Source organism: Sceloporus occidentalis, unplaced genomic scaffold (genome assembly GCF_023333645.1).
Source record: "Sceloporus occidentalis isolate IW3139 unplaced genomic scaffold, rSceOcc1.0.p SCAF_66, whole genome shotgun sequence".
NCBI classification, from domain to species: domain Eukaryota; kingdom Metazoa; phylum Chordata; class Lepidosauria; order Squamata; family Phrynosomatidae; genus Sceloporus; species Sceloporus occidentalis.
Window position 1 is genome coordinate 3,375,877 of NW_028317046.1, and position 121,896 is coordinate 3,497,772.

At 42.6% G+C, this 121,896-nt stretch overlaps 10 protein-coding genes and 1 non-coding gene across 11 annotated transcripts; 4 read left to right on the plus strand and 7 right to left on the minus strand.

The window, feature by feature from the left end:
• Positions 1 to 13,916: 13,916 nt before the first annotated feature.
• LOC149286894 (F-box only protein 2-like) lies at positions 13,917 to 16,008 on the minus strand. The gene is made up of 5 exons (XM_089493763.1): positions 15,759 to 16,008; positions 15,247 to 15,373; positions 14,661 to 14,756; positions 14,263 to 14,398; positions 13,917 to 14,051 (listed from the first exon to the last, which is right to left on the minus strand). The coding sequence occupies exons 1-5, from the start codon at positions 16,006 to 16,008 to the stop codon at positions 13,917 to 13,919; spliced, it is 744 nt and encodes a 247-aa protein (XP_089349889.1).
• Positions 16,009 to 20,125: 4,117 nt separating this feature from the next.
• On the plus strand, positions 20,126 to 22,445 carry LOC149286895 (F-box only protein 6-like). Its single transcript, XM_089493694.1, has 5 exons — positions 20,126 to 20,384; positions 20,832 to 20,958; positions 21,594 to 21,689; positions 21,936 to 22,071; positions 22,296 to 22,445. The coding sequence occupies exons 1-5, from the start codon at positions 20,126 to 20,128 to the stop codon at positions 22,443 to 22,445; spliced, it is 768 nt and encodes a 255-aa protein (XP_089349820.1).
• Positions 22,446 to 23,811: 1,366 nt separating this feature from the next.
• LOC149286896 (mitotic spindle assembly checkpoint protein MAD2B) lies at positions 23,812 to 26,813 on the minus strand. The gene is made up of 8 exons (XM_089493758.1): positions 26,774 to 26,813; positions 26,122 to 26,240; positions 25,776 to 25,847; positions 25,226 to 25,326; positions 25,044 to 25,138; positions 24,590 to 24,663; positions 24,166 to 24,258; positions 23,812 to 23,853 (listed from the first exon to the last, which is right to left on the minus strand). Exons 1-8 carry the CDS (start codon positions 26,811 to 26,813, stop codon positions 23,812 to 23,814), a joined length of 636 nt encoding a protein of 211 aa, XP_089349884.1.
• A 15,482-nt stretch (positions 26,814 to 42,295) lies between these two features.
• TRNAF-GAA (transfer RNA phenylalanine (anticodon GAA)) lies at positions 42,296 to 42,368 on the minus strand. The gene has a single exon. It is a non-coding gene; the product is annotated as a tRNA-Phe (tRNA).
• A 2,520-nt stretch (positions 42,369 to 44,888) lies between these two features.
• LOC149286898 (draxin-like) lies at positions 44,889 to 49,321 on the plus strand. Its single transcript, XM_089493695.1, has 7 exons — positions 44,889 to 45,022; positions 45,211 to 45,245; positions 46,188 to 46,375; positions 48,008 to 48,119; positions 48,232 to 48,294; positions 48,632 to 48,721; positions 49,209 to 49,321. Exons 1-7 carry the CDS (start codon positions 44,889 to 44,891, stop codon positions 49,319 to 49,321), a joined length of 735 nt encoding a protein of 244 aa, XP_089349821.1.
• A 4,734-nt stretch (positions 49,322 to 54,055) lies between these two features.
• On the plus strand, positions 54,056 to 57,482 carry LOC149286899 (type-1 angiotensin II receptor-associated protein-like). Its single transcript, XM_089493800.1, has 5 exons — positions 54,056 to 54,082; positions 56,017 to 56,051; positions 56,315 to 56,426; positions 56,853 to 57,069; positions 57,388 to 57,482. Exons 1-5 carry the CDS (start codon positions 54,056 to 54,058, stop codon positions 57,480 to 57,482), a joined length of 486 nt encoding a protein of 161 aa, XP_089349926.1.
• A 7,595-nt stretch (positions 57,483 to 65,077) lies between these two features.
• LOC149286900 (methylenetetrahydrofolate reductase (NADPH)-like) lies at positions 65,078 to 69,356 on the minus strand. The gene is made up of 11 exons (XM_089493769.1): positions 69,148 to 69,356; positions 68,711 to 68,949; positions 68,459 to 68,569; positions 68,182 to 68,375; positions 67,034 to 67,284; positions 66,649 to 66,783; positions 66,384 to 66,564; positions 66,095 to 66,277; positions 65,786 to 65,887; positions 65,544 to 65,663; positions 65,078 to 65,275 (listed from the first exon to the last, which is right to left on the minus strand). Exons 1-11 carry the CDS (start codon positions 69,354 to 69,356, stop codon positions 65,078 to 65,080), a joined length of 1,923 nt encoding a protein of 640 aa, XP_089349895.1.
• A 4,673-nt stretch (positions 69,357 to 74,029) lies between these two features.
• Positions 74,030 to 87,667, plus strand: LOC149286901 (H(+)/Cl(-) exchange transporter 6-like). Its single transcript, XM_089493696.1, has 23 exons — positions 74,030 to 74,101; positions 76,410 to 76,472; positions 77,396 to 77,461; positions 77,710 to 77,775; positions 78,911 to 78,977; positions 79,747 to 79,853; positions 80,254 to 80,380; positions 80,982 to 81,049; positions 81,286 to 81,344; positions 81,431 to 81,563; positions 81,902 to 82,015; positions 82,673 to 82,839; positions 82,955 to 83,081; positions 83,186 to 83,324; positions 83,417 to 83,570; positions 83,648 to 83,807; positions 83,895 to 84,001; positions 85,397 to 85,583; positions 85,864 to 86,021; positions 86,167 to 86,323; positions 86,760 to 86,867; positions 87,033 to 87,158; positions 87,587 to 87,667. The coding sequence occupies exons 1-23, from the start codon at positions 74,030 to 74,032 to the stop codon at positions 87,665 to 87,667; spliced, it is 2,613 nt and encodes an 870-aa protein (XP_089349822.1).
• Positions 87,668 to 89,784: 2,117 nt separating this feature from the next.
• Positions 89,785 to 93,181, minus strand: LOC149286902 (natriuretic peptides A-like). The gene is made up of 3 exons (XM_089493777.1): positions 93,031 to 93,181; positions 91,234 to 91,551; positions 89,785 to 90,098 (listed from the first exon to the last, which is right to left on the minus strand). Exons 1-3 carry the CDS (start codon positions 93,145 to 93,147, stop codon positions 90,093 to 90,095), a joined length of 441 nt encoding a protein of 146 aa, XP_089349903.1. The 5' UTR covers positions 93,148 to 93,181; the 3' UTR covers positions 89,785 to 90,092.
• A 4,228-nt stretch (positions 93,182 to 97,409) lies between these two features.
• LOC149286903 (natriuretic peptides A-like) lies at positions 97,410 to 100,023 on the minus strand. The gene is made up of 3 exons (XM_089493783.1): positions 99,664 to 100,023; positions 98,763 to 99,051; positions 97,410 to 97,506 (listed from the first exon to the last, which is right to left on the minus strand). The coding sequence occupies exons 1-3, from the start codon at positions 99,787 to 99,789 to the stop codon at positions 97,490 to 97,492; spliced, it is 432 nt and encodes a 143-aa protein (XP_089349909.1). The 5' UTR covers positions 99,790 to 100,023; the 3' UTR covers positions 97,410 to 97,489.
• Positions 100,024 to 107,258: 7,235 nt separating this feature from the next.
• Positions 107,259 to 108,561, minus strand: LOC149286904 (C-type natriuretic peptide 1-like). Its single transcript, XM_089493698.1, has 2 exons — positions 108,469 to 108,561; positions 107,259 to 107,564 (listed from the first exon to the last, which is right to left on the minus strand). The coding sequence occupies exons 1-2, from the start codon at positions 108,559 to 108,561 to the stop codon at positions 107,259 to 107,261; spliced, it is 399 nt and encodes a 132-aa protein (XP_089349824.1).
• Positions 108,562 to 121,896: the final 13,335 nt, after the last annotated feature.

The window sequence follows — 121,896 nt, forward strand, 5'->3', positions numbered from 1 at the left end:
GATAGCCTCTGTTCTAAATGTAATCCATGATGGGGTAATAGCCTCTGATCTAAATGTAATCCATGATGGGGCGATAGCCTCTGATCTAAATGTAATTCATTCTGGAGTGATAGCTTCTGATATACACGTAAAGCATGATAGGGTGATAGCCTCTGAGCGAAACGTAACTCATGATAGGGTGATAGCCTCTGATCTACAAGTAACCAATGCTGGGGCGATAGCCTCTGATCTAAAAGTAACCATTTGGGGTGATAGCCTCTGATCTAAATGTAACCAATGCTGGGGTGATAGCCTCTGATCTACATGTAATGCATGATGGGGTGATAGCCTCTGATCTACATGTAATACATCAAAAAGTAACCCATGATAGGGTGGTAGCCACTGATCTAAACATGTCTCATGATGGCGTGACAGTCTCTGATCTAAACGTAATCCATGCTGGGGTGATAGCCTCTGATCTAAACGTAATAATACTGGGGTGATAGCCTCTGATCTAAACGTAATCCATGATGGGGTGATAGCCTCTGATCTAAACGTAATCCATGCTGGGGTGATAGCCTCGGGTCCAAATGTAATCCAGCCTTTATAAACCTTTATATTATTAGCAGTTTAAACAATATACATATGCAAAGTAATTTCTTAAATCCGTTATAATTTAATATCCCTCTCTCACCATTCTGTCTCGTCCCATTGTTAGAAGAATTGCTTTCAAGTCATTTATGTTAAACGTAATCCTTAAGCATGGCGAGAGCATTCAGGCCGGAAGAGAGAATTCCTCTGATAATAGAGAGAACGTCTCTTGCCGTCCTCATGTAAAGCACGGACGGCGGGGAGGTTGATTGAAAAAGTTTGGCAGCACAATGATGATACTAAGATACGTGCAGATTGTAGCAATATTTTATCTAATTCTATGTGTTTCTGCCCAAATCCAAAGCTTCACGCCTTTCATAAATTATGAACTTTTTTGAATGTAACTTTCCTTACCAGAATTTGATTAATAATTTCACAAAATGTAAACAGGTTGCTGATTCCTCGCAAAATTTTTTTTAAAAAGCCATTTTATTTAAATTACTGTGCTGTGTATGAATAGATAAGTGGAACAGCCTCCCAGCAGAAGCGGTAGAGGGAAAACATGCATGGGATAGACATACGGCTCCAGAATCTAAAACGAGGAGGAAACACGTCTTAATCTTAATGGCTCTGGACAGACCAGCTAATAACTGCCCCTCGCACTACGAGGAATCTCAAAAATTAGGGATTATGTCCAAAAAATACTATTCTGGAGCAAAAATTAAAAAGTTATTACGGTATTATTTTTTTAATCACCATAGTAACCAAAGGAATGATGCTGATGATGACCATGGCATTGGTTGCTATGACGATAAGAAAGAAACAGGTTTTGGACGTAATCCTCATCGCACAAACCCTTTTTTTTGGCTTCGCTGCTCGTTTTCTATCAGTTTTGATCGTTTGCTGCTGAGCTAATGCATATTATTTATTTATTGAGTTTAGATTAAATATTGCATTTTTGGGGTATAATAGAGACATCCATAAATTAGCCTCCGACCGGCCGTGCCATAAATTCCATCCGAATACAAAATGCAAAATATCACGTTTTAGATGAGATGTAACTTTTGGAGCAAAATTAATGGCACCCGGGGAGGAATAATTTGGCTTTTTTTTTAGGTTTTCCGATTTATTTTCAGGTGAGCGGAAAAATGAGATTACAATTATTTTTTTCCAAGGGAAGGCAAAATAACCTGCATTATATCAGCGGTATTATAAATGCATAGGAAATTTACAAGGGGCACCAGAGAGCGTATGAATAACAGAAAATTATTTAAAATATAAATATGTAATTTGCACGGAAAAAAAATGTAATTTGCGAGGTGGATATTTATTATGTGTGAATTATGCTGAGCGCTCGGGATTATCTCGGCAGAAACGCCGCTTCCGATGCACAAGCCTAACGCGGAAATTACTAGAACGGGCAGCCATGGCGGCATTCTGGGAAAATAAGAAATATAATTGGGTCTTACAAATTATGTGCGTTCCGTTCTTATAAATATTCATTTTCGTTATGATCTCAGTGACGAGGTTGGAATTACGATATAAGGGCATAAGCATTTTTTTTTTTAAATCTTGACATATTATGCAGCCTTTAAGTAATAAATTACAAATATTATAATCTGGACAAAAATTTACATAATAAATAACATTTTGGGCAATTGCCCAGTTTACCAGATGGATTTTTGTCCCATTTTCCTCCTTGATGTTTATTATTATTATTATTATTAATAGTATTATTATTATTTTTATTACTATTTATATAGCGCCAACAACCCCGCAGCGCTTCTTACAGTCCCTACATTCAAAGGCTCTAACAGAACTAGAACTGACGAAATAAGCCGAGCCGATGCATTAGGTAAAGACGACCTGGCTCACAAGAGCTTACAATCTAGAGCGATAATACATACTAGTCGCTTATACAGCAGTATGGATAATCCTCGGGATATTCCGTGGAGGGGACGCTGCCACAGCCGCTGTAATTATTTAATTTTTTTTATAATAATAAATGTTAAAGATTTCTGCTACCTGCTATTAGTGTCATTTATCATATTACTTACTGGAATTTCTAAATAAATGGCTTCTCATAAAAATACGTTTTTACTGTCCCTGAATTGAATACCCAGCTACAGAAAGGTTCTTGTTAAATGTCTCTCATTGTGATGATATTTAATATCCATTTATAAAGCCCTTATTTACTGAAGCCTCTCATTTACCGAATTCCCATGGTTTGTAAAATGCACCCCCCCCCCATTGCTATTATCACGCTATTGGAACATGGCTTCCATTCTCTATAAATTTCAGCTTTTTGGTGATAATTTACTTTTTTATGTCACAGATTTTTGCTTTAAGCGAGGAAGATTATATTAAAAAAATTTGGCATGAAAAAGTCCCTCAGCTCCACTTCTTCTATGGGGTCTTCTTCTGTCTTCTTTCTTCGCCCGCTTCTCCCCGATATCAGCTCCGTTGACCAGGCCTCCAGGAGTACTTTTGCACCATGAGGACAGCCGCTCCTACATTCGGGGGATAGGGTGTGCGCAGGGGGCTCTGGCCTTTGAGGAAGAGCTCTGTGGGGCTTGGTCAGCAGAGCGGATACTGGGGAGAAACAGATGGAGAGAGGAGACAGAAGAAAGAAGACAGAAAAAGAAGAGGCAAGAGAAGAAGCAGAGTTAAAGGAAAGGAGACAAGGAAGCAGTCAGCAGAGGAGGTAGGGAGACATTGAGAAAGAGTGTGAGAGAGAGTGAATAAGAGTGAGAGCATGACAGAGTGTGAGAGAGCGTGAGTAAGAGAGTGTGGGAGAGAAAGAGTAAGAGAATGACCCTCAAGGGTCATTGTTTTAACGTTAGCCCCCCATCTCACTAGGATGTGGATGAAGGGAGGGAAAACTAGGAGTCCATGCCTCCCATACTTTTTTCATTATTTAACCCCCCAGCAAGGAATGGGGAGGGGCATGTAGACTAATATACCCAGTTGGACAACCATCGGCCCTTGGATAATGGTGGATCCTGGGGACCCCTGTTTTAATGTATTGATTATTATTAATTTTATTTTAAATGGGAGTGGGTTTCATATTGTGAGTTTTAGGTGAGGGAATTCAAGGAGAATCACAATGCCCTCGCCTGAAACTTGCAAAATGCATCGTCGCAGGCACTTGCATGACCTCGCAAAGAAAAGCGTGAGTGTGTTGAGCCTGGTCAGTAGAAATAACCCTTATGTCAGGGGTGTCCAACCTGCGGCCCTCCAGCTGCTGCAGGACTACATCTCACATCCTCCTCAGCCAGCCCCTTAGCTGAAAGAGCATTATGGGAGATGCAGTCCTGCAGCAGCTGGAGGGCCGCAGGTTGGATGCCCCTGCCTGATGTTAACTGACTACTTAGTAAATAGAGCCAAAAAGTATTTTAACCTTCGCCAGCTTTAGGCTCGTGATGAAAAATAGGGGAAAGTATTAAGGGTTAAAAACAGGATGCACTCATTCACTCCGATAACCCCTCGAGAACCAGCACACCACGTGCATTCTATCACGCGTCTCAGCCTGATGTCTCACATCGTGATCTGGGTTTGAAACTAAGTGTTTTATTATAGATTTCATGAAAGGCAGAGATAAATTGGATACAGTGTCAAATGCTATTTTTCTGAATCCCGCAGTCCGTGGGAATTCTGGTACCACAGCCCCCCCTGCTGTTTCCGGATAAGAAGCTGGCGCATCAGAACATTCAGCAAGTTGGTAACAATCTTGTATAAATGTATATTAATGCGTAACGCTGTGATATGAATAAAGCGGGGTATAATATCGAAGCAGGATGTTCCACTTACTCTGCCAGATTTAACACTTTTATAACTGCATGCTGCAAAGCAAGCACCGATCTCCATAGAAACTGGAAAAGTTCCTTGGAAGTTTGTTTTTAATGGGAATAACCCTTCAGAAAAATAATAAAAATAAAATGGCGGCTCTGCTGAGGTTAATTTGATTAAAGTTTTATTTTAGTTAGCACCGGCAGCGAGCCTTCTTTGCGGCTGCCCTGTAGGTCTGACCCAGCTGCCCCCTCCACAGCTGCCGTCCTGGTTGCTGAGTGTCGGGATGTGACATCATATCCGGGTGCCCGGTCTTCCCGCGCGGAGCCAGGGAAGAGCATGCGATGGAGGCTGTGGCAATAGGACGATCTGCTGCCCTGGACCACAAAGACCACTGACCCGGAAGCCCAGAATTATCCTCGTGGTTTCTTTTTTTATTATTTTTGTGGCTATTTATTGTAAAATACCTTGTTGCCGCTCTTTGGAAGCCCGGGTAGTTTGCCAGCGAGAGACTCTCACACCTGCTGCCTCTAATTAGCGCCGGTTGCCAACCAGCATCTTAATTCTCTTGATGTCGGAGTTGAACTCGCGGCTACAACGAGTATTTTTCTATTCACCGTTTCATCGTAATGAGCGACCCGGAGACCGGTGTGAGTAGAGACCGCTTCGGAGAAGGTCATCCGCCCCCTGCGAGTCCTTTGTTCCTGCAGATAATCAGCTCCTGAACACGGAAGGCATTTGACATTATAAAATCATTACACGGGCGTTCTAACGATTGGCGCGGAAGCTCGGTTACCATTATCAATATTTAAAAGAACCAGATATTGATTCTACCTGATTGGCCAATCGTCGCTTAAGCAAAAATACTGCATTCAGGCTCGAGTTGATGTTACTTTAGTCCTAATACTTTAGGTATTTTCTATAGATGCTGTCGGCCGGCGCCATATCTTTCACATTTACATTATTATCTATTGATCTTTATAGCGCCATCATATTCCGCAGCGCTGTACAATGTAGAGCATTGCATCACAATTTGGAAACAAGTAGTAAGGAGGGCCCTGCTCAAAGAGCTTACAATCTAGTGTCTATTGCCATAGGGCAGGTGGAAGGGAACGGTTCGGGATCTAGTAATGTATTTATTAAGTCATTTATATTATTATTATATTATTTAGCAATTTTGTCATCAATACTGAGCAAAAAAATTGCTACAATCTTCAATCGGTATAAGCTGTAGAATTGTATGTTTCCTGGAATTCTTTATTCAGTATCCAAAATAATTTACAAAAATATATAATATGAAGAGGAATGAAGCCTGGTTTGTGTTTTTGAATATAAAGGGCTTTCAGACAACGTTATTCCTATTATTCAGGATGATAAAAGAAATGATACAAACATCAGGGGGGGTAACGGAAACCACAGGGTCCCAATGTGACAATTGTCCTGGGACCCCCCAACTTCGCCAAGCAACATGCCACTGTTGTCCCCAAACAGCTTATCAGTGCCATCCTAACCCTCCAAACACCCTACCTGTGTCATCTTTGTTGGTGTCTCTAAACAGTTTATTTGTGCCATTTTTGCCCCCAAACAGCTGGTCTATGCCTTCATTGCCCCCAAACAGGTTATACATATACTACACACAAGCTCCTTATATATACACATTAACGCACACACAAAAACACAACAGACACGTCCAACACACAAACTTACAGATATAGCCATTCATGCTCACATACACTTATACATAGCCATTCATGCTCGCATACACTTATACATAGCCATTCATGCTCGCATACACTTATACATAGCCATTCATGCTCACATACACTTATACATAGCCATTCATGCTCGCATACACTTATACATAGCCATTCATGCTCACATACACTGATACATAGCCATTCATGCTCGCATACACTTATACATAGACATTCATGCTCACATACACTTATACATAGCCATTCATGCTCAATGGGCCAGTCCACCCAAGACTGGCCGGGTCGAGGTTGGAAGGGTCATGTTAAAGATAGTTACTGATGTACGTATAAAAAATATAAGCTTTATATAAAAGAAATAATTTGTTACAAGCAAATACTAGAAATGGAAGCTGGAACGGTATCCACAAATCATAACAAATACATCCGACTAAAACGAAGAGCTGTTTGTCTCGATTTAGTAAATAAAATAGACGAATAGGACACCGCGAGGACAAACTCAATGGCTGTCTAAATAGAGTATTATATTTTCCGAGGCGCACGCAATCACTAAAGATATTCCGTCTGAAGACCCGACGTCAGCTCACTTTGGCCGTAAATTACGACTCAGCCGCTAGAACCCTAAAGCGCTACCGACAATAAACTCATGTTATTGATACATTGTAATTATCGAGTCACGTTAGACGTATCCATCAAAGGACACATCCGGAATGGTTACAGATAGCGGCGAAACGTAACCATGGCGCTGGCGGTAGATTCCGACACATCGCGTTAGATCATTTACATGTGTAATCACCCGTTAGGGCGCGTTATTATCCGACGGAGCGCTGTCACGCTTTGTTTGGCGAGGTCTGCTCCTTTCAGATAAGTAGGAAAAGAAATTGTTAATCTTTTCACGCTGAGATATATCCCAGCTTACATTTTATATCACAAAAGAGACGGGAAAACGCCGGGTGAATTAAAATGATTTAGATTTTACATATTTTATCACCCCGGGAAAATAGATATTTTCGCAATAAATTCGCGGTTGGAGATGACTGGAGGTTTGTAGGGAATTAAGACAAAAAAAACCCAGGTATATTGAACACATAACATAAGGTCTGGATGCTAAAGCCTTTTGTAGGGAACATTAATCAGCCGGTAATAAAAATATTCCAAGGGTTGTGGAGGTTTTAAGGAGCCAGAAGCGGAAGGAGGTACGGAAGAATAATTCTCAGGATCATATATTTTTAAAAGCGATTATGTTAATGTCGAGCGCGGCTCTTATCAGAGTATCAGCTGCCGTAACTTCCCGGCTCCTGTGATCATTTCTCGGGTTATATATATCAAGGCTTTTCTGGGATTAAAGAGTTGGCGGGGAGTCAGTAAAAGGTGTTGCGAGGCAAGGTGGTGGAAAAAAAGCAGAATATATTCGGCTGATCCTCCCGTGAGCTCAAAGCGGGGGATATGACATCATACACGCATCATGCAGTAACACATGTTACCTGTTACCTGATGGCGCTATATAAAACAATAACTAATAATAATGCATAATTTACTGTGTGTGCAGAATGGAGACAACATTGTTATTCACATCATCAGATTATGATAACACCTGCCGGTAGATCGGCCCCCATTCGGCCCCCGTCTAGTCTGCCCGTTTTTCCTGCTCTAAAGACTCAAACCTTAATCAGTCTTAGATTCAGGAGCCGTACGTCTGTCCCATGCATGTTTAATACCCTCACTGGATTACCTTCTACCACTTCTGCTGGGAGGCTGTTCTAGTTACCTACAACTCTTCAAACGTAAATTATATATTTCTATGTAAAGGCTGACGGAGAGTCATGGGAGTTCAATTACACCGCTCTTTTCTAGTGTGCCTCTGGGTTTATCACTCTTTTTATTAACTATTTGCAGGCAGGAACTGATAGGTGATGTTTAACACTCTCCCGGATGTAGATGGTAAAGCGAATGGCTCCCCGAAGCAGTTGGCTGCAGTACAACTAAAAGCCGATTTCATTTCCTTGGCTGTGACAAACGATACGATGTATATACACGCACGACGCTGGTTTTTAAATTCTATGACTTATTCAATGAAAGCTAAAGAAAAAAAAATCTCTGCTCCTGGAAGGATGGAAATCGCGCCGTGGATACAAATACCACGAGTGGAATAAAAGATTTTTCCTGCTATCAGTGAATATAAGCATGAAAGTCGGGATTTATTTTAAACCAGGCTGAAGAACAAGCGATTTGAGTTAGAATAGAAATTCAGGTTTGGACGGAAAGTACGGAGGGTTAAGAGGTTTTCTTTGCCACAACTTATTGTATAAGAGCCACTTATTAGGGTTCCTTCCATTCATACAATTATTTCAGATGATTAATAATTCCAAGGAATTAAATGTATTTTTTATATTTATTTTAATAGTTTTATATTTATGATGCTAATAGTTAAGAGCAATCTGACCCATTCACTGCCCGACCCTCTATTCACCTAAGACTTCATCTTTTAAGTTACTGTGATTCTTATATATATATTAATATTAGGTATTATTTCAGAAATAAGGGTAATTTTATGTCAGTACCTCATTTTTTATTATTTTTTATTTGCTGAAATGCTTTTTTCCCAGCCATTTCTCAAAACAAAGCCCACCACCCGAAGTGTTCCCAAATTTGGCAGAGGAGTCAGGGCAAAAGCAGTATAAAGAATATACATTTGCCCCTTTCCCCGTAGCCCAGCTGTTTGCCATGCAGGGCATGAGTTCAGCCAAATAAATTCCCATGCATGTGATATAATTACCACCAGTTAGCTTCAGTGATGTTCCGCGGGGGCGGGATCTAACAAGACTCATCACAAGCATGTAGGGAAAGAACTCTCATTGATTCCAATGGGAGTGCTTTCTTCCCACTTATTGGCTGTTTCAAGCAACCAACCAATGCAAAATGCCAGACCATAAAGCTGCAGCTTCTCTCTAAGATATGCATAGATTTTGCATAGATTTGCATATAAAATTATTGCGTTTGGCAGTACTTTTATATGCATTGCTGCCTGAGCATTCTGGGAGCTTCAATACCACTTTGCCTTAGAGCAGAACGCATTGCATACTCGTTCTGTGCAGAAAGGGTTAATGGCAAAGATTCCTGGAGATTAATCGCACCCTTTATCATATCTAGAACGAAAATATGGCCATTCCACGCACGTCCCTTTAACCCAGCGCCAAAGCTGCGATGGCTTCTGCTTTTTACTGTTGATTGGGAATTTATGTTGCTTTTACAAATCTGAATATAATAATAATATCCATTCAAACGCGCACAACACTAAAGCGAGAACGCGTCTGATTTATCGCTCGCCTGCCCCGTCGGTAATCATACTGAATTATGATGCTTGTAAAAACAGGGCGCCTAATTCAGCACTAGACGGTATATTTAAAGATGAACCTGTCTGTGTTGGCCCCAAAACTTCTTGACAGATTCCGCCGCATGTATGATGCCCATAGCGGCACCGAGCCAATATCCAGAATAAATTCATTCTCTAATTGATCTTTATTGAATATCGATGTCTCTGTAGCCATTCTTAACGAGAAGAGAGCCCGCGATAGGAGCGGGAGGAGATTAATGAAAATCCAGCGTTTATAGAACACGTCATATGGTTAGAAGCTGCCGTCGGGTTATGGAAAAAAAAAAATGCCCGTCGGGGTCGTGTTCTTCCAGAATAGAAGTCGGCAGCCTCTGTATATAACATGCGGACACTCGCTGCTCATTAACGTTAAAAGAATGAATAAATGAGCTATTGTTCTGAGCTGAAGGTTACGGCGTCTCCTCAAAGTTAGCAATTATCTTCTGCTAACCGGGATTCTCCAGAGGTGGCAGCGGCTTCTTGTTGCCATGAGAGTTACTGTGTAAGGTGAGGGCCTGCGAGGTTGGCTGACGGAGAAAGTTTTTGTCTTTCTGCCTGACTTTAGGTCAGAGCTCATTGAAGGAAACATTATTTGTGAGCCTAGTAGAAACCTAAATGGCCCTCTGTCCGTCCTCGTGGGTCACATGCTGGCAATGGGGCCCCTAGGCCACAGGTCACCAAACCCTACAAGTGCTCAGATATATGTAGCAGGCCAGGGAGCCCCACTGGGGCCCATTGAGGGGGCCTGCGAAGGATCAGCGGACACTTTTGTAGGCAATGGGTCAGCTTGGAATACTTTTAAATTTCCCATGGTGAATGTAAGGTGAGTGGTCACTCATCTGACTCTGCCCCTTCTGGCTTCAGTCCCACCACCCAAGTGTCCCGCGGGAGAAGTGGAGCAGGACAAGTAGAAGCGGAGCTAAAGAGAAGCGGAGACACGGCAGCGGTGGTTGGAGAAGGTAGGGAAAGAGAGTGAGAATGAGTAAGAAAAAAAGACAACCAATTCCATATTCTGAGCTTTCTTCATCGTTTTCATTTGTTTCGTAGAAGCCCCCTCCTCGTTTTTGGTCATTCGTATAAATTAACAACATTTATCAAAATTCTCAATAATCATCGATTAGTAGCTTTGGGGGAGGAAAAATATTTCAGCATGGTTACCCACTGTTCTAATTAGATTCAGTATTCTGGGCAAGCAAAAATATACCGACAAATGTGGTTGCCGGGGGTGATAAGCGAGACCTCGCGTGCTCGTTATCCCGGCTTCCATCGCATTATTAACAACAGATTAGCTTTCATTAGTAACGCGGAATCGTCGGCGTTTGTGTAAAGAAATATATTCTGTCCGGCTCGGCCTGCGAGAGTTTGCCCTCCCTGACTAATCCGGGGAAGACGCCAGCGATAGATCGAGTGCCAAATACGATTATAGACTGTGATGCGAGTCTCGTAACGATCTTACGGCGCCCATAACTCAGATTTATGATGCGTGAAAATCTCAAAACTTTCATTTAACTTGCAGCCTTTGTTCCTGAAATATGCTAATTTTATAAGCTAGCAGATAATGTTCCTCAAGGCGAGGAACATACATTAATATTTTGACACGCCGGAAAATTTATGGCCGCCGTAAAGCCCTCAACCGCGGACGGCAGACATGTGGGTCCTTGAAATGCTATATGAAGTATTTTTGGGGTGGAATGTCCTCTCATAGCCGAGATCGGGGGGGGGGGGCATTAGCCTGGTGTCCCAGGTGGCTAGTCCAGGCCTGCCAATAAGCTTGTCCTAACGCCGCAATCTACAAATTCATTTTATTCTGGGGGGGGGGTTTATAATAAATAAAAAAAAACATATATACTTAAATTGGTCGCTGACCAAGTATTTATTTAATAAAGTAAAAAAAGAAATGCTTGGCGGAACCTATGGAATTTTCATGTTGACTAAGTCTCCGCGCGAGTTTCCGACGCGCATCCCGAATTGGGCGCAGTGCATTCTGGGAAGGCGTGCGGCGGGGGATAATGACAGGTATAATCTGCTCACAGTGCCAGCAGCTGCATGAAATGAGGCGGTGCAGACACGGAGCGAGATCCCCCGCAAGGCACGCTAACTACATGCTTAGAGACACGGGAAAAGCTCTAGGCACTTAGAATGCTTATGTAAAAAAAATAAATGTAGGGCCTGATCTATAGGCTGTAACATTATAATAAATCTGTGTCATTTTTCCTCCCATTTTCTAATGTGGGGCCCCAGGGCCAATCAGTAAAAAAAACAAAAACATATGGGAAAAACAGCCACAGAAACACAGTGAGAATAACTGGAGTTATAGCGCCATCTGCTGGTCAGTGGGGACAACAACCATTAAATGTTTCTTTTAAAGTCTATGGATGCCCCGGCACTAAAATACAACAAAATAACCCTCAAAGACTACCACTGGGGGGTATTACTGTATACAGCGCCGGGGGGGTTATATTGCTGTATACAGCGCTGGGGGTTATATTACTGTATACAGCGCTGGGGGTTATATTACTGTATACAGCGCTGGGGGTTATATTACTGTATACAGCGCTGGGGGTTATATTACTATATACAGCCCTGGGGGGGCTATATTACTGTATACAGCGCTGGGGGTTATATTACTGTATACAGTGCTGGGGGTTATATTACTGTATATAGCGCTGGGGGTTATATTACTGTATACAGCGCTGGGGGTTATATTACTGTATAAAGCGCTGGGGGTTATATTACTGTATACAGTGCTGGGGGTTATATTACTGTATACAGCGCTGGGGGGGTTGTTACTGTATACAGCACTGAGGTTTTATATTACTGTATACAGCGCTGGGGGGGGTTATTACTGTATACGGTGCTGGGGGTTATTACTGTATACATTGCTCGGGGTTATATTACTGTATACAGCGCTGGGGGTTATATTACTGTATACAGCGCTGGGGGGTTATATTACTGTATACAGTGCTGGGGGTTATACTGTATACAGCGCTGGGGTTATGCTCTAGGATAAAAATATGATTCTCTTTGAGACTTTCCCCTCCAGTCCTGCTGAGTGAATTTCTGTTCATTTGTCCTGCCTGACTGTATTTACAGAGGAAATTCATGTTTTAATTACCAAAAGAAATGAATTTGCTCTCCAGTCCCGGTGCTGCGGGGCTCATTGGTACATTTAACGGATGACGAGGCACACATTTATTTTACTTTGTTTTTTATTTATTTAATGCTTTGTTGAGAAAATAATCGCTTTGTTATTTAATACAGGAAAAAAAAAAACATTATTACAACTGAGAAGAAGGGCATTTACTGCAGTAAATTATATATATATACAGTATATACGGACATATTTATATCATTTTTGGTATTATAAAGAAACGTTCACATTCCAAGACTGGTCCTGATCATAATTCTGATACTTATATCAGAGATATCTACATAGATAGAGAGATAGATAATAGATAGATAGATAGATAGATAGATAGATAGATGATAGATAGATAATAGATAGAAAACAGGATTTTTGGGCAAAAACACCCTTTATGTGTCTTTGGATATGAAAAGTATTTCGGTAACGTGTTTTGTTCTGTCTTTCGGAAAGAAGGGTTTCTATTGGCCGAATATCAGGTCAGCATCGTAACGAAAACGTTTGAGACGCTCACCAAGAAGAGACAGCCCCCCTCACAGCCTGTCCTACGTCTCTCTCACTCCATTACAGAGGAGAAATGTCTCCATCTCGGTCTTACCCTCTCCCAAGGGCAGTTCAGATGTTTGAGGCAACATTCCCTGCATCAGACAACCAACAACCCCAGATGTACGTTTCAGCCGTCATGGGTCTCAACAGCGAGGTCTGGTTGGCATCTCTCTAGGAGACCCAAACGTTGAGAAGCCCCCAAAACTTGGGAGCCACCGTTGGACAGGCTGTGAAGCGGCTCTTGGTTCTTGGTGAGCGTCTCGCGTTTGTTTTGTACTGTGTTTCACCCTTGGGGTATATCTTGGGGTAAAGGTGAGTCCAGGCGTGGGCCTCCTTGCTCTCCTGTGCCTACCAGCTGGACTCCACCGATGGGGTCCATGACGGCTGCCATGTCCGGGGTCGTTGGGTTTCTTCTTGTAACTTTATTGTTCGTTTGGATACATTTATTCATGGTTGGGAATAGAGGTGGGACGATACTCTTGGTCCTCATCATCTAAAGAAAATGTGGAAGATTTTTCTGATAATTGATTGATTTGGGGTTTTTTTTCACCAATAACTTGAGATTTATGGATAAATGCGTTTTGGTTTCATGGCGTGCGTTGGGTGAAAGCAGGTTGAAGGCGACTGCTGTAGGCAGGAGACCAACATTTAGGGTCATCCAGTGGCTTTACCCTGTAGATACAACTTATCAACTTCATAGTTGGCTGCACAGAAGCATTGAACATGCGCGGGGCGAGCAGGCGAAGAAGCCGGGCATACGCTGCGCTCACCAGGTTAAGGCACGTCAGGGCTCGATGGTGACGCTGCTGTTAGTCACCCTGACACCAAACCACCCCTTCCAGAAGACAGAGTCCTGTCCTCCGTGTTGGAACCGGATGTAACGGACACCAGGACCATATCCGGAGAACGTGTGGCCGATCTAGAACGTGGAAAAAAAATAGGATTAATCCAATAAAATCCGGTTGGGAAGATCATTTTATTAAATTACCTGAAACTGTGAGTTGAAGAAGACTTTTAAAGCATTCCATTTATTAGCGAAACCTCAAAAAGATTATCCGAGACTATCTGGGGGCCTGGTTCCAGAAGCTTCCGGATGGAATTCTGGAAGGCGCCTGTAGTGTTTTCCTCACCTGTGTCCATTCTCCTTCATCAGATTGAGGAATGGCGATCATCTCGCTCTTGTATTCTGTGATCACTTGGTGGTCGTCGGAGAGAAGCTGGGCGCAGAGTTCGTACAGACACCCCGCGTCCGTGCGGGCCGCGTACCTAAAACCCCCACCAGGCGGTGGCAATAAAACAGGCGTCATGAGACATTAACGAGCGGTGGCTTCGGGGTCTGAGCTCCCTATGGGATCATAAATATCTACATGTATGTTAGAGAGAGTGTGTATGTGTAAGCGTGGCGCGTTAGCATGAGTGTGATATATAGATGTCAAATGTATTTAATTTTTTTAACCCTTTGAGTTCACAGAGGCTGGATTTTCGGTGACCAATAATATTGATTCATTCTTGACCTTTTTACACGTACCAGTCGTTAATCACAATGTTCGGCTGCTCCGTGTCAAGCAGTTCCTCCCAGTAACCTTCATTAAGAAGATCGATCACCTGCGCTTTACTGCACCACCTAAAATCACATTGTGATGTTCAGTCATAACATGAAACCCATCTTTGTCCGCTCTGAAAACAAAACAGTATTCTGTTGAAATTTCCTTCATTGCTGAGATGGTGGTAGATAAGTGGAACAGCCTCCCAGCAGAAGTGGTAGAGGGTAATACAGTGAGGGGATTAAACATGCATGGGATAGCCATACGGCTCCTGAATCTAAGACGAGACCAACGACTGATTAAGGTTTGAGTCTTTACAGCAGGAGAAACGGGCGACTAGACGGGGGCCGAATGGGCCGATCTGCCGGCAGGTTCTGTTTCTATGATTCTTAGCATTAATTAGATAAATAACAATGTAACATTATTTGCTCTGTTGTTGGATATATTTAGAATAGATGGTTATAAAAGATGATTTGTAGCCATTGGTAAAGCGTTCGCGCTGCGAATATCCCGCTGCTTTCTCTATCCCGTTGTTTTTATGGCACCGCATTCTGTGCGCGTCGGACGTACTCGAATGATGTCGCAAAGTATTTCCGGATTCCTTCGATAGGAAAGTCTCGTCCGTTATCTCCTGGAAGCTCCTCCACGTTCCATCCGTCTCCTCCATTCGCCACGAGCTCCCAGGAGTCCAAATCCTCTGTAAAAAAAAAAATCAAATCGATTATTTTAAAAGTACTACTATTTTAATACAAATGTGATTCTGGTGCAATGTTTGAACACTTATCTATTGGACTAAAACTGGAGCGTCAGAGACGTAAAGTAAGGACGTTTTACATTACTGACAGGGTGGTAGATAAGCAGAACAGCCTCCCAGCAGAAGTGGTAGAGGGTAATTCAGTGAGGGTATTAAACATGCATGGGATAGACATACGGCTCCTGATTTTTGAGACAAATGGGTCGTCACCATCACATTCTCCTGATTGGTCCATTCTGTTGGTTGCTACGGTGATAAGACCGCTCTTCAAACCTTGCACCAATATTGCGTAACGTTCCGTGCGGCCCGGCGATGTTCTCCGCGTTACCTTCGGCACTTTGGTTCCTGATGAGGTTTTTCTTCCTCCGGTGTAGGAAGTACGAGGTTTTCCAGCCGCCCCGTTCTGCGTCTCTCGCCGTCTCCGCCAAGCTGTCCCGCCGGCATTTAATCCGCCAAATCTCCGCGCCGTCCACGATGTTCTTCCACTGGTGGCACACCAAGCGGCACACGAGGACTAGCTCTTCGGCGGGCAAACCGGCCAGGATTTGGGTCAGAACAGGGTCGGGGAAGGACTCCATGAAATACTATTAAATATTAACCCTTCCAGGATCACAAAGGAAAAAGAACATTAGCCAAGGACCATCGTAACGTTTGCTCATCTCTCCCGTTAACAGGGATAATAAAGCCCTGGCGTTCTATAAACATGCGCAGGCAGCATTCTCGGTTGCCCCGGAGTGCCCAATGTGACAGCTGTGCGGTCTCTTTTAAATTGTGTTTCCCCCTTTATAACAGCATGTGGGGGCTTCTCTATGTTTGATTGATTTCAATTGGATTCGCTTCCTGCCACTGATTGGTTACTTCAAGCAGCCACGAGTGGCCCAAAAAAATTATATAAAATATAATATTTATATTATTATATTATTTGTTATATTCTATATAAAAAATATAAGCATAAATAAATATATAAATTAATATAATAAAATAAAATAACAACAAAAATAAAATAATAATAATAAAATCATTTTTGTAAAAAAAAAATTGCACCCAGAAGGTCCTTGGAATGAATTTTCTTTGCGATGTGCGGGGCGCGTTAACTAAACACCGATCTGCAGCAACGTCATCCATTCTCCAGAAGATCGGGCAGGGTTTTCCTTACTTAGCAGGGGTTAGAAAACTAAACTGAAACCTAACCCTCGGTCTCTGTGATTAGATATAGGAAGAAAATTCTGATTGCGTGATTGAGAGGGTGGTGGTGGATAGGTGGAGCAGCCTCCCAGCAGAGGTGGTAGAGGGTAATACAGCGAGGGTATTAATCATGCATGGGATAGACATACGGCTCCTGAATCTAAGACGAGACCAACGACTGATTAAGGTTTGAGTCTTTACAGCAGGAGAAACGGGCGACTAGACGGGGGCCGAATGATCTGCTGATTTGTTCGGGGTCTGTAGAATAAGATTATAATGACATTAAAGCAAAAGCAAAGGTAGGAAACCTCAGCTTCACTGGACAATGAGTAACAACATTGGCTGAGCTTTGTGGGAGTCAGAATCCAGTGTAACTGGAAAGCCAGCGAATGCTCAGAAAAAAAAGGAAAATACAAAAAACAGAATTCTAAAGATAATAAATAATTCCTGAGGACTTGACCCAAAACATTAAGGCGCTCGCACCGTTCACCGGTAACCTCTGCTGAAAGGTTAATAGGAAAGGTGAGGCGTGCGATCGGCTTTACCGTATGTTTGCAGGGCTGAAGCTTCACCTGTGAACGGTTTGGATCGGATCCTCGCCGGGACCGGTAAGCCAAGCCGTGATGCAGCAGCGCAGGATCCTCTCGCTATAACCGCACGGCGGGCTGTCGCTCTATAAAGCTGTCGGGGATAGCAGATCGCCAGCCTCCTCCTTACATCACGCTGCAGTCTGTGCATCTGCAGGGGCGAGGCTGGCTGCTGCATCCCACGACTTAACTCTGAGGTCGCTGCTGACGCTGCAGCTTCCACCGGGTGCGTGTAGAAGAAATACATACAGACACCCCAAAAATATACACAGAGGACACCATTTTTATGCAAAGGTTACAAAACACAAAGACTGCAAGCATAGACTATCCGAACGCGGGCTGAGCTCTAGGATAAAGCTTTGCGGGGGTCTCGCCACAAGACGGCCTCCCGGAGACCCCTTTACTGCTGGTGACCAGAATTACGCCTTTTAGACCTGATCAGGTTTCGTTGCGTGGAACAGAGAGCTAGGCGACGGGATTGGTGCAGGACCTTAGAAACAGAACCTGCCGGCAGATCGGCCCCATCCGGCCCCCGTCTAGTCGCCCGTTTCTCCTGCTGTAGAGACTCAAACCTTAATCAGTCGTTGGTCTCGTCTTAGATTCAGGAGCCGTATGTCTATCCTGTGCATGTTTAATACCCTCACTGTATTACCCTCTACCACTTCTGCTGGGAGGCTGTTCCACTTATCCACCACCCTCTCAGTAAAGTAAAACTTCCTTTCATTCCATCTAAGCCTCTGACCCTATAGTGTTAGATTACGACCCATCGGTATGTTTTCCTGCAGTCCAGCTGTAGACCCCCGTGTGACAGACCATAACACACGGGGTATCAGTGAGCGAATGGGGGGCATAAGCATGCGCAGCGCAGACTGAAGACAGTAATGATGACATTTGACGAGTACAGTAAATGCCCTCCAAGAAATACCCCGGAGGGGTAATTGTTAAGTAATTATTGTAAATGCGAACAGACGAGTTGCCCCAGCCGAGCCTCGGGAAGCTCCCTGCTAACAATCCCCTCCGTAATACTCGGCAGAGGCAGGGGGCGGCTGCGTTACCTACTCCTAACACCCCGCATGTGAGCTGAGCTAGCCGCCAGGCAGCCGAGGGTTAAGCCAACACATTGGGGGGGGGGGTTTAAATACCAAGCGGTGACCTCATCTTAAAGGGACAGCGCTGACAAACATTGATGATGTCACTAGCAGCTGATCTTCCGGCAAGCGAGCGCCCTGACTCCTGATACACAGACGCGGAGGTAACAGCCCCATGTGGGCAGCTTGGGGTTAAAAAATATTGGATTTAACCCCTCTTAGAGGGAGAGGCTGCCGTCTCGTGCCCAGGCGAGAGCAGCAAACACTAGAGCGATGAGACGGCTGCTTTAACTGGGGGTGCTTAGTTCAGGGCATTTAAATGGGGAACTTTCATCATAGAAATCTAGAACCTGCCGGCCCCCGTCTAGTCGCCCGTTTCTCCTGCTGTAAAGACTCAAACCTTAATCAGTCGTTGGTCTCGTCTTAGATTCAGGAGCCGGATGTCTATCCCATGCATGTTTAATACCCTCACTGTATCACCCTCTACCACCTCTCCTGGGAGGCTGCTCCCCTTATCTTCCATCCTCTCAGTAATGTTTCCTTTTTCCTGTTTGTGACGCCCATATGCTCCGGGTTACTCCCAGGATCATGCTTGCGAAGTTCATACCCCCTCATGGGGTGGGAGTGGGGCAGCTGGGAATATATTTTCTTTTGTCAGTGGTGGGGTGAGTTAAAGCTGCTGTTCCACTTACAAAGAATATCAGCTGCACTTTCTATTAAGACCTTTGGCAGATCTGTCATTTTATTCTTTCATCTGAGGGGTTAATCACCTAAAAACAACACAGATACTTTTTGACAACTTGTGTCGACAACAGCAAAAATTCCGAACAAGACAAGACAAGTAATCATTTGGGGAAGAACGCGGAGATTCGACAGATAAAGGGGAACAGAAATACCCCACTCAAAGTCTTAAGGTTGTGCAATGGGTTATTTGAAGAGTGTGAGCGACGCTCTGCTGTGGAAGACGCAGCCTGCTTAGTAAGCTCTGTGAATATAGTGAGAATCAGGGGAAATTATTATTATTATCATTATTTTTTTATTATTATTATTATTATTCGATTTTAACACAATCCTGGGTTGTTTCAGAAGAGGAGAAATCAATTATATGGGATTAGTACATGGACACTCATAAAGTGGCTGCCTGAGCTTGATAGGAGTTTAATATATTTTTGTTTAGACTCTTCTTTTTTGTTTCTTATTTATCATAGCCGGCATCCCGTGAAGATTGGTCTGGACCCCCGACTAAAGACAAAAAGCGAGTCTGCGTTTCTTGTCTGGAGGAATCGGCCCCCAGGGCTTGCAATTCATTCTGCGCCGAAAACCAGAACCTGAAAGCATCGACTGAACGAAGTGTCGGCTGGGACCTTGCAGGGTACATAAATCAGGGGTCCAGCTTCCCCAGCTAGTAAGTAAAACCTCTCACCTTTTGGTTCCCTACAGTAAGAGCAGTAAAGATGAGGAATTCGCTCTGTCTGTAGCCATTAAACACGAGCTGGAAGCTGGAAGCCGCGGCAGGAATGGATAGAGGAAAAATATTATAAATGGAGTTAAACTGGATTGTTAAGAAATACCGTTGCGGTTTTGGGGTCTGAAGGTTAATTGAGGTTCAGCTCATCAACTATTGAATTATAAAGGGACATCCCTATGACTTTCTAGCGACAGAACCTGAACTACAGTACGTAAAAGAGAGGTGTGATTTAGTGAATGAGGGGCTAAGGGACTCTGGGGATGATTACGGGGGAGAGGACCTCCCAATGTCACGGTAGGGTCAGAAAGAGAACACACACATATATGTATATGTAGCCTTTTATAAAAGTGTTTGTTTAACATGCAGGATGGCAACAATTCAGGACCTTCCAGAAGATGTTCTCCTGGAGATCCTGACCCTGGTGCCCATCCATGACCTCATATCTCACTGCAGAATTGTCTGTTCCACCTGGAAGGAAGTCATTGACTCACCGACCCTATGGAAAACCAAGTGTCAGCGAATAGGGTTCATCCCCAAAGGCTACAAGCAGAATCCCAGCGACTGGAAGGTTTATTGCTATATTTGCAGCATGAAACGGAATTTACTAAGAAACGCTTGTGCTTCAGGTAGGACTCAGAATTAAAGATTAAAGGGATGAACACCAACTACGTTACGTCGATAGAATTTTCATTGTCCGTTCAAATGAATGAATTGCATTAAGAGCCAAGATTCTGTTTGTTCCGTTTAATATTTATTTTCCTTAACTTGCAACATAGTTATTAATTTATGTTCCATTGGCTTTTTTTTTTATTTTTTATCACGATTGCTCCAGATTGAGTTCTTTTCCCCAAAAAGCCTTTAGGTTAAACTATGTAAATATGTCCCATTGAGTCCTTTATATTATTATAAGATATGAAAGTTTTACATTTGCCTTTTAACCCTTTAAACTCTTCGATTGTGCGGAATAATTCATTTCCCATGTTTAATTTTCCGTTATTTTAATTTAAATCACATCGTGTATTTGGCGGAGCACTTTAACCTGGTGATATTCTCTTCTCCTCTTCTCATCTCAGAAGGCTTCAAGTTCTGGAAGATTGAGGAGAATAATGGAGATCGTTGGCAGATCGAAGCTGTACCTGGAGCACATGGGCAGGAATTCCCGGATGAATCGGTTAAAAAGTACTTTGTCACTTCTTATGGGTAAGAAGAACTAATCTATAAGCGTTATAATAACTAGGAATATATAACTTATTATCAATGCTTTTATCTGATACTTTAATGATTTGTGCTTGTTCAGTTCCAAAAATTGTTCCGTTCCTCACCTGTTTCTGTAAGTCAAAATGTTATGTTATGTACTATTTGTTATGTCCTGTCTACCCATTGTACATCGCTACGGAATATGATGGTGCTAAATAAAACTATAAATAATAATGGGTTTTAAAGATTTTTTTTTTTTTTTTAAATGAAAATATATGAAAACAAAATATGATAAAGTATGTGTAGCTCCAGATAAGGATTAGCGCTACAGAATATGATGACGCTATATAAAAAAATATTATTATTATAATGAAGCTAGGTTTTTTACTATGGCTTTATCCCCAGCAGCTGATATACAAATTTTTTGTAAATAAATAAAAATTATTTTGATGATTAATTTTTGGTAGAAGAAAAGAGATTGCAGGAAAGCAGCATGGAACTTGCTGCATAATTTCCAAGGGATATAATGGGTTACACGCATTCATTTTCAATTGTTCCAAATCATTTTTGTATTTTATTATAACTGTATTAACGATCTCGAGTAGATCCCAATTTAAAAGCACTATTTTCTTTTTAAGGATCTGTTTAAAATCCCAGCTGATTGATCTGAAGAAAATGGGATATCACCCCAACTTTATGGACGAGATCCAGCCAGATATTTTAATCGAGGACTGGTGAGGACACCGATATCATTACTCAGCGAATTCTAAACGAGATGGTATTGTAATATTTATGGGATGAATTACAGGCAAATCCATCCCAACCGCTGCTAGGTGCGTTACTGTAACTGTATCCAACAAACAAAGCATAAAATGGAAGTTTTCAATCCTACTCCATTTATCATCTGAGAGGTACACGGGAGACTACCGTTCTTTGTATTTCACTGATTGTTGTATTGAGGGGTTATCACATCTTTGTAGGTTCGCCCCGAGAAGGGACTGCGGCTCGATGTATCAAGTATGCGCCCGGCTCCTTTCAAAAAGGAAGAAAACGCTGAAGGAGTTCAATCCGGATCCGGTCATCATGGACCAGTGGAGCGACGCAAACTGGCAAAAGGTGCAAAACCCTGATCTTTATCATAGATCAATAAAAACCATATTCCGTAGCGCAGTACAATGTAGCATAAGCGTAGCTGGTAACATGGATAGAAACGTGGCCGCTTGCAGTTGCAGTTTATGCATTTCAGAAATACATAATAATAATAATTAGTTTTTAGGACCCGAGAGGCCGCTTTGTGATTTTATCCAACACTGATTTGTAAAAGGTTTCTTTACCTTCAGATGACGTACACCTTCCGGAACTACGGGCCAGGTGTCAGGTATATTTATTTTCAACACGGTGGTAAAGACACGCAGTTTTGGGCTGGATGGTACGGAGTTAGACTGACCAACAGCAGCATCGCTATAGAACCGGAGGATCTCTGCGCCTGAGACGATGCCTTTCAAATCAACAAATTGATGAAAGAATTAAAAAAATGAAATGATGTTTAAAATTAAAGTTTGCTTCCACGAAAGAACAAAGGGAGGGTTTAACGTTTCCTATCTGTCATTCTAAAGAAGCTTTCCTTGTGTTGCTTTACTTCCTCTGTGGGTGCTTTGGCTTGTTGCCGTAAGAGCCATTTCTCAATACCCTGTTAGCTAATGTTTAAGGCAAACTCCGGCTCCTTGTTACAAAAGACGCGGCTTCTCAGCGATCTGCTGCCGTAGCAAGTGGCTCAGCTTTCACTGATGAAGCCTCCGTGCAAACCGCTGGTTAATTGTATCATGCAAATGCAGCTCATATTTAATGAAACAGATTATGGAAACAAAGACCAGGTTTCATGGGTAGCATATAATCTATAAAATAAAAAATAACATGTATAGCTGTGTCATTTGCCCAGTCTGTTCTCTACGTGCATTTTCTATGCCAAACAAATTTTTGTAGGCTGTCTGGTGCTTTGTTAAAAGGTCAGGCAAAGGTATATAAGCAAACCAGTTAGAGTAAAATGTCCTTAATAAATATGTGTTTCTGGTTCCATAGAACTTAGAGCTCTCTAGAGCAATGTCACTGTATATGTGTTACAGGCTCACGTGGTCATGAGGTTCAAGTCCCAGAAGTGCTTGAGAAATGGAACTTTTCCCAAAACCGTTTGTTTCCTTTAACATGAGAAAGAATATTAAAAGAAAATATTCCTCTGCATCTTAAACTTGAAAAAACAACAAACGGTTATGGTGTTTAATGATAATTATACGACAGGAAGATATATATATATATATATATACATTAAATAATGATAAAGATGTTACAATAAAATACAATGTCTGTTAGTAGGGCTTCTGACTATCTCGATAATCTCCATGTGAGGGAGGGTTTCGTTAAAAAGTCACCTTAAAAATATCACTGACATTACGCCCTCTTTTCCTCGTAGTTTGGAACTTCATTTAAAGGACATATCCCACTCAAGTCATTCCGGATAAAATGTGCTTAATAAATATGTAATGTGTTACCGGTCACAGTTATGTAAAATACAGACGTTGGTGTCGCGTTCCAGGTCTTTAAAGATATTATCCATGTTAAGGAAGAAATGAAAGCTTAAGATGATGGCAGATGGAGAGCAGCAGGAAAGATCTCTTCTCTTCTCCCAGTTGGAATATAGTGTTGGCTTCAACTGCTGGCTCTTAAATGGCAAACAGCAACTGCTTACATATTCACAATAGAGTCGCGTGACTCGGCCGCTTTCTGTAGCACCACGAGACTAAACAGACTGCAGGGAGGCTGAAGCCGAGGTTCTGATGGCTCCCAGGGACCCAGCTGATGTCATGTACTTTTCTGGGCTCGTTCTTCTACATAAAGCTGCATCTGTTTTGTAAATAAGTAGCACAACTGGTCAATTAACAGTGACTTCATTATATTTACATACACATATACACTAGGTGGGAATAATATGCAGTATATGTAGGAAATGAGGTCACTCAGGAGCATGGACTTCCAATCCTATAGAGTTAAGGTTTTCCTTGCCCAAACTACAGGGGGTCCCCGTGCCAATCTCATATTTTGGAATCAAGTCAAAGAACGTATTGTTCAAGTGTGCATTCTGATTTAAATTAAGGCTGAGTTACACGGAAGCTTGCATTCGACCAGATGTAAGCGCGTTCAACTTGCACATCTCACCTTTAATATGTCAGAGGTCATAGTCTTCAGAGGAATCATGCGAGGTTCCTGCATGTGCAAGTCCTGCTCATCGGCCAAGATCCAGGGAAAATCCTGCAGAAATCATGCATAGGAATCGTGAGAAACAAAAAAAACAAAAAAAAAAAAAAAAAGCACAATAAAAAAAATCTGTGTCATCCTGGGGTAGGATTGTGTTTTTATTTGAAGTACAGACTTTGTACCAGCTTTTGATGACTATGGCTGGCATTTCTAATGATGCATTTAGTTACAAGGGTTAAATTCAGGAGATAAGGTGGAACAGAGCCCTTAATGCTTGTAATACTATAACCAATAAATATGTATTTTAAACAATCAGAAGGCCGGCTTTCTATTATGTCACTTTAAAGGCAGCATATTAATCTTGAAATATTCATATGTAACTTACCTTTATAACTTGAATCTTTTCCATATTTCTGGTAGCCGCTTCTCTTGTATGAACCAGCAGCGTGAATGTACAACCTGCAAAGATCAAAAGGGCCCCAGTTCACACAGGAACATAATAATGAGGACTGGCAGATGTTTCCAGGATACAGGGGCAGTGATCCCGCTCCTTGAACCCACACCAATAGGACACATTTAAAGAGCCAGTAATGTTCAAATAAGGGATTTTTTCTATTATTTTTATTTAGGAGCTGAGAGGAGTTCCAGCCTTGATTTAATATCCAGACACGTTTCACCACAAATGCTCCACCCTGTACCTGTACTTCAGCCTGTATCGTGCAAAGTTGCCCCCCCCCCATCAGTGCTTAAAACGATTTACAAAGCAAACTTTTTTTTTGTTAGCTCTTACAGAAGGAAGTATATCTGAAGGGTTATTATCCAAAGAGAAAGGAGCATACCTGGAGGGTTATTATCCAGGACAGCGTCACACACGCTTATCTTCAGGATGAACGCACGAAGTAACTGCTCAACATGTGACAGCAGGGAGTCAGAACTAGATAGGGGGGAAAAAAAAAAAAAATGCAAAATACGGCAGAAATCGAAGTCACCGGCAAACACCAGAGGGCACAGCGGGGACTACCTGATGGAAAGCAGGGGAGGCTGTGCAATCTCAAAGACGAATCTCTCCACAGGGTGGTGCTCTTTATCCAGAATAACCACCACCACTTTCTCCACATCATTCTATAGTTACACAAAGGAAAGAGCGTACGATTAGATAAAGGTTCCCACACAGGTGTCAAATTAATTAGATTACAGCAGAGTATCATACCGTCCATGCTATGCCAGCTGCCATCATTTAAGTGTTGTTTTGAACCAAGTATTAGCTTTGTATACATAAAGCAAGAACGTTATGAGGCCTTTGGAAACATATATGAGGTTCAGGGCACCTCGTCCCAATTTGGGAAACCCAGCTTAGTAAATTAATTGCCATGAAATACACTGTGTGCCTTCTGAACACTGAACCTACTGATCTGTACAAGTAAACGGAGATCTCAACAAGTTCCCGATAAATTCATCTTAACCCTATAGTGTCCAGAGTGCACCGAGATCCTGTCACTACCTTCGGATACATACAGGTGACTAAGCAGGTTCATTGTTTAGTGAATAGACAGACCTGTGCAGGATCTCACCTTCTCAATGAGTGGTTTGACACAGTGAAGCGTGTCCTGTATATAGCGATTCAGTTCTGGGTGACAGGACATCTGCAAGAAGAAGAAAAAAAACAAGTTTAGCTCATGCTTTTAGGACACGATATGACCACAGCCTGCAATACAAGTTTCCCTAATCCAAAACTTTACTCCCCTCTAAAAGATCAGCACTAATTTGCGGTATAAAATGGGTAAGAATGATGCAGACGTACATCCACAAGAGGCCAGTTCAGTGCCAAAAAAAAAAAAAAAAGAATTAAACAGAAGTTTTGTTGTCTGCAATTTAAAAAGTACACACACACAATATATCATTACTAACATGGAGTACCTGTACTGGAACGTTGTATTTCTTTCGCTTTTGAAAAATCCCAATAGGATAAACTTCTCGTACATAAAGTATAAGATGAACAGCAACCTCAAGGAACTCGCATAAAATGTCTGCGACAACTAAGGAAACAGAAGGTAAACAGTTAAAGCCCTTAAATGCCCTTTAAGATTCAATAAAGTCATATAACCCCCATTGGCTATCAGTGGCCTCAATGTATGCAAGCCAAACAGCCAAGGTCTGAGCATCCGTCTAATTGGCCCCTTGACAGTAATAAGAGCTGCTAGTGGCCCTAATGAAATTTCAGGGAGCCCTCTGTATTTTCTTACAGTTTCCGCAAATAGAGATCTCCTGCATCGCCCTTCAATCCTTTCCCGTTCCAGCGGGAAAAATCCCACCATAAGCAGCTTTACATTAAATATTTATTCTCTTCTTCCATGTAGTCTCATCGCAACATTGCATACTTTGCACATTGTGGACACTTTGTATATCGATACATTGTATAAACACTGAATTATGTTTATTTCACTATTTTTATGGGAAGTATTTGCATAACACTTTAAAATCAGCAACACAGGGACTTCTTGGTCAAAAGATAATAAGAGCTCACACGCGTGTGCATAGTGCAATATACAGGTGCAGTTACGGACGTTACCTTGTCCAAAGTTCAAATCTTGGCGTGTCAGAGTAGTCATGGTGATCTGAGGATAGAGGACACGTTTCCTTATGTAAAAAATATTTAAGAACGTGCATTACATGTTTGTCCTTGCCCTATACTCTGGGTGACATGTATTGTGTATGCAGTGTACACTCGCTCGCATGCCTTGGGCTCACCCCTATGCCCCGGGTGGCATGCCGTGTGCTCGCCCCCATGCCCGGGTGGCATGCCTCGGGCTTGCTCTATAGCCTAGGTGACGTATTTTGAGCTTTTCCTGCATCCTGTCACCTTGGGCTCGCCCCTATGCCCCGGGTGGCATGCCCTGTGCTCGCACTATACCCTGGGTGGTACGTCTTGGGCTCGCCCCTATGCCCCGGGTGGCATGCCCTGTGCTCGCACTATACCCTGGGTGGTACGTCTTGGGCTCGCTCCTATGCCCTGGGTGACACGTTTTGCGTTTGCACCACACACTCGGTGACACACCGTGGGCTTGCACTATACCCACGTACATCACACCCGGTATCCCGGCTTATCCCCCAGTTACCTGCACTCACTGCACGTCTCTCTATCCCCCGCTAACTTCCTGTCGCAGGGAAGATGACGTCACCGCTGGGACTTGCGCTGGATCCTAGCGCTCACTAGCCTGTATCCCGTAGTCACGTGACAGCGAGCAGCCCCCTCAGCAGGCGGAGAGCCCTATGACTGCGCTTCGTGAATAAAGCGCTTTATTATTTGGGGAATTGAGTTTAATCTCCGTTATTTCCCGGCTGTCCCGTGAACGAGAGACATCAGTGATGCCCGGACAGCCCGGAGCTTCTTCAACAATATCCGGGACCAAATATATAGGATTTTTCTGCACAAATAGCACAAAAAACGATAAAAAAAAAAAAACCTGATAATATTTTCAGAAATTTTGAAGGGACTCCCACTTTTGGTCCCAAACACCCTTGCCCCTGGCTTTCCTATCCTGTGCCCCGTTTTCTATCCCACAATGCCCCTCTTTCCTCCCCCGATGCCCCTCTTTTCTAGGAGGTCAGAATGTTTGCTGGGTATGAGGGGATCGCAGGGTTCTACAGCCCTAAAAGCCCAAATAATGTGTATAGAAACAGCAGGAAACGGCTTTCTAAATTAAACGGGGGAAATAAAATACATTATTTTTCTAAATGCCCCGCTTAGTTACACCAATACCCCGCAATAGGGCACAAATGTTGGCCTGCTGTGAGCCCGGCCGGGTCTAACTGCCGATCATGCTGAAGTATCTCAAAAACATTAATAAAAATATTGACTAAAACCCAAAGATTTTAATAAATGAACCTAGTTACTAAAAGCCGTGACGACGACAACAACAACAAAGGAAATAACGGGAGAGAGGAGGGCAGGGAGGGGAAGAGGAATAAGGCAATGAGAAAAGGGTTAGAGAGAAGGTTCTGAGGCCGCGCATGAGACCTCGCGGGATATTTGGGTTATATTTGGAAACATAAAGAGTTTGTTAGTAGATCCGGCGTGAAGTCCGACTGCTTCAAATCTACACGTAGGGAAAAAGCGCTGAGTGTGCGTTTAGATAGAGCAGATAGCGGCGAAACAGCGGGAAGCAAATTGGAGCAAAAAAAAAACAATCAGCGATTTGGGAAAACGTAATTCCGCCCCGACGTGCAAGTCTGTTACTAAAAAAAATCATTTTATATCCAGTGTGTTCAGGCCTGCACTGATTCAATAAATATTGGCCGATCATTTAAACTTACATGACCCTTAGTAATTGAGCGGATCTGGAGACTCTTTCAATATTAACCCTTTAACAGCATTCTATGTAGCGACTCATTAAAAGCGTTACCCCAATGGCTCTAGATACACTTAATGGAGTCACCTGCATTCAAGCAGGGATATCAACCATAACGCACAGGGAGCAAAAGCACCAATTGGGAATCCTATATATAATCACAGCGGGGAGAATAGGAGGGAGTCGGCTCCTGATTGTGTGACCCCCAGAATCTGCCCCGACACCCTGAGATGGGGGCAAAACCCTGAGAATTCCCAGGTTTGGTTATTATCTTGTAACAATGGGGAACCTTCATGCAAACCACTACACAACAATTCCTATCATCCTTAGACAGCACCTTCCTGCAAAAGTCACCAATGTGGCCCTTACTTGTCATTTTATTTAATTTTGAATGAAAAAAGACTAAAACACACTGCTGGTATCTGAATAATAAAAGAAGATTTGACTTGGGAAGAGTTGGATGATGATATTGTGGCCAAAAACTCCCATCACACTAAGCCGTGTTGGGAACTTGTCTTTCTCTGGGCTCGATGCTTACATGAGACGGGAATGCAATCGGTTGACATCCTCATCCTTGCTGTGTCTTGCGATACAGATGTTAATTGTCACGGCCCGGTAGCCCAGGGCTGAGACCCTGGTATTGTGAACTGTCAATCACAAGGGTCTGAAGCAGGTCACCGGGTCACAATCCAGATGTTTTAACAGCTGATTCCGCTGACCTGCACTTTGTATAGACAAAGACATGAAGGGGAGGAATAAGGGATTGCGGATTAGGAATTGGAGTGGGTAATAGGGGGATACGCCGCCTTTTGGCTCTGCAGCGAGGGGTGGTGTGACCATGCATATCTGGTGTCTGGTTGAGCATGATGGGGTTTATAGTCCACACTGTTCTGCGTAATCAAAGTTTGGGGCTATCTCTGGATATCACATAGTAGCCTCTAGCCATTGGGCCATCCCTAAAATGTAACAGATGTTCAGTGTCAGCTAGCCACAGGCTACCGGTTATCAAGGGAGTAGGAGAAGAGCAAGTGGATGGAAGCCGGGGTTTGTGTGCGGAAGGTTTGCAGAATGAGCTGCGTGATCTTTTGTTTCTCCGGTAAATGCTGAATCCCCCGTCTGTCTGTAGCTTTTGTTAACGGCTTCTGACTCTTTTTACTGGGGAGGTAGAGAGCGCTGGCCGGGGGGGCCGCTATTATCACCTGCTTAGTGCTATCGTCTTTTTATTTATCGCACATCACAAGATTTATCCAAATCACACCTTTAATGCAAAATCGACATCCACAGCCCCATAACTTTAAACAGATTATAAGCAGCATGTATATGTGTCTGTAATGTGGACATTATATAATGTATATATTACATCGATTTATATAGCGCCAGCTGATTCCATAGCGCAGTTACAATCAGTGGAATAACATCAAACATAATAATAAATTGGTACAATATATATATATAAATATATATATGTCTAATTACCCCCTGCCAACTGCTCCCCGCCCCCCCCATGTTTTATTGCACCTGGTCACATTTTGGATGAAAGAAGCCCCCCTTGCCTCCGTATCCTGCCCCTCCCCTCCTGCCCCTCCCCTCCACTTGGCTGCTGCTGTAGAAGATTTGGAGGAGAGGAGAGGAGAGGAGAGAAGACAGGTACAGCCACCCTTAGCTGCCTCTTGCTGCCCCTGGCTGCCCCTGCCACATCAGCAGCCGCTGGGTGAGTAACCTACACCTGGATTCAATGTCCATTCAGCAGGACCTTCCCTGGACCCCCTACTCTCTGCTTCCCATGACTTTAATCTGTTATTAACATGACTCCCCATCACTAGCTCCCCAATCTCTGTGTCTTCTGGACCCCCACTTGAATTTGCCCCTTCATTCTCAGAGGTAACTCTGTTCCTTCCATGTAAAGCCATCATCACCCCAGTCTTTGAGTTTAATATTCAGTTCACTCTCCTGTTTTATAGATTTTACTTATTTCCTATGTAATCTCCTTTTTATTTCGATCCCATCCTCCTTCTCCTTTTGATTCTGTGTCTTGTACAGGGGCTGGGGAGGAGGAGGCTGCTCCTACAAATCCTATTATTGTCTCTTTTCTAACAGAGTTAATGCTGGCCGGATTATTCCGTCCACATCTTCCTAAAACACTTTCTAGTCTCCTTCTGACCCTCACACCTCTCCAACATGCTCCTTCTGTGAGCCCAAATAAATGGTACTTTAAATGGGGACAAGAACTTGGATTAAGGATTCCAAATGTTGGAGGCTTCTAATCATTGAGCATCCTTCTAGAGGATAACTAGAAAGCTATGGAAAAGACAGATCCTTGGTCCAAATGCAACGTTCCACATTCTTACTTTTATCATTCATAACCATCAAATTCATAAAGTAATTTACAATTAAAAAAAAAATAAAATGTATATATATATTTTTTTATTTTTTTTTTATTGAAAGTGATGTAACTTGACACATCATGTCACAAAAAATATCATAAATTATATTTGTTACACAGTATATTATAAAACAAATGTATATTGCAAAAATGCATTACAACAAAAAATTAAATAATAGTATTTACTGCAAAAAAATATTATAAACAAATAATCATATTTACTGCAAAGATTATTATGAAGAAACAAAAAATATTTACTGCAACATTCTTTTTATAAAATAAATAATATTTGCTGTAATTTACACTGTATATGGGTAAGAATTTTTTTAAGGTACCACCCTTTTAAATCAGCACAATTCATTGTTATCCTTCTTCTTGCCCCCAAAATGCTTAACTCAGCTTTTTTATCAGTGACCTTAAACCCCCTTCCCCTGCTTAGAAAGTCAGAGAATAATCCAAGTATAATAATGCAGTGAGATTTTAAAAACACACATAGCCCCCTCTTTTCATTAGAATCCCCCATTAGGAGAATATATGTTAATAATACAATTATCTAGATTTTTTTGTTGTTTTATTATATTATCGCTCTTACGGTAATTACCACTAATTACATTACTGTGTCGGGTCTTGCCTGTGATTGATTTAATTACTATAACACTGTATAATGCGTCGATACCGAGAATTTTGAAGAATGAGTACTCCTGACTCCAGACAGACTCCGACTCCCCTCTCAGAACTCAGATTAAAGAAACACAGCCAGGGGCGAGCTATCTCATAAATTTATAATACACGCTATGGGCTTCCTTGGAAAGGCTGAGTTTCCTTTAATATGAACTCCCCCCCCCCATCTATACATTATAGAAAATGCATAGCTATTGTTTTCAGTTAACCTGTTTGATGTGTACCGGTATATATGTTGGTGTACATGAAAGGGACCTCGTATTCTGCTGTTTGGGGGTACAGTAAGGGGCATTTAAACATATAGTGAGGGTACTAAACACGCATGGGATAGACATACGGCTCCTGAATCTAAGACGAGACCGACGACTAATTAAGGTTTGAGTCTTTACAGCAGGAGAAACGGGCGACTAGACAGGGGCCGGATGGGGCCGATCTGCCGGCAGATTCTATGTGATAAATATAACTTTTTAGGATAAACCCTCATTATAGAATATGTATATTAAATTGGGTTTTGTGCCTTGGAGACTCCATTATGCATTATTTTTTACACAAACGGCGAGGACGTTGTGCATTAATATTGGCAGCTCCCCATTGGAGAAATTCGGCACAATATTTCACAAAATGTAAAAATTCCAAATTGACTACGATAAAGCAATCAACATAAAACATACTAAAATTGCATGGCAAAAACTTTTAATAAATGTATATTATATTTAAATAATTTTAAAATAATTTAAATAATAGTTGTAGTCGATTTGGCCAATGAGAATCACCTGGCCTTGAGTACCAGTCAGTGATTGGCTCCTTGTACTATTTTTTTTTTGTTTTTTTAAGTCTTTGTTCAGTTTTATTGTATGTTATAGGAAATGAGAGCGAGGGGGTTAGGTATGCGCCCCCAGAACAGTTGGGGTGCTTTATACAGCACATCACAAAATAAAAAGATAATTTGCATTTTACGTCAATATAAATAAACTTTTCTTAGTTTGGCTTTTGCGGAATCTCTCTAAATCATCTCCAGTGGTGGGTTTTAAGGCACATGGCTTAGAATGATGAATGTATACAGATACTATATAGATATTTTCTATGTTCTATGGCATTAAATATGTAAATCTAATACTTAGGAGAATAGTTTTTAGAACGCATAGAACTTGATTCAGTGTGAGGGTGCGAATCGTCAGCTCTCAGAAAGTACGTGCGCCATGATGTGCAGAAAGCTTGTAGAAGAGACATAGAACCTGTAAGAAGAAGGTCTCTCTGGATCATTATTCTCAGGACCATCATTTTCTCCTGGATCCCCCTGGTGTTGCTCTCTTTTTTCCAACTCATTGTCTATTGCGGATCCTGATGTAGATGTTACTGTTGGATATCAGCGACTCCAAGCTCCAAGAGAGGGATCTATTCACTAAACAGTGAGTTTTATGGGTCACTTCACTCTACAGTATGATGGACCAACTTCGGTGAGCTTCTTCTTGCAGGAGAAGACCACACTTTATGATCTTTAGTAAATATGAATCCAAAGAGTCTACTCAACTCCAGACAGTTGTTATATTAAAGAATATTCCTCAGGTTCATGAACACATTTCCTTTATTTAACGGATTGTGGACGCAATTTATCGTACAAAATCTTCCGATTTTTGTAAAGGAACCGTATTCTACAAGAGTTTATTATTAAATATCGAAACAAATGTTTCCAAGATAACTGCTGATAAATACCTTAACCTTTCACCCGTCCTCTTCTACCCATCATTTAACTAGGTACAAATATATATATTTTTTAAAATAGCGTTTTATTTAATAATAAATAAACAATTATATATATATTTAGAAAATTATAAAAATTCTAACAATTCTTTTTCACGTCGACAAAACAATAAGCAAAAAAAAACCTTGGCAGATCTGCCATTAGCCTTCTTTCTCCTGAAGGTCTAATCACATAAAAAACAGGAATTTCTATGGAGCGCGTTCAGTCTCCATGGCAACAGTGTCACACATGACAATTATGTGTTCCCGGCAAAACTTATGAGCAAGGTGAGATTTTATTTGATTGAAGAAGTATTTCTGGGAAGGGATTCCATATTTAGCGATACGAGGAATGGTGGTTCTAGTGTTATAAAAATGTAAAATTTAGCAGGACAGGTGGAACCGCACCTTTAAAACATTATTGTGTTGTTTATATGTCGCGCTGTTGGGATACATTGTTTAGCGAATGTATGTTACAGAGTAAGCCGCTCAGACACGTTCTGTTTCCAAATAATTGTCTGGAAGGACCTTGGCTGGTCATCTGGTCTTTAAAGCCTTCCCGCGGTTTGATGTCATTGTCCTTTAAACGTCTGCCGCGCTGGGTGGTCAATCGCGGACCATGTGTTATCGGGAAATCTATCCCAGCTGCAGACTTCTAATTACTCTGCAATTTATCATCTGCGTGGGATGTGGACGTTTTCCCGTGAATTATTCAAATGCAGATTTTTTGTTTTCTGATAAACAGGTTTTTTTATGGTATGGTAATTGGGAGGGATGAGTTGGGGGGACATTAAGGGACTCTGTCCGAAACGTATTCCCAGGCTTTGTTCTGTTATAACAACTGATACATTTAAATTGGTTTTTAATAAAAGCGTTTAAGCAGCTGAGACAGCCCCTTAGACGTCTCTCCCCTCCAACCCCATAGAGGTCCCAGAAATGAACAAGACGCCTTATGGAGCTGCTCAATAGTAGACTTCCGAAGCCATTCCCAGGAACTGGAGAGTTTACCAACTATTCATCTATTTTTATGTCGCTGTTTATTTATGGCAGAATTATTACATGTTTGGACCTCACAGGCTTCCTGAAAATCATTTGCTTTTTTATGGAAGACAACGACGATGATTAAACCTCCCGACCAACATGGTCCAGACATGTTTCCATTATAAGTGGGGGGTTTGCCGTGAACTTGAGTGGAGGAGAGGCTCCAAAATTTCAGTGAAATGCCATAAAAATTCCATGCTGTTTCACTCCAGAGGAGCTTGGTTCTTGACCGAGAAGTGGCCGGCTAAGTAACCCAAGCAGCACTGTCCTAGGGTAGATTCTTGGGGTAAATATGGACATCCTTAGGGAGGATGATCAGACTGCCTTGTTAATGAGCATATGTGTGGGGGATGGGCAGTTTCTGTTGGTCTTTCAATGAATGAGTTGGTCAAAGATTTGAATATGGAGTTTCTCAGGGTCAACGGGTGGATTCACTGAGCCTCAGGGCCTCGGCATGAATGGGCCAATTCTCGGGGTCACACAGTTTGGGGCCGACTCCTTCATATCTTTTTCGGATTTCTTGATATCTGAGCATCCCAATTGGTGCTTTTCTCACGTCTATATCACAGCTGGAATCCCTGCTTTGATACAGGTGACTTCATTCAATGAAACCTTAACCTCCTGAAAAGTCAAGTACCGTTATTAGAACCATTTGGTCATCATCATTAGCGAGTCAACGCAATACAATCTTTGCAAAGGTCTATTAGAAGGATTAGATTTAAAGGGTCTTCCGTTTCGTTCAGAGGGTATGTTGGGTGTTATCGGGCTTAATGTTCTCGAGGGTCTTGGCTCAAGTTTAACTCTTTGGAGTTTCAGGGTAAAATCCTTATTCCTGAGCTCCACCATCTGAATAAATCAGGACTTTCTCTCCAACCCGTATGAGCGTCTTATACATCGGGAACATGATCCGATTATGCTGTGAGGTTAATCAGTGAGCGAGGAAGGTGCCCTGACTGACAGTTCACTATTTTATGGGTAGCAGATAATTAGGGGCCATGAATTAAACAAGCTGGCTACAGGGGCTTCAGTTTGGAGGAAAAATCACTATCCTGTATCTATTAGCAAGTAATAGGCAGTAAAAATGAGACCCTAATCAGCTAACATGACGAGGGAGCTGGCAGGGTCTTTGCCTGGGTTGTTAGCTAACGAGGCTTGGCAGTTGTAGCTTAATGTTAAGGAATTATGTATGCGATATTTAACATTCATACCAGTGATAGATAAATCTCTCTGTCTGGAATAGACTGCGACCCCGTGAAAGGGGCAATTCTAAGGGTTATGTATAAAGCAAATATAAACGGGGGAAAGTAATATACCCCAGTGCTGTATACAGTAATATAACCCCCAGTGCTGTATACAGTAATATAACCCCAGCGCTGTATACAGTAATATAACCCCCAGTGCTGTATACAGTAATATAACCCCAGCGCTGTATACAGTAATATAACCCCCAGTGCTGTATACAGTAATATAACCCCCAGCGCTGTATACAGTAATATAACCCCCAGCACTGTATACAGTAATATTACCCCCAGCGCTGTATACAGTAATATAACCCCCCAGCGCTGTATGCAGTAATATAACCCCCCAGCGCTGTATACAGTAATATAACCCCCAGCGCTGTATACAGTAATATAACCCCCAGCGCTGTATACAGTAATATAACCCCCAGCACTGTATACAGTAATAGCCCCCAGCACTGTATACAGTAATATAACCCCCAGCGCTGTATACAGTAATATAACCCCCAGCACTGTATACAGTAATATAACCCCCAGCGCTGTATACAGTAATATACCCCCAGCGCTGTATACAGTAATATACCCCCCAGCACTGTATACAGTAATATAACCCCCTGCGCTGTATACAGTAATATAACCCCCAGCGCTGCATACAGTAATAACCCCCCCAGTAGAGGGTCAGAAATGGAATGTATAGATGAATTGTATGGTTCTATGTTTCTATCGGAAGATCGTCTGTACTGTCCATGGTACTGAAAGGTGTGAATGAAACGGTTTTGAGGCACCAAGTGATTCTTCCACATAGAATCCATGATCACTTTCTGCTGTGACCTTTAGAATTCATTGAAGGTGTCTGTGGCACCTCCGCTGGGTGTGTGATTGCGTATGGTGAAAATCCCCTTTCCATGATTCCAGTAATGCACGTGATGATTGTGTGGGGTTTTTGAGTTTTCTATTACAACATCGGAACACTGACACGGATATTGATATATATTTTTGATACGATCGCTGGAAATGCCACCCCGGAGCCGGATCCCAGAAGATTCCCGGATTGCCAGTGGGGTTGGCAGAGGTGCCCTTCAGCCCCTTATCTTCCTAAAGACTTCAGTAGCCCCTCATGGCACCCAGATGATCCAGCCTCCCTGTAGGGTTCAGCCAAGGGATGAAAAAAGGGGAAGACTTTCTCGTCAGAAGATTTTGTGGTCCGATTTCCGCCGTGGGTCTTCTCCAGCATGTTTTTGGTCTCCTCCCCGCTTCTTCGCGTGGATAAAGAAGCACCAGCGCCTCGATCTTCAGATAAAGGAAACCTCCTTTCCACTTGTGCTCTTCGTCTTCTCTGCATGGGTCGCCTTCCCATGTCCTCCCAATCCCTTGGATGAGATCCTGTGGACGGTGGGAAGAATGAAACAAATGGAACTTTAAGAAAAGCCGTGAGTTTCTTTCTTGCCTCGCAGCTGCATCATCATCAGAGCCAAAGCTTTCTTAAAGCGTTCACACCCCCCACCTCCCAAAATATCTCCTTTAATATTGGGTCCAGAAAGTGACAATGAAGCCACTTCTGAGAGAAGCCAGCATGCGGAGAAGACGGCGAATATATCTTTGATGTTTAATGAGACTTTAATTCAAGCTCCCTATGAAGTCCTCGGTCCTGCCAAGAATCTGATCTCGAAAATTTATGTCGAGCCGGAGAGTTTCCATCGGGATAATAACATGATAAACACCCAGAGCCCCTGAGGTCTGATTTATACAAAACACTATGGTTTTGGAATGTATGTCATGGCGACAACTCTTAACGAGGCTGCGCAGGTCCAATTTATGGAAAGGGGAATAATGAAGAAGGAGAATAAAGAGGAAGCTAGCCAGCCAGACCCCTGGGATAGCCATCCCTTTCATACTGGACCAAGCTCTGGTGTCTTTATATTCAAACAGACCCCTGTCGCCTAAACATCGTCTACGTTGGGGATGTTGGACACACACCAACGAGACCTCCAAGAACTGCAAGTGTATTGATCAAGAGTGAACATTGTATATGACTGGCTCCATTCGTGATAACACCATGTGGGGCCATATGCAAATTCATTATTTTCCATTCTAGTACTCCTTATGCATGCGTGGAAGCGTCACAAAGTGGAGGAGCCAAGAAAAAACCCTTTTCCTCTCGATCTATACATCTACATTCTCATCGTCTTTTTAAATTCTTCATATAATTGTGTTATTATATACAGGAGCCATGTAACAGATAGGGTTAACAGTCTTTTATGCGAAGGTTCCATAGTTACGATGTATTTATATCGACAAATAGTTTTAATATAGATATGCAATTAGTTAGACAGACGGAGGAAGATCTGTGATTAATGAGAGACAGTTAATTAGTAAGGGAAGAAGATGAATGGAAGGGTGTCGGGATGCGGGGATCGGGGAGGTTTGTGTGGGTGTTTAAAGCGAGTGGTGGTGATAGAAAGAGGATTAATTAGTAATAGAGTTGGGGGGGGTTGATGAATGGGACTTGATGAGCTAGAAAGAGCTGATGGATAAACCCGTGAGGGTTGGAGACCCCCACATCTGTGATGGAGGGACCCCGTATTAGTCGAGCGTAGAGCTTTGCGCATTACACATGGATACATATGTATCAGAGGGGCTTCTTTAGACTAGTTAACCCTTTCTGTGGTGTACTGATTTTCAATGTTGAAAAAGTTAATATTACGTATCAGGACTGTGTGTATATTATCATTAATTATAATATGATATTATGATATGGCGCCCCTTGCATGGCAGGGTATCTGTCCCTTTAAATAATCCGGCATGGAGTGTCAGCCCTTCAGCCAGTGTTCCATAGCATAGATTTCTAGGCTAGAATGGGTCTAATTCCAGTTAATCCGTTGTACGTTTCCCCTCTCCATTCCCTGGATGTTGGTGTCACATCTCACTCTCAGGAATTCTCTAATTAATGTCTAATTAATCAACCGACGTGGTGGATCTGGAAGCAATCTGCTGAGCGCCGCACTTTATCCAGCCCCCTAAGGAGTAGATTTGGCCAGCCCTGTAAAGAACTGGGAAAGCGAGTAGTTGTCGGTTCCGTCTCCCTGTGACGGTATTGTAGCTCTCCATAATAATGACTTCGTACATTTGATGGAGCAGAGAGCAGACCTCGCGTCACTCATACATATAAAGGACCATTCCTGCTAATCACCTGGCAGCTACTTACATAGAAACACAACGTTTTATGTATTCCTATAAACAGTCATTTTTTTTAGTCTTAAACATACCCCAACGTTCTAAACCCAGAACCCGCCGGCAGATCGGCCCCCATTCGGCCCGTCTAGTCGCCCGTTTCTCCTGCTGTAAAGACTCAAACCTTAATCAGTCGTTGTTCTCGTCTTAGATTCAGGAGCCGTATGTCTATCCCATGCATGTTTAATGCCCTCACTGTATTACCCTCTACCACTTCTGCTGGGAGGCTGTTCCACTTATCCACCACCCTCTCAGTAATTTCCTCAAGTTCAAATTCTCCCATCCCTATAAATGAATACATTTCGTGACGTGGATCATAATATGGCCTCAGATGATTGAAGGTGAGCTGGGTTCCCATCTTCAAAGCTCCTCTCTGGGTACCTGCTATGGCGGATGTACCTGTTGGGTTCTTCTATTCTATACAGCTTCTAGTCACTTGCCCACCTAGAACATAAAGGGTGATGGGACTTATAAGAAGTCCTCGTGCCGCAGCGCCAGTCCCACTTACACAGATTATTAACGCCTTCATGACAAAGCCTGTACATGTACGGGTGCACAATGCATTGTTTTTAAAGGGTTTAAGGACAAGCCATTGCCCTGAAGGGGTTAATGGAAGCCGAAACAATGATAACTTGATATTGTTAATCAGATGCTCTGCTGCTTGCAACATTTGATTAAAGGATGACACGCGACGATATAGCAGCTCAAAGCAGAGGAAGGAATTCTGCTAACGTCGGATACAGTAGCCAACGTGATCTGATGTGGCTACCAAGATGCCACGCTGGCACCAGCTGGGCGGCGAGCCGACGGTGACCGCGGCAGATGTACAAACCTGGCACAAGCAGCTTTACGTTGGGGAGCACCGGTGGGGGGCTGGGGAGACCCCCCTCCCTCTCCAAAAATTTCTAGCAGCAGGGAAGAAATAAATTGGAAGAAAATAAATGAAAAGGAAACATCAACATGATTAATTAGTGTAATTTGCATGTGAATACGGAGCGCAGAGTATCTCGGCAGATTGTGCCCATGCATGTTCCTGCCAGCAGACGCTATACTTCATACCAACCCATCCCTTTTCATTTAGCGTTGGAGCCCCTCGTGCTGCCGGTATCTGCCGGCGGAGATTTATTGTGGCCTCTGCTTGTAAACATTCCTCGTTCTCCTGTTTCTTAACATCTTTTTAACGGTACTACAATTTATATAAAAATCTTTTTTTTTACCCTATTTTTATGGCGCTAAAAGATGTGGCGAAAAAAAAAAAAAAATACATGTTTTTGATCCATACACGTGCTATGCAGTTTTGCTAGCAGACATAAGCTGAGATTCAAAATGGTTTGTGTACTACGCTGTGGAATATGATGGCGCTATAGAGAACAACGATTAATAATTGTGTCCTTTTAAGCGATTATACCCAGTATTTGCCAGTTACTAACCGTCACCGGCTGATTGGGCTCAGTAATAGAACTTTACGATTGCCAACGTCTTTTTTTTATTCTTCTGACCACGAAACCTCATTAGTGTTTTTTTTCATGGATATCGATTAAAATGAAATCATGAATTATACGCATTTGATGCTTTGTCTTCTCGTCTCCTGTTTCCGCTTTGATTAAGTACAGCGAAGCGGTGGACGGATCTTGATTAAAATTTAATCCAAGGGTTCAGGTAGAAGGCACTTCGACATAAATACCCCCTTTTCAGATTTGCCCTGGGGGATAAAAGCAGGAGGATGCAGAACCGTAATGAGAGAAAAGATGGAGATCTCACCCGGCTTGTGTTACACGTCTCACTAGAACAGGCCAGGATCGTGTCACAACAAGAAGAGGCCACGGGCCGAGGGGTCTAATTTCTGCTTCGAATCACGAGAAAAGCCGTATTAACCCTACGAGTTCTAGCGACAAGTGTTTCCTCGCCGACATACTCAAAAAAGGCCAGCGCAAAGCGTTGCCGAGGGGTGTCCAAGCCATACACGCCTCCAGTACTGAAAGTGTTAAATGAAAAATATGTAAAGGGCCTCTGCTGCTTTAAATAAAGCTTTATATGTCCATAAACTCACCATAATTAAAAAAAAAAACGTGGAAATTTCCTTAAGTCTCTAAGTTATCATTCGGCTCCATATGCAAATTAATTCTTCTCGCCGTTGGGGGAGTTGATTTGCATATGGTACAATTTAAGGTGACGGAGTCCCTTTAAATATATCTGCCGACCAACAATTGAAAAAAAGGTATTATCCACCTGCCCTCAGAAAACAGCTTGTGCAGCTCAAAGGCATGATGGTTAAAATTAACCCTTTGCATGCTTGTTAGAACGTTGTTTTTCTGAATCACTTTAAAGGGCTGAGGAGACAAAGACCCAAGACCAAGATAATCATTTACCCGACCGATGTCCTTGACTGCCTCTTGTAGACATTGAGAACATATTACCCACACAAGTCCAAAGGTTGGACAATAATATGTAACATGTAACATTCTACAGCACTACGGAATATGGTGGCGCTATATAAATCAATAAATAATAACACATTGTACAGCGCTATGGAATATGGTGGTGCTATATAAATCAATAAATAATAACACATTGTACAGCGCTACTAAATATGATAGCACTATATAAAACAATATAGCCACTGAAATCTCCCACCATCTGCCATGGATCTTTTGCACTTACTGGATCGTGAAAATTAAATACAATTTTAATGTATATTTCATATTTTTATTATTTCTGACACTTAATGATTGGAAAAGATAAGAAACAAAATTTATATTTCTGTTTCTAATTATATTTAAATATAGAGTATATTTACATTTAGATTTCAATCTTTAATTATATGATATTTAATTTTTTATTTGCATTTTCAAATTTATTATATTAAAATTCTTATTTGCATTTAGATTTCAATTGGTAACTATGTTATGTTTTAATATACATTTACATTTATACTATATTTGCATTTATATTAAAATTGTATTTATATACTATATTTAAATAAATCTTTATGTTTATGTTTCAAGTTGTAATTATATTTAATTATATATTAGCATTTATATTTCATTTTGTAATTATATTTACTTCTTTACTTTTATATTTTAATTTGTAATTATATTTAAATGTCTTTACGTTTAAATTTCAAATTATAATTTTAAAACATTTCAAAATGTATTTATATGTATATTTTTATTTATTACTTAGCGAGTGAAAAACATCTTCGTTTTTGTAGGTTCCCAAATGCCAATTTTGGGGAGATTTATCTCTTAATGTATTATGGATATCTAGCTTAGAGGAGTGGAGTGCGATGCTATCTTATATACACATTGAACCATGTTTTTTATGGGTTTTTTTATATATATATATAATTTAGCACTATCCTATTTGCTGGAAAGTTAATATATTTCAAAACAAGGATTTGTGTAAAAATTGTAGTCACAAAAATATTCTGCCGAAACCCGGGATCGAACCAGGGACCTTTAGATCTTCAGTCTAACGCTCTCCCAACTGAGCTATTTCGGCTGACTGATGAGGTAGGGGAGAGCACTTTGGCCATCCGTCGACCTTTTGGCTGGGACACACTATTTTCAGCAGACACCGGAGAGATTAAAATCAATTTTAGAAGAATACATATAAATGTAACAAATTATCAAAAGATTTTGAAATGTACAAAATATTTTGAAACCCCCCAAAAAACATTACCATTAGCATAAGGCCAGCAGATTTGTGTTTCGCATAAAGAAATACCCAATCGTACGCCTTTATTTTGCTTACTTTTCATTTTGCTGCGCACCTTATAATTAAATATATGAAAGTCATCAATAAGCTGCTTATTTTGTAATTTCTGTATTTTTTTAAGGATATTTGGAAGAATGGCTTCCTTTTCCAGACGCCATTTTTGTTTCTGCCTGGTTCTGGTTATCATCACCAATCATTTGAGTTTCGTGAACACATTGGATCCGAAAGTCAAACCCAAAAGAACGTCCGAGGCCAACAACTATGAGTCGTGGGTCCACCAGCCTCAAGAGAGGCCTCACAGGAGGCCAGGGATGTCCAAGAAGGATCGGACTCTTGGTGGAACATCACCAACAGCCTTCGTACCAGCAGAAGGAGGCAATGGCTCACCCCCCCAGTGGGAGGCCGCTGAGGCGCTGCCACCAAGTGCCCTAAAACAGGGCAGAGAAGAATTCCAGAGTTTCGATTTTCCATACAATCAGAGGAACAATCAACCCCCGGGAGCCCATTCAAAGGGAAAGAAACATAACCGAGAACACAAGAGGTCCAATAACAAAGATCGGGGGAGACATCACAGAGGTATGCGTTTGTTTCTTTGTTTTTTTTTAATTTTATTTAGAATTAGAATACTGCGAAATCTCACTTAATCCTTACAACAATTTAGTAGATGAAATACTAACTTCACCGTCATTAAGGAGAAACAATAATCAAAGTGACTTACTGCTCCGCTTTCCCGGAATTATCGCATCTGTGCTGCAAACGTTCCCTTTTTTTTAAAAAGGAGGTCAGGAGCAGCACCTCACATGTCGCTGCTATCATTATCTTGTTAACAAAAGGCATGCGTGTTTATTCGGGTTGTAGGAAATTATCTTTTTATTTTTATTATTTTTATTTTTTTCACACCCGTGGAAAATTTAGATTTCACTGCATTAGAGGCGTGAAAAGTGCTGATTTTCTTCTTACTTTTGCGCAAAACTTCCTTCTTTCCTGTTCGGCTTTACCTAGCGGCTCCTTGGTAGAATTTTACTGATCAATTATTAACGGAGCAAATTGTGGTCTAGAACTCGAGGCTTAAAACGTCATTCTGTCGAGCTATAGACTTCATATAAGAATGCAGAAGATTCCATATCGGCCATTTTCCCGTCCCGAGCCAGATTGAGGATGAGTAGGAGGTCCTGGCACTTTAAGGCCAGCGGCCGCCGAGTGTCACATATGTGTAGCCACACTTTATAGCTGTATCCACACCGCAGCACCCGATCAGTAAGTATGCAGCCCTATCACCCACCAGCCCGGCGGTCACATGCCCGGTGTGCCCGATGACCAGTCCGTGCCTGAAACCCTAGCCTTTGTGGATCGATATTATCCAGGGAGTCCTTCCGGCATCGCAATTATAACTAAGATAAGCAGATTTAAATTCTTAATGCATTTCCCAAGAATTACAATAAAAAAAAACCTCTCTGTTCTTTATGCGTCCCTCGTGGGCGATCCCAGCTTACGCAGCTTGATTATTGCACAAGAACTCGAAATGTCACCAAGTCGGCGCTCGCACAAACACACATCGGTTTTACGGTTTAATCTAACAGAGATACAAATGCTAATATAACGTGCGCGCCGTCCTGGTCTCCAGCGACATTTCAATATAATAAATCAAACAACATCAAATAAAAATTCCATCGCAATGCCGGCCGCGCTGGCAAAATACGGAACTAAACATCGCAAGAGCACTATAGCTTTTTACCTTCATATTTACATTTGGTGCTGTCCTAAGCCTAAAACGGGGCAGACTCACCCGCCGCCGGCTCCACAGTCCTTACAGCATATCCCAGAGGACTAACCTTTTTCCTTTTCTATGGCAACGACCTATCAGTGTCTACTATTGCGTCACATGACAATTGAGTGGCAATTTTTTTTAATTAGATAAATATCGCCAAATCTTCAATTATTGCAGAATTCATTTTACAAAATCCTCACTAGAGACTAGAGGCGGCCCCCGGAGCGTACAGGGCTCCTTAAAAGAACAGTTTTTTTGCTTCTTATGTATTGTATCGGTTCGCCTTAGTCTGTATATCATATAATTATCATTCAAATTATATAATTAAAAATAATAATAGTAATAAGACGGCAAACAGACAACACAGGACCGAGTAACGTCCAGCTTTGGACTACAGTTGGTTCCAGTAACTTTTTTGGTAGGAAAAAAACAGAAAAAAGGGGAACAAAGAAAATTAGCTTTCGATGGATATACAACAAAAACTTAATCAAACACTGGAACGTTATTACGCAGCTAATAAATCATGGTTAACGGGCATGCTTGGGAACACCCCGGGTTTCACCCAGAGTCTCCGGGTCAGCCGTCACTTCTCCGGGGTCTCCGGTTCACCGTGGAGAAACTCCGGGTGTAGCGGACCACCTACCCGCATCCCGAAAAAGGAGGGCTCCGGGTAGCTGAAGCCGGGATGTTCCCCGGTATGTTAATGAGATAACGTCTATCATTTGGCGTTTCAGTCGTATATTGACCGGGATGATTGGAGTTATTTGGAAGGGCGATTTCCGAAGCTACAAAAGGATTGAATCCCGCAGATAAAGCTTTCCTAGATTCCCGCTAATACCGCTCTCTCCGGCTTCAAAGATTTAGGATCCTCACGGGGACGATTGTTCGATCCGGTAAACTCTTTGCCCTCCCCGAACTCTTTCTCGCCTCTAGACTGACTACATCCCTCGCCCCCCACGGCTGATATTAGAAACATAATTCCTCTACGGAAATGTCTCAGCTTCGCAAAGAGCCGTAATTAATATGATACACGGAGACCAGTTGGGAAGCCGGAGACGCATTGAAGGAATATTAACTGGAGCCGGGCTTATTACCCGACTCTTGGAATTACTGGTGGGAATAACAGAACGGAAGCTTCCTTCCTAATTCCGGAGACCAAGATGACCCGCGAGACGCGTTTCTCATTCCTCGGGTAATACTGCCTGTGAATTTCTTAACAGGAACGGTCGTCGGGGGGTGGGGGGGTCTGTAATTTAGATAAATGGATTCCATTAAATCCGTACCAACCGATATGTTTTAATTGCTGATAAACATAGCAAGCGTCCCGCCGGAGGCTCGGGTAACCGACCTGCCCCATTACAGCCAACACAATTTGTAAAACACCAAATCCATGTTCGCAGTTGTGTATCTTGTAGGAAATAGTTCCTTTATTTAAGGCGCAAAGTTAGTTTTTGCTTCTTTTAGGCCAAACTAAAATAATGCGTTTAAAAATCACAAGTCGTTTGCATTAGAGGGATATTTAGTTTGAGATTTGTGGCGTAAAGTGGCAAAATTAGGATTATCTGATCAAATTTCCTCTCCATGTGTTCTCTCCCTCCTTCTCCCCTCCTTACAAAGGCTGCCTGGACCAACCAGTAACCACTGAACAAGGGGAGAGATAAATTATTGGGGAGGAATAAGCATGCAGAATATGGAGAATAGGAAGTTAATTTGGGCTAAGAAATTAGAAAAAAAAATCTAATGTACATTTTCTTCACTTCATATTAGTTTCATGTCCAAAGCTCACAAGATGCTGAATACAAACCGGTTCACTTTTTAATCTCGTATGTTTGCAGGAAGAAGCTTCGAAGCGGAACCCAGTGGCCTTTTGAAGGAAGATCTAAGCTTTAAGATGGCCACCCACCTGTCTCATGTAGGGGTATCTCCCAGCGCCCCCCGCGCCGCGTCCCCTCTCAGCACAGCCCACCCAATGGCTGTTAATGGGAAGCCCACAGCTGCGCTGGAGACGGCACATCGCACGCGGGTAAAATAATATTCATATAGCCTCGGGTGTCTCCTCATCAAGTTCTTCCGTGCAAATCGAATTATTTTAATCCCTGAAAATAGTAACAATGAATGGTTTTAAGAGTTTTCTTTTAAATGTATTTCCAAAACGTTACATAGAAACATAGAACCTGCTGGCAGATCGGCCCCATCCGGCCCCCGTCTAGTCTGCCCGTTTCTCCAGCTGTAACGACTCAAACCTTAATCAGTCGTTGGTCTCGTCTTAGATTCAGGAGACGTATGTCTATCCCATGCGTGTTTATCCATCCCTCCTGTATACAGCGCTACGGAATCTGCTGGCGCTATACAAATAAATGTAATGTAATATAACATACTTTTTTTTTTTATATATATATATATAAATATATATATATATATTAGCACAATTTAATTAAAAAAATCCTGCAGTGATTATAAACCATCAAAGATATTAGATTATGGCTATAATGTGTTGGCACCCAGAGGGTTAATCACTCCAGGCTGTATCTTTATGGGGCCGATACCTTTAAGAAATAAAATGAAAAAACCTTATTTATTTGTTGGTTTTTTTGCTTCCGTTCTCAGCGTGTCGGCTGATCCCATCTGTCTGTGTTTTTTCATCTTATTAGAAGGTTTATTGAGTTGATTCGAGGAATATCATGTTTACCGATCTGATGGACAAATTGCCGAGAATTCTAAATTAAAATCATCAAATGTCAAGTAGTAGAAATGTTATAAAATTTGTATCACTTACAAAAAAAAACACCTCCGGAACGCTCAGCGGGGAACAAAAACTATTTATAAGGCGTTTATTTTTTTTTATTTTTTTTGCTTCGGCTGATTTAAAAATCTTATTTAAAAAAATTGAGAAATTTACATAGACGTTATAATAAAAAATATTTCCCGCTGTGAGCAGAACGGCTCGGAGATTCATAAAAATTCCGCCAGCAAAACAAGATCCATCGCGGGAAGATTTCAAAAGAAAAGCTACACAATGCGGCCACAACCTGCACGTCATCGTGTTATTAATCATTATTGTTTATTGGTTTATATAGCTCCATCGCGTTCTGCAGTGCTATATAATTGTCTCATTATGAAAGGAAGCATTAGAATGGGGGGTTAAAAACATTGTCAGGGAATGGCCTTGGGGGTAAGTCTAGTGTTAGTGGCACCTGGGTGCAGTATTTCTCCCCCTCTGTAAATAACACACACATACCAACACGTATACTCGCTCTAATGCTGTACTCTAACACATATAATGTACATGTACGCATACATACACACACACACTCTCCCCCTCTGCCAGGGGTGCACCATACACTGACATGAATGCTAACACCATTCGCCCACACATCTGCTGACGCCATACACTCGCAAACACCCGCACACCAGCACCATCCACTCACACACACCCACTCTAATACCATACTACATACACACATACTCTTCCTTTCCCTCTTCCTCACTTCTTCTTCTCTTCCTCTTTCCCCATCCCCCTCTTCCTCTCCATTTCTGCAGTGTCACCGCTCACTCTTACCTCGCTGTTTTTTTCTTTGATATCCAGAAAAACATCTAAATTTTATGAGCAAAGTGACCCAAACCTTTGCTAAGACTTTGTACTTCTTCCTTGTAGCCTCAATCAAAGAAAGGGGGAGATGTGACGCCCACTCTGGACATGGGCCTTTTTGACTGGACAGACTACGAAGACATGAAACCTGACACGTGGCCATCACCAAAAAAGAAAGGTGACAATACAATGAATCTGACCTATTCTGATGGAGCTCCGTCTATGGAATCCGACGTGATAATGTTTTTGGACAGCGATGTAAAACAGAGTGTTTTGTATCATTTGGACAGGCAAGCAGAAGGTGAACGTGACTGAAGAAGAGCCTTGTGACCACCACCTTGACTGCCTTCCAGGTGAGGAGAAAACCTACGATAGGAACGGAACCAAAAGTGCATGGAGCCGAGTCTAATGAATACAAAAAATATTTTATTTAGGCAGACATTCTAGGCTTCCTCTATGAGGGCTGGAGCTACTGGATGAGCCTCAGTTCCCTACTTGCAAAGGTTTATATGATGTCATTGCCGAGACCTGGTGTGAATTCCTGAAGATTAACAAATTCCAGCTTATTAACTAATTTTGGTAAATGATGATGTCACATCCAGATACATAGTTACATGTCCTACGTGGCACAATGTCCGGCTCTGAACGTAGAGACAGCGTGTAACGTGTACATTGACCGTGTCGTTTCAGGGTCGTGCTGTGACCTGCGCGAACATCTCTGCAAACCACACAATCGAGGACTCAATAACAAGTGTTATGACGACTGTATGTGTACCGAAGGTATGTGGATCCCGAGGCCTGCCCGCCATTGGTCAGATAGTAGGGGGTAAAGTTCAAACACCGGCTTGAGAATGAGTTCTAAGAGGTCTCTTTTCTAAGCTTCTAACTCACTATGCCCTCTGAAAATAATGGAGGGACACAATAATTACCCGGATCCCCCGATGGACAAACACAAATTTATAAAGAAACAGTCTGACCCATTTAACTCCTCCTCCTGAAACCAGGAAGTGTAGGCAGGAAGCATTCGTATGTACACTTCCTGTATGTGTTCAGTATCGCCCTCCCATTGAAAACAGTAGGAATGGAGGCAGCCAATCACATGCATGCTAACAAAACTCTAGTGTGCAGATAGCATACGTGTGATTGGCTGGCTCAGGGTGATCAGAGACTGAAAAAAATTATCCGGGATGCAAATTGTTCCTCCGTCCCAAGCCGTTTATTTAAACGTTACCTCTTTTCGCACTTTTTTTTTTAATTTCTTGCGCAGGTCTCCGTTGTTACGCCAAATTTCATCGTAATCAGAGAGTGACCAGAAAGAAGGGGCGCTGCGTGGATCCCGAATCGATCAACAAAGATCAGGGATCGTTTATCTCCGTGTAAATGATTTTCCAATGCGTGTGAACCAGATTGTGAGAGGAACTCGGCCTGCGGCACATCAGAAATCTAGTAACAGGGTCATCCTTAGGGATGATGGGACTTAGAACGCCAGGATCGCAGCCTTCAATTTAAATACCCACAAAAAATCAAACAAAAATGTAATCCCGTAATCAGGACTGCGGAAATATTAACAATCCTGTCACTTTAAGGCCAGTGGCCGAGGTGAGCGGCTGCCAGCTGGACACGCGTGGCCACACGCTACACAGAAGCCTTTACCTTTACTGTATATAGAAGCGTGCCGTGTGCTCGCGTGTATCCAGCCGCTGGTTGTTGGGGTTATCACCGTACCTGGGAACTTTCTAAAGGACCCCTGAGACCCCTTGAAGTATTAAGCCTTTAATAATCCATCGTGAAGAGTCTATGTAGCGGCTCATCAAATGTGTCACCCTAATGGCTCTAATACCGGTCGTCTTGGAAACCTTGGCTTGTCATTATTTAAAGATACATTTAATTGAGTCACCTGCAGTCAAGCAGGGATACCAATCATCACATACTGGGAGCAAAAGCACACAGCGGGGAGAATAGGCAAGAGGCAGCTCTAGACTGTGTGACCCGGAGAATCTGCCCCTTCACCCCGAGGCCCTGAAATTGGAGCAAAAACCTCCCACACTCAAACCCTGAGAGTTCTCACGTATGGTTATCGCGCACCCGTCCACCCGCAATTACCAACTGACTGAGCCAAGATTAAGCAATGCCGTGATAAGCGAATTGCCCCATGTATATGCCTATCTTGATTTTTATGCCCTTACCTAACCTTACCCCCTAATGTGGTCGTCACCCTTATTTGCCACCGATTGCCACCCCACATCTTTAAACTGTCTCTCAAAATTCCTTAGGGGGGGTAAATCCCCCTCTTGCCCCCGTTTAAGGATTAAGTAACATTACTTTAATGATTAAAGGTAAATTTCAGCACAATCTCCTTCATTTCCCTTTCCGTGTAGCAGCCGCCCTTCGTCACTCCGATCTTTGCTTTATTGGGGTAATTATGCCGCAAAGACAAATTACCCACGTTTGCTTTTATCATGTCGGCCGGCAGCCGCGTAAGGCTTGTTCAATGTAATTGCAGGGCGAGGATTACGTGATTTATGCTGGGGCGTTATAGGCGCACGATATAAGTTATTTTCCATACACGCCGCTTTTGATAAAAAAAATTGGCAAAATAAACATTTGCAGCATTAGTGCTGCCGGCGATATGAAGCACGGTATCTGCGTCACACCACGAGGATCCGAAATTGGATACACATTAACCTTTTGCGTGTTTTAGGCTACAAGCACTGGAATTTACTGCTCACTCCTTGTGGCATTTAAGGGTTAACATTTGCAAACTTTGTAATTTTTTTCCTGAACCCCCCCCCCAAGAAAATCATATTAAGCATAGACGCCCTAGGTCTGTTCAGTACCTATGTGTAAAAAAAAGCACTCTTCATTTTGGGTATAAATTACAGAATTTTGAGAAAGGGCATTGTAAATAGGTTGTGCCACTTGTGCCACGAGCCACCAATATTGCTGTTGTTTTATACTCGTGTAGGAATATTAGAGGGTGGTCTAGTTGGTAGAACCCCCCCCCCATGATATTGTTTTATTGGAACGCTAACACCCGTAGAGATCTCCAACAAGGTGCTTAACCTAGTAAGCCCAAAAATGGGATTTAAAAAAAAAAAAAGAAAAATGTAAATAAAAAGTGAAATGTTTGCGCACGTCTACGTTATTTGTGTCCTAAATTCCAAAAATGAGTTCCGTAAAACATACGTTAGGATTGTAATTAAGTAAACTGTACTGTCTGTATAGAGGAAGCAAAAAAAGGATCCTGTACTGTAAGATGCACCTCACAGGCGCCCCCTTTGGCCATATGCAGAATTACAAGTAAAGAAAAAAAATGCTATCTGAAATTCTATAAATCACAGCCGCTGGTTTTTCTGAACTAACGAGATCCTACCCCTTTCTATGAAAATGTAATTAAATAAACGGGCAAATCCGCTTTAGTATGTAGACTTTTGATAAATAAATAAAATTGACACTTTTGGCTGCGTTTTTTCCATCATTAAACTAATTTATTAAAACTTTCTATAGCTTGTGCTTTTTTTTCTTGTTTGTTCGCCAGTGTTATTGTTTTGAAGTTTAAAGGTTAATGGCGCTTACGGTTATGATGGAAGTCGAGATCTGCGGCATAAGGTGGCAAAACTAGCATTATCTGTTCAATTTCCCTGAACCAATCAACAACTTAGAGGAGAGAACTAACTTAATGGGGAGGAATAATCGTGGAGAGCCTGAGAATGGGAAGTTAAGAACACGTATAGCACGCACATAAGGTTGGATTTCTCTCTCAGCCGGAGCGAGGACGTCCTGGAACCTCTTTGGGGAATTTGGGGACAGAATGTCCTTGAACGACCTTCTCGCCGGCTTCACACGTTGTTGCAGAAACTATTTTAGAGGAATCTGGTTTCCTCCGTCTGAATCCAAGACATCGAGTCACAGATGTCGTTGAGTTTCCCCGTTCTTAATACTAATTTTGATAAGTCGTGATTGGATGTTAGGGGGAAGAATGGAAGAATTTCCAAGTTCTTTTACCCAACCTGGATCCGTTCTCTTGGAGGAAAGGTTCTCTCTTAACGAGTTAATTATGTTTCATAAAGGATGGAATCAGCCCTTCCTGTAGAACTAATTCGCCCAGGTTGGTCTTTCACATGGAGGTACCTACAACTCAGTGTTTAGTGAATAAACCCTTGGCGTCGCCGGTGGAATTTCTCCCAACAGCCAATCAGCTTCACAGCTTTTCCTAAGTTGTCTGAGGCGATGCGTCTTCTATGTCTGGAGCCCTCTCCAGCTTTTAATGGCCTTCAGGATCCCAGGTTTTTCTGGTCAACCATATTGAGGTCAAGGAGGCCGTTTCCTACAAACATTGGAGTGTTTTGGGTTTAAATTTACAGACGTCTATATCTACGCCGAGGCTGGAGCTGAGAGTGGAGACTCAACTCAAGTGGACTCATCAGGAGCTCCAGGGACTACGGGTATTGAGAAGGAACTTCTAGGTGACAATGTGACCTGGCCAAAAGGGACCATGATGAACACCACCTTACTCCACTAACTGTGGATAGGAGCGCCACCAAACTCCGTTAGCCGTGGCTCGTCCACAAGGGTCAGAAAGCAGGAGGACAACACGAGGCGCCAATTAATTAAGGTGATTTAAGGTGAAATTGGTGAACGCCAGGAAGGAGAAAAATGGTGGAAATGCAGAATTCCAGGGGACGTTACTGAAACGATGTAACAGAAAGTGAAGTCACTTTAATATTAATAAGAACCACAAAATAAACCTAAAGTAAACAATAAATGTATTTTTGGAGTTAGTCATGCGCCTCGAAAACAGGGAGTTACTAAATCATCTGATATTTCTCAGTTAGAGGTCACTCGCAGTGCGTTCACGAGGAGAATTCTTCTGACGACGACTGGTGCCGGTAACGAACGGGTTAAGGTCGATTCAGCCCTACAGTCCGATCGAATTAGAAATGGGGGCCTTTGACCCCCTGGAAAGCGGAGGTCACTCGAGACATTATGCGTCTCTAATAACTTGGCGGGGAAGTCGCGGCAGATAACGGGACGCCGGCGGAATGTAATATAACAGAGACCCGGGGGGGCCGCGGACTAATGATCTGTCAGACCCAGCGATTTCTGAGGAGCCGCGCTAATTTTAAGCATGAGCGCCCGCGTACATTTTACCCAATTCTCCATCTCAAGTCTGCCCATTTATGTCATTTTTAGTGCACAAAGTCAAGTAGAAATTCAGCTTATTGAGATCTGTGCAGCCGCGGCGGGGGCTTCCATCACGGCCCGTCCTCAAACCGCGCCATAAAAACACGCTTATTCCCAATCGGCGGGAAATATGATGAAGGGGATCGGTGTCGGGAGGTGGCCTATTACTCTGCTGGTAATATACCTCGTCCAGATTGCCTCGGGGTGATGGGAATTGTAGTCCCGCAACTTTTTAAAACAGCAGGTTAACCATTTCCGCTGTGAGTGATGAATCCTAATCCTATCGTCTTAGATTCAGGAGCCGTATGTCTATCCCATGCATGTTTAATCCCCTCACTGTATTACCCTCTACCACTTCTGCTGGGAGGCTGTTCCAATTATCTACCGCTCTCTCAGTAAAGTAAAAAAGGTCTAGGTCTCAGCCTGAGAATATCCAGGGTTTCTAATCATTATACAAAGTGAGTCTTTATATTAACAAACGCAGATTCCGTTACAGAAAACACGCACTTTGCGGCCTGTGCCGCGCCATATCTCTGCCGGTTTCTCTAAATGAAGTCAATGTTTCGGGGCGATTAGATTGATGTATAAACAGCTGGCACCGACGCGTTTCACATCTGATTTTACACCACAGGAGGCTGGAAATCTAAATATGGCTGAATTATGATCATTCTATTATTAAAATTCTGTACCATATTATTATTATTATTGTTATTATTATTATTACCAACAACAATAATAATAATAATGATAATAATAATAATAATGAATTTATTCATTTATTATTAGCTTGAAGAAACGGACGCCGTATCCCAGCAACGTGGGCGGAGTCATGTGATTTCCCCCGTTAAGCACGTGATCACCACATTGCTCCATACCTCGGGCTTGGTCACGTGATCCCCGCCCAGCCCCTGCTCGGTGTATTCCGGAGACATGGAGCTGCCGGCGGTGAACCTGAAGGTACCGGGGAGGGGGCGCTGGGGCTCAGAATAAGGGCCTGATACCCCACAGGTGCCCCTGACACAGCACCGCCTCCACTACCACCTCTGCCCCTGACACAGCACTGCCTCCACTACTCACTCTGCCCCTGACACAGCACTGCCTCCACTACCCCCTCTGCCCCGGCACATCACTGCCACCACTACCACCTCTGCCAGTGACACAGCACTGCCTCCACTTGCCCCTGGTATAGTACTCCCATCCTGGGGGAGTACTGGTGTTTCTGCCACTCCCCCCCCCCCCCGTGTCACAGAGCCTGTTATGTAGACCTGGGATGTACGGGGTTAATGACAGGCAAGGAGCGGGGAGGGGTTTTCTGCCCTGTGCCTGGGGAGGAAGAAGCAAAGGGGGGGAATACTGCTATACAGAGAGACCCCAATACAGAGTGTGACAGCATCCAGAGACCCCAATACAGAGTGTGACAGCATCCAGAGAGAGACCCCAATACAGAGTGTGACAGCATCCAGAGAGAGACCCCAATACAGAGTGTGACAGCATCCAGAGAGAGACCCCAATACAGAGTGTGACAGCATCCAGAGAGAGACCCCAATACAGAGTGTGACAGCATCCAGAGAGAGACCCCAATACAGAGTGTGACAGCATCCAGAGAGAGACCCCAATACAGAGTGTGACAGCATCCAGAGAGAGACCCCAATACAGAGTGTGACAGCATCCAGAGACCCCAATACAGAGTGTGACAGCATCCAGAGACCCCAATACAGAGTGTGACAGCATCCAGAGACCCCAATACAGAGTGTGACAGCATCCAGAGACCCCAATACAGAGGGGGGGTAGCGGGGTGCTTTTAATACAGAGGGGGGGGGTTCGTATAAAAAGCGGTTCTACCGTAAAGTTTAAAATCTTATAAATACATCCAATGGATCGGTGCGGTCAGTAAAACCACTTCATTGGTTGCCATGGTAATATGACCACTCTTCAAATGTTGCCCCTTTGTCACTTTATTCATAACCCCGGAGTTTGTAAATGTTGCCAATAACCGGAAGCGGCCGACTTCCTCCGCGAAACGCGCCGCTCTCCCCACACGGGAAACATTTCACACCCAATAAAAACCCGACTTCACAAAACTGTCTAAAAGTGAAATAACAACATGTTAACATTAAGGGAGTTCACAGACCTAGAGGGTTACTATAACATTACCTTCCTCGTTTTACTTTACTGACAGGGTGGTGGATAAGTGGAGCAGCCTCCCAGCAGAAGTGGTAGAGGGTAATACAGCGAGGGGATTAAACATGCGTGGGATAGACATACGGCTCCTGAATCTAAGACGAGACCAACGGCTGATTAAGGTTTGAGTCTTTACAGCCGGGGGCCGGATGGGGGCCGATCTGCAGGCAGACAGAAAGCCACTTCCTGTTCTGAAATTCAGAATGAAAATAATAAGGGGAAGAATCCGCCGTGCGGCCGACCGACTCTCTCCGCGTTTAACACATTCAGGGTTCTGTATAAGAGGAGATTCCGGTGCTGAGTTTGATACGTCGATGGTTGCCATGGCAATAGCATCACTTAGCATCAATAGCTTCAGCCCTCGCTGTCCACCTTCTCCAGTAGCTCGCGCATCTCGGCCTATTTACCCGCATTTATTTATTTATTATTATTATTATTTATTTCATTAACTGCAGTTTTTAACAAGATTTAGTAAAATTTTCCATTATATTTCTGTTTGTAAATAATAAAGCAAAATATTTTGATTATAAATAATTATGTGTCTTTTTTGGGCCGCTTTTAATATTTTACTTTGCAAGGACCTGCCGCGAGTATTAAAAACATACATTCCCGGTTTATTTTTTTATAGATTTTTTAAAAATGTGTTTTGTTTTTTCTTTATTTTGTTTATTTATATCATCCCGCTGACTTATATTTCTTCTTCCCTCCAGGCGATTCTCTTTATTCACTGGTTGCTGACAGTCTTGTAAGTATCGCTCATGCCGCACTTTAACCCTTCGCGGGAACGCCTCTATATATCTGATAAATCGTATAGCGTTTCACTGAAAAGGGCAAATTGCTTGTTTTTTGGGCAAATAAGGGTCCGTGGGGATTCATTTTCTACGTTCTGTTCGAGAATGTATAATAAATGAGTGAGAACGCGTTCGATGCGCCCGCAAGAGAAAAAAAAAACGTAGGCGCTTGGGTTAAAAGAAAAAACTAAAGAAAAATATTTTTTTTGTGCTGCAGTGCAGGGCTGGTCGAATGGGTTCCGAATGCCTATTATCTGTCCAACGTTTCCGTCCTGGCGATCGGTGTATGGGCCGTGGCGCAGAGGGACTCTGCCGATGCCATCTTCATGGTAACCCTTTTAAGATTTCTTAGCTAAAAACCTTTTTTTTTTTTTTTTTTACAACCTCTTTCATGTCTTAAGCCTGCCCTTCTTTACTGCGTCCTTTCCTGATCACCCACTGTTTAAAAAAAATAATAATAATATTAATATTTTGTGAATTTTCACTGTTGCTATGGTAACAGACTTGTATAGACGGGCTGGATAGATTAAAAAAACAATACTGGGGGGAACAACTTTTCACCTATTTCCTGCCTTCTTAAGACTCTTGAGATCGATGTTTCTTTGTGTCTGCGTTTTCTTTTAATTTATTTAGATATTTTACATATGTATATATTTTTTTATTTTGTAAATATTTTTTTAATTTAGAACTATACATTTATTGCATGAAGGCTTTCGCTTTCGCTTCGAAGTGTTTTATTTTGCGTTATTCTGCAGTTTTTCATTGGGCTGGCGCTGACGGTTTTGACGGATATCCTTATCTTCGCGTTATATTACGCCGGGATGGAGAAGCGTTATGATGACACCGCGCTGCGAGATCTCTTTCGGTTCAGCGGCGGCATGGCCATCCTGAGCCTGCTTCTTAAACCCCTGTCCTGCTTCTTCTCCTATCACATGTACTGCGAGCGGGGGGGGGAATGTAGCGTCAACTTCGGTAAGTACGGAATTCTATACACATTATCGGGGCTTTTAGGGCTGTAGAACCCTGCGGTACCCTCATACCCCGCAAACATTCTCACCTCCTAGAAAAGAAGGGCATCGAGGAAGTAAGAGGGCGCAGGGGAGGAAAGAGGGCGCAGGGGAGGAAAGAGGGCGCAGGGGAGGAAAGAGGGCGCAGGGGAGGAAAGAGGGTACAGTTGGGGAATGAGGGGCATATAAGCAAACAGCCTGAAACCTTTTATTAGACTAATGAATATTATGATTTCATCTACAAATAAAATACAAATGATTTACTTTGTTAATTTATCTCCAGGATTCATGAACGTGTCGCGAGATCGCGCCTCCTACCAGACCATCGATCACGTCGACGCTCCGGCGGAAGACAAGATATCCCCGCGCTCCTATTAACGCTCGCCGACTGCCATCGCGTTCAGCTGTGAAATCCTCCTCCTGCGCTTCGTTTATCATCCGGCGGCCGACCTCGTCCCTAAAATCCAGAATATAGAGGACTCCGCGAGCCGCTCTGCTCTAACCGAGGGGCGTCCGTCTATGTGAAATAATGTGACTTATTAGCACTGCCTTCCGGCCATCTCAACAGGGTGGCGAGTCTGGGGATTTCTACTACTTCATAGTTCTAGAAACCACGGCTCTCACTGTGAATATATATATATATTTTGTTACCAAATTTTCTGCACTTTCAAATACATTTTATGGAATGAAACAAAATATCCTTATCGCAACCGCTGGAAGTACCTTAGCAACGTACTTTATATATTTACTGCTTCCACGGATACAAGAATGTCAATAAAAAACACACATGGTTAAATATGACGCGTATTTTTAAGTGTATAATTAGGACATTAATGTTTTATCCAAGGTGGTAGGTAAATGGAAGAGCTTCCCAGCAGAGGTGGTAGAGGGTAATACAGCAAGGGGATTAAACACGCATGGGATAGACATCCGGCTCCTGAATCTAAGACGAGACCAACGACTGATTAAGGTTTGAGTCTTTACAGCAGGAGAAACGGGCGACTAGACGGGGGCCGATCTGCCGGCAAAGTCTCTGTCGGTAACCAACGGTGAGAGTCGCGTTAAATATGTAATAACGGCTTCTAGAAAGAATGGAATTGTGGGGAATAATCACATCGCGGGGACTTTGAGGTCTCGGACGCCCCCCCTGCTTTACTTTGTTAATTCGGAATCCCTGCCGTTTGCCGCCGGCGGCCGATCGTCTTCCCTCTCGCTAATTTTGATCAGGAGGAAAATGTAATCTCGTTTCAGAGGAAAGGGAAGGAATAATAAGACCCTCGGCTGTCATGAGCTGCGAGGGAGCCGGGTAACGGGGGCTGGTTTGGGCAGCGATGGGCCGGAGACGTGCACGGAGCACAAAGGGAGGTGTGGGGGGCAGGGTTATCGGCAGAACCCGGGGGAATCTTAACACGTTATTAGCTTCTAAAGAGTCAAAGGTCACGGGGGGGGTTATCTTATTGTTAATGAAGCGTCGGTTCTTTTGGGGTTCTTTTTCCTGTTGATTTTATTTCTTGTGATCTCTGGAAGGCATCTCAAGCTTTTGGCTCAAAGTATTACCGGGTTTTGGCTGCCAAAAAAGAAAAAAAAAACATAACGGGGCTGATTAATAAATATATGTTTTTATATCGGATTGTACAGCGCTACGGAACATGATGGCGCTATATAAAACAATAAATAATATATGTAATATTATATATATATATTATAATTATATAGATCTTGTATTTTTATTTATTTATATGATTTGCATCAGAAGGTATTGCTTTGGCGCACGCTGCCTTTCCACCACCGGAATTCTATTTTCTGTACCCAGAAAACATAAGAAATCCCCGCAATATATAAATTTTATTCCAAATAATGAACATACGATGCAGATAGATTCTGGGTAGATGAGGGGTATTTATCCGCGTATATAATCTATAGGGCGTATATAATAATATATGGGAGGATGTGCATCTTTAGGTCGTCCTTGCAGGAGGGTCTCGGATTTTTTTTTGGGGGGGGGTTGCATTTTGCACCCATCTGGCAAGCAGAGGTTAAAAGACATTTCGACCGAGAAGCGTTTGATAAGCAAAGGAGTGAAACCTCAATCCATATATTGACATCCAGACAGAGATTCTGCCAGGAACATCCGTCAGCTGATACCCCCGGGGGGGGCAACATGCTATCATTCCAAACATTTGCCTTTTTATGATACTTTCTGCTGCTTTTAACTAGTTTGCTTCCAAAAAAAAAAATGCCAACAATTAGAATTTAGCTATAATGGATTTAACCATAGATCTGCCGGCGGATCGGCCCCATTCGGCCCCCGTCTAGTCGCCCGTTTCTCCTGCTGTAACGACTCAAACCTTAATCAGTCGTTGGTCTCGTCTTAGATTCAGGAGCCGTATGTCTATCCCATGCATGTTTAATACCCTCGCTGTATTACCCTCTACCACTTCTGTTGGGAGGCTGTTCCACTTATCCACCGCCCTCTCAGTAACGTGAAACTTCCTTCCATTCCATCTGAGTCTTAGATCTACCCACGGAAAGATTTACATGAAATGAGGAATTTAGCTCATATCTCCCAAAAACAGAGACGCTTCCAGGCTAAGGGGCATCGATTAACGCGTGGCCCGTGGCAGGTTAACCTCGTTAGGTTGGGGTCACGTCCTCTTTTGTTGACAGCGGCAGATGCGGGGGCCGCTGTGGACGAGACTAATCACTGGCAATAATCGGCTTATGGTCCCCCCCCCCCCCGAAAACCTGCGCATCGGGTGCTGCCTTCAAAGCCGAGATGAGAAGAAGAAGAAGCCGTCCATTGAGGTATAGAAGAGGACGGTAATAATGGCCGGGGGCACAAATCTCAAATCTTAAACACATGCGCAGGGTCTGCTTGCCAATGTTGCTCCAGTGGATCTCCAGGGGGGCCGTTAATGAGCAACAAAACAGAGCTTGGAACTGATCTCCCCAGCTCTGCCCCCCGATAACGTGGACCCCCCAATGCGTGACTTTTATCGAGTTTTTTTATATATCCTTGACCCTGGATCTATGGGGGGTCCGTCATCAGATCTAGTTTCATCCCCGACACTGGAACTGAGCACCGTTGCATATATCGGTTTAAACCTTAAGCTCGCTCACCCATCACTTCCACTGACCGGGGGTCACTTCTGGGCTACTGAGTAATTAAACTGCCCCTTTATCCTCCCCACAACGGGGTCTATTTCTACGACTTGCCAAGGGTCTCAGTCTTTATGTCGTTCTTTTTAACCCAAGTGAGGTTTCCCGTTTGGTCTTCATCAGAACGTAGGACCTATGGGACCCCACTAAGCAAAGTCACCATAAACCTGCTGCCCAACAGCCCAAGCAGGTACAAAGTGCCTGTTACCTGTAGGGTGACCTCATTTCTGCTCTGAAAAAATTTATGTTTATGTGAATGGTGACCTTTCTTCTGAAGACTAACCTGGAGATCCAGACCGATGACCATTACCTGTCATGTCTAATTGGTGACAGAAGGCAAGTAAACTGCATCCCGCCTGCTGGGACAAAGTCAAACCAATATGGACATTCAGATATTTCCTTCAAGTCATGAATCCCAGTTTATTAAGCCAGCTCGAGATAAGCATCGTTTCTCCAGCTCCACCTTAACAGATCAACTTTACTCAAGCAAGACCTTAACACCACATGGCCCTGGTTATCACAAAAACGCAAACATGTAGAAAGGATCACCTTCTCCTTGGGCAACCATGGCCAAACACAATGTTCTCTTCAAAACGACCGATGAGGACAACGTACGTACGGCCCTCAACCAATATTCAGCAAAGAATCTGAACAGACACATTGTTTCTTCCAGACCAGGCTCTTCTCCAGACCACCTGAACGGAGGAAATGACCAGAGGGGACAACTAGGAGATACGCGTCGCACTTATTTATCCGACGATAACAGGAACTGTATGGATCTTCTGTCTTCATTAAATCACGGAGAAACCTTGTTTATTGCCCCACCTGACATGGAAAGAAGACACAAGGGAGCGTTAGAAGAGCAGCCTCTTCCAGGCAAGGATGGATTCAGATAACAATGTAGCAAGGTATGGTTCCTAGAAAGAACTTCCTTTGTTCCTTTTATACAGAAGGTCGGAGATCCACGTCTAAGAAGAACATCTTAGTAACTCAGCAACAAAACCCAACTATTTCTAGTTTTCTACCCAACTCAGCCGAGTCTCGTAGCTTCCCAAAAACCCAACGATGGAGCAGAGAAGACGTAAATTGACACATATTCTAATATTTTTTGTTATGTGGAAAAAAAAATTCCGCAATTTAGGGTTTAGCGATTGGACCTCTTCCCAGTTTAATGGCGGACTCCTCCTGAGGTGAACAGAAGATGTTAAAGATTTAAACCCCTGATGCCAGGTAGTAGGACGGCGGGTCTCTGCATGCGATCGCCTTACCGGATCAACTTACTTGCTGACCAAGAACAATAACGGAAATCGAAAACCGTGAAATGACTGATAACCGAGACCTTGGAAGCAGAAATGATATCCGGAGAGAACCCTCAGAGACTCGAAGATCATCAAAGGTCAACTCCAGCATATCATAAAATTGGTCAAACTGAGCCCAAATGTGTAGGTCATCACATATGTTATTTCGAGATGTTCCGGACTGGCGCGGACGTCACACGGGGTCTGCGTAATCTCAAGGCTTGGCACGAGACGGGTGTTGGGTCGTGGCACAGAAAATGGCGTATTGTGCACAGAATTGGGTGTTCTTGGGGTACCGTGCATAAACCACATGAAGTGCCACCAAATTAAGGATCTAATATATTATTTTTCACATAAAAAATATAAACTGGAGCATTTACCACTTTGTACAGCGCTACGGAATATGAAGGCACTATATAAAACAATAAAGTATAATAAAAATGTACTAAATGTATTAAATGTGCCAAATTCTGCCGTTCCCAGCCGGAACCCTCCTTGGACTAAATCTACGTAGAGCCGTAGCCAAAATCTTTGAAGGCGTCAGTAAATACGCCAGATTCCGAGGCTAGCCGATAATTAATTTTTGCGGGATGATTGAATGTTGAATTAGGAATATTTATTCCAATATCAAGGAATGTCATGGAAATTTGATATTTTAATTAAATATGCATATTTTTTATTAATAGTGACTTGTATTTTTTTTGTAACAGAATGGAGGATCGAACATTTTTTCCCCTAAATATTGAGAAATGGTTTACGATCCGGATCCAACATTCTTTCACGGGCTGAGCCCGATCCGCCCAATCTACCCCCGGAGACTGTATTTTTAATGATTTCTAATTATATTTATAAATAAATAGTATATTTTTTTTTATGAATTTGAAGTGTGCAAACAAATATTACCAATTTATATGATTTTTTTTCCCTCTTTAATTTTTTGGATAAAAACAAGCTGCCTTTTCCTCCTTTTAGCTCTAGGTCGGGGGCTGCGGGGGATAAAGGGGTAACATCTACCTGCATGCAGTGCTAGAGAGCGGCCACAAGAGGGCACCAAGCGCTTAAATTACACTTCACCATCAGTGATGCAGGCGGTGATCGATTTAAAGGGAAACTCCCAATAAACGATTTATTCCCAGTATTGGGGAAAAAAATATTTTTTTAAAATATTGCCCTGTTTTTACCCCAGTTATAGTTTTAGCCCCATAATATTAAGTTTTCAGGCAGCTGCATATCAGTCATTTGTATGAGTTCTCGCTCTGTTTTCTGAGCCCCGATCTACTAAACCCCCCCCCGGCTCCTTATCATAGCGCCTGTCCGGAATAATAGAATCGCTTAGTCTTAATCACCTAAGCAGTCTGACTAAATCAAGGAAAGTCACCCAAAACATCACATGAGAGCCTCCACGTCTGCAGATAAAGGGAGTTTAAATGAGATAAAACCAGGTTTTTGTCCCTGACCGACATTACTGTAACCACAAAAGGGTTTCTAATCATCAATAAGCCTTTTAAACTTAAATCAGCAAACACAACGTGCCATTGGAACACAGGAGTGATGGGAGTGATAAAGGGCCATTGGAACACAGGAGTGATGGGAGTGATAAAGGGCCATTGGAACACAGGAGTGATGGGAGTGATAAAGGGCCATTGGAACACAGGAGTGATGGGAGTGATAAAGGGCCTCTGTATGCCTATAAAGAGATTCTATTAAAAATAGTCATTTACAGCATTAACCCCATCTGCGCTGGATTTCTGATCCATTTCATGTTAGTTTAATGGACAAAACGTGCTTTTCATTTAAAAACAAGGAAATTTCTAAGCGACCCCAAACTTTTTACCTGTAATCAGTGTTCCCTCTAAGCTGTGCGCTTGTGCGCGCGCACATAGAATTTTTAGAGAGCGCACACGTCCAAAAATTGTGCGCACAATAGTTTTTCCCAATAAAAAATATATATATATATTATTTTTTTGATTCTTTATGCGGTGCGGATATTGTGCGCACATCATTTTGGCTCTGGGAAAAGTTTTGCACAAGAGAAATTTTCTGCGCACGCCACCTAAGAAAAATTAGATGGAACATTGCCTGTAATGAGTATTTTTTTTTGCTGAGAACAGAAAAACGGTCACTGATTGGTTGTTGCCATAGAAACAGAACGTTTCTTTTGTTCCAATAAAACAACGGATATGCGGACATTTATTTATTTGTGTTTTATTTACTTAAAGGTGTGATTTATGTTTTCTGTAAGCGTAACGGCCAAGTGAGACTTGGTAAGAATACCAAAAATTCCAGACATTCTCCAAGCAGCTCCAACTCCTTCCATGGTGTCAAACTTTCCTTTTTCTAAAACATTCTTCAGTGGGGGATGGGAGAAGCTGTAAAACCGCCCCCCCCCAAAAAAAAAAAAAAAAAAAAAAAAAAAAAAAAAGACTTCCTAAAAGGCTTCCGAACGCAAAACGATTATCATTTGTTGTTTTATATAGCGCCATCATATTCCGTAGCGCTGTACAACGGGTTCAAAATGTTACTTTGTAACCATAATAAAAAAATAATAATCATAGCGGGTAACGCATCCAAGCGAGTGCCCCAGTAGCGATAATATAACGTAAAGATAATTTAACCCCTGATAAACCAACCCTGGTAAACACGAAACGGCGTTTATAGGAATCCCACTGTGTGTATATCTCAGGACCTGCAAGTTTATTCCTCCCCAGTGAGTTATCTCTACCCTGATAAAGGCCACTTTTTAACTTTCACTTGAACAAAGCATTAATTGCCCTCTCCAACCCTTCGTCTGAAGGTTTCAACCATACAAAAAACAAAAATGTTTTAAGATATTCTGTTTCTATGGCAACTACTCCTACAACTACTTCGGTAAAAATTATAAATGTAATAAATTAGTGAATCAGACGTGTTAAAAATGACATATTTTATTAAAAGTGTTCATTTCTTGTGCCTTTATAACCCAAAGGTTTTTGTTTTTTTCCTTAAAGTGTAACCTTTACTGCAAGACCCCGATTAACCCTTCATATGGTCAGCTTCCTATTTTTTTTTTTTATATATTTTGTCCAATTTCCTGCATCTTAGAAATGTATAATAATATATTTTGAATACACTAAAGGTTCAAGGTATTAGAACTAAATTACGCCGAGGCAGCCGTAGCGTTAATCTCAAATACCGCAGGTTGAGGAACTCTGTAAAGCAGCCGGAGTGCCTGCGCAGCAGCCGTCCGGTGCCAAACTCTCACCGCATAATATTTGAGATTGGGCCAGCGAAGGCTCTCCTGTGGCTCACGTTAGGCAGGAGGGTATTTTGGGCTATAATGACCTGATTTCCTAAGTCTTATCCCAGAAGATACACGCGGGGTTAATGTTCTTCCGAACCGAGTCCCAACATTAAAAAAAGAAGGTGCGTAGGAGATAAACGTCTTTACATGGAAGTCGCTGAGCGGATTTAACCCCACGCTGGGTGCTCCGCTTCTGTTTTCACACGAGGTAGTAGAAGTGCCGGCAGAGGTGGTAATCACTCTTCTGTGGGGTTATCGTGCTCTTTGAACGTGTCCTCGATAACTTGCCACAGGCAGTTCTCCAGGGGGAAGTCATTGTCCACCAGATTGACCAAGTAATAGTTGTCGTGAATATACTGAATGATCATTCGGGACGGAGACTCTTCTTCGTACAGCTTGGCCCACTGCTCTATCCACAGCGCGAAGGCTTCATCCTGCCGGGGGGCAACAAAACCATATGAAAAATGCATGTTTGGGGATATTAAAGGGGCATTTACACGACTGATGAGTTTTATCTCATGATTGTAGGCGGCTGCTATACTATCATGACGTATACAACGTGTATATATGTATATGGTATTTTGATTAATGCCAAGTTTAGATTTGGTGACACGTCCGCTTAACATGGAGACATGAGAACAGGTTTATTACATATGTTGCAGACGTGGAGCCTATAGAGACGCGGGAGAAACGGCCGCTTACCTTCCAGTACATGAAGCTAACCGGATCCACCACCGTAGGCTGAATGATTTCACGCCCGGGAAAGATGCCCCACGTCACAGCGTTTGGCTGCAAATCAGGCGAGTTGGTGATGTTTTTACCCTGCAGTCAGAAAGAGAATTTTAATAAATTTATATGAAAGGAAGCGAGAGAGAAAGATAGATTATTAATGCTGTAAAATAAGCTTTTTGTCTGAAGCAGGGCTCCGAGCTGGGCTTACGCACTTGGACGTTTACAATATGATAGTTCACGCGGGGTTCGTATCGCTTCAGCACTTTGATGAGAGCCGAGACCATTTCACTGGATGTGAAAAACTCCAGATAAGCCTGTAGAGAAGAGAACGTCAGAACACATCAATGCGCCAAAAAAAACCCCAAAAAAACCCTGTTTTTACACATATAGTCGCCGAATGGGGCCGATCTGTCACCAGATTCTGTATTTATGAACAAAACTAAGCAGAGCAGGGCTGGGGATAGAAGCTTTCTGGACTCATGTATTAATTCAGGAACGAAGCAGGAATGTACGCCCGATACCTTCTGAAAGACGTATCCTCTACTCGGACCCCAGCCGACTATTGGGTCTGTTGAGGGCTTCCCGTTGACGTTGGGCTGCGAGTTAATCGTCAGAATCCCCCTTTTATTGACTTTCTGTAGCTCTTCTTTCAGGAGATTGGTTTCTGGGGCAAGAGGGTCATCATTCCAGGGCAGACACGTCACCTGAGCACGAGACCCACACAATGTTTCAGTAGATGGCAATTAGATACAGAGGGCCGGGCTATACATTCTGTACCCATCATCGATCCCATCTGGAACTTCCGCTTACTTTGTGCCCGTTGCGATTGGGGTCTCCAGATATATAAGTGGTGAAGACTTCAAAAACACTCTCCTCGCTGACCAGCTCCTCTCCCCACATTTTCAGCAGCACCTCTCTCGTGGATTTGCTCTTCAGATAGAAGAGATAATAATCCTTCAGATCCCCAAAGGCCGGAGAAGAGGAATTCCCCCTTTAAGAATAAGAGATTTGGAGAATAAATTCCTGCCGCTCCATCAGAGGAACCCACAATGCTCGGTTTGACCAAGAAACGTACCAACGACCGTTAGGAAACTCATCCCATTCCTGCGTTCTGTAAATGTAGCTCTTTGGTCTCGACGCCCAGAAAATTGGCCGGACGTCCTCGACTCTCCGCTTTGGATGGGCGCTGACTGCCCAAGGCAAGGGTCGTCTAAATAAAAACGGAAGAGGAAAAGTTAAATAGCAATAAATTGATACGGAAAACCTTGCATGACGATAACACAAGCGATACGGCAAAGGATTCATCGCGTCACCACTAGATGGCGCTGTTACTTTTCTCAGCCCAACAATAGAGTTTGCTGCACAGGATAGTCTCATCCTTGATACAGAGTTGACCGATTATTAGCACTTATTTTATGAATGTCCCCAATGATTATTGGCCGAACCAGGACGTCACACACCTAGGATCTTCTGTCCACATTCCAAGGCGCTTTAACACAGCAATAGTGGCCACTTCTCGGTTGAGCGTGTAGAAATGCAATCCATTGACCAGCCCGCTGTCCAGCAGCTCCCGACACATGGACACGGCCAGGTCAATGCCGTAGTTCCGAATGGCTGCATCGTTATCCTTAATGGGCTCGATCACATCTTTAATTTCTTGGGGTACCTCTAGTTTAGAGAGCTTCACCAACTGGCGCAAGGAGCAATAGCCCTGGAACAAAAAAAACCCCACAATTTTGGTTAGAAAACATATATTATAAAATGTAATTAAAATGAAGAGCTGATCACAGAGGTTAGGTGAATGCAAAGAAAAAGCTGAATAATAAGGCCAAGGGCAGGCTAATGATTAAAAAGAGAAGTGGTTTTAATCGGACATTAAACATGTTGTTTAGAACTCGGCCAGCGAGACTATTTTGGCGCATGGAGAAGACGAACAGGTACAAAAAAAAAAAAAAAAAAGCACACAGTGTTCTGACAATTTAAACCAAACGCTGGCTCGGCATCCGTCTCGGTTGTGGCTTTATTGCTGTTTTGAATAAATATTGACAGCAATTTCAGACAGTTTTTTTTTTTTTTTTTTTGGCATCATCCAGACAAACCGATCAGGTGACTCAGTAGTGGCTGGAAATAAAAGGCTTATGGAAAATTTTAGAACCAGGCACACATCATAACAAAACATTTTACTTAAAAACATTGAAATCGGACAAATTTAAAATAAAAAAAAAAATAAAAAAAAAAGCTGGGTACTAGGTATAAAAGTAGGTAATAAATGTGAATAATTAGTCATTTTTATTTTGCCTTCATTATTTTTAATTGATTATTAAAAGTGTTAATCTTTGCAATAATATTTTTTTTTACTTTACTGAGAGGGCGGTAGATAAGCAAAACAGCCTCCCAGCAGAAGTGGTAGAGGGTAATACAGTGAGGGGATTAAACATGCATGGGATAGACATACGGCTCCTGAATCTAAGACGAGACCAACGACTGATTAAGGTTTGAGTCTTTACAGCAGGAGAAACGGGCGACTAGACGGGGGCCGAATGGGGCCGATCTGCCAGCAGGTCTTATGTTTCTATGCAATCAGATTCTCCGCCTGGAAACCAAATACCTGAATGGGAAAGATTCCGGGTAAAATGGGACAGGTGATTCCGATTTCCTGGCAGTCCTTATAAAACTTCAGGAACGTTTCCGATCGAAAGAAAAGCTGGGTGACGATGAAGTCCGCGCCGGCGTCTACTTTCTCCTTGAGGTGCTTCAGATCCCGCTCGTAGCTTTCTGCCTCGGGGTGGCCCTTGGGGTAACCTGCATGGAATCAAACCGCTTGAGATGCAGCCATCGCTCTAAAAGGGGTTTCTTCTTAAACGGCGGAAAGTAAGAAGGGTTACCGGCAACGCAGATATCAAAGTAATCGTCGAACTCCTGGCGGATATGCTTGACGAGGTCGACGGCGTAGTTAAAGCCCTCGGCTTCCTCTTCCCACTCTTCTCCGATGGGGTCTACAAATCAAATAAAGAGGCAAACATGCGATAGGTAAAGCCGGCAAGGTCCTTTACGGAACATGAATGGGGCTGTTGTTTATCTCGGCGTTTGTAGCCAGTGATGAACAGGTTAATTAGGGCTGGTCGTCGTTTTCTTACCCCCCCTGAGCGCCATTATATTTTTCAGCCCCAGATGCTTTGCCCGTTGGAGGTGTTGGGTGATCTGCTCCTTGGTCTGTTGGCAGCAGGTCATGTGCAAAACAGTCTCCAGGCCGCAGAAGTTGACCGCCGTGTTTGCGATGATCATGGAGGAGGTCTCTTTATTGGAGCCGGGGTCTCCGGCTGGATGCCAGGTCACGTCAATGAAGAGGGGGCCACCGGAGCCCATTTGGTCAAACCTGCGACATCCAAGAGACCTTCGCTATTAATCCATTAATTAAAGTTATTAATGTAACTTTTTCCAGTAATGGCTTAAAAATAACCAAAAACAAAAAAACCCCTAAAAACATCAATTATCAATCATGATAACCAAAGCGATTGGGTTACAAAAACAGGACAGAAATCACTGTTTTGGGAGAAATGAAACCGTTTCCCACCTGGATATCAGGTTGACGGCTCCGCTTGCCGTGCGCGGCGGGAAGAATTCCAGCGAGAACCATTTATCCCCGGAATCGATGCGCCGGCGCATTTTATCGCGGAGACGTTCATGCCGTTCTAGGTCGAGCACCGGCGTGGAACATCGGGAGCTCTCCTTGGAGTCTGTGCTGCTGCAGCTGGCGCTGTCGACGCCGTTTGCGTTCACCATGGTTAACCCTTTGAAAAAGACTTGGGGTGGAGAGGAAGAGATTATTAACCAAACGGCTCGTTATATCTCCGCGTACAGCTACAACGTTAATAAGACACAAAGGAATAGTAGGGACGTTTATTACAAGAGGGGAAAAGTTACAATGAGAGGCACAAATCTAACACTAGAGGGTCCGAGGTTGAGAAGAATGGAAGGAGGTGATAGATAAGTGGAACAGCCTCCCAGCAGAAGTGGTAGAGGGTAATACAGTGAGGGGATTAAACATGCATGGGATAGACATACGGCTCCTGAATCTAAGACGAGACCAACGACTGATTAAGGTTTGAGTCTTTACAGCAGGAGAAACGGGCGACTAGATGGGGGCCGGATGGGGCCGATCTTCCTGAAGATTCTGTTTCTACGTGTACAAATCTGGCAAGTTTTTACAGAGAGAAATGTCCTCACGTCCACTATCCATCCTCATGCATGTACACGCGCTCGCACTGGTTCTCCTGACTGAAAGGGTTAATTCTGTAAAACCTGTGACTTTAAGAGGAATATTTCTTTAGGGAAAACAATGAATGATTTCATCAGGATCAGCGACACGGAGTTCCAGGCGAAACGCCAGATAATGTTCTCTTTCGTGTTTGAAGCCAAAGCTGGCAGGTCGGGCAGGGCTTAACGAATTATGTAATGAAGCAGGGCGAGCGTGTGTGCATGCATGAGTAGGATAGTGTACGCCGGCGCGATACCATTCAAAAGGTTTGGGGTCATGGAAAACAAGGTCATTTCTTGCTGTAACACAATTACAAAAGGGTTTCTAACGATCAATTATCCTTTTAAAATTAAACTCGTATTAACAATGTGCCATTGGAACACAGGAGTGATGGGAGTGATAAAGGGCCATTGGGACACAGGAGTGATGGGAGTGATAAAGGGCCATTGGAACACAGGAGTGATGGGAGTGATAAAGGGCCATTGGAACACAGGAGTGATGGGAGTGATAAAGGGTCTCTGTGCGCCTATGAAGAGATTGCATTCAAAATCAGCCGTTTCCAGCTACAATAGTCATTTACAGCATTAACCCCGTCTGCGCTGGATTTCTGATCCATTTCATGTTATCTTAATGAACAAAACAAGCTTTTTTTCCAAAATCAATGACATTTTTTGAATGTAGGGTATATACGCCCCCAAGAAAAAAAATTGTGGGTGCCACAGTCTATGCGTCAAAAGAAAATGTAAATGAATTAAAATCAGATTTTTCAAATTAATTTTTCATATTAAAATAGTTCTTTAATATAGGGTTTTGGGGAGGAGCGTCAATAGCTGTATTTAGCAGCTTTTCATGCCCTATTCCTTTTTTACTTGGATTTAGGACACATTTTTAGAGTGAATGGAGCAAAAGGAGGCAAATTAAGGAAAGACTGACAGCCTTACGCGCTTCGCGTTCTTAGATTATCTGTTCCCCGGAACGTAGAGAGAGCCGAGAGAGCCGGTAGCTGCGTTAAACTTTACCCCCTGACTCATCACTCTCTCCCGGGGTCGTTGGGTTCACAGATGTATAGAAATATAGATTAGGAATCTGGCCTGATTTTCACGTGAAAGAAAAAAAAAAAAAAAACACGCCATATTTTGCCCTCAAAGAGTAATCTGAGGACAGGTGATAAGAACCAATTACCTGCCGACGACGCGTCGGAAAGCCACGGAAGTCACGGGGTCAGAGAAAGTTTCCTTTATGAACATTACTTGGATAGATTTGAAAGGGGTCTCAATAGACCGCGTGCCCCCCCCCCACGCTTCACTTCCAGCATGGCCTCTGTGAAACGCGTGGGTTACGGGGTATTTTAATTGTTATTAAAGAGAGATTACGATGAAATACATTGCTGCCCGTAAAGTTAAAGTTACTGTTTAAGAAGCAATGCGGCTGAATTTAATGCAGGACCAAGAAAAGGTCTGGAGTTCTGGAACGGGGCGATCCAATCCGCGTCCCGTTAGGAGCAGACGATACGGAGCTATTTTTGGGTTCCTGGTCTTACTCGCCACGCTCCCTCGCATTCACTGTAACGGTAATAAGGTTACCCCCCCCCCCGAGGGGCTGGAGGGGGAACCCCGGGTCGGGTAACCTCGAGTAACCTGCAGCTCTGGAGAGGGGCTTCTGGGTAAAAGATGGAGGGGATTGAGGGGAAGCTCTCACCCCCCAGTACTGGAAGAACGTCCGATATCCAGGGCGAGACACCCATCTAAGATACTAACCCATTACCCCCAAATTAAAGGGGCGTTCCAGCCGTTATATGCTCTTGAATGCGCATAATCGCTAAAAAGCCCCTTTAAATTCCTGCGGTGTCCAGCTTGTAAATGCATGCGGGGGGATTCTGCATTTGCCCCCTTTTCTCTCCCCCTAACCATTTGCCACGCATGAGATGCATTCGGCCGAACACATCTCGCTCCGACACCGGCTCGGCAAACACTCCGCAAAGTACCGGCCATGCTTGGAGAGCACTCGCAATCATTCCAATGGGACCTCTTTCTTGCCACTGATTGGCTGGTTCAAGCAGCCAATCAGTAGCACGAAATATTGGACCACGGCTGCTCTGGCGCTGCAGCTGCTGATACAGTCCCCTTAAACATGCGCGTCCATCCTTAATAGCGGGATTCCCATCAGCTTCATGCTATTATATCTCGGGGCAGAGTCACTGCATGTTATATATAAAGTGGAACAATTCATTGGTTGCTATGGTAACTGCACTCTTTAGAAATAATCCTCATTGGGACCTGGAGGAAGCACCACGGACCACCACGGACCACCCAACCCACGCCAGAAGACACAGGAGGGAGAGTTGGAAAGGGAGCCCCAAAGGCATGTGACAGGGGCCACAGGGGCCCAAATGCGGCATTAATGAGAAATATTCATGGAAAAGGCTCTTTAATGATAAAATAGTTTATAAATCACCCGAATCTCCCATCAGCCCGCGAGAACGTGATCCCTTCCACTGCGCACAGGTAGCCAGATACAAACTGTCCTCCCTGACCTGGGGAAAAAGTCACGCTATTTCTGGCTTTGGCACCCACAGGCGGGTGTAGTATTACTACTCCAGCATTCAGATCATTTCAGCAAGCCTGCAACGGCGTGATATGGCAACAGGGGGCAGCCAGCCAATGGTTTCCACCCTAAAATACCTGGATTGTAATGGTTTGTTTAAAAAAGCATTGCTGCGGATCCCATGTAAAAAATAAATAATAATAAACGACAGCAACTTATCCGGGATCCCAAATATGACACAAAGTGGGGCGATAATGACATCGGGGCAACTTGCGGTAAATGCCCCGGGGTGTCCTGTATGCACCAAGGTCAAAGAATCTCTAGCTGGGCTGGGATGCCCCTCAATCACAACCCTTGCCAGGTCACCCCAAACATCAGCCTGCTGTGACCCTGCGTGAGCGATGACCGGGATCACCTTCACACGCGTTGCAACGCTGACCCAATTCCCTTCTAAGCCCGTCTGATACCTGCGCATGCGATCCGGATACCGCTGCAGGTACACCCCGAAAGGGGTAATTATTTTATTTTTATTATTTTATTTTTAAGGTAAGATACCGCAGCGCTACTGTATCTGTTGGCGCTTTACAAATAAAACGTAACAATAATGTAATAATAATAATAATAATAATAATATTCTAGAGGAGCGGATCCGGATACTAAACGAAAGCAATAACCCAAAAGTCTAAAGCATCCCATAAAGTTCTCTGGGACCACCCCGCGCACGTCGGCTGGACCCCTGCACCCGTTCCCTGATCTCGGTTAGGCAGAGAGGTGCCTTTAATTGTTTAACCCTTTGGGAACCAGAAGCTGTGAAGAGCTCTCCACGCAGCCAAGTTAAAGAATTAAATAACGATCGAGTCGTATCGGATTAGGGAGGCCCACAGGCAGCGTCCAAGAGCTTCCGCAGCAGCCGGGGCATTTCAGCCCGGACACCCCAGCAGATCACAGACTCTGGCTAGCGGCAGGGGGTCTCCTGATTACTTTGCCCTTTGGGGTCTGCAGTATGAGATCAGGTTATATTGCAGCGATTAATACAATGTACTCGCAGCCGCCCCATATGCACAGATGCTGTTATGTAATTGGCATGCAGGGGCCCCTTTTATGCAACAGATTTAACCTCTTCATTCCAAGGTCTGCAGCTTGCATTAACCCCTTGACTGCCAGACGGGATAACCATTGCAATGATTTGCAGCTATTCTCTGGCACTCATAGGGTTAGGCAGCCCCTCCATTCAGAGGAAGCCCCTCATTATACGTCGTTATATACACCCCGGCTGCGCCTCCCCCCGTCCATGCCCCACTAGAGTATCCGCACACCCGTGTGTGTCCACGGCTCATTCACTCACCGCCTTCTCCTGTGTCTCCTCACCACGTTATCCCCAAGCTCGCTCCCGAATCACACAGTGTATGCGCGAGAAACCCCTGCCGTGACGTCACGCAGGCCAGAAGAATCGAGAGACCAGGGAGGGAGGGGACAAGCTACCGTCACGTGATCCTGTTTTCCGTACAGCAACATGTCCGTCTCATGGTGGCTGGCGCTGTCCGTACGGACTGGCGCTGTCACGTGATCTGTGACAGGGGGGCCGAGTATCAGAGTCGGTGCTGCGGCTGCTCTGTCATGTGACCGGTTGGCTCGCTGTCTGGGATAAAGAAAGATGGCGAGCTGCGGGGGTACGGCATGCTGTTGCTGCTGCGGGGACAGGGAGAGCCGCACCCCAGAGGAGCTGGTGAGAACATCCAGGCCCTTTTCAGGCTGCAGGGTCCCCGGCCCCAGATCGCCCCCTCTTTCTCCCAGGAACTTGTTTTGTGCCTGCAGGTCCCACCCCAGCATCATCCTTTGTCACCCTCACCCTGCAGCCACCCATCCGACCCCATCGCACCCCTGAAGACCCCATCGCACCCCTAGAGACCCCATCCAATATCCCCTTCCCCCCTCTGCATAAATAGATAAATAGACTCACTAGATGCAACAGCAGCCCCTCCTGCTATCTGCTCTGTTAAATTGTAAGCTCTTTAGATCAGATTGTGATACCTCCCGCAGATCACCTATTTGGGATTCAGTATCCCTGAGAGATGAATTAGTAAAGAAAAAAAAAAATCCCTTTGGGTGTCAAATTGTTAATATTTTCACACCAGGTTGCCCAATAAGCAGCAGATGAGTTGCCTTTTTGGCCCCAGGAGCTGTTTGGCCCTTGGAGGGCGACTTTACAAAGACAGCCCTTTATATGAACTCCCTTCCTGTAGAGATTTTAGAAATGATGCCGGCTTTTTGACTTCGTGTTTAAACGTGAGGTCATCGATAACGGCCACCACAGAACCGAGACAGCAGCTGCTGCGGAACATCTTGTTGAATTAAACCTGGCCCTTGGGAACGTTACATTAGAGGAGCAGCCAACGGCACGACTCCCCGAATGCTCATACAGAGGCTCGAGGATGCTCTGAGTTGGCTTCCTTGGTCTCTGGCTGCGTTTAGTCATCCCAGCCCTAATCATGTTTGACTCTGCGGAGTAATCGTTACACGCCAACACGCTTCCCAGCAAAACACGACACGCTAAGGAGTCCTCATCTGTCTAACAAGATTTCAGTGGGAAAGAGTAAAGGATCTCTCTACGTCCGGCTTGGGGGAGAGAGACATTTAAACATGTAAAGGGATTTAACAAAGTGCGGGAGGGAATTTTATTTCAAAGGAGGAGAAAAATTACAACAAGAGACCGGAATCTAACACTAGAGGGTCAGAGACTGAGATGGAATGGAAGGAAGTTTTACTTTATGGAGAGGGTGGCAGATAAGTGGAACAGCCTCCCAGCAGAAGCGGTAGGGGGTAATACAGTGAGGGGATTAAACATGCATGGGATAAATTCAGGAGCCGTATGCCTAAAACGAGACCAAAGACTGATTAAGGAAGGGTCACCCAGAACTACGTGGAGGGTCCCGGTTTAGATCCACGTAGGGACAGTGAGATCTCTTGTGGCTCGTCTGACGCCGTGAATAGAAGCAGAAGTTTATAGGAGTTCGTGAAATAGTAAAGTTACTTTTTCTCAGTCCCGTCGCTTTAAGGAAGCTGGGTGTTTGGGGATCAGCTTTGCCCTCCGTACCGGACGGGGTAGTTACTTAGTGACTCGTTCCCCGTGATCTGTTAATTTGTACGTTAATTTGTTAATTTATGAGGTATTAAGATTAAATATCATAGTAAGACACATAAGAAGTACAGGGAAAGTAAGAGAAGGGGGCCCGGCCCTCGTGGACTTACCTCTGGGAGAGGATTTATACCTGGGCATCTTCTGGGGTTGTAGCGATGGAGACTCTGTTAAGGAAAAATTGTATTAATTAGAACCGTTATCAGGTTTATTAAGATAGAAGTCCCCGGTATGGACGGAACATCTCCATAGTGACCAAAAATAAGCGTTTAAGAAATCATTAAATAAATTTATTATATAAATAATATCATAACAACAATAATTATATAAATAATATATCTTATTATTATTTTATTATATAAAATCATAACAACAATAATTATTTCAATGTATCATATCATATAAAATCATAATTATTTAATGTATCATAATATTATATTCAACAATAATTATTTAAATGATGTAATATAATATGTATTACATAAAATCATAACAACTATTTTAATATATCATATTATCATATAAACTATATTTTTTTCTCTAATGCTGCATCCATTAAATATTTCATACTACTCTGGGGTTTTAGAGAGAGTAGGGGAAAAAAAGGTGTGGTTTAGGGTGACCGCGTATAGCATCATCATATGGCATCATCATGCGGCACCCTATGACACGAGCTGTCAGCGTAGATTAATTTAAAATAATATTTTATACAATTATGATGTATATTTGGTGTGATGATGTCACAGTAGGCTGTTACAAAGTTTCTGCATGCAGTTGATTGAGGTTAAGTTTAATGTAACGGGCTCTCTGCAGCGACGCGGATGAGGTAATGGGAATGATGTCATCTGATATCGATGGCGGTGATCACAGTGTTTCTGCAACTTATATTCCTTTGCAGACGATCCTTGGAGAGACCCACGAAGAAGAAGAAGAAGAGATCCTTCCTCGCAAAGACTACGAGGTCAGTTGATTGATTAAACGTTATCGTCATCATCATCATCATCATCATCATCATCACGTTCATAACGCAGAACGCGTCTTATGCCCCAAAACCAGTAACGGATCATAAAGCCGCTTCGTACCTAATTCTCTTCCCTAAATGGAATTGGGAGCGTATTGTGAATTTAATGTATTTAACAGAGAATAAGACAACCTTGGTAATTGCCCCAAATAATATAATATATAAAAATAATATAAATATATATATTTAAAATCTATAATATACGCACAATTTTCTTTGTAAATTTTGTACTATATTCAGCAATTAACCGGTTGACGTGGGAACCGCTAATATCTGATATTTTGAATGTTCCGTTAAATAATTTAAAAATATATATTTTTTTGGGGGGGGGGTTAATGCTTTTCGGCGATAGGATAAAGTAGCGGACTGGGATGATTAAGCAGTCCCGGCCCTTTAAGGTCCTTGGTCACTAAATGGTGTTTTTTTATCGGCGCGGTGTGCAGCCGTACGAATCCATATGATGGCTGCACGCTGCGTGACCCGAACTCCCACCGGGGGCGGTGGTATCGGTAAGTTGGCCAACCTTATCGGCCACCGGCCCACCAGGCATTTCGCCGGCGTGCCCCGTGGCCAGCCTCGGCGTGATGGGATTTCTTTTAAGATATACGTTGGAAGGACTGGGTGTAGACAGGTTTCTGGATAATAAAGTCTTCTAACTGCCTGCTGTGAGGTCTATGTAGAGACAAGATGGCAGCCGACGGCGGGCTTCTCTGTACCGCGGTTCATGGTAATCAGAAGTCTGTAAATGTAATAAAAATACTGGAAAAAACCCCAAAAACGGGTTCTGTCAGAGCCTTCGCTGCTGTGCCGTCGGTTATTTCGTTGCATGGATTCAGGAAGCCGTCTGCGTTTCTCCTCTGCAGAGTCTGGATTATGACAGATGCCTCAACGATCCGTATCTCGAGGTTCTGGAGGGCATCACTCGCAAGGTAAACGCGTTCAAAACGCAGATATTCCCGGAAATAAAAGCCGCCAAGCTCGGTGTTTGGGTGAAAAGTTTATATATATATTTATTTTAAATCTGGAATTTTTAGTTTATCCCGCCTGCTGTTTTTGTCCTCTTTTTGTATTCCTAATTTGAAGTGAAATCGCTGTGGGCGTGGCTTATTTAATGATGTGATCATAGGGTTGCATGTAGCCGTGTATGACCTCATCGGCCTTGTTTTTGTCTGAGCAGAAAGCCCGCAGGCACGAGGCTGTGCGATGGATCATGGTCTTTGTTATTGGCGTTTGCACGGGGCTGGTAAGGCCTTTAAAATTTTAATTATTCCTTGAAGCGTAAACAATAAACCTGCGTTCTGCGCCTTTCATCTTCTGACGTCTCTGAATCCTTCCACATCCTGCCGAGACATCAAATAATGAGACGGTCGGGGGGCGCCCCGCTAATCCCCCGGCCAATGTTACATTTTCACTGTATGAAGATGGAGCCCCCTGACGTAATATAACCCCCCCGGCACTGTATACAGCAATATAACCCCCCGGCACTGTATACAGCAATATAACCCCCCCAGCACTGTATACAGTAATATAACCCCCAGCACTGTATACAGTAATATAACCCCCCAGCACTGTATACAGTAATATAACCCCCCCAAGCACTGTATACAGCAATATAACCCCCCCAGCACTGTATACAGCAATGTAACCCCCCCCAGCACTGTATACAGCAATGTAACCCCCCCCCAGCACTGTATACAGCAATATAACCCCCCCAGCGCTGTATACGGTAATATAACCCCCCCAGCACTGTATACAGCAATATAACCCCCCAGCACTGTATACAGTAATATAACCCCCAGCGCTGTATACAGTAATATAACCCCCCAGCACTGTATGCAGTAATATAACCCCCAGCGCTGTATACGGTAATATAACCCCCAGCGCTGTATACGGTAATATAACCCCCAGCGCTGTATACAGTAATATAACCCCCCAGCACTGTATGCAGTAATATAACCCCCAGCGCTGTATACGGTAATATAACCCCCCCAGCACTGTATACAGTAATATAACCCCCAGCGCTGTATACGGTAATATAACCCCCCCAGCGCTGTATACAGTAATATAACCCCCAGCACTGTATACAGCAATATAACCCCCCCAAGCACTGTATACAGCAATATAACCCCCCCAAGCACTGTATACAGCAATATAACCCCCCCAGCACTGTATACAGCAATATAACCCCCCCCCCGGACACTGTATACAGCAATATAAACTTTCCCCGACCCCCGGCGTTTCTGTTTTTGTTCGGTACGATTTGCTTTCCTTTAGCTTCTCTCCCCAAACGATCGACATAACTGACGCGATAAGAACGGTTTTGACCGTTTCTGGAAGAATTTGCATTTTTCTCACTAACCTCTCGTCGCTCCTCGCAGGTCGGGCTCTTCGTCGATTACTTTGTGCGTCTTTTCTCCCGGTTCAAGTACAGGTTGGTTGAAGGCTGTATCCTTTTACACCGCGAGGATCATGCGCGTCTTCCCGTGCGTTGCTAGCCTTGGGGCGCTTCCCGGCAAAGTCATCGTTTAAATTGCAAATTTTTTTTTTTTTTTTCTGCAACTTCTATTTATTTAAGGTCTATTAAAAAAAAAAAAAAGTTCCTTTTTAATCTGATCTGTTGTAGTTTGCTGTAAATCCAATTAATCGCAGAGATTCATGCAATGCAGTGAACTTCTTCCCCTTCCATGGTAAATATATTTTACTGGGTGATTAAAACACTTCCAGTCTTTCGTGCGAATTCAGCAGTCACCTCGTGGGTCATTTTAGTATTTCTAGTATAATTCACCATCTGAAGCCCCGGGACGTATCCGTACGGCGAGAGGAACTCCAGGGTAGAATGGATTTTTCTGTTTAAATATTATGTGGCTGGAATTTACAAAATCTAGGATCTGGGGGGGGGGGGTTGCCCTTGCGGGTTATTAAATGACAGCCCCTGGCGAAGGTAAATATTCACATGCGCAGGTTTAAATATTAGAGGACCGTTTTACCTCCGGATGCTGAGATATAAGGCCTGAGTAACTGAGAACCCGCCGGCAGATCGGCCCCATTCAAACCTTAATCAATAAGGGGGTCAATAAGCAGACACGGGGTCAGAGGGTGGTCGTCGGGACTGTTTGCCAGGAGTTCTAGACTGTGTATGTGGGGGGGTTCTCGTCGGCAGGCTGTTCTCCCCCGGCGTGCTGTCGGAACCGTTTCCTTGACCGCTGCTTTCTAGCCATCGAGGAGTGCACTGACCGAGGATGCCTGGCGCTCTCGCTCCTGGAGCTCCTGGGCTTCAACCTGACCTTCGCCTTCATCGCGACGCTGTTTGTCCTGATCCAGGTGAGCCTCTCGGTGAAATGGGGGAAACCGATCGGGGGGGGGGGGGGGGGGCGGTCAGAACTTTCCCGCAGGAGCATAAAACACGTGCACGTAAATCTACGCGGGGTTAAAAAAAAAATGGATACTCGTTTCAGACTGTCTGTAGTTGATTTGATTATTTTAGGGAAATTGGGGACACAAAACAAACCCCCCCTCCTCTCACAATCTCTCCACCAATCGTATAACTAGGATTAAAAGGATGCAACATGAGCAGCCAATCAGGGAAGGGGAATCAGATTCGCATTTTGAGAACGTATTGTAATTTCTAGACTTTAAAACTTTAAACAATTCCTATATTTCTCATTTAGAATTTGGTGTATTTTTAACCCTTTCATGCTGCCTTTAATTTTTTTTCATGCAGCCCGTGGCAGCCGGCTCCGGGATCCCCGAAATCAAATGCTACCTGAACGGGGTGAAAGTCCCCGGGGTGGTGCGGCTGCGGACGCTGGTGTGTAAAGCCCTGGGGGTCCTGTTCAGCGTGTCCGGAGGTAAAAAGTATTATTATCTTTTATCTGTATAGCGCCAACGATTCCCGCAGCGCTTCTTCCAGTCCCTACATTTAAAAGTTCGGACAAAACTAGAACTGGAAGGCGAACCGATACGTTGGGTAAAGACGTCCCGGCTCTCAAGAGCTGACAATCTAGAGGGAATAAAATCGGTTTTGCGTATAGTCAGACTGCGTTGATGCCCAGCACGGTCTCGGGATTTAACCCTTTACTGCTTTCCAGAACAGAAACCTATAGCCCCTCGCTGTTCCCTACCTTCTGTATTCGAATGCCTGCAGTTGTTTGCAAACTCTTTCTTAAAGTAGAAACGCTCCCGGTAATTCCGCTTTAAGGCATTGGTGGGCCCCGGGTAGACATTTAAATAGTTTTACCCTTCCTCTGTAAACTGTAGTTCAGAATTAACCCCCTACACGCGAAAAAGACCACCAATTATTGTTCCGACTCCCAGGCCACCCCCCGATCTGGCAGCCAGAACAGCGGATGCAGTCCGAGCATTAAATTGGACCCAGTAATTCAGAAACCTCTTCCCGGAGATAAGGTGCGCGGGAAGCAATCATTTATAGTAAATCTCTCTTTGTTTTAGGATTATTTGTTGGCAAAGAGGGTCCTATGATTCACAGCGGGGCCGTAGTCGGCGCTGGATTACCGCAGGTTCGTATGAAAGTGGCTTTACTTTTTGCTTTCCGAGAAGGTGGTAGATAAGTTGAGCAGCCTCCCAGCAGAAGTGGTAGAGGGCAATCCAGTGAGGGTATTAAACATGCATGGGATAGACATACGGCTCCTGAATCTAAGACGACACCAGTGAGTGGTTAGGGTTTGAGTCTTTGCGTTGAGTTGTAATGTGGACTCTGGAAATCTTTTAATTTAACCCTTTTTTTTTTTTTTAGTTTCAGAGCATCTCTTTCCAGAAGATTAATTTGGATTTTCCGTATTTCCGGAGCGACCGGTGAGAATTATTAATGAATGACTCTCTACGAGTAATTTTGCATTTTGTTTTACCGTGTGGGTCTGACCCCACCCCCCCTGTTTTAGGGACAAGAGGGACTTTGTGTCTGCCGGAGCCGCCGCTGGGGTGGCAGCCGCTTTCGGGGCCCCTATAGGCGGGACGCTCTTCAGCCTAGAAGAAGGATCCTCTTTCTGGAATCAGGCGCTCACCTGGAAAGTGGTGAGCGGAAGATCCTCGCCCGATGGGGGGATTATGGTCCTGGGCGGGGGTTTACGGTTCTGGTTAGAGGGTCTCAAAATGTTTAGTTTAAATTCTAAATGTCCTTAATCGGTGGGACCAATGGCCACGGAGGGCCAAAGCCCCCGGCCAATCAAAATCCCAGCGAATCCAATCGTCAGCTCTGCGGTTCATGTTATATTTTCTATTAAATACCCCGCATCCCCCAAAAAGGGAAAGTATGTCTTAATGTAGATAAACCCAATTTTCTGCGTTATTGCAGATTTTGGTAATCTTATCCGCCCGTAATTCCGTAGAATTAACCGCTTTCTCGTTCTTAGCTCTTCTGCTCCATGTCGGCCACTTTCACCCTCAATTTCTTTCGTTCTGGGATTCTGTTTTCAAGCTGGGGCTCGTTCCAAGTGCCCGGACTTCTCAATTTTGGTGAATTTAAGGTGAGTTTGTGCAACAGTCGCTTTTCATAATGATCTGATCCCCTTCACTTATATGTATATATAATCACACAGACAGACACGCTACTGCCCAAAAGTTTGGGGTCACTTAGAAATGTCCCTGTTTTTGAAAAGCACATTTTGTCCATTAAAAATTAATTAATGTTGTAAATGACTATTGTAGCTGGAAACGGCTGATTTCTAATGGAATCTCTTCATAGGCGTACAGAGGCCCTTTATCACTCCCATCACTCCTGTGTTCCAATGGCCCTTTATCACTCCCATCACTCCTGTGTTCCAACGGCCCTTTATCACTCCCATCACTCCTGTGTTCCAACGGCCCTTTATCACTCCCATCGCTCCTTAGTTCCAATGGCCCTTTATCACTCCCATCACTCCTGTGTTCCAATGGCCCTTTATCACTCCCATCACTCCTGGGTTCCAATGGCCCTTTATCTCTCCCATTACTCCTGGGTTCCAATGGCCCTTTATCACTCCCATCACTCCTGGGTTCCAATGGCCCTTTATCACTCCCATCACTCCTGGGTTCCAATGGCCCTTTAACACTCCCATCACTCCTGGGTTCCAATGGCCCTTTATCACTCCCATCACTCCTGGGTTCCAATGGCCCATATTAACAGATTTCCTTCGTATTTTTAGTGCTCCGATTCAGATAAGAAATGTCACCTGTGGACGGCGGTGGACCTGGCGTTCTTCATCGTTATGGGTGTGATCGGAGGCCTCCTCGGTGCCACGTTCAACTGTCTGAACAAAAGGCTGGCCAAGTACCGGATGAAGAACGTGCACCCCAAACCCAAGCTTGTCAGGTACCTGCTTTGGCGTGTGTAGTTTATACATGTGCCGCCTGCCAGGTTAACCCATCCAGGGGGTCCTTGTGTTCCTCGGGCCGACCACCGCTCACCACCCCTTCTTATCTTCCAGGGTTTTCGAGAGCCTCCTGGTCTCGCTGGTCACCACCGTGGTTGTGTTTGTAGCCTCCGTGGTTTTGGGAGAGTGCAGAAGTCTGTCTCCCCCGACACACTGGAACAACGGCACCTCGTCTGCGCAGGTACATGCGGCACGGGAGCGGACAGCTGGGGTCAAACTCCGTTTCACATATACTCCGGTCGTGTTATATACTGATTACCCTGATTGATAATTCCACGTTTTTAGGTCCCTTGGGTCTCCTCTTCAGAAGACGTTAATTCCAGCATCAAGACCTTTTTCTGTCCTAACAACACCTATAACGACATGGCGACCCTCTTCTTCAACCCTCAGGAGTCGGCCATCTTGCAGCTCTTCCACCAGGAGGGTGAGTTCTCAGATGTTCCAAGATGGCGGCTCTTTCCGGAATCTTCCGGTGTCCGTGGAGTGAAAGCCTCCTCTCCTCCTCTTGTGTTTCAGGCACGTTCAGTCCCGTCACACTCTCTTTCTTCTGCTGCATGTACTTCTTCCTCTCGTGCTGGACGTACGGCATCTCCGTCCCCAGCGGTCTCTTTGTGCCGTCGTTGCTGTGCGGCGCGGCCTTCGGCCGTTTGGTCGCCAACATCCTGAAGAGGTAGACCGCCTGCCGTGCTTTCCCCCGCCGTGTTCCCTGAGGCGAGTACCTCCGTGACCTCTCGTTTCTCCGTCTAGCTATTTGGGGTTGACTCACATCTACTCGGGGACGTTTGCCCTGGTCGGCGCCGCGGCTTTCCTGGGCGGCGTGGTCCGCATGACCATCAGCCTCACCGTCATTCTCATTGAATCGACCAACGAGATCTCCTACGGCCTGCCAATCATGATCACGCTGATGGTAAGATGCCCTTTTTTGCCCCCCCCTGCTTCCCCTCCCCCGCCGGTGTTATGGACGTTTCGCAGCCACTCCTGCTTTTTACCCCAGGTTGCGAAGTGGACGGGCGATTTCTTCAACAAAGGCATTTACGATATCCACGTGGGCCTGAAGGGCGTCCCCCTCCTGGAGTGGAAGACCGAGGAGGAGATGGACAAGTAAGGCTCTCACCTGCTCCTACCCTGACGTGACTGTCCACCTTTAACCCTTAAAAGGCCATCCTCTAACCTCTGTCCTCCACCTTTAACTCTTAAAAGGCCATCCTGTAACCTCTGTCCTCTGCCTTTAACCCTTTAACGTTTTGATTATACATTCCCTTACAAAAAAAATACTGCAGTTTTTCTGAAGTAATACTGCAGTATTACTTCACATTTACTGCAGTTTTACTGCATTTGTACTTCACTGTACTGCAGTTGTACTGCAGTTATTTTTGTACGGAAGTACAAATGCAATAAAGCTACAGTACTTTGAAGTACAACAGTAGGTTTGCAGTATAAAAAAAAAAAAAGTGCAGTAAATGTGCAGTAATATTGCAGTAAAAGTGCAGTATTGCAGTTTTTTCATGTCCAAAAAACTGCAGTATTACTTCAGAAAAAACTGCAGTAATTTTTCGTAAGGGTTGTGCAGGGTCAGCTCAGCCCCCCCCCCAGCCCCTTTCCTAGCGCACAGTGAGCCGGTAGACGGCGTGTTAGCATTGCCGTCCTTTGTATTATTTATTTAGCTCGTGTTCTGCTTCCGGTTCCCGGACTTCCGATAGACCTTTCTCCGGTCCTTCGCTCTGCACAACAGCCATAGCCGTCCCACCATCGCAGACCGAGTCCGCGTAGAAACCCAAAGCACTCGTATAACGCGGATATTATTATAGCGAGCGCAGTCAAATCCGCACGTGGCAAAACGTGACAACGTTAACGCAAATGGCTAAAAATGAATTATTAAATCATTAAAAAGAATTATTAGAAATGTAATAACTCTGTATTGGGATAGGTTATTCTAAGATGATGGGCTCATTATTTGGTATATATATATATGTGATATAATATAATTTTATATATCTCAGTAATGCTTGATAATGCTTGATAATTAAGTTTCCTCCAAAACCCCTGACACGTTCATTTATAAATTACTTGTGACTTGCACTGGGGGGGTCTTGGCTCAGGATAATAATAAAAGCCCCCACGTACTGTTTGATGTCCCTGTTTGGGGAGTAGTATGTGCAGAAATATCAAACTGTGAGTCTTGGCCCCCGCGGGCGTCCCGTCTGTATGTCGGTGGCCATCAGACAGTCTGGTCTCCGGGGGGATGCAATGCTTTGTGCCGGGGGCTGCTGAAGGTCTCGGGCCCCCCGAGCTGCCCTGCGGCTTCGGTGGTGGAGGGTCTGGTTTATGCGTTGTGCTTTGCGTGGATGTTAGACAGTCCTGCGGGTGCGGAGATGGCAGTAGACCGATGACAAGAGGACGGGAGGTCTCGCTGCTGCGTGGAGAGAGGTCTCATTAAGAGTTTGGAGAGAAAATGGCCAGAATAAAAACTTAAGAGTTTCTTTGTGACCGTTGCAGGTTGAGAGCCGGTGATATCATGGAGCCCAACCTCACGTACGTCTACCCGCACACCCGTATCCAGTCGCTGGTCAGCATCCTGCGCACCACGGCCCATCACGCCTTTCCCGTGGTCACCGAGAACCGCGGGAACGAGAAGGAGTTCATGAAGGGCAACCAGCTGATCAGCAATAACATTAAGTTTAAGGCAGGACGTTTATTTTCTCTTATTACAGATTTAATGATGTCAAAAGTCAGGGCCGTCTTTGAATTGAGATCAAAACTGGATTTCCAGTGCCAGGAACCTTTCAATGGGGAGGACTGGGAGGCGTGCACTAGCGTTCAAAAGTTTGGGGTCACTTTTTCAAAGAAAAGCACATTTTGTCCATTAGTATAACATGAAGTCCAGCGCACTTTTCATTGTTATTTTATGAGAAATCGCGTTTGGATTACTGACGTAGCGACTGATACTTTGTATTTTTCCGTAGAAATCCAGCATCTTGACTCGCGCGGGCGAGCAGAGAAAGCGGAGTCAGTCTATGAAGTCGTATCCATCGAGTGAGCTGCGCAACGTGTGCGATGAGAACGTAACCTCCGAGGAGCCGCTGGAGAAGGAGGACATGCTGCAGCAGATGCTGGAACGGAGGTAAACCTCGCTAGAACCCTCAGCCCCGACCCACCTTCCGTATCGGGTGTCACGGGGATGTCTCTTCCGTGTCCGGTACCTGTCCGTCTATCGAGATCCCGTGTCTGGACCCTCAGGGTAACGCTCTATTGGTTTCGCTGTCCAGGTACACCCCTTACCCTAACCTTTACCCCGACCAGTCCCCGAGCGAAGAGTGGACCATGGAAGAGCGCTTCCGACCGCTGACCTTCCACGGCCTTGTCCTCCGTTCCCAGCTGGTCACTCTTCTCGTCCGAGGAGTCTGTTACTCCGAGAACCAGTCCGTAAGTCGCTTAGTTTGCCAAAACTGGAAATGTGTATGTGAAGCGTATATATATATATTTTTTTATATATTTAGTTTTTGTGATTTATGTCTGATCTCACCCTGACCCTCATTGGAGCTTTTCTTGATCACACCACAGCTCTCTAGACGTTTACTTTTACTTTTCCATTTCAACCTCAATCTCCCCGAAAAACTTGAACTTCTGTGTGTTGCTGATAAATAGCTATAGCGTGTTAATATTTTTTTAATTAATATAATAACACTATTATTATTAGCAGAGTAATAAAAACCAGATCCAGCCTAACCTTCCTATTTTCTAATCGATCATGGTAGGAGTTGATGCGTTCCAAGCCGCTCTTTTTGGGCTTTTTTCTTAATATCAGGGGGGGGTTTTATGCTTCACGTTGGCCGGAACGTTCATTTTTACCTGTTTGTAGAGTGCGAGCCAGCCGCGTCTCTCCCATGCCGAGATGGTGGAGGATTATCCTCGTTACCCCGATATTCATGATGTCAACCTCACCCTCCTAAACCCGCGAATGATCGTGGTAAGAAAAAAAATTACATTATTTAACATACATATATATATATATTATTTTTTTAAATTATTATTTATTTATTTTTATGAGAAAAAAACACCCATATCCAGTTATATATCTGTTGTGCTTTCTCTGTAAAAGTACCCATCGTACGCTTCTCTTACTTTGTTCCAGGATGTCGCCCCATACATGAACCCCTGTCCCTTCACCGTCTCCCCCAACACAAACGCGTCACAAGTGTTTAACCTCTTCAGAACCATGGGACTGAGACATTTACCTGTAGTGAATGCAGTGGGTGAGGTGAGTGATTATTTACATTTTTTATTCCAAGCAAATAATACAAATCTCAGTGCGGAACACCATCATTCCTTACAAATGTAATTAATTTCTAGAAAAAAAGGGAGAAAAAACTTTTTTTTTTAAAATATTTTATTGTGGTGTGATCATTATTTTATTTTTTTTTTATTTTTTTTTTTTAGGTTGTGTCTTAGTATCTTATTTTACATAATGATGTTGAGAATATATTTTCTGTTTATATGTAAATTTAACTAATTAAATTATAACTAATTAACAATAGCATTAAGCCTGGAGCGTGAGATGCCAAAGTTTAAAGCGCTGTGTCTTGCAGTATTAATCTGTATCCACAAGGGGGCAGCAAAGATCTTGGGAACATTTATTACGCCCCTTGCTGTGTTGTGTTTATAACATGGTTGCTTTTGTGTTGTTAGATTGTTGGTATAATCACGCGGCACAACTTAACCCATGAGTTCCTGCAAGCACGCTTGAGACAGCACTACATGACCTCCTGATCTGACCGAGCGTCCCGTGTCTGATCCCTGGACTCGTGCCTCTGACCCAACCGGCTCTGCAGGGTTGAACTTTCCAAAGACGGCTCGCAGGGGGGAGACCGGACCCTGATAAACCATGGCGGTACAAAGTCTCTTCTTTCCGCATCCTTCCTGGCCTCCTTGCGTTACAGGAGAGGACAATCCGAAGGCTCTTTGATCTGCTGTCGATGGATGATACTTGGTCCTGACTCGTCCGCGTTCACTACATATGTCCCTGTTCTATAACGCATCTCACTCTTTGTACTTTGGCGGTATGCCGGCTTAGCCGATGGGCTGCACTTGGCTCCAGAGTGGAAGAGGATTCTGGGAATTGGAGTAAAACAGTTGGGAGCCGCTTGGCGTTCTGAGCTTAGCATAAGGGGGGCAAAGACCAGATCCTGCGGGAACCGTAGGAAAAAAGCAATGTTCTAATTGCAGTCCTGTTCTACCCCTACATTCCTCTAATTAACCCATAAAATGCCACTGTTGATTCTAAAGTGACTTTTATTTTGGAAACCAGTAATAATTTCGGAATTTCTTGGAGCCAAGTGTCTCATTGTCGGGGTTAGTGAGTTGGAACTGGCCCCGCATGATTAACCATCAAGAAGCCGAATGTTTGGGCCACGCATTATTCTCGCGATATATTGCATGCCGCCTAGGGTTAAAAAGCTCCATGTATCAGCTTTTTTTATGTAACCGAACCTGCATCTTTTGCCTAATGATACAAAAAATCAAGAAAATTAACTAAATTTTACATCTTTGGTGCCCATAGGCACAAATACATCATGGCCAGGAAAAGCACATTCTAGCATAGTAACAGTCATTTCGGTTGGAAGACTCGTTTTAAACTTTTTCTACTGATCCTTCCTGCTTTTAATTCAAAAGAAGGCGGTGGATTCCGTACCTTAACGGCGCTCTCTGTAAAGAATGCCTCCCTTTTGGTGTGGATTAAATCTCCGCTCTTCCCGTCTCAGACGACGACCTCTTATTCTTCGTACAGTCGCCGGAGAGCTCATTATATCGGCATTTAAACCTGGATGGTACTAATGCCTTTTAATATTATTATTAATACCATATTGTGTAACACAAAAAAACTCCAGGAAAGTTTCATTCTGCAGAAATATTTAACAATTATCAAGAGCTACTCTAAAAAAAAAATATATATAATTGGCAGGAGGGGGTTCCGGAACCCTCTGGAAGAGTTCTGTATCGTAACATTGTAGCAAATGAAATTCTTTGGACGTTCTAGCCGGGTTTTGATGTTTAAAACTACGATGCACATGTTCAGGGTATCGGTGGACTTTTTATTATAGCTGCAAGAAATTATTGTAATGATGGAAATGCGATGAAATATCCCAAATCTTTGCTGCTTTTTTTTTTTTTTAAACACCTGAAAGTTTATTTTTGCTAAAAAATGCCATTTTAATCCATCATTCTGACTTTACTAATCTTCTTACCGCGCGTCCTATCAGAGAGGCCGGTGTTACATTCCGTTACGCTGTATTGTTAAGATCGATGTCCGTTTAACCTCTCGAATGCCAGGGGGGGGGGTTAAACCCTAGTCACTTTTAATTAAGAACTCTTATCTCATGGAACATTCCATTTGTTTGTTTTTTTATTTCTGCACTTTTTAAATGTGAAAGCTATATTTTTATTTTTAATTGTACATAAAATGTGTAGATTTCCTTTTTTTTTTTGTATGTATTTAATTTAAATTTAATTCCTGTATTATATCAGTATTATCAATAAATATCCACATTTAAAAAAAAAAAAAAAAAAGTCTTATTTTGAATTTTCTTGACATTCTGATGATAAGCTTGATTTTAGGAAAGAAATTTGGAAAGAAATGGTTATTGAGAGCTTCTCCATAACCATGTTTTCTTTTTCTCTTCTTAAATCTGCTCGAAAACAGAATTATGAAGCTAGACGTACTTATAATTTTTTTTTGTTTGGTGTTTGAGATTGGGGCAAGAACCCCAAAAATGAGGACGGGGGGGGGGCTTGGATCTGCCTTTTTCTATCCCAACAACATCCCCGTGGACCGTTAAGTACATTCACCATGGCAACGGGAGGATAGTAAAAAGCATCTCTTTATTGGGTTTCTCCACAATACAATATAGAAAAAAAGAAAGCAAATGTTAGTGTCCAGCGTCTCAAAGAATTAACCCTTTCTCTGCTGCAATGCAACGCGTGCACGGGGAGGGGGTGATGCGTAAAGCTGCTCGGAATTACTCTCGCGGTGTCTGTGAGCTGAAAAAAAGCCAATTTACACGTAGAAAAATAAATATATTTGGCACGTAATCGAGATTATGGAGCGGTGCTTGGAGATACAACAGCCTTTACTCTTGGGATGTTGGTTGTTGGTCGTTGCAGCTCACCTCGGCCTTCACCTGCTGGGAGATTTCTTTCAAAACTAAGGAAAAAAAATGAAAAGAACATAAAATATTTATATTTTACCGACAATTTCATAGAGTAAAGCCCTACAGTGAGTTCAGTGTGATTGTGTGTTTCGTACAAACCACAGGTTTATTCTTTGTCGTCTACAACAGCCCAAGGGGGCGATCGACAGCCCTGCGCAGGTAGACGAGGAGCCCCCTCTCAGCAAGCTGGTTTTAATGGAGTCTGGGTATAGTGGTATTGGGTATGACCCTTCTCCATTTATACAACTGGAGCATGGAACGTAAAGAATAGACCCTTCAGCGACGTGCGTAGACGAAAGGTCTGTTTTGGTTTCGCCCCCCAAAAGGCCCTCATCGGGACGGAGACCTCTTGGTTAAATATCGTAATTCAGCAAAAATAAACCTTTTGTCTTATTCTGAATGGCGGATATTTTACTTTTGACGCTACTGGTAATTTATGGATTGGTTTATGGGGTCGGCCCCTAATTGATGGTTTTCTATGTGGTTTTGACCCCCCCAACGAGCGCACTGAATGCTGGAAACTATTGAAGGTGTTCCAGATTTTAGACGTACCTGATTTGGCCCCAATGGAGATATCGGGTTCCATTTAAACCCATGAGATCAATATTTGCGTTCTTTAACTACTGTCTGTAACTACTATAGTCGGTCGACTGGGAGGACGCAGCCTCCATCTCCCAATGTATAGAAGGACTGCAATTCCTATTATCCATCATCTATAAAGAAGTAAAGTTTGCCTACTCTTGGTCAGCACCGTAACTCCAACATTTGCGAACCTCCAATTTAAGCATCTCTAGGTGAGCCGTCCTTAAAACCCCAATCCCTATAAACTGTGATGTTAAGGAAACTTTGTTTTGTCGGTGCTAACATCTGGATATGATCCTAAAACATCTGGCCACCAATTGACCCTCCATCTGTTGTAGGGACTAAAATGTCAACATTCCAAAAAGAACATTAAGAACATTCTACTGTTTAGACTTAATTATTCCTATTGGATACATCTAGAGAGCTTCCTCCCTAGAGAATGGACCTCTGACAAGTTTGACCCCTACGATCGGCGGTTCTTCCCTCCGTTTGCGTCTCAGGGAGACGCGTTGACCCTCCTGCCCCATCAGAAGGGGTGATTCTTACCCTTTTGCTATTGCACCCCATTCCACTCTGAGCTCCGATTCTGTCGATCCGGGATCCGAAGCAGTCCGAGCCCCTCCGGAAGCTTCTGGGTGCGTTGAGGAGTTCCCGCAGTTTGCTTTTCAGCGGGGTCAGTTTCTCGGGCAGCGCCCAGGAGCCTTTGTTATACGCCAAGTCCGGCTGCGATCTGCTGGCTTCTCCGTTCCAGGAAGGAGCGGAATTTGCGGAATCCGCGGAGTCGTAATTCTGGGCAAATAAATCTTGCGATGGGACCTCCGGTTCTTCAGCTGGGAGCCGTTCCTCCAGGCGAGAGAGAATGTCCTGACGGGAAGACATCATGACAACGTTACCAAATGCAAAGCATAGACGTATTATTACTCCATAATGTATCTGTTCTTGGGATATCTTATCCCGATAATAAAAATATTACATCGAAACACAACTATAGCTAGATATGGAATATAACATTGTTTAAAATATAACTTTATTCTTAATCTCCTATAATAATTACTAATTATTCTAATGCTTGAATTACATTATTCTAATAGAATGTTAGCATTTAATTACCTTAGAAAGAATTCAGAAATGTATTCATGTGATATTAATAATATTCAAATATTTGAGAAAGAGAGTGTTTTAAAGGTGCTGAATTTAGCATTTTTTGTCTTATTCATCATTTATGACCAGAACTAATAGAAGTTTCTTTTACGGTTTGTGTTGATTTTATATAATAAAATATTAGGAAGAATAAAAAGATAGATCTACGAAGGATTATTTGCTTAACATGAATGAGGGGGCAATTCTTTTTTTAATTGGATGCAGAATAATTAATTTCTGAAAATCGTAGAGATTTAAAATGCTACACCAGGTTTAAATGACCAGAAATAAAATTAATAATAAAATTAATAATTAATACAGGAATTGTTTCTATCACAAAATTATTTATTATCAAGAAAATTTATTAAAACATATGACCGCCACCATATCCAGAATCGGCCTGATTCAAGATATTTATTCAGTGTACTTTAAATGTAGTCAGTGAATAATAATAATAATTATAATAATAATTATTAGTATTATTAGTATTATTATTATTTTAATAATAATAGTAATTATTATTATTCTAATTATAATAATAAATAATGTATTATTTTATTTATATAGCAGAATAAATTCTTTCAGTCCACACGTTTCAAAGGGTCCGACAAAACTAGAACCGACAGACTGAGACACACCGATACACTAAGTCGAAAGGGCCCGGCTCGCAAGAGCTTACAATCTAGAGCAGCCATATTAGTTTAGAAGTTTGCAATTGTATAAAATTATACCGTTAATGTTTGACTAGTAATTTCTTTTTCAGGACAACTTTTAATGACATGTACATTTTGAGCTCAAGATTATCTATTAAACAACATTAAAGATATATTTTAAAGCAAATAAAAAAATAAGGAGATAAATTCAGAAAAATAAGAATATTGATTTTGAATGTATTCAAAAATAGCCTAAAAAAATACTTTTTATGCCCATATTTTACTTGGAAAAACACTGAGATATTCATTTGACATTTTAAGTATTACTTTGTTGAAAATAGGCAATTTTTCAATAAACGCTAGGAACGTTCTTAAAATAAAATGCTTTGAATGGAAATAAATGAATTGAGCTAAAACCTTCCAAAAATATTGAAATTTCTCTTTTATTTTCTGGGGAAAACCAAACATTGTCTAATTAAGTGGAAATCAAAGCCCCTCCGAGGTTTGCGCGACGACGTCCGCCGATAAACGTTACCCAGCCATCTCTTACCTTTAAGTCGCTCAGGTCGGAGGACAGCATGGAGCCGTGCGCCGAGTTTTCTCCGGCTTTGGTCAATGCAAAAAGTAGAAGAAGGAACGTCACGCGTTTAATAAACGAAGTCCCCATGACTCCAGAAGCCGTCTCCGTTTGTCCAAGAGAGTCTTAGTTCCCGCTCTTCCAATTCTTGTCTCCTCTGTTAGACCTGACAGCTACAGCCGCGACTCAATATATACGCGCCGAGAGGACACGAGTTGGTCGGAGGAATGAACCCCTTCACATTCTAGCACTTCCTGAATGATAAAGACGCTCTTTGGAGGCCAGCAGAAGATTCCCTTTTAAAGTTATCCTCCCATCCCCGTTGCCACATGCCCCGCGGCGAGGTGACTTCTCCACTTGACTGGACTGACCCTTTGGTGGAAAACTTAAATTCTTGGTTGAAGAGATTTCTCGCATTGAGTGTCTGGATGAAGAAGGACAACTCAACTCATCTGTCTCCGTATCTGCATTCCTTCGCCGTGGCTCATGGAAAATGAGATATCTCCCCGGTCTTCTGACCGCAACAATTTACGCCAACGTTAGGGGCGATTATTGCTCAGTGATACCCAAGTCAACAGCCTCGTGTGCCGGTTCTACCCCCTGGTCGGGTATATATAATACCCGGGCTTCGATATTTATCGGGAAAGATGGTTTATTGAGGGTTACGTTGAGTCTCTGCGTTGTTTTTAGAGTGGGCTGGGAGTGAAAATGAATCCTGGTATTTCCGCCCCACGTGAATTTGTTTTACATTCAACGTAAGCTCAACCCGCCGATGCCCGAGCCGGGCCGGTTTTGTTTTTGTTCGCATTCGCGGTTCGGTTCATGTACCTCCTGTGTGGCCGCTAAAGAAACTCGCAGCAGCGAAACTCCTGATGCTTTCATTGGCCAAATAAAGACACTTTATGTATTATTATTTACCCCGTTTAATTTATAAAGCCGTTCCCTGCTGTTTCTATACACATTATCGGGGCTTTTAGGGCTGTAGAACCCTGCGATCCCCTCATACCCAGCAAACATTCTGACCTCCTAGAAAAGAGGGGCATCAAGGGAGGAGAGAGAGGCATTCATGACCCAGAGCAGTGACGTATTATGGCCTAGGCTGACTAGGCTTAGGGTGGCAGGTCCAGGAGGGTCGGCAGCCCCTCTGCCGCATTACAGGGAGCCTCAGGCCTCTACTCAATAGGTGATCGCTGATCTCCCCAACCAGTCCATTAACAGCATGGAGGGCTGTGCCAAGTCGGCGCAGGGATATGATGTCATATCCCGGGTGCCCGACGCGGTGGGGGTGGCAGGTGGCGCTGCCCTGGGTTGGGCTATTAATCACCGGTGGGCATTCGTCGGATAAATACAGTATTTTTGGCTGGGCCAAAAATAGATCGCTAGGTAACATTACTCAATTTAATGACCCCTGAAGGGTAAATATATCGAGCCCCTCAAGCTGTTTGTTTATTTCGGGCCCTGGCACACGTGTCGTAACTCTTTGTCCCGTTCCAAATGACTGGAGAATATAAATAGACGTAGATGATAAGATTGGGGCTGCACGGAGCATGCGTGCCGCTGGAGATGCGGATCCGGCCGGGGGTTAAAACCCAACTCTGGTGATCCTAAGTCGGCCTTTTTGGCCGGGAAATTGAAGTCTTAAGATTTGGGGAACGGAACAAACTGACTGAGCAACTTCTGGATGCCGTTTATGAAATGGACCTCGTCAGAAAGTTACTTTAAAATCTTTTAAAGTTGGAACACAGGAGTGATGGGAGTGATAAAGGGCCATTGGAACACAGGAGTGATGGGAGTGATAAAGGGCCATTGGAACACAGGAGTGATGGGAGTGATAAAGGGCCATTGGAACACAGGAGTGATGGGAGTGATAAAGGGCCATTGGAACACAGGAGTGATGGGAGTGATAAAGGGCCATTGGAACACAGGAGTGATGGGAGTGATAAAGGCCCATTGGAACACAGGAGTGATGGGACTGATAAAGGGCCATTGGAACACAGGAGTGATGGGAGTGATAAAGGGCCATTGGAACACCCGTCTCTCCTGCTGTAACGACTCGAACCTTAATCAGTCGTTGGTCTCGTTTAGATTCAGGAGCCGTATGTCTATCCCATGCATGTTTAATACCCGCACTGTATTACCCTCTACCACCTCTGCTGGGAGGCTGTTCCACTCATCCACCACACTCTCAGTAAAGTAGTCTCATATGAACATATTTGAAAACTTTCAGAAAGGCTGTGAGGCTCTGGGATCGGATTAACACAAACCCGAAATATAGAGAATTCTTGAATATAATTAAACATCGTGCTGAATCCGCTAAACGTCACTTTGGGAGGGGATCAAAGATCTCCCCCTCGTTACCTCTTCGCTGTGAAAGCCGATTCCTTGCTGTTTCGTGAATGCGGGTCTTTGAGGATTATATATTTTGGTGTCACTGCGGCGAGGACACTTTGTTCGGGATTTTTGGCACATTTGCAGGCTTTGTGTTTTCTGGAGGTCTCAGAAATCTTTATGGGCGACGCGCAGCAATAAACCAATCAAGGCTGCTGCTTCAGCAGAGAACGACGTCACGGATCGATAGAATGTGGCAACCCAGCAAAAAAAATGTTTTCATTTAAACTTTTGAGACATACGTGGCGCATGTACGGCGTGAACTCGGGAAGCAATCGCTGAACTTACAACAAAAGAAACGTAAGAAGTGATTGTTCCGGCTGGGAGTGATATGATGGATACTCCTCAGAACCTGAGAATGAGACGGTTTATATCAAGGTTCTTAGGCATTCATCCTGATGGTTTGACTATTTGCCCCCCCCCCAAAAAAAAACTACCTCTTGACCCCGGGAATCTCCTCATTCCTGCTAAGAGTCACCAGGAGACCCTTAAACTGCTCGGGACTTCATTGCCCCCAAAAGCCTCATGGAGATGATAGAAAGAAGCCTCATGTGCAAGCCACAGGAGAGGGCTGGGAAAAAAAGGCAAATGGCACCGAAGCGGCCCTCCTTTAAAGTTTTTTGGCTACTACCAGAAGTGTTCTTGTGTGAATTACCTGCTATTCTACATATCGCCACCAGGGGTCCTACAGTAACAAGACCTTCAGGCAGCATTTACTCACTGGCTGGATCCATTATATCCTTGCTTAGTGGGTTTTCTATGCTTTCCCCTTCAGTCAACGCATTCTGGACTGGATGTTGAGCATGTTATTGTTCTATTACAAGACTAATTTTTCCCTCAGGGTTGTATATTGTTCCCCCCAATGATTATTAACCCCATAGGTTTTCTGACCCCCCTTCCAGAATCTCCTGAGAAAGTCCTCAGCTGGGTGGATGAGCAGAACACATACATTTGAACTATACAATATACAGATGGTCCAGGGGGCAATAAGCAGGGGCAGCCTGATAAAATAGGTGAATGATCAGGATGCCATAATTTATTGCCCCCACGTCCAATCGGATCATCATCCTCTTTATATACCTTTCTCTGTTAACTTTGATACAATTAAGATCACCCAACATACAGAGTCGTATAGATTCAAACTGAAAAGTTACATTTAGAAATTCTGTGCATGTGTTGGGTAATTTTAAGAGGATAATTACACCACTTAGACGTCAGATTAGGAGGATTAGTGTGAGTGGAAATTCTCCATGCTCCATGTAATAATCTAATAACGATATCCCTCTCTAGTTGGTACCACTTGACAGCTGTCAACCTTGGAGATTCTTCTACGAAACAACTAAAGCACTCATTAGAATGATTTATTTTTCATATTACATCTTTAGATGGAATTTGACAACGAATGGAATTTATAAATTTAAACACTTTCTTGAAATTCTATTCCTGTATCACCAGGGCCACATCTACAGGGAGACTGTTCCTTATATCAACCGCCATAGAGGAAAATCATTTTTCTGCCCCAACTTCATCAAAAGAAAATATATGACACGTCTGCCCCTAGTGGCGATATGTGGCATTGCAAATAATAAAAAAAAATCCTTGTGCAATGTCTTAGAATCTCATTCAAATGTAATAATCAAACGCTTTCAAGAAGAGTGGGGGGCAAAAATGTCTTTGTCTTGGCCCTTTCTGACCTATGGGACTTAAGGCATCTTCATTTGGGGTTATATGACATTTTAGAGAATAAAACATGTTTTTTATTAAGTGTTAGAACAAAAATGTAATTTAAATCATTAATATAAGAATATGGAACAGTCGTCGAACCGGCAAACCCCATAAAACAGAAGAGAGCATTTAAAGTGTCAATCTCATTTTATTTTGCATTATGATGTGCTGGAGTATACGAAATGCATTTATAAAACATGAAATAAATAGTTATAAATAAATAAATATGAAGAGGCAGTCATAAATAGAATAGAAATGTTCAGGCGAAGCATCGTACGAGGTTTGGAGAAGCAGAAGATCCTTTGCTGTCCAGTTTGGGTCAATTCCTTCTGAATCCTGTAAAGAGAAAAAAAAAAACCCGTCAGCAGAAGGAATTCTGAAACATGAATACAGGAGTTAGAGCGTAAGGGAATAAGGAAGGATACGTATGGAGATTGGAGTATTCATTTTATTTAAGAGAATGTGTCTGTGTTTTAGCTGTTATCTGAGCCCCAATCTACTAGACAAACATCCTGACATACTGCACGTGGGAAACAATGGAATGGCTCAGTCTTAATCACCCAGCCGGACTCTCTGACTAATGGAAGTCTAAGGAGGAATAGACTTCATTAGCATTGCCATAAAGCATCAGCTCAGAGCCGTGAAAGTCACCAAAATATCGCATGACTGACAGCAATGGCGGCCTCCAGGTCTGCAGATAAAGGGAGTTTATTGGAACAAAATGAGATAAAACCAGACATTAATGTATACAGCGCTGGGGGTTATATTACTGTATACAGCGCTGGGGGTTATATTACTGTATACAGCGCTGGGGGTTATATTACTGTATACAGCGCTGGGGGTTATATTACTGTATACAGTGCTGGGGGTATATTACTGTATACAGCGCTGGGGGTTATATTACTGTATACAGCGCTGGGAGTTATATTACTGTATACAGAGTTGGGGGTTATATTACTGTATACGGTGCTGGGGGGTTATATTACTGTATACAGTCCTGGGGGTTATATTACTGTATACAGTGCTGGGGGTTATATTACTGTATACAGCGCTGGGGGTTATATTACTGCATACAGCGCTGGGGGGGTTATATTACTGTATACAGCGCTGGGGGGTTATATTACTGTATACAGCGCTGGAGGTTATATTACTGTATACAGCGCTGGGGGGTTATATTACTGTATACAGCGCTGGGGAATTATTAATGTATACAATACTAGGGGGTTATTACTGTATATATGTATTACTGTAATATGGTTTCTTTAACAACAATGTTATTTTTAACAATATCCATTTTGAAAATAAGTCTTTATCAATATAGGTCAAGGGGTTAACTAAGGGCTCTGTCTATAGAGGTGTCGATGGGGTTTTAGAGTGTTAGCTGTGGGGCAAATTCTTAAACTGACCCTTCTATATAGGAACCTCCTGGAATGGGGGTAAAGATTAGACTACTGTACCCTCGTCTTATAAGAAGAGCCCACTATTAAGGTTGGTGGCACGGCCAATGGCTCTTCTTCCTCTGGAAGGGGTGGCAGTTGGGTTCCTTTAACCCCCCCCCCGCTCCCCCCCATGCTATTATAAAGCTGCCTTACCATTGCACCCCATTCCACTGAGGGAGTCGATTCTGTCAATCCTTCTCCCAAAACACCCAGAGTCCCTCATCATTTTGGGGTTCTGCAGCGACCGCAGCCCTTTCAGGAAGGAGTCTTTGATGGAGTATCGGATATTTGGGGTGACCCTGGCTTCAGGTCGAGGGGCCTCAATGTCTTCTGGAGATGCCAGGTGGACACCAACATCTTTTGGGCTTTGCTCCAAGAGATCAGGACTTGATTCCAAAGCTTCTATCAGAGAGAGTTTCTCATCCAGCTTTTCAAGAATATTCTGAAAACACAGCAGAGGTTTTATTATATAAAAGACAAAGCGCATTGTGAAACAGCGGTACATACACAGAACGCGTCCACCAACGGGCTGTGGATACAGAGCAATTCTGGTGCAAAGCATTATAAGGGATGCAGTCACCATAGCAACCAGCTGATTGCTCCACATCCACCACTTGGTACCAGAATGTGCAGAAGCTGCCATGCAATACATAGACTTATTAAAGATATTGATACAATCAAATAAATAATACTCTAAGCGCAGAATGCAATTCCCTACTGGCAATCTTCTTATTGTATGTATATAATATACAGATATATAATATAATATATATCTCATACTTTACACACTTAGAATGTATCAATATAATCATATCTCCTTCTGATCGGTCTATCATCAAACACATCTATCCAAAGATCACCCCATCCAGAACATGCACTGTAGGTCAATATATAACACACTCACTCACTCTACCCCTATACTTCTCTCCATTCTTTTTCCTTCTAAGCACTGTTCTCTGGCACACACAAGCTCCACATCCTTGTATTATAAGCTTGCAATCTAATATTTCACAAAGTGCTGTGGACCTCCTCTACTGAAAAGGAGCAGCCTCACCTTGAAAGAGTCCAGATCTCTGTCAGTGTCCAGGTCCACGATGGGGTGGGCTCCAGAGATGTGGAGCTGGAAGATGAACAGCAGGAGAGACCCACACAACAGGTAGACTTTCCTCTGCATGGTCATTCAGGCAAAAGGTGGACAGAAGAGGTCTCAGCTTCTGAGCAGCTCCTGGTTGTGGTTGAGATCAGGTTCTCACAAGGTACCTGTAGCCCTCTTTCTTTTCTCCCTTCTCTCTCTCTCTCTCTTCCAGAGTCTTCCCTCTCTATATCTTGCCTCTTGGTACCTAATTCTCTGTATCTCTCTGCAGTAATCTCTCTCTATCCTCTCCTTTTCACCCTGCCTCCAGTCTCTCTCCCTTCTCACTCCTCTCTCCCTGATCCACTTTCTCCCTGTCTGCCTCCTCCACTCCAACTCACTCTTTTATACCCTGGTAGAGGGATATTATGTGGAATCTTATCTGGACACTTTGTATCCCACCACCCTTTGGACAGGAAGAAAGTGTCATCTGAATTCCCTTTTTAGTACTCATTTGAGTGCCAGTAGGAATGTGTCACCCTCTGTCCCCGGGACTGATTACACAGTCCTGATGAAATACTTTACACATCTGGTGCCTGGTCTCTCTAATAGAGCCCTAATCCCAAAACCAGGCTACATTAGGACATTTCCATTCCCCGCTGCCTTGTATGGATTAGAGGTTTTTATGAATCTTTTTGTCCAGGCACATGATTAATTTATAATTAATGTCACTCTAATTTCCTTTTACAATTGTCAGAAATCATGAAGAATTTTTTTCCCTATTTTATTCATTTACTTATTATTAATAAAGCTGAATAAAATACACCCCTGGGGTCAGTGGATTTATTTTAGGAAGCTGAGATTTTTTTTTAAGTAATTTTTTTTTTATATTGAAGTTTTCTGTAGTTTCTTACCGAATCAGTGGGGGGGGGGGATGTACTTAAAATAATTTCCATTTTTTTTATTTGCAATTCATAAGTAAGTATTTTTTTGAAAAATAATTATTACTGTCAGTAGGAAATTTACTTACTGCAGGAAATAAATAAATAAAAATATGATAAATAATTTTAAATACGTTGCAAAAGTATGAAAGCAAAAACTAAAACGCTAATATTAAATGTTTTAGTACATGTTCTTCTCTATGTATTTTAAATTTAAAATAAGAAAAGGGAGTTACATAAAGCAAAAAGGTTCTCTGTATTTCTATTTTTTCTGTTTGATTTTTTTAAAATCAGGGTAGAATTGAACATGATTAAAGATCCTGAGATATGTCAAAATAATAGCCAAATCTATTTGGAAACTTAAATAATAAAGTATTATAATAATACTAATTTGGATTATTATTTATATGAGTTAGTATTTTCTTTGTATTAAACTCAGCAGAAATTGACCAAATCCTAATTTGTATAGTTATGGTTACTTCCATAAATCAAAGAATTATGTAAACTCAAAAGTTAGAAATGTTCTTGTTTTTTAATTTTTTATTTTAAAGAAAAGCACATTTTGCTCATTAAAATAACATGAGATGGATCATAAATCCAGCGCAGACGGGGTTAATGTTGTAAATGACGATTGTAGCTGGAAACTGCTAATTTTTAATGGAATCTCTTCATAGGTGTATCACTCCCATCACTCCTGTGTCCCAACGGCCCTTTATCACTCCCATCACTCCTGTGTTCCAATGGCCCTTTATCACTCCCATCACTCCTGTGTTCCAACGGCCCTTTATCACTCCCATCACTCCTGGGTTCCAATGGCCCTTTATCACTCCCATCACTCCAGTGTTCCAATGGCACGTTGTGTTTGCTGATTCAAGTTTAAGTTTAAAAGGCTAACTGAAAACCCTTTTACAGCCAGAAATTTATTTGCTTTCCATGAAAACAGCAATTTTTTTAATTCAACTTTATTATTGTAAAATGTTTTGTAATAACATAATACAAGGTATATTTTCTACTCATTTATAAGTAATTTGTTAGAAGAGTTTAAAAAAAATGTATCGATTCACTTGAAAGATGTGTTGTTTTATGAAGGTAAAAAAAAAAAATATTTTAGTGATTCAAACCAAGCAAGATAAACCCCTTCAGGGGGCAGCGAGACAAAGAGAGACGTAGAAAAGGAATGTGGCCGGCCCTTAGGCCGCGTGAACGGACTCTGACCGCCAAGCTTCCGAACTCCTCTTTGAAATGCGAAGACCTGAAAAGTATGTTTCATCCTAACCCCCCCCAAAACCCTCCAGAAACTTCCAGAACATTCAGAACATTTCAGAAAGAATAAAAAATTAAAACTGTCACTCAGCCTAAAGCATCTTACAGAGTTATTTATTATTATTTATTGTTTATATATAGCGCCATCATATTCCGTAGCGCTGTACAATGGGTAGACAGGACATAACAAGTAGTATATAACATAACAGTATAACTTACAGAGACAACAGGTGAGGAGGGCCTGGCTCAAAGGAGCTTACAATCTAGAGCAGTTAAATAATATATAACATTTATAAATATAAATTTTAATTATAAAAATCTATAATAGTGATTCACGAGCAGAATTTAGATTTTTCCTGCATTTGGAAAAATCGCAATATTAAGTACGACAGACGAGTGGAAAATCCTTTGCAGGACATGAAAAATTATGACTTTATGCAAATTCAGCCGGCCCGGGAGCGCAAAGTATTTCATTTCAGCTTTTAATTTGGGACGCCGGCCCTTTAAACATTCAATCCAACCTTTAATCGATGCAGGCATTGAAAACAAATAAATAATTGATAATTTTTTTCTTCACTCAGAATTGACACTTATTTATTTCTTTTTTTGGCCTTTGCGTCGTTCTTTGAAAAGGAACTGTATTCCGGGCTAGGACAGAGCTTTTTGATGATTCGCCTTTGAATCCTCCGGATAACTCCGCGGCGCTCACCCCGTCAACCTCACCCCGTCATTGAAATTCAGAGATGACCTAACGTAAAATTCTATTATTCAGGGATTTAAGTCGGGTTTTATTGACTCTTTTGCTGCCGGCTAAAGTGACCGAAATAAATACACATTTCAAGCGCTCATTCCAAGTGTTGGTGATAATTATTCTGAGTATTAATTACTCCATGTTGGATATTCTACCAATACCTATGGCAGGGGAGGGCTGGCACCTTCTGGCCCGGGAAGGGGACAGGTAAAGCTAAGTGGCCCCATTGGCCTCTTGTCCACCAAACACACTATCACACATATTTACTACACACTAACACTAACACACACGCGCACTAACGCATACTTACACACACTCACACTAACACACCCTTACACACTCGTGCTAACACGTTCTCCCTCTCACACATTTACACATACACACTCACTCCAGCATACATACACACACTTCACTGAGAGGGTGGTACATAAGTGGAACAGCCTCCCAGCAGAAGTGGTAGAGGGTAATACAGTGAGCGTATTAAACACGCATGGGATAGACATACGGCTCCTGAATCTGGGACGAGACCAAGTCATGATCCTGTTTGAGTAACATTTGTCCAGCTAGTTAGTCTACGCGGCTTACATTCTAATGTATAAGAAGTCTCTCTCAGCTCAGTAATTAGAGGCTATAAAATAAGACTGAATCTGGAGGGTTGGTCACTGAAACCTCTTGAAGATCTCTCCGCTCCGGGCACTCCGTCCGCTGAATGCATTTGACTCGACTTTTAAACATTTTCCACCATTTTTAGAACTAATTAGAATTCTTTAGGAGTAGTGCAGAAGAAAGCGGTCTGTGGGTGGAGGGACTTTCTATTTCTAATATCTTTCCGGTTTGTATCACATCCAGCAAAGCGTCACCGGGAAAGGGGTCGTCGGAGCCGGGGCTGCGGGCTGCGGTTACACGGATATAAAAATTATTTCATGTGTCGTCTCCATAACGAGCTTTCATTTTCTCTGATGGTCACAGCTGAAGTGACACAACTGTCCAGGGTGCTGAAATAAATGTATTTTACAGTGAAACGCTGTATCTAAAAATAAAGAAAAACTTTATGTATTTACAGGATAAAAAAAGTGTCCGGCTTGGGAGAGAGAAGAGAGAGAGACGGGAAGAAAAGAGAGAGATGGTGGAGAGAAGAGAGAGAGGGGATGAGAGAGAGATGGGGAGACAAGAGAGAGAAATGGGGAGAGAAGTGAGAGAGGGGATGGAAGAGAGAGATGGGGAGAGAAGAGAGAGGGGATGGGAGAGAGACGGGGAGAGAAGAGAGGGGATGGGAGAGAAAGACGGGGGAGAGAAGAGAGGGGATGGGAGAGAAAGACGGGGGAGAGAAGAGAGGGGATGGGAGAGAAAGACGGGTAGAGAAGAGAGAGGGATGGGTGAGAGAAGTAGGTTTGTGCGGCTGATGTGTGCGAATTGTGTATCGTTGTGGAGTCACGATGGCTGAAAAACTTATCCTTTAACTCAATTCATAAATAATAAAAAAAATCATAAACAATTCACATTATTAAATCTGACAACGGAACTGAGTTCTTACCCAGAGTTGGGGATTTTTTGGGCTTTCATGTCTTGGTATTAGCGGCCGGGTTGAAGCCCCATCCCCCAGGATCACGTCGACGTGCGAAGCAGTGGCGTGTTAAAACACCCTGTGTGCGCTCATTAATATAATATTACGGCCGTGTTATCAGGGCTAGGTTCAAAGCACCCACTTCTGCCCCAATAATCTTATGGGGGACCCCTAAGACCCGGGCCGCCCCCATCCATCGCACGGGCTCGTGTTATGGAAAAAGATGCAGAACGCATGATTTATGTTGTGTGCAAGGTAACTATAATTGCTCTGGATTCAAAGAGTTAAACCCACTTTTGCAGTCTTTCTCCTCTGGGAGATGATAATTAGTATTACATTTGTAGAACCTTTAAGTGATTTGTAATTACACGGGGCTTCTGGCTTTAAACTAATAAAATGATAAATATCAGAGGTTAAAGGAGTCTTCTGCGTCTGCGACCCAGGGGAATTGGGTTATTTTTTGCTCTTTCAATGTAGTAAATAAGTTATTATTCACCATTAAATAAACAGTGAATTCAATAACATCCAGATCTTACTTCTAAAAATGCATATTTTTGCATTTCGATTTCCTTTAATAAACTTGATTTTACGTAATAATCACATATTTTACAGGAAAAATATAGAACAGGAGAGAGTTTCAAAAAAATTAGAATTTTTAGGTAAGAATAAAGCACCTGCTATCCCGTCATAGTAAGTCCATGAGAAATAATGCCTTACCTGTATCCATGTGGTTACTATGTTACAAGTGATGCGTTCCTTACTCTGGGTCTTAAATTTATAGAATCTATTATTTATATCAAGGGGCAGATAGATAGATAGATAATAGATAGATAGATAGATAGATAGATAGATAGATAGATAGATAGATAGATAATAGATAGATAGATAGATAGATAGATAGATAGATAGATCGATAGATAATAGATAGATAGATAGATAGATAGATAGATAGATAGATAGATGATAGATAGATAGATAGATAGATAGATAGATAATAGATAGATAGATAGATAGATGATAGATAGATAGATAGATAGATAGATAATAGATAGATAGATAGATAGATAGATAGATAGATAATAGATAGATAGATAGATAGATAGATAGATAGATGATAGATAGATAGATAGATAGATAGATAGATAATAGATAGATAGATAGATAGATAGATAGACAGACAGATAGATAGATGATAGATAGATAGATAGATAGATCGATAGATAATAGATAGATAGATAGATGATAGATAGATAGATAGATCGATAGATAATAGATAGATAGATAGATGATAGATAGATAGATAGACAGACAGATAGATAGATGATAGATAGATAGATAGATAGATAGATAGATAGATGATAGATAGATAATAGATAGATAGATAGATAGATAGATAGATGATGGATAGATGGATAGATAGATAGATGATAGATAGATAGATAGATAGATAGATAGATAATAAATAGATAGATGATAGATAGATAATAGATAGATAGATAGATAGATAGATAGATAGATAATAGATAGATAGATAGATAGATAGATAGATGATAGATAGATAATAGATAGATAGATAGATAGATAATAGATAGATAGATGATAGATAGATAATAGATAGATAGATAGATAGATAGATGGATAGATGGATAGATAATAGATAGATAGATAGATAGATAGATAGATAGATAGATAGATAATAGATAGATAGATAGATAGATAGACGGATAGATGGATAGATAGATAGATAGATAGATAGATAGATGGATAGATGGATAGATAATAGATAGATAGATAGATAATAGATAGATAGATAGATAGATAGATAGATAGACGGATAGATGGATAGATAGATAGATAGATAGATAGATAGATAGATAGACAGATAGATGGATAGATAGATGGATAGATAGACAGAAGGGTTTAGGTCTAGTTTGTAAGATTTCCTTTAACTTAAAATCATCTTTTAATCATCGTCAGTTGAAGTCATTCATTTACGAATTATTTAATCTGCTAAATAAGGGAATTTCGTCAGATTCTTTTTCCTGTTACACACAGTTTTGTTTATTGCACGTTTACATACAAAATAGAAATGAACAGCTGCCGTCACTTGTTACAAAATATCACATCTATAGAACATCTGGAAAGAACGGACTTATGTCTCGGGGGACGGATCACGGAAGCAGCTCCAGGAACATATCGATGGGAAGTTAAAAATTCATTTTTAGTTTTAATTTATTTTTTCTTCCGGCTCCTCCAGTCCTTTTAATTCTGAATCTACAAGAGAAGAACAGATAAATTTGTTGCATTTCAAATCTTTCTTTCAATTAACTCTTCCATTGCCAAAGACGGTTCACCACCCTAATGTTCAGATGGTTATTATTTTTAAGATAGAACTCGAAAGGATTTTTTACTCAAACCTTCCTCTTTTCTCATGTTTGGGCAGCAATCGACCGTGGCTTTCGGCACCTCGGACAGCTCCCAAGGTCCATTTACTAAGGCGACATGTTTTATTATGTAAGTTTCTGTATCTCGGCTGGAGAAATAATTTGTATTTATAGAGGCTTTATCCCCCCCCATACATTATATTTTTTAATTGAATTTTTGACAGTTTTATTTCTATTTCTAACAAATTCAATTATTCTCTAGTGGAATAATATGAAATACAATTACTTTGAGCGAAATAAAGCATTTTTCTTAATTTTTCAATAGTGTCTCGTCTTGGGTTTAATAAATGTATTCAGGTGAAAATTCATGTTCCATGGCAGAGAATTGCGACGGGTCGAGGAAAGGATGCCCACAAAGCATTGCCCAACTAATTAACTGTCAGGCTGACTCTCGTTCCCATCTTTTTTCTAAAGCTTGGTAATGACCACCCAACCACATATCATAAAGTGACACCTAATTAAAGTGAGATGTAATACGCTGGGGAACCCGTTGAAAGGAAAGGTATGATATAAAAGATGTATATACTGAACATATACTGCTCATTAATGTCTTCTCTGCCAGGAATTACTGCTCAACAGCAAAGGAGACACTTCTGGAAACTCACCCATGGAACTTAGCAGCCGAGACCACTCAAGGATCCTATCCTGTCCAGTTTCACCCCGAAACATCCTCTGGAAATACCCTTTTTGCTCCTCAGCCGGTAACCTTTAGAAAACCCCAATGGGTCAGCCAAGAACTGCTCCAGAGTCATGTCACCGAGACGAGCATTCTCTCCTGGGTCTCCTCTGTTCTTGGCCCGTTGATGGTCTAAACTTTGTGGAGCCACTGAATCAGCAGGGTCCAGCTCTCCCCTTTCATGTTCAGCTTCTTCGGAACCAAAGGGCTGCTCAAAATTATTCTCCAGCAATCTGGAGAGGCTCTACAATGACAAAATGTAGCTAGAAACACCTATTACGTGCACGGAAGAGGGTTATTCTGACCTCACCTCCTTCACCACTGTAATCACCCATCGCTTTGATGGAAATTCACATTAGGTTTTCTGTAGTTGTGCGATCATTAATGATCAATCTACTTATTTCAGTTTGATAAAAAGTATCAGGATTTTAATAAAAATTTCAAAAAGTTGACTATTTTATAAATCAACTGATTATATCTAGAAATATGATCTATCAATCATCTATCAATGGATCTCTATATTAATATTATATATTAATATATTTATAATAATATGATTGTGAAAACCCATTCATATTATATATCAATATATATTTATATTAATATTATATATTCATATATATTTATATTACATACCAAAATATATTTATATTGATATTATATAATAATATATTTATATTAATAGTATTGTGAAAACCCATTAATATTATATATATCAATATATATTTATTTATATTTATATTATATATTAATATATATTTATATTATATATAATAATATATTTATATTAATATTATTGTGAAAACCCATTAATATTATATAGCAATATATATATATTTATATTTATATTATATATTAGTATATATTTATATTATATATAATAATATATTTATTCTAATATTATTGTGAAAACCCATTAATATTATATATCAACATATATTTATCTTAATATTATATATTAAAACATACTTAATATTATTGTGAAAACCCATTAATATTATATATCAATCTATGTATCTTAATATTATATATTAATACATTTCTATTATTAATATTAGTGCGAAAAGCCATGGATCTCTGGGCTACAGTGTAACTTTTACATCGCTCTGAGAGATATAATATAGGTGATATAAAGTGAGATTACGCACCTGCAGGCTGGAGATCGGTTTGCCTCTCACATAATCAGATCTCAGCATCAGGACCATGAACAGACTGAGACAGGTAACCGTTCTGCGATTCATCTTCGTCTTCTGCAGTCTTGATGATGTCTTGGGATTCCTTGTGGTTCTGTGACATTCTCCTCCTTATATCCGCAGCTCCACTAGTGATGTAACATCGCTCACATCCTATGGATTGGCTGGGAGGAAATTACCCTATTTTCTTGGCAATCATATATAATCAAAACCCATTTCTTCTCCGAATAATCACAGATGTGTTACATTGGCAAAGTTTTAAGTGCAGCAACATAAGATTGTTCTGCAGCGGCATTCTGTGCATTTTTTTATGGAAAAATGTGTCATTTTTATTATTTCGTTTTATTGATATTTCTTTATGTAAAAAGATACATTTGTAACAACAACAAATAATACATTGCCTTGTACTTGTTCCATTATATATTATAAAAATATATTATTTATTATTAATTACGGTATATATTGTTTTTCTTTAAACAAAACAACTCTTAGATATTGTAAGAGGTTTATTTCTTGAAAATACGTTCTACTCATAAAATGTCCTTTTTTCTGCAGCATAAAGAGGCCACCATATAATGTGGACAGAGCATAAATTAGGAAAAATAGTCAAAATTATGGTTGTTGCAGAAACATGTTATGGTGGGTTTGTAATCCCCACCAGACTCGCGTTCTTCAATTTGTTATCCTTCTCCTCTGCCTAATATCAGAGATAAACTCGTTACAAACATAGAATTTGGCGGCATTATCCCACCTTGACCCAATGCTTCTCCTGGGTTGTATGTTTCCCTGGCCTCGGCTTAGCATTGTCCCCCTTTGCAACATTTTTCTCTGACCAAAACCTTGTATCCTTCCCTGACCTCATCTTGGTATCTTCTGATGTCAGCCTTACATCATTCATTGACACCAGCATAGTATCCTCTGGCCTTAACCTCGTATCCTCTGATGTCAGAATACCGTATTTGCTCGATTATAAGACGAGGTTTTTTTCAGAGCAAATGCTCTGAAAAATACCCCTCGTCTTCTAATCGGGGTCGTCTTCTAATCAGACCTCAAATAGAGGTCTGATTATGAGACTAAGATCCAGATCCCCCGCACCGCTGCAGGGGACCTGGATCCTCCTGTCTCACCCCCCCCCCCATCATACACACTTACCGGTGCTTCCTGCTGTATTGCCGGGGCAGCGGGTTGACGTCTACGCGATCCGCGTAGACAACGTCCGCTGCAGCCGGAAGGAGGTGTGGCTAGCAGCGGGGGTTGTCTGCGTCCGTCGCGTAGACCTTCCCCGACTGTCAGAGATCAGAGTTCCCCGCACCGGAACCGCACCTCTGATCTCTGACAGCCGGGGAAAGTATACGCGACGGACGCATACAAACCCCCGCTGCCAACTCCACCTCCTTCCGGCTGCAGCAGAAGGCGACGTCAACCCGCTGCCCCGGCTGGAAGCACCGGTAAGAGAGGGCTGAGAGGGGAGAGAGGGGAGAGAGGAGAGAGGAGAGGGGAGGGGAGGGGGGGGAGAGAGTGTGTGTGTGTGTTAGTTAAATGGGGGCATAGGGCATTTCTGGAGTGGCGTTAAGGGGGCATTTAATAGAGCACTCTGCCTCCTGAAATGCCTTATACCTCCCTATATGCCACTCTGCCCCATAATATGCCTTTTAACCCCCTAAATGCCAGAGTGGCATATAGGGGTATAAGGCATTTCTGGAGGCAGAGTGCTCTATACAATGCCTTTTAACTCCCTTAATGCCACTCTGCCTCCTGAAATGCCTTATACCTCCCTATATGCCACTCTGCCCCATAATATGCATTTACCCCCCTAAATGCCAGAATGGGATATAGGGGTATAAGGCATTTCTGGAGGCAGAGTGGCATATAGGGGGTCAAAAGGCATACCATGGGGCACAGTGGCATATAGAGGGTTAAAAGGCATATCATGGGCCACAGTGCCATATTGGTGTGGCAAGCCTGGGGGCAGATGTGCGTAACTGGGGGACAGGCTGGAAAATACAAGAAATAAAAACAAAAAAAATCTTTTTCTCAATCATAGCTTTTATTAAAAAAAATAGTTTACATGAATTAACATTTACTGGTAAAACTTTTTTCCTTTAGGGTCGTCTTATATTCAGGCTTTTTCTTTTTTCCTAAGTTAATATTCAGATTTTGGGGGGTCGTCTTATAATCAGGGTCGTCTTATAATCGAGCAAATACGGTAGTATCATTTGAACTTAGCATCCTCCGTCTATTATCCTTCCTTGACCTTAGCTGATCTCAGCACGATACCTTCAGCATGGCATCTTCTCATGTTAACTTAGTATCCTTCCCTGACCTCAGCTTAGTAACCCCCCCGACCTTAGCCTAGTATTGTTACTTGTTCTAAGTTTAGTATCCTCTGACCTTCTGTGGATTTAGCATGGTATCCTTCCCTGACCTCAGCGTAGTATGATTATTGTGATTTCGCATGGTATCCTTCCCTGACCTCTGCCTGACTCTGCCTATTACTAAAACATACTTATTGACATCCAAATCTAAAAGGAATTGAAATATAGAAATGAGTAATAAAAGTGTTTTAACTGAATTAAAAGTAAATTAAAATAATAGCCGACTCAAAGCATGACGGTGTTTATCGGAGCCAAGTCACTTACTACGTATTAATAGAACAGAAAACGTTTGTAAGGAGATTTGGGTTAAATTAGACGTTGATCTCATATACAAGAGCAACGTCTTTATCTAATTTCACTCTTCTGCTGTATTTCTTTTCTATCGTGATTTATTGTTAAACTCAAATTAAGTTTACCCGGCGGAAGAAAATGTATCCAACGAATGTATCCGGCGACTCGTGCTCGTTCTATCATTCCACTGCGGATTAAAGATGTATATATATATATATACAATGTAAGGAATTAAGTTAATGAGCATGATGTATTCAAAAGGGATTCCAGCGCAAAATTTAAGAAAGTGGTCTTATCACCATGGCAACCAATGGGATAATCAATTCGGCAGCAGTCTTTCATCAGTTAGTATGAACATTTTTGTATTTCTTCTGTACATAACCCCTAATGTATCAGAGCCTATAATTCTATAAATTACACCAAAAACACCCAATTTCTTTGGGGGCGGGCAGAGGGTGTGGCCAAATATTTTTCCAACCCAGACACTGGCGGTATTGACCACGCCTACACTACCCCTCCAATGGATTATTATCATTACTATTTATTGATTTATATAGCGGCATCATATTCCGTAGCGCTGTACAATGGGTAGACAGACACATTACATGTAGTGCATAATATAACATAAAATCGTATGTGATGTCTGCGCATGCTGTACAGTATATATCGCTGTCACCGTCTCGCTGCGGGTGGGGGGTTATCGGCCCCCTGTAACCTTTCGCATTACCGCGTCGTCAGCAGAGACAGCATCTCACAGCAAGCGAGACAGCGAGAAGCGGACGAGTCCAAGCACACGACCGTCGCTGTCAGCTTTATTCCCTTTAAAAAAAAATGTAATATCTTGTCAAGAAAATGTCAGTTTCAGCCAAGCCTTCTGACCCCAAAACGCTCCACTTGCTTTAAAATCACGGATACGTAAACTTCCACTACAAGTTTTTAATGATTTTTGCGAAATTTTTGGGACTGATATATAAATATAAATAATTAAATATATCTTTCTATCTATATATATATATATATATATATATATATATATATATATATATACATATAAATTCAGTTTATTTATTTATTTAATTATATTTATATATCAATAATTAAATCTATATATATATATATATATATATACATATAAATTCAATTTATTTATTTAATTATATCTATATATCAATAATTAAATATTTATATATTAATTCAGTTAATTTATTTATTTAATTATATTTATATATCAATAATGAAATATAAATATTAATTCAGTTAATTTTCGTAGCATCAACGAGTCGCTCAGAAATTGATAATTTTCTATTAGCGTGGAATTTGGACATAAAATCTTAGGGTTTTTTTAAGTAAATTTGCTTTGAAATAAGAAGCAGTCAAACGCGGCGTGAATAATTCTGTTGCCGGGGATCTGAGTGCGTTTTGCAGCCGCGATCGTAATATTTAACGTGTGCGATCTGCTTGTTCCTCGATGTTTAATCACCCAGCAAATGGAATAAATGATATCTCGTTTCTGCATGCGCAAGACCCACCAAAGCCTAAAAACCCCAATTACTGCAATTATTATGTAATTATCTCGGTGGCGGAAGGAGCTTTGCGGCTTAACTCTGACACCCCCACATTTCAAACGGAAATATTATCTGTTACATATTATCGGGGTCACCAGGTTAGTAAATAAAGCACCCCGGTTACTCGTTCCGATTCACGATCTAGAAACAAAAATTAATTGCTTTGACTTTACATCAAATCAGATTTTTCCTCCCCAACATGCGCCGACGATTATTTGTGTCGACGCTGTGTGTCATCTCACGACGATGTTTTCTGAAATTAAGAATTTCGTTTGGCAGCCGTGCGTGGAACATCGCGCAGGTTATCCGTTTATCCATGAAATTCATCTTGAAGTTAGAACATGAAGCAGTTAATAAAGTGTGAGCGATATTCAGATGGTCTTTCACAGACGTCACTTTCGGAAAATGTCACGAAAATCGCACTACAGATCAAAAGTTTGGGGTCACTGAGCTGTTTTCATGGAAAACAAGGACAATTTGCATCATTACAAAAGGGTTTCTAACAGCAAACACAACGTGCCATTGGAACACAGGAGTGATGGGAGTGATAAAGGGCCATTGGAACACAGGAGTGATGGGAGTGATAAAGGGCCATTGGAACACAGGAGTGATGGGAGTGATAAAGGGCCATTGGAACACAGGAGTGATGGGAGTGATAAAGGGCCATTGGAGCACGGGAGTGATAAAGGGCCATTGGAACACAGGAGTGATGGGAGTGATAAAGGGCCATTGGAACACAGGAGTGATGGGAGTGATAAAGGGCCATTGGAAAACAGGAGTGATGGGAGTGATAAAGGGCCATTGGAACACAGGAGTGATGGGAGTGATAAAGGGCCCTTGGAACACAGGAGTGATGGGAGTGATAAAGGGCCGTTGGAACACACGAGTGATGGGAGTGATAAAGGGCCATTGGAACACAGGAGTGATGGGAGTGATAAAGGGCCGTTGGAACACACGAGTGATGGGAGTGATAAAGGGCCATTGGAACACAGGAGTGATGGGAGTGATAAAGGGCCGTTGGAACACAGGAGTGATGGGAGTGATAAAGGGCCATTGGAACCCAGGAGTGATGGGAGTGATAAAGGGCCCTTGGAACCCAGGAGCGATGGGAGTGATAAAGGGCCCTTGGAACACAGGAGTGATGGGAGTGATAAAGGGCCATTGGAACACAGGAGCGATGGGAGTGATAAACGGCCCTTGGAACCCAGGAGTGATGGGAGTGATAAAGGGCCATTGGTACACAGGAGTGATGGGAGTGATAAAGGGCCATTGGAATATTTTGAGATATTCCTTCTGGATCACAGATGCTACAATTAAAGTGATTCATTCACCTGTGTTCAAGGAGGGATATCTAGACAGTCTGGTTTGTCTCAGGTCCCTAATGTTTGGAGATTAACCCTTCCATACTGGCAAATTCTAAAATCTGGAATGACGTGTTGAAGGTGGTCGGTGGCACCATCTGAAAGCCCCACCACAGGTCCGGCCGAGGTCTCCCTCCTCGTCTACAATTATACGACGGCTCAATAAACGGGGTATTTAAAGAAGCTTCCATGAGTACTCAGGCTGTTGGGGTCACTCCGAGGCTCTAATTACTCGGTGACGTTTAGGGCTCTCATCCGGCAGACCGTCCCGCCGGTGGCAGGTGCGCCGACTCCGCCGCTGCGCTTCAAAAAATTCTTTACGGGGAAGAAGAGATTCGAGATAATAATCGTAACGTCTTCAATCACCCCGCTCGGCGGTGACCCTCTCGCTGACGATCGCATCACGCGAATCAAACGCACTGATTGCGATTTCCCGGCTCTCACCAGAGAACCGCAGACTATTCTTATCCCGCTTTAATAACTCATTCCCGGCGACTTTCATCTCATCATACAACCCTTTTTTTTTTTAGGAATTCTAAATGAAAATCTATTTTAATCTATAGAGCTCTAAATATACGCTAGAACACCTGCTGTCCAGAAACGGCCGCCGGGGCAATAACTTTCTGCGGGTTTTAGCTGAGCTCAGCTATTTAGAAGTTCCGGCCGTAGTCCGCTGTTTATGGATGGTGCTGGTATTCCGGAAAAAAAGGGGCAATAAACTTTTAATGGTATTTATTCTTAATGTAAGAAACACAGACTCTGCCGGCAGATCGGCCCCATCTGGCCCCCGTCTAGCCGCCCGTTTCTCCTGCTGTAAAGACTCAAACCTTAATCAGTCGTTGGTCTCGTCTTAGATTCAGGAGCCGTATGTCTATCCCATGCGTGTTTAATCCCCTCCCTGTATTACCCTCTACCACTTCTGCTGGGAGGCCGTTCCATTTACCTAGCACCGTCTCAGCAAATTTTAAAAAAGTCCAGTTGGATATCACTATAATGGAATTTTTTGTGTTCTCCTTTCTCTCCCTTTTGTGTAATAAATGTTACCCTGATGGAGAACGTCTCCTGTAATTCTCTGGGGTCACTTTGGGAATGAATTCCAGTATTGGGGGGGCTTCCCTGCCACTGATTGGCTGCTCCAAGCGAGAATCGTCTGCAGCTTCTCCTTAATAATGTACATAATTCTTTGCGGAAGCTGCCGGGGGCATTAAACTGTCCCTTCAAAGGGTAAAATCTATGATTGCTGGATTCCTGGAATAACATAATAGGAGGTCATTTTCTTCAGTTTATCCCCATTTAGTACATTTTCCCGAGCCTCGCTTTGACCAGAGAAGGTCTTTGGCCAACCAGACGTCCCTAGGAAACGATGATCATCAGCGACGGCGGATTCTAAATACAGCGGCTTTTCTGCAAATTCCAGTAAATCACCGGTCAATTACCACACATTAGCATTCAGCCGTCTTTCCCGGGTCCTGGAGGGCCGTTGGGGTTCGTTGAGCTCATTCCCCTTTCCCACAATTCTGACAGAATATTCGCCATCGATGGACTTCCAGGGTTAACAGGAGAGTAAAGTTATTTTTTGTTAAATTAAACTTATTCATTTTGTCTGTTTTCTGATTTATTTTTACATACATTTTTTATGTCCCATGATGGCCGATCTAAGACTATTAAAGGGTTAAAGCTACATATATGAAAGTTTTAACTCATTATGGAAAAATAAAAAATAATTCTGATTTAACTAGTTCTGAAAGGGATAATTTCATTAAATATATGTTTTAAGTCTGAAAAATATTATGTTTTATATATATATATATATATTATAATACGGAAGGGTTAATTCTAAAACAGGATCTGTTTTTATACAAAAACCCTATTTGTGTACAAAAGCTATTATTACTTAAAAACTTTTATTTCATTAGATAAAAAATAAAAAACATACATAATATTTCATATTTATATATAAAAACATGTCTATATAAATACAAATAAAAATATACAACAAATACAAAAAGTAATAAAAATAATAATAACACATTTAAAAAAAAAAAAAAAGTCTGATCATTGGGTGGCAATAAGTTTGGAAACCCTCTGCAGTTGATATAATAGGAAAAAAAAAATGCAGAATGAATTAATTATTTATTACCCTTCAGCTTGGTGCTACCAGCCCCCAAAAAATGACATTTGAAAATATATTCCAAATTACCAAATGCTACTTTATTTAAAAATAATAATAATAATTCGGCCCCCGTCCTTTGAATTTTACAAGGCACGTGAGATCGCATATTCCTGGAATTTGGAGAGCATTCCCGCATCGGAGCGATAAGAGACAGGAATGAGGGGAGATAACGCGGAGGCCGCGCGTGGCCCGTAATACAGAGTCCGCATTCCCCGTATAAAGAAGGGGGCATGCTGGGCACAGCGGCCAGGGCGTTGTTTAGGTCCTGTTCCCAGAGGAACGCGTCTCTGTTTGTTTTATTCCTTTCACGGGGCGACATTTGTCGCAAACAAAGAGCTGCCCCTTACGAAAAAATTAATGCAGTTTTTCTGAAGTAATACTGCTGTTTTTTGGACATGAAAAAACTACAATACTGCACTTTTACTGCATTTGTACTTCACTGTACTGCACTTTTACTGCAGTTGTTTTTGTACGGAAGTACAAATTCGATAAAGCTACAGTACTTTGAAGCACAACTGTAGGTTTGCAATATAAAAAAAAAGTGCAGTAAATGTGCAGTAAAACTGCAGTAAAAGTGCAGTATTGCAGTTTTTTCATGTCCAAAAAACTGCAGTATTACTTCAGAAAAACTGCAGTAATTTTTTCGTAAGGGGCAGCCGGCCCCCGCCTGTAATGATAACGGCTGACCTGGTGCACGGCGGTTGAACTCCAACTCTCATCAGGGGAGCCGGAGGTTCCGAATAAAGCAGGGTCCTGATCATTTTAAGGGGGTTGTAGGCAAACTTACCAGTGGGAACCTTCTGGGAGACCCTACCGCCCGTCACACGCGTGTTCTTCAGCTTCCTAGGTCATATAACATTATTTTATACCATTATTTTTTATGGGAAATAATAATACAGACATCGCCAAATGAGCATAACTGATGGTAATTATTACACATTACGATGTTTTAATATAAAATGAGATTATTGTATATTTTGTTTTTTTCAGTTTTTTTATGTTTTGGGGGTTTTTTTTCCCCCATTTTTCCCACTTTTAAAGTGTTTTAGCATTCGTACAAACACAGATCGGGGACATAAAAGCTCCACGTTCCGGTAATAAAATGTTCAGCTTCTCTATCTGTCGGGGGATCGGCGGCTGACAGGATCTGATTCCCGGCAGGAATCATTAGCCCCATGTGTGGTTGAGACTTTGTCATGCGCGGCTGCAGAATGTCATGTTACCTGCCAGCGCCAGACGATTACAGGGAGAGCTTTAAATTAACACTTCGGCACGGCAGATAGAACGAGCCGGAGCGGGGCTCGGAGTCTGGGCTCCAGCTGATGATTAAATAAACTGTCAGCCTTACGATTACACCGTCAGGTGGCGAGTCCTCACTCCCCGACAACCCCCCGGCGGCCGGATCCAAGGAGACTCGCGGCAGAGCTTCACGGAAGGGTCCGCTGTGAAGAAAGTAACCATCGCTATGGTTACTGGAAACTGTTTCCCTCCCAGGAGCCAGAATGGCTAAAGTTACCAAGTTGGACGGGAGATTCGGACATTCCAAAATGGAACTTCCGGCTCTTCTGGGAGACATTCACTAAGTAGTGTAAATTTATAAAAGGGAAACCGATGTTTGGTCACGTTGAAGAACTTGGAAGCCATTATGACAAAAGTCTGTGGCCGCATGATGTCCTCGGACGCCTCCACCCCATTACGTCCCATATGTCCTTGGAGCCAAACATGTTTAATGGCGCTCGGATCGCGTCGAGAAGAGTCATGGAGGGTCCTTTGTCTCCAAACAGGGATTGGTAAGGGAAGATGAAAGCCACACGAGGCTCTCGGTCGGGTGGAACATTATGGCTGCTCTGTCCCTCTTTAAATAATAGTAAGAAATAATTAAGGGAATAGAGCCGGAGGAATATTTTCATTGATATCCAAAAAAAATTCACGCATTAAAAATCCATGTTCCCATTTGCATCACAACCATTGTGACTTTTAGGTCATGCTAGCTCTCATTACATCATGAGCCAGTGGATTCCACCTATGATGTCATGTGCTGGCAGTTTTTACACCTGTGATGTCATTAACTGGGAAGTTTCACCATGATGTCAAAAGATGGTGGTTTTTCGCTCATGATGTCATAAGCTGGCACTGATCTTTGCCTCCACTGTAGGGATTAACTCTTCAATCGCCAGTCCTCAAAGACGCTACCTTAACAGTTACCTTTATTCATGGGGTTCAGCAATAACATCCATCGGGGGGAAATAAAGACACCACAATAATAGTATTACCGTTACTTACACAATATGTAGAAACAGACTTCCGCCCTATTCACGCGTCTCTAAACATTTAAAAAAAAATATTGGCAACCTGCACATTTTTTTTTTTTACATTTTATTTTATTTTTTCCAAACTGTGGCTATATTAAATTATATAAAAAAATAAATAAACAAAAACCCCCAATATGGTTTGCTTATATTTAGATCAATCATCTGATAAATGTTGCCCTATTCCTATTTACACAGGTCAGCGCACTGATTGGCTGAAATGCTTGGATGCCATAGCAGCAGAGACATGGTAGAAACATGTATGTAGCATAAATTGTCATTAATTGGGGGTACGGATTGTCTCTCGACATCCTCCGGTGTTAGAGGTTGTAATAATCGTAGCTCGTTAGAAAGTAATTTCCCAATTTCCTTCGGGGGAAATGACCTCATCGCCGACTTTATCTCCTCGAACTGCCGCGGACACGCCGAGAAGCGATAGCACAAGTATTTGGAGCGGAGTGTTGTCTGACGGTGATAGGAGTGCCGAGTGTTTCCAGTAACCGAGCTTTCTTGCACCCCTGCATTGGGAATACGAACGGCTCAAGGAGGGCATCGATCTGTACGCTGCACCTGTCCGCGCCGGCCCCTATACCTAATCTGTCCCGAATCACCCCAAACTACACTTCCTGAACCCGCAGCGACACTCTCCAAAAGAATGAACTTAACTTGTGCCGGTTTACATCATAGAAACATAGAATCTGCCGGCCCCATCCGGCCCCCGTCTAGTCGCCCGTTTCTCCTGCTGTAAAGACTCAAACCTTAATCAGTCGTCGGTCTTGTCTTAGATTCAGGAGCCGTATGTCTATCCCATGCATGTTTAATACCCTCGCTGTATTACCCTCTACCACTTCTGCTGGGAGGCTGTCCCAGGTATCAACTGATTCTTAAGACAAAAGCCACACATCGGCTCTTTTGAAGAAAGGATTTTACCAAATCCGATGTTTCTTTCTATGTCCGCCAATCCATCTGCTCCCATGAGCCCCGGCCATCGAGATGTCCGAAGATTTATTCACAAATACAAGTTTCTAAAGACATTCTAATAAGAAATAAAAGATTATTATTATTCTACGTTTCTGAGCCGCGGGTTTCCTTAAACAGAGAAAAAATTAACAAAGTTACCGCAGAAATGGCCAAATTCTATTAAAATATATTTGCTGCTAAATGTAATACGCGCCTCGTATCACGCGGGCGACGTAAACGCATTACAACGCCACTTCGGTTTAATCGGCAGGCTTTTAATTCCTTGGGTGAGTTTCTGTTTCTGTTTAAATTCTGTAAACGGCGATTTTTTTATTAAACGGTCATTAAAAAAACCAGAGCTCTTTTTCCCCGTCTTTATAAAGTCCGTTCCTTTTATTCCTGGAGGTTCTCAAATATATTAAACGGTGGAAACGAGAAGAAATGGAACGTTTATTGTAATGTTGCGTCTAATAAGCAGCGAAAAAGTGGAACAATTAGCCGAACATTCCATCCGTTGCTATGGTGACTGCACTCCTTTTCCACTTTGTACATAATACCCCCTGACTTTTTTACATTGAATCCGACGGATTTGAATATTTGATTGACAGCTTAGAACCTCCCCTAACTACTCCTCAATCAATAATCTATACTTTATTTACATTTAAAAAATGCTAATTATTATTATAGCTATAAGGGGCTTTAATAGACATTCTTCTTTGGTGAGGTCGTGAGGGACGTGTAATTGCCCCCCGTGTAGCCGGAAATGCCCCCGGGGCAGGTTAAGGGGAATATTTCCCTTCTGGGTTCATCCTCGTGACGCCGCCGGTCGATAACCTTGTAGAAGCGTAAGAACCCGAGCCCCGCGGTGTGTAATATATTTATAACGCTGCATTCTTTAAGGCGATAGCCCGCGGCGTGTGACGGACGGGGAAGGGGAGGTGTGAAACGCGTCCTCTGCAGCGCTGTCACCACATGCGTGTGGAATGCGTCCCGGACACGCTATCTTGTGTGAACAGAGCGGGTTTCTTCGCCGTGTCGCCTCCCCGAGAACCAGGACATTTGTTTTTTGCGATGTGGTGTTGAAGTGTTAACGCGGTTTTAGAACATGACATCATCGCTGCGTGATTGTGAGGACAGACGCAAAATATGCCAGATCCGAGGATTACGATCCGACGGAGCGCGGAGAGTCATGTGTCGATCCCATCGCACGGCGCTACGGAATAGGACGGCGCTATGCAAAAACAATAAATAATAATAATAATCCCGGTTTAATTTATTATAAGGTAATAATGTACTTTAATGCATCCAATAAACAAAATGGCAGATAATGAACAATAAATAGTTTCTCCTGCTGTAAAGACTCAACCCTTAATCAGTCGTTGGTCTCGTCTTAGATTCAGGAGCCGTATGCCTATCCCATGCGTGTTTAATCCCCTCACTGTATTACCCTCTACCACTTCTGCTGGGAGGCTGCTCCACTTATCCACCACCCTCCCAGTAAAGTAAAATTTCCTTACATTACATCTAAGCCTCGTGTTTTAGATCATGGCCTCTTATACTATCCTCTATTTATAAAGCTACTTCTCATGACCTGGAAGCCTCTTGGAGATCAGAATGCAACGCCCTGCATCACACGAGTGCAGCCTTCATTTAAAAGTTAATAATGTTCAGAAATATAGGAATCCTCTTTTTTAGAATGTTTATGAATGGCGTGAAAAGGACAGTCACATTACGATGTAACAAAGATAAACCAAAGTATACGCACTTTACGGACAACAAAGGTCGTGGGACAGACTTCTTGTGGGACGAGGACAACCAAAAGATCTTTACTCTTTGATATTGGAATAAAGTGTATGTGCTTGGGGGGGGTCGTTGGTGTTTCTGATCCCCGACTCTACTTTTAATTCTTTTTTAAAATGTTTTAAGGCCGAGGGACAAAGGCTCAGCCTGACATCAGGTAACTGCGGCGATCTCTTACACATATAATGTAGGATGGAGGTGGTTTGCCCCTCGTATCAGAATTCTGGAGGTTTACGCGGATGATAATGAGAACGGGTAGTTATTGTCCATCTGGTTTTAAGTCCGGCGACGCTCTATGACCCCCAACCTGTCCTTCCTCAGGCTGTTAATTAACACGTCCGCTTATGATGTCACCCTTGTCCTTCTTTTCTCACCTTTTCCATTATAACAGCTGGAGGCGCATTAAACTAAAGTCTTATTCGAGGTTTGTTAGAGGAGGCTTATTGACCACCGGCCGACCGCCTCACTCACCACCATCCGCCGGCTAAGCAGAACCCAAGACCTTTCCAAACAATGAAGTTCTTGCTAATGGATGAGGGAACCGTTGGA

What these genes read in the sequence shown, in the direction of transcription:
- LOC149286898 (XM_089493695.1), top strand. Translation starts at nt 44,889, where the DNA reads ATGCTTGGGAACACCCCGGGTTTCACCCAGAGTCTCCGGGTCAGCCGT. An exon ending in GGGGACGATTGTTCGATCCG is followed by an intron (nt 45,246 to 46,187) that starts GTAAACTCTTTG and finishes GTATGTTTGCAG; the next exon opens with GAAGAAGCTTCGAAGCGGAA. An exon ending in CCACCTTGACTGCCTTCCAG is followed by an intron (nt 48,295 to 48,631) that starts GTGAGGAGAAAA and finishes GTGTCGTTTCAG; the next exon opens with GGTCGTGCTGTGACCTGCGC.
- LOC149286899 (XM_089493800.1), top strand. Translation starts at nt 54,056, where the DNA reads ATGGAGCTGCCGGCGGTGAACCTGAAG. An exon ending in TGCCGGCGGTGAACCTGAAG is followed by an intron (nt 54,083 to 56,016) that starts GTACCGGGGAGG and finishes TCTTCCCTCCAG; the next exon opens with GCGATTCTCTTTATTCACTG. An exon ending in CTGCCGATGCCATCTTCATG is followed by an intron (nt 56,427 to 56,852) that starts GTAACCCTTTTA and finishes GTTATTCTGCAG; the next exon opens with TTTTTCATTGGGCTGGCGCT.
- LOC149286904 (XM_089493698.1), bottom strand. Translation starts at nt 108,561, where the DNA reads ATGAATCGCAGAACGGTTACCTGTCTCAGTCTGTTCATGGTCCTGATG. An exon ending in AACCGATCTCCAGCCTGCAG is followed by an intron (nt 107,565 to 108,468) that starts GTGCGTAATCTC and finishes TTGTCATTGTAG; the next exon opens with AGCCTCTCCAGATTGCTGGA.
- LOC149286901 (XM_089493696.1), top strand. Translation starts at nt 74,030, where the DNA reads ATGGCGAGCTGCGGGGGTACGGCATGCTGTTGCTGCTGCGGGGACAGG. An exon ending in GCCGCACCCCAGAGGAGCTG is followed by an intron (nt 74,102 to 76,409) that starts GTGAGAACATCC and finishes ATTCCTTTGCAG; the next exon opens with ACGATCCTTGGAGAGACCCA. An exon ending in CCGTATTTCCGGAGCGACCG is followed by an intron (nt 81,345 to 81,430) that starts GTGAGAATTATT and finishes CCCCTGTTTTAG; the next exon opens with GGACAAGAGGGACTTTGTGT.
- LOC149286896 (XM_089493758.1), bottom strand. Translation starts at nt 26,813, where the DNA reads ATGACTACTCTGACACGCCAAGATTTGAACTTTGGACAAG. An exon ending in AGATTTGAACTTTGGACAAG is followed by an intron (nt 26,241 to 26,773) that starts GTAACGTCCGTA and finishes CTGTTTCCTTAG; the next exon opens with TTGTCGCAGACATTTTATGC. An exon ending in AAAAGATTCAAGTTATAAAG is followed by an intron (nt 24,259 to 24,589) that starts GTAAGTTACATA and finishes TGATTTCTGCAG; the next exon opens with GATTTTCCCTGGATCTTGGC.
- LOC149286903 (XM_089493783.1), bottom strand. Translation starts at nt 99,789, where the DNA reads ATGACCATGCAGAGGAAAGTCTACCTGTTGTGTGGGTCTCTCCTGCTG. An exon ending in GAGATCTGGACTCTTTCAAG is followed by an intron (nt 99,052 to 99,663) that starts GTGAGGCTGCTC and finishes CTGTGTTTTCAG; the next exon opens with AATATTCTTGAAAAGCTGGA.
- LOC149286902 (XM_089493777.1), bottom strand. Translation starts at nt 93,147, where the DNA reads ATGGGGACTTCGTTTATTAAACGCGTGACGTTCCTTCTTCTACTTTTT. An exon ending in CCGACCTGAGCGACTTAAAG is followed by an intron (nt 91,552 to 93,030) that starts GTAAGAGATGGC and finishes TCTTCCCGTCAG; the next exon opens with GACATTCTCTCTCGCCTGGA.
- LOC149286900 (XM_089493769.1), bottom strand. Translation starts at nt 69,356, where the DNA reads ATGGTGAACGCAAACGGCGTCGACAGCGCCAGCTGCAGCAGCACAGAC. An exon ending in CTTTGATATCTGCGTTGCCG is followed by an intron (nt 68,376 to 68,458) that starts GTAACCCTTCTT and finishes GATTCCATGCAG; the next exon opens with GTTACCCCAAGGGCCACCCC. An exon ending in CCGGAATCTTTCCCATTCAG is followed by an intron (nt 67,285 to 68,181) that starts GTATTTGGTTTC and finishes TTTTTGTTCCAG; the next exon opens with GGCTATTGCTCCTTGCGCCA.
- LOC149286894 (XM_089493763.1), bottom strand. Translation starts at nt 16,008, where the DNA reads ATGGAGTCCTTCCCCGACCCTGTTCTGACCCAAATCCTGGCCGGTTTG. An exon ending in CAGGAACCAAAGTGCCGAAG is followed by an intron (nt 15,374 to 15,758) that starts GTAACGCGGAGA and finishes TTTTTTTTACAG; the next exon opens with AGGATTTGGACTCCTGGGAG. An exon ending in TACTTTGCGACATCATTCGA is followed by an intron (nt 14,757 to 15,246) that starts GTACGTCCGACG and finishes ATGTGATTTTAG; the next exon opens with GTGGTGCAGTAAAGCGCAGG.
- LOC149286895 (XM_089493694.1), top strand. Translation starts at nt 20,126, where the DNA reads ATGGCAACAATTCAGGACCTTCCAGAAGATGTTCTCCTGGAGATCCTG. An exon ending in AAGAAACGCTTGTGCTTCAG is followed by an intron (nt 20,385 to 20,831) that starts GTAGGACTCAGA and finishes TTCTCATCTCAG; the next exon opens with AAGGCTTCAAGTTCTGGAAG. An exon ending in TACTTTGTCACTTCTTATGG is followed by an intron (nt 20,959 to 21,593) that starts GTAAGAAGAACT and finishes TTTCTTTTTAAG; the next exon opens with GATCTGTTTAAAATCCCAGC.